This window comes from Chaetodon trifascialis, chromosome 23 (genome assembly GCF_039877785.1).
Source record: "Chaetodon trifascialis isolate fChaTrf1 chromosome 23, fChaTrf1.hap1, whole genome shotgun sequence".
Lineage (NCBI taxonomy): Eukaryota > Metazoa > Chordata > Actinopteri > Chaetodontiformes > Chaetodontidae > Chaetodon > Chaetodon trifascialis.
Window position 1 is genome coordinate 8552079 of NC_092078.1, and position 136980 is coordinate 8689058.

The following is a 136980-nucleotide window of genomic DNA, read 5'->3' on the forward strand; positions in this document are numbered from 1 at the left end:
TCGGCCACATTCGGCAAATATCGGAAGCAGGGCGGGTTTTGTTTAAATTATTATAAGAAGGTTCATTTACTCGAAGCCATTGGACATCTCTCTTCTGCTTCTCAATATTAACAAGAAACGTAACGAATCGAAAGGATTTTAATTGCATATTCATATTTCGCATGCAAAACATATGACGCACTGCCTACTCTGTTATAATAAAGCCAATCGGGATGGGCTTAGAATAAATTAATGCCCGCCTTTAGGTTTGATTCGTTAGAAAAATAAACGTCTCCTGCAATTGGCTGTACGTGTAATAAACTTAATTATTCATGTTGCTGTCTTGAATGGCCAATGAGCGTTTTACTACAGAGATCCATGTCCCACCTTCCGAAGAGTCAGCCCCTGTCTTTCTGACTGTGCGCCCCCGTAGTATGCACTCGGTCTATAAAGGCAAGCGTTGTAGCGCTTCACATTCAGAAGCGCTTAGTGCGCTCCAGAGTGTAGATCAGGAAAAGGGAAGGGAACAGTCGGTAGCCATCTTACTTAGGACCAAAACACAAATAATTCGGCAATAAAGGCAACCGACAGCAGAGGTCCCTGGGATATCGCCTTCGGAGACTTTCCGGTCACCGTTGGCGGCCTGACCAGAGTCGTGGTGACTATTTAACGGCTGTTCCTGTTCACAAAGCGGCGTGCCGAGGAAGGACGCGTCTCTTTTGAATAGACAGGATGCACGGACCGCCCTCCGGCGACAGCGCATGCCCATTGCGCACGATCAAGAGAGTTCAGTTCGGCATCATCAGCCCAGATGAGCTTGTAGGTTTTCTTTTCGGCGGAGTGGGGTATTTTATTAATTCTCAGACAGATCACACATCACTCTTAGAGTATCTTAACGTATCTTGTTGTTTAACATATGTGGCAAAGACATGGTTCTGTTTACAACGGAAAATGCTTGCTGTTAGCCTAGCCTAGCTAGCTGTGTCAGGCTGGTGGAGCTTGTGCTAACTAGCATGTAGCAGGAAGTTTGAAAAACTTAAAGCACAACATTTTCAAAAAGGATTCATTTTATCACATCAATTAAACCCCCTTTCTATTCATGTAATGTACCTTGTAGGCCCACCAGTAAGTAGAAATTTTGGTTATTTTATAGCCTTTCGTTATGGACACAGCGTGTTTGGTTTTATCACTGGTCGCATTGTACGCATTGGTCTGGTCTCATAATAAATAAATAAAAGGGTAATTCAACAAAGTAAGATGCATGTTTTCTTTAACTCAGCTGTGTGTTTTTTAGTCATGGGGATTGATGGAAATTAGATAATGTTTATGCTATGAAGCGTAACGTTTTAAATCATAGTAAGAACCATTGTTTATACTTTATTTTAACTGAATGCAGCAATTGGACAATTTTTGTTAATTGATGTTTGAATGAATGTTTTAGCATTGAACAGTGGATGATGATTTACATAAATTTGATTCAGTCACTGATGTGAATGAATGCTTGTGAAAAATGTGTACTGAACGGACACATGCAGATTTATTGACGGGACGTGATGGACTTATGCATGATGTGTCTCTTCCTAGAAACGGATGTCAGTTACAGAAGGGGGAATCAAATACCCTGAAACAACAGAAGGAGGACGTCCTAAACTTGGTGGCCTTATGGACCCAAGACAAGGGGTCATAGAGCGAACTGGAAGATGTCAGACCTGTGCAGGTACAGTTATTTTGTATATTAGTGATGTAATCATTCAATTGACTGCTGCTCCTATAAGTCATGACTTAATGTTTTGTACATGGCTTTTGTTTTCTCAGGCAACATGACAGAATGTCCTGGCCACTTTGGCCACATAGAACTGGCAAAGCCAGTTTTCCACGTTGGCTTTATCACAAAAATAATGAAGGTCCTTCGATGTGTCTGCTTCTTTTGCTCAAAGCTATTAGTGGATTCAGTGAGTATACTCTCCATATCACAGTAAATAATGATAGAAATCCACTATTTTTAGTCACGAAACTATGGTTTCAGCTTTTGCAATTTTGAGGATTAACTTCTTGCGATTGCTGTTACCTCCAGAACAACCCAAAAATCAAAGACATCCTGGTAAAATCTAAAGGGCAGCCCAGGAAGCGTTTGACACATGTGTACGAGCTGTGCAAAGGAAAAAACATCTGTGAAGGAGGGGAGGAGATGGACAACAAATTCGGAATGGAACAGCAGGAGACTGAGGAGGACATTACCAAGGAGAAGGTATTTGGTTGGAGACTTTTTGGCCTTTTTCAGCTCTCAACATTCACAGCGCTGCTCAACATATGTCTTTCTCACACTCTTCCTCTCCATCCCCACTGTTTGACCTCTGCAGGGCCACGGTGGCTGTGGACGCTACCAGCCACGTATCAGACGCTCTGGCTTGGAGCTGTATGCCGAGTGGAAGCACGTTAACGAGGATTCACAGGAGAAGAAAATCCTGCTGAGTCCAGAACGTGTGCATGAGATCTTTAAACGCATCTCGGACGAAGAGGACATCATCTTGGGCATGGACCCCAAGTTCGCCCGACCAGAATGGATGATTATAACTGTGTTGCCTGTGCCTCCGCTGGCTGTCAGGCCTGCTGTAGTCATGCAGGGCTCTGCTCGCAACCAGGTGAAGTAATAGGATCCCAGACTGAGCGTTTTGTTGTGTTAGCCTGCATATTTTGTTTCTGCATGTTTGTATGCTGTGTCAAATCTACACCTGAAAATAACAACAAATCATTAATTGTTTTCTGTTTTATAGGATGACTTGACCCACAAGCTAGCCGACATCGTCAAAATCAATAACCAGCTGAGAAGAAACGAGCAGAGCGGTGCGGCAGCTCACGTCATAGCTGAGGATGTCAAACTGCTTCAGTTTCACGTGGCCACCATGGTGGACAACGAATTGCCAGGCCTGCCAAGGGTGTGTATGCACTTCCACTGTACCTTAAATATACAGCAAGATTTCTACCCAGCAGGTCATTTAGTGGAGCGTAGTTTGAAGTACATTAATGAGCCCAGTCTCTATTACTTTCACAGTTTTCTGTTTTTACACAGTGTTTTTATGGTGCTTAAATTTCCACGTTTCCTTTCACAGGCAATGCAAAAGTCTGGCCGTCCTCTCAAATCCATAAAACAGCGTCTAAAGGGGAAGGAGGGCCGAGTCCGAGGCAACCTCATGGGAAAGCGTGTGGACTTCTCCGCCCGTACTGTCATCACCCCAGACCCCAACCTGCAGATCGACCAAGTGGGCGTGCCACGGTCCATCGCAGCCAACATGACCTTCCCAGAAATTGTCACACCTTTTAACATCGACAGGTAAGCTGATCAAATTTTACCTAATGTGTAAAAACCTGTATTTCAGAGCCATTTGTTAAAGGTGTGCAGCATCATCTGATTCATTCTGATGACCACCCTAGATTACAAGAGCTGGTACGAAGAGGCAACAGCCAGTACCCAGGAGCCAAATACATCATCCGTGACAATGGAGACAGAATTGACCTGCGATTTCACCCCAAACCAAGTGACCTTCATCTGCAGATTGGCTACAAGGCAAGATTAGAATCATTGTCTACTGTTAAGATTATCTTTTCTTATGTGATGATTTCAAATGCATGTTTATCCTGACTAAATCTGACCCTTTTCTCTGTTTAGGTGGAAAGACACATGTGTGATGGTGACATCGTCATCTTCAACCGGCAGCCTACACTGCATAAAATGTCCATGATGGGGCACAGGGTCCGGATTCTGCCGTGGTCCACATTTCGACTCAACCTCAGGTACCAAATGAGGACAAGACCTTACTGGCTTTTATGAATGTGTTTCCTTTAGAAGCTTGCGGTAACTTTCCATAGAAACAGTTTATCCATTAAACTTATTTTAGGAAATTGTGAATGCATTTCAAATCACTTATGTTACTTTATCATTAGATGGTATGAATTTGGTCTTAATTCAGATTCCTGGCAGCAGTCCTAACACCCCATCCTCTTGTCTCCTTCCAGTGTAACCACCCCATACAACGCTGACTTTGATGGGGATGAGATGAACCTCCACCTGCCTCAGTCCCTCGAGACGAGGGCAGAGATCCAGGAGCTGGCCATGGTGCCGCGTATGATCGTCACGCCTCAGTCCAACAGGCCCGTCATGGGTATTGTGCAGGACACCCTCACGGCTGTCCGCAAGTTCACCAAGAGAGACGTCTTCTTAGAGAGAGTAAGGGGATTGTTACAGGCTCACCACCAGCTGCTTTTTCTTGTCTGAAAGAGTCCTAACAGTGCGCTCCTCCACCACAGGGCGAAGTGATGAACCTCCTCATGTTCCTCTCCACTTGGGACGGGAAAGTGCCTCAGCCAGCCATCCTCAAGCCCCGTCCTCTGTGGACGGGCAAGCAGATCTTCAGCCTAATCATTCCTGGACACATTAATGTGATCCGCACACACAGCACCCACCCCGACGATGAAGACAGCGGCCCTTACAAACACATCTCACCTGGGGACACCAAGGTACAAAAGCCTGATTAATGACGCGTAGATTAAAGAATGGAAAATAACGACAGTGCAAGTGACCACGCTTTCCACTTACTCACATAGGTCATAGTGGAGAACGGTGAGTTGATCATGGGCATCCTCTGTAAGAAATCTCTGGGAACCTCCGCCGACTCTCTCGTCCACATCTCCTACCTGGAGATGGGTCATGACATCACCAGACTCTTCTACTCCAACATTCAGACTGTGGTCAACAACTGGCTGCTCATCGAGGGTAAGAAAACAGTGAAGTGCACGTAGCTTTATTGCTGTATTTTAGTGGTACTGAATGAATTTTTTTGTGTGTTTGTACAATCAAGTTTTGTGTTTGTAATATTTTGGATTTGTTAATTTTCTTCAGGTCATTCCATTGGTATTGGTGACTCCATTGCTGATGCCAAGACCTACCTTGACATCCAGAATACCATCAAGAAAGCCAAACAGGATGTGATAGAAGTAAGCACAAAGTATTTGTGGAGTCACTAAACTCACAGAATAACTCAAATTTGCTTATTTCAACATACTTCAACCCGTCTTCAGCAGAAATTGCAAATAGAAATGTTAAACTTTTCCTCTGCCCCAGGTCATTGAGAAAGCCCACAACAATGAGCTGGAGCCGACTCCTGGTAACACTCTGAGGCAGACCTTTGAGAACCAGGTGAATCGTATCCTGAACGATGCTCGAGACAAAACTGGATCCTCTGCCCAGAAGTCTCTGTCTGAGTACAACAACTTCAAGTCCATGGTGGTGGCTGGTTCCAAGGGATCAAAGATTAACATCTCACAGGTAAATAATCCACCTAACTATTATGTTACAGTAGAGTAATATTCACATTATCTTTGAGATCTTTTTACCACTAATCTTCCCTCCTTATTCAGGTTATTGCTGTGGTGGGGCAACAGAACGTGGAGGGTAAGCGAATCCCCTTTGGGTTCAAACACCGCACACTGCCTCACTTCATTAAGGATGACTACGGTCCTGAGAGCAGAGGCTTTGTGGAGAACTCCTACCTGGCTGGCCTGACACCAACCGAGTTCTTCTTCCACGCCATGGGAGGCAGAGAGGGTCTGATCGACACAGCTGTCAAGACTGCTGAGACTGGTAAGGGCGAGAGAATGGTCAATAAAGAAGACCCAAAATCCATTTGAGTGGACTGTCCAACAAAAAGAAAGTCTTTTGGTTTCTAATATGGTGAATCTGTCCTACCCCAACAGGTTACATCCAGCGTCGTCTGATCAAGTCCATGGAGTCTGTGATGGTGAAGTACGATGGCACGGTGCGTAACTCCATCAACCAGGTGGTTCAGCTGCGTTATGGTGAGGACGGCCTGGCGGGAGAGAACGTGGAGTTCCAAAACGTGGCGACGCTCAGACCCTCACACAAGGCCTTTGAGAAGAAGTAAGTCACACACATTAGCACTTTAATATTGATTAATAGTCTACAATCAGTGGCCTAACTGTGGTCTAATCTGTGTAGGTTCAAGTTTGATTACACCAATGAGCGAGCGCTGAGGCGAATGCTGCAGGAAGACGTCGTCAAAGACGTGCTGACCAATGCTCACGTGCAGAGTGCCTTGGAGAGAGAGTTTGACAAGATGAAGGAAGACAGGGAGGTCCTCCGAGCCATCTTCCCCACCGGGGACAGTAAGGTGAGCGTGAGCGCATTTGCAGGTCCTCCTCTGCTCTTTAACATTCTCTCGGTCTGCCACGTAAAATCCAAAATATCACATGCTGCAATGTTTCTCCTCGCCTGCAGGTGGTGCTGCCGTGCAACCTGGCCAGAATGATCTGGAACGCTCAGAAGATCTTCCGCATCAACACTCGAACCCCAACAGACCTCAACCCTCTGAGGGTTGTCGACGGTAAGCTCAAACACAACAAACCTCGTTAACGAAAGAGCAAAATATCACCAGTCACTGTTAATCCTTCCTGTGCTTGGATCCCCAGGCGTTCAGGACCTGAGTAAGAAGCTGGTGATTGTGAATGGCGACGACCCGCTGAGCAAACAGGCGCAGCAGAACGCCACGCTGCTCTTCAACATCCACCTGCGTTCCACGCTCTGCTCCAAACGCATGACGGAGGAGTTCCGCCTCTCCACCGAGGCTTTCGACTGGCTGCTGGGAGAGATTGAGACCAAATTCAACCAGTCCATTGTAAGTTTAGTATTAATTTAAGAGTTGTTTAAGAGCTGTTTGCTGCTAGACTGTTAAAACACTGAACTTGGAACATGAGATATTTTTTACATTAATGCCAAGTTTCCCTCTCTTCTCAGGCCCACCCAGGTGAGATGGTTGGCGCTCTGGCTGCTCAGTCGCTGGGAGAGCCGGCCACTCAGATGACCCTCAACACTTTCCACTACGCCGGTGTGTCAGCCAAGAACGTAACACTCGGTGTGCCTCGTCTGAAGGAGTTGATCAACATCTCCAAGAGGCCCAAAACGCCCTCGCTGACCGTCTTCCTGCTGGGTCAGGCAGCACGTGACGCTGAGAGGGCCAAGGACATCCTCTGTCGGCTGGAGCACACCACGCTGAGAAAGGTGAGAGACAGCCATTGGTCAGTTTCTCCTAATGTAATAATGATTTGAATCCACATCCATTCCTTCCATATCAACAACTGAAAACAAGCTTTTCTTTTCATATAGGTGACAGCCAACACCGCCATCTACTACGACCCAAACCCCCAGAACACGGTGGTGGCCGAGGACCAGGAGTGGGTGAACGTCTACTATGAGATGCCCGACTTCGACGTGACGCGCATTTCACCGTGGCTGCTGCGCATCGAGCTCGACCGCAAGCACATGACTGATCGCAAGCTGACTATGGAGCAGATTGCAGAGAAGATCAACGCAGGTGGGTTGTGTTTGCGTTAACAGAACAGCGCTTTAGCAGAGTCGAGGTGGTTTTCCCCTAATGACGCTTTTGTTCTCCGCCAGGTTTTGGAGACGACCTGAACTGTATTTTCAATGACGACAACGCCGAGAAGCTCGTCCTGCGAATCAGAATCATGAATAGCGACGAGAACAAGTTCCAAGAGGTGAGTGGTGATGTCATATTCAGTCGCGGTTTCTCACTGCAGGCACTTTCTGTATTGATCAGAGATAACTGCTTTTTCTAGGATGAGGAGGTGGTGGACAAGATGGATGATGATGTGTTCTTGAGGTGCATCGAGTCCAACATGCTGACAGACATGACCCTTCAAGGCATTGAGCAGATCAGCAAGGTAACGGAGTGAACACACACACACACACACACACACACACACACACACACACACACACACGGGATCAGTGCTGCTCTTGTACAAACTTGCCGTCAGTTGCAAAAGCGCGTAGCTGCCTGTGGCTCCGAGTCAAACGTCGCGCTCTTCTCCTCCAGGTGTACATGCACTTGCCCCAAACTGACAATAAGAAGAAGATCATCATCACAGAGGACGGCGAGTTCAAGGCCCTGCAGGAGTGGATCCTCGAGACGGACGGCGTGAGCCTCATGAGGGTGCTCAGCGAGAAGGACGTCGACCCCGTCAGAACCACCTCCAACGACATCGTGGAGATCTTCACGGTATGAAAGAATGAGAATGGGTTTCTAATCACCGCAGATTTTTAAAGATGTTAATTATTGCGTTTTGATATTATTGCTCACCCTCTTCTGCTCCGTCTCCCTCGCGTAGGTGTTGGGAATCGAGGCCGTGCGAAAGGCTCTGGAGAGGGAGTTGTACCACGTCATCTCCTTCGACGGTTCCTACGTCAACTACCGTCACTTGGCTTTGCTGTGCGACACCATGACATGCCGTGGTCACCTGATGGCCATCACACGTCACGGCATCAACCGTCAAGACACAGGACCGCTCATGAAGTGTTCCTTTGAGGAGACGGTAAGAGGACGGACAGGAAACTGAAGAATTAGAGTTGAAGTCGTCGGAAGAAACCACTTTATCCTTCATAGCCACTTGCTTTTTTCCTCACCTCACTCTGTCTTGCATTTCCTCGTCCAGGTGGACGTGTTGATGGAGGCCTCGTCCCACGGTGAGAGCGACCCCATGAAGGGTGTGTCGGAGAACATCATGCTCGGTCAGCTCGCCCCGGCCGGCACAGGGTGCTTTGACCTGCTGCTGGATGCTGAGAAGTGCAAATACGGCATGGAGATCCCCACAAACATACCCGGCATCAGCGTGGCTGGACGTAAGTGGGGAAACGTCGGTTGGATGTAAAGCAGAACTGATTGTGCAGTAGATACAGCGTGAGCTATGATATTTATGGTCTGTGTCTGTCCCGTTTGCAGCCACTGGCATGTTCTTCGGCACCGTTCCGAGTCCCATGAGTGGTATGTCACCTGCCATGACCCCGTGGAACACAGGAGCGACACCAGCCTACGGCGCCTGGTCCCCCAGTGTTGGTGAGTGTCTGCCCAGGCTGCTTTGGCTCTTCTTCCTTTCTTTTTTGGTTTCATTCTCTCTAAATTTTGCCTCATTTTTTTCCCCTCTAGGGAGCGGCATGACCCCTGGAGCAGCAGGTTTCTCTCCCAGCGCAGCATCAGATGCAAGTGGCTTCTCTCCAGGCTACTCGCCGGCCTGGTCTCCCACCCCCGGGTCTCCAGGCTCGCCAGGACCTGCCAGTCCGTACATCCCATCTCCAGGTTAGACACTGCAGAAATCTGTCTTTTAAGATACAGTTTGTTTAATATTTTAAAATGTAAAAATTTTGACTGATGTTTTATGGACCAAATGATCAGTAACTGGTAAAATAATAATAAGTGGTAGTGCTGAATTCTGGTAGAAATGTTGGACACAGTTCGGGTCAGCTTGGCTCAGGATCGTTGAGGCACTCGTTTTCCCATCCTTCAAATGTTTTGTTTTCCTCTTTAGGTGGAGCCATGTCACCCAACTACTCCCCCACCTCCCCGGCCTACGAGCCTCGCTCGCCTGGAGGCTACACCCCACAGAGCCCCGGCTACTCCCCAACATCACCCTCCTATTCTCCCACCTCTCCCTCTTACTCCCCCACCAGCCCCAACTACAGCCCGACATCTCCCTCCTACTCGCCCACCTCACCCAGTTACTCCCCAACTTCCCCCTCCTATTCTCCCACATCTCCATCTTATTCCCCAACATCTCCCTCTTACTCCCCCACCTCCCCATCCTACTCCCCCACATCGCCCTCCTACTCCCCCACCTCACCAAGCTACAGCCCGACGTCACCGAGCTACAGCCCGACGTCGCCCAGCTACTCTCCCACCTCACCTTCTTACTCACCCACCTCTCCCTCTTATTCTCCCACGTCTCCATCTTACTCCCCCACCTCTCCATCCTACTCCCCCACCTCTCCTTCTTACTCGCCGACCAGCCCGAGCTATAGCCCCACATCGCCGAACTACACTCCCACCTCGCCCAGTTACTCCCCCACCTCTCCCTCCTACTCCCCTACATCGCCCTCTTACTCTCCAACCTCCCCCAACTACACCCCGACCAGCCCAAACTACTCCCCCACCTCCCCTTCATACTCCCCCACCTCTCCGTCCTACTCGCCCTCCAGTCCACGTTACACCCCGCAGTCGCCCACCTACACCCCGAGCTCCCCCTCATACAGCCCCAGCTCCCCCTCTTACTCCCCCACCTCCCCCAAATACACCCCGACTTCACCCTCCTACAGCCCCAGCTCCCCGGAATACACTCCCACCTCTCCCAAATACTCCCCCACCTCGCCGAAGTACTCCCCAACATCGCCGAAGTACTCGCCAACTTCTCCCACATACTCCCCGACGACTCCCAAATACAGCCCCACCTCTCCTACCTACTCCCCCACCTCCCCCACTTACACCCCAACCAGCCCGAAATACTCCCCCACCTCTCCTACTTACTCCCCAACCTCCCCCAAGTACTCACCCACGTCTCCTACCTACTCGCCAACTAGCCCTAAAGGCTCCACGTACAGCCCCACCTCCCCTGGATACAGCCCCACCTCACCCACCTACAGCCCGGCCATCAGCCCTGACGACAGCGATGAAGAGAACAACTGATGAGCCGCGGATGAGAAGGGGAGGCAGCTGAAGAAACCCCGTCACCTCATGGTGGACACCCGAAGGACAGCACCTTTAACCAGCTGGAGGTGGCGGTGCTTCTAGCCACAGGGGTCCCAACTGTGATAGTTTTTCTTTGGGGAAATCTCTCCTTTGGGGACCTCTGTGATGCTCCAGTCCTGACCATCTGAAAGCCCCCTTTACCACATGAAATTGCTAAAACTATTAAGTGAAGAGACTTGAACTGCTTTGCCTGAAGGAAAAAAAAAAGGCTGCCTTTTGAGATAGTTTTTTAATTTTCACACGGGGTGTTGGAGCAAAACTGCAAATCCCAAGAGGGAATTAAACAGAGAGGAAGATGTGGTGAACACATAACGGGGAGAAAATGTCCCTTTTTAACTTTATAGTGTACTGCATCCAGTCTCTCTCTCATTCTCTAAATGTTGGGTGTATAGTTGTGGAAAGCGTACTTATTGCCAAAAGCCTTTTGAGAAGTGGATTGTATTCATCACTAAAGCATAAGCTCTAAAGGAAAGCAAGGAGATAAGGTTTAGACTTTGTTTACTGCATATTTCACCGAGGTGTATCTTGTTAGACCTTTCGCTGCTTTTGTAAAACTACAGTTGCTGCCAGTTCTGAGGCATTTTGTGGATCCGAGATGGAGCTTTAGGTGTTTGTTGTATTAAAACAGTCAGTTTGTCTCAAGGAGAAAGCGGGATGATCAGCAGAAATACGCGATAAGAGAGAGAAACTGGCTTGCAGGGTTAAGAAATTTCACCCTGAACATCGTTGACTACATAGATGTATGTACCCACGGCCCTCCCCTCTTCCTCCTTCACACCCCAAAGACGAAACCTGAAAGATGTCATGAAAACACCCACCAGCATCCTCTTGTCCTCTACCATTTTGGAGACTTGTGCACCAGAAGGAAAAACAAAACGCTTTTCCAGATAATATTCTTCCTGTGACGCTGAGAATTTAAAGATTTATATGAGAAAAAAAAAAGTCATAGAATGATGATTCTGTCTTTAATTTTGATTCTTGGAGGAAATGGGGCACACGTGGACGAGGCGTACTAGTTTGGCGTTGCTGCTTTTGTCATTGTTTGCATGAGTAGCACATGTTAATACATTTTAATCGAGCTTTAGGTTGAAATTGTTTTCAGATCCCTCCCACTTCTTGCTAATGTTCGTCCCATTTCTGATAGCTGACGTGTACACAGGATTATTTGGACTATTCAGTTTATTTAAGAAAGAAAGTGAACTACTATTCTGTGTGAATATGAATAGAGGAAAATTAAGTTGTTTTTTTTTTTCGGCTTTTCTCTTGTTTGCTTTTGGTGACTATGTAAACCTGTTTGCAGGAGGCTCATGTTCATATACTGTGGATGAAGGGGCAGAGGACGGAGGGGAGTGCTTTTATTCCCGCCCCTGTTCTCCCCAACAGTCCGAGTCTTTGCCGCGACGGCGACTGCTCTTTTGGCTAACAGTTGTTCGATGTGTCGCATGCCGTCAGCAGGTCGCGACGTTGCCTCAGTTAAAGGTAGAAGGGCAAAAAGTCGAGTGTTTTCGCTTCTCGGGACGCCAGAGGGCAACATTTGTCCTCCTGTTGGCTTTTTTCCTCACAACGTGGAACAGTTTATTTTCTCCTCAGCAGAGATTGTCCAAAGAAACAGCACTTTTGGGCCTCTCTTTAAAAAAAAACCCTTACCCACTACATTAGTGTGATCTTCTTTTTGAATATGGGTGCTCTCTCACATGACTCGACCTAGTTTGTCTGTTAGGGAACCGCCTGATGACAGTGGAAACATTTTTTCCCTTTTCCTCCCTGTTCCATTCGATCATTCGACACGGTTTCTGAATTTGTTGGACTAGCTGGGTCTCCTCCCTCGTCCCCTCTTCATCCACAAGTGATCCTCATTTCTGAAATCAGTGTTTCCTTTTTTTTTTTTTTCTACCAGTGTATGTACCTGTGATGAGGGGAATCATGGGGAGGGGAGGGGGGACGCGTTGGGTCTGACTGGGAGTCTTGAGGAGATTAAAACACAACCAGTAATCTTTTGGGTTCTGTTTTAAATGATTTGTCAGATTTTGTGAAACGTTGCTTCCAAGATGGTCTTGAATTGAAAGGACTGCATCTTCTGGCCTTTGAGATAAAGCAGGTTTGGTAATTGCACTTAGTAAATATTGTGGTGGACCTAAGCCCCAGACATTGTGATATTTTGTCCACTATGCTTGCATCTAATCCTGTTGTCTTAACTGTGTGCTGTCCAGTCAATTCAGAGCATCAGGACTCCCGGGCTGTATGAATGTGTGTATGAGTGTGTGTCGGAGGGCGAGACAGGGTTTCAAACTGAGGAACGACTTCACGTGTCTGGGCAAAGGAAGGTTTAACTTGAAATTGCCACTGTATAGAAATCAATTCATTATCTCGTTCTCTGTATCTTTGTTCTGTTTGTTTTTTGACTTGGAAAAAAAGAATAAAAGTTTTACTACATGTCTGTCTCTCTCTGCTTTTGACTCACATACCACCACAGCTGGAAAGTTGGCTGACTGAACCTGCTAATGACAGTTTTGTGTAACAAGAAAGGCCACATTTTTGTATTCAGGGAAAGGAAAAGTTTAGTTGTATGGAGACATCCCAGTCCACTAAAGCTTTATTTAGGTCAATTCATAAGTACACTTACTAAGGTTCTCACTTTTGAGGCACTTATACTTGAGTGTTACCACTTTATGCCACTCTGCCTCATTTCAGGGGGAAATGAGAGTTTTTGATCCACTTTAATTTGAAAAACTTGACTAACTTGACTTTGCCAATTTTATATGCTTGTACGTAGCTGTCATACCATAATACACTATAATAGATGTCAGTTAAAATGTCAAACTGTGTGTAAAATAAGTGAAATTAACTCCTCAATGGCCAGCTACAACATTGAAATACTATATGTGTAAAACATTTACTATAACACTAATCTTCTCCATAATGGCTTCTTCTGCTTTTGATGCTTTAAAGTACATTTTGCTGATAATACTTAGATACTTTCAGAAATGAGTTTCAGTACAAGACTTCTACCTATAATGAAGTGTTTTTGCATCGGGGCGTCCTCCAGGGGGCGCTCTCATCTGGCTGTGGACTCCGCTCGCCAGCAGACAGGAAGTTAACTGAACTTAATCAGGCCAATCAACAAACTGGCAAACAGTAACAGCAGGTTCCCGTCACTGAACCTCAGAGAAATATGGTACAAATTGACCATGGCAGGTTAGTTTGTCTGTCTGTCGAGTCGCCTGTTCTGAGAGATAATTTCACTCGCCTCACTAACTGACGTTAAACACCTTTTAAATTTAAGCTAGCACACGATAAACAACTTTTAAAAGTGTATGCAAACCTGTGACCGTGTAGCATTTAACAGGTGTTTTAAACCGTGTGTGCTGACGTACACGGCTAACGTGTTTGAACACTGTCTTATCACTAATATAATATTTGTTTGTGGCAATCCTAAAGGTTATAATAAACTAAAGGCCGTGGCTTTTAATGATTAGCATTCTAGCATGAGTAGCATACTTGGCCTGAAAGGCTATGCACAGCTGGAGCTACCGTGTATTTCAAATATAAAAAGCCTTAAAAATATTATTAGAATTAGTTTTTGAGATTGTGTGCAGGCTGTATAGATCATTCATTATTCTGTCTATGGTTTGTTCCTCCCTCTCTGCAACAGGTAGCACACCACCTCTGCGTTTCCCTCCATGGCCACCAGATGGGGAGAGGGCTCTCCCACGGGGGTCTGCCACAGACAGAAAAGTTTGGACCTCGCCTTGAGGCCACTTAGAGCTTAACAAAATAGGTAAGGCTGTTTCACAGGCTCTTCCTGTTCTTTACCTTTAATTATCTAAAGGTTGGAAACTCCTCTTATTTCACACTGTGTGACAGTGTCGTGTACATTATGCTTGTTCCAGCTCCTCATTGAAGCTATGTGCAGTTTACACTGAGGGAAGAACTAAAACCAATAATCCAAAGCTGCACCATCAGATATTGTAGATGTCCAGGGCTAATGTTCTACCTGACACATGTGCTATCTTTGGGGTCTCTACTGGAATATATAACATTGTTTTGTGCGTTTGAACAATGTTTATCTGTTCATCATGAGCTGGTAATGAGTGACTCATCAGAGGGTTAAACAAAGCTTCCATCAGAGAGTCAGTGATCACTCTTTTTTAAGTAACATGACCTGTCACAACAGCTCTCTGAAACTCTGTGAAAGTTCAACCTACTCAGTGCTTTTGTGGAGACTTTTTTCAGTTTGCTTAAAAGTTTGTTTAAGTCTTAATTAATTAACTTAAAGGTCCACTGTGTAGGAAACTCAATTAAAAGAACATTTAAGAAAAGAAACTGAAGCCTCGAGACAGTGTTCAAGTTAGTAAGAGTCAAAATATAAATGCAACTTAATGGTAACAAATGAGGTTGTTTCTTTAGAGGCAAAGCAAATAAAGTATTTGGTGTAGATCATGTAAAGTACACGTGGTGTTCGCTCACTTTTTAGTCCTCTTCTGTAAGTGGACCATTGGACCTCGCAGTCTTCACCTGTGGAAATGATGAATCACAGGTTTCGCTCTGACAGCACAGCATCATGTCATCTGATGATCTGAGGCTTCCTACACACACAGCGTGGGCGTGTTTGACCAGAGTCCATCTATGACTGCTTACTGTTTGTGTCGGCTGCTGTGGTGATATTTACCAACTGTGGAGACCTTGGCGTTGAGTCATTAATGACTGGGTAGTTATTAGAAGGGCAGTATTGAAGTAGCCAGAAAGCCAGAGGTGGAAGAAGTGTTTACGTGTTTTGCTTTAGTAAAAATAACATTAAAGTTAGTAAAAACACTCTGTCATACTCTGTGCTCTAGAAGCCCTGCATTCAAAATTGTGCTGAAGTAAAAGTGCAGAAATATTAGCTGTAAAATAAACTTTAAATATGAAAAGTAGAAGTACTGGCTCTGCATTAAAATGTCCTGTATGACGGAAACATGATTCTACATGAAATCAAAGGATCATGAGCAGTATTTTACTATTGCAGCTGCTACAGGTGAAGCCAGTTTGAACTATTTCACACAGTTAGCTAATTTTTCCAGTGGTTCCCAGCATAGGGGTCCGGTTCCTCCAAAAGGTCGCCGGATAAATCTGAGGGGTCGTGGCATGATTAATGATTAATCTTTGGTCTTTTTGAGACAATGGATAAGCCTTAAGTGCAGGTATCAGATGCATATAATGGAGTAAAAAGTGCAATATTTCTCTCTGCAGTAGAAGTTTAAAGTATTATTAAATAGAAATACTGAAGTAAAATGCAAAACAGTACTCAACAGCACTTGAGTAAATGTGTTTGGTCTGTAAAGTAGACCTAATTTGAATTCTCCCTCCGCTTCAAGTCCTGATTCAGTCAGTTTCCGCACTTTTCTGTCGTGGTTGAGTCAGGGGGCCGGGCTAAGGCTGCCGGAGACAGAGGCAGGAAATGTCTTGTGTGTGTGTGTGTGTGTGTGTGTGTGTGTGTGTGTGTGTGTGTGTGTGTGTGTGTGTGTGTGTGTGTGTGTGTGTGTGTGTGTGTGTGTGTGTGTGTGAGAAGGAGAGAGAGAAAGAATTTGTGTGTATTTAGGGACGTGTTCCTCCTTGCATGACTGGTTTCTTCTCCCCTCTCTGCTCAGACGTGTTGTGTCCCACCGCCAGCTCTCTCTCTAAGGTAAGTCTTTACTTTTTTCTCTGCACATTTTGCTGCACAGTCAGAGCGTCTGATTTGTCCTCTCTGCTTATTTTCCTCTCACGGTCTTTTATCCTGAGACATTTTTTCTTCCCGAGCTATTCCGTCCCTGTTTGCTCATCACATTCCTCCTCCTGAAATCAGCTGAGGAATCTCACAGCGGGACAGTGAATGTTTAGTCTCTGACTTTCAGTGGAGTCTCTCTGACCTCCATCTCTCCATTCAAACTCTGCTTATTCTCAGTTCCACTTTTCTTCTGTCAGCGGGGAAAAAACCACACCTTTAATTTCCTCTCTCAGTCTGTCTCACTTCTGACACACCACCCTGGTTTTATTAAGAGCTGTTTCCAAACTTCCTTAAAGTCTAAGGCGGGGTATCGAAGAGGTGACAGCCTCAGCTCTTGTGACTTAGTCTAGAAAAGTGTTCAAAACAGGTGAAAACTCATTTTCCTACAGCTGTAAAAGTGTGATTTATCATTCACACTGCACTCCGTCTCCTTTCTCTCTCCTCTTTGTCTCTGGTCCTCTCAGTTTCTCCCTGTCTGCTTCAATGTCTTGATTTCAATCTCTTAATCTCATAAATGTACAGTGCACCCAGCCATACGACCACACACACACACACACACACACAGACACACACACGCACACACACACTGCGCACACTCACGTCGCTCTCAGATCACTCCACACCTGCTGATCTGTCTGCCTGCATATTGTCTGCTCTCATATTTCTGTCTGGTTATCAATGCATGAATGACTGATTGAGTCAGTGACCCCTGCAGCCTATCTGTGACCTTGTGTCTCCATCTAAACCCCTCCGCCCACGTCTCCTCCACCCAACCATGCACCGCTGACCGCTGCAGTGCCGAGGCCAAAAGGGCAGATTTCCACCTCTCAACGTCCTCTCTCTGGGAACATTCTCAATACTCATTATAATTTATTCCTCGCTTGTTTTCTTTTGTTGTTTCCCCTGATGTAAACGCCCAAATTACATTACAGAGATTAATGAGATTAATTGTTATTTTCAATCCTTAGTGCCCCCAGCACATTCAGTAAATAATAGCTCAGCGGCACAGAATAACAACAGAGGAAAAAGAGCAGATCTCTCATTTAAGAGGCTGTGCAGCCATACTTTCCATTGATTGGCTGATCGGCAAATCATTGTAGAGTCATTGCTGACTGCCGAGAGGTCCGGGTCAGTTGTGTGGATTAGTTTGTTTACGTTTGTTTCACCATGAAATCTGATTTTTGCTGCTGTTCCACGTGCAAACAGCGCTAATAATAGATATATTTGTAAAAATGATGTATGATGTTAAAACAACGTGACATGTCAGAATTATCACCTGAATGTGCAGCTCCGCTCCCCTTTATGGAGCATCATAATGAGTCTCATCTCATTGTTTAGCTGTCCGGCTGCAGCTTTACCATCTTGGTTCACTCTCTCTGCTCTTAAAGTGTCATTTTAGGCCCCAGAAGGCAGCCGAACGCGACCCGCTCAGCACCAAACAGCAGACAGTGCATGACTAGCTGGTGAAGCCAGGCGCTGCTGCTACTCACCATTAGCTGTGCATATGACAGAATTTCTAGCTCTGTGATTGGATGACTTTTTACCGGAATGCACCCTGGGAGTTGTAGTTAACTTATCGCAGTGTTCTCTTTGACTTTTTATTGAATAACCGCATATTTTCTTCATATATAATATAATTTTGCAGTTTTACACTGATGATCCAACCAGGAGTTTTACTTCTTGAGTCAGGGTGCCTGAAATCTTCCCCCTCCCCACTTCACAACTCTGTTGAGAAATGTGTTGTGACTCATATTTGCTTGTTCTTTCAGAGTTCATGGTGAATGAGGAAGGCTGGTGATGTGGGGCTGATAGACAAAGGGGAAGGGGTGTTACTTCTCACTGCCCACCGCTGAGCATGTTAGAGCCTGTAATTCCTAGCTTCATACTTGCTTGTGAAAACACATTGGGGGGAGTTTTTCCTCGTCCACTCAGACGTGCTGTCTTTGTGGCCCTTTGGGCAGCAGGGAGGTGTTCTGTGGAGAGGGTAAGAGGAGGAGGAGGATGAGCTCGAGTCAGGAGAAGGGAAGAGTAGAAAGATGGACGAGCCAGCTGTTTGCTCTCCCAGTAATTATCCACTTGGTGTTTAGCTTTAGCCAGGAACCAGGAACCCGACTCTGCTCCCCCCCACACGGCGTCCTATCCGCACGCCGCAGGTAGGCTTTCATCACACCGGCTCCGGTTACCTCCCACATATAAGCTAACCAGGCCAGGTGAGCGCAAGCACTCCTCCTCACCAGACCTCTCGATCCCCTCTCACACACACACACTCTTACACACATACACACACACACTCACTGTAGTGGACACGCAGAATGGAGTCGGAGTCAGACAGCATGCCGGAGGTACCGGAGGAGAGCATACAGTTAAGTGGATCGGGCCTTTTTCTCTGCCTCCTTATTTACTCTTGAAGCGGCTGTAACTTTAGCCCGGGGCCCCTGCATGCGCTGCCTCAGGCCCTTTCTCTTCTTCCTCGCTCCCCTACCTCCTCAACCATTTTCTGCCATCATCTGCTGCATCAGCGCCGTCTCCGTTTGGCTCCGTTACGTGATCGCAGTTGACTAAGCGGATGCAGAGCTGATATCAGTGATCAGGAGGGACGAGTGATTAAGTCGTTAAACTGCTTTACAAACTGAAAACCCAAAAATAACAGGAAGGGGTGGAGCTGCGCTGACATACTTTTTGACTGACCACAATGTAGACGAATAGTTTTAGCGTTTTCTGCTCTCCTTTGAGCGATTTTTAGCCGATACCATAGGAGCGCTGGCGGCAGCGTCTCTGTTGGACTAGTGTCCTCAGTTGACTCTCGTTCACACTAATTGTTTGTTTTCCTGTCCTCCTTCATCAGCTTGCTCCCCGACACCTGTCTCATAGCTGAATTAGAGCATAAACTGACCTATGTAACGATAGTTTTCTCAGAAAGTGCAGTAAACGCTCCACTCGAAACACTCATGTGGATGTGAAATGCTGCTTTCGAGTGTCTCAGTGAAGCTGCAGGGCTTATCAGAACAGAGGAAAGCTCGACCTCAGCGAGGGTTTGATGAGGTTTCACATGTTTGTGCGTTATCGTCCAGGAAGAGCCTGTTGATTATCTGTAGAGGCACGAAAATGCAAATATGAAACCTCATCATGTTGCATCAGACGTCTCAGAGTGAAAACCAGGAGTCAATTAATGGACTCGTCAGTCGAGATGGAAATTGACTGTGAGGCAGCAGTCACACAAAATGAAATCTGAACTCAAGGGCCACTTACTCACTTCCTCCTTACATGTGTGTATCTGCTGACTTTATCTGTTTGATGTCGTTATAAGCTGAATATTCTTTACTTTTGTCCTGCTGGTCAGACAAGATCAAGCTGTGAAAACGCCACCTTTGCTTCTGGGAAGTTATGATGTGACTGACATTTTTCACTGTATTCTTACATTTTACTGCTGAAACATCCTTTTTAGTTTAATACAACAGCCCTGCAATTAATATGACTTCACAAACAGTGAATATATGTAAATGTTGGCTGTTTCTGCCTCGTCACAGTGTTGTGGGACAGTGAGATCAAAGCAGGAGATGTAAAGTAGCAGAGACTCATCTCTCTACTGTCCCCGTTTTGTCTCAGCCACGCAAAATATAGCACAGCAAGACAAGAGAGGACAGGAAGAGGCAGGTGTGGTTCGGTGACACGCTCAGTATATCAACGCTCAAAACCGCTGCTTTTTTTTTTTCTTTTCGCTTTGTGACGGGGTGGGAAAGGTGTACATGAGAGTGACGCAGCCTGGTCCACGCCTGGGACATGATCTGGCGTGCGTATAGCCACGCCTGGTTCTGTGCAGGTGTCAGTGCGGCCCCGCTCGGTGTCGCGTTGCATAAAAGTGATGTAATTGAGCCCGTGGTCGTTAAGCAGCCGCAGGATCCTTTGTTTTGTGTCAGGTCTAAGTGTTATGGCGCTCGTCACGTCAACCACATCCTCTGCTCCGGAGGAGGCGGTCTGTCTGTGTTGAGCTCTGGTCTTTGTGAAAATTTCAGTCTAAACATGGACGCTCTGCCTCTGATTGTGACACGTGGAGTACTTCCTTCATTTGTCAGTACCTTGCGAGCTTGACTTCTGCTCTTACTATTCCTTATTCCAACCAAAACCAAGCATCCATTCCCTCATGGAGACAGTGACACAACTCCTTGTATTTACACTTCCTGTTTCACCCAACCTCTTCCCTTATTTGTGTAACTTGGCCCCAAAGTATGACTCATATTTGTGGTGACTGTTGGAGTCCATTCCCCTCCATTCTGTCCATACCTGTCCTCTCCTTTCGTCTTACGGTCTGTTCCTCCTCTCCTCTCCTCGCAGCATGCTCCCCTTCCAGGCAGCTCCAGGTCAGTTCGGTCCAGAGGTCCGGGAGCCGGGCCTCATCGTGTGGAGGGTAGAGAAGATGAAGGCCGTCCCGCTGGATCCCTCCGAGGTGGGAGCCTTTTACAACGGGGACTCCTACCTGGTGCTGGAGAACCGTGGTCAGCTGGGAGCCGACCTCCACATGTGGATAGGTGAGAGTGGTTAAACAATGTGCATCTTGTCAGGGAGAAAAAGAATTTAGGCCAAACTGAGCCTGAATAAGACAACAGTCGTGTGAAATGTGTTGCAGCACACAGTTATGCAATCCGACTCAAGACCAAAGCGCTCTGTGCGGTCGACAGGCTGCGGCGTGTCCGAGTAGGTGGGACGTTTCAAATGATGGCGTCTCACTGCAGGACAAAATCAGATCATTAAAAAAAGCAAGTTCAACAGATTTCCCCAGAGCGAGAGGAAATAAACCGAGTAAGAGCTGAAGGGGGAAAAGAAGAGCTCCAAATTAGACCCACCATTTTTTTTTCAGTTACTCAAATAGGTCTAGTGTGGATTTTCACGAGAAGATACCCATCTCAGTCCATACTCTCCTTCTTCCTCTTCTCCTTCTTCTTCTTCTCCTTCTTTAAAACAATCCTTAAAGGAGTTAAATAATTCTTTTTTTTTTTTTTGACACTCTTTATTTAGCATTTTCAATTGAAGAGAAATCAAGTTGACAACAAGCTGCCAAGGAAACAAAACGAAAACAAAACGGTTTTATATCAGCATTTTGTTACAGCTTTTTTACAAGCCATCAGCAGTATTTTCCAGATACCAGTCTTTTTGGGAATTAAATAATTCAAATGATAATGATACTTAATAATATAATATTATGTCCCATATTTTTAATAGCGCTAATATTATAGAATTCAATGGTATGGTGCCTCAGTTAGAAGCCAATCAGAGGTCTGTGTGAGTGGCAGGACGGACACGTCACCAACAAAACCTCAGAGAAAACATCCGACATGAACCTGAACATCGCTGCGCTATTTTCTGGAAATTCACAAGTCAAGAGCTTCACCCTGAAGTGAGCAGTCCGGCCCTAAAGAGAAGGGACACTCCTCCTGTTTCTATCTTACTCCAGCACCCATTGTCCAGAGCCTACTACACAGCTCACCCTGGCCCTGCGCAGCGGCTTGAAAAGCTAATAACCCTCCCGCTAACGGCGATGACACACGAGACACGGCGCCGACCTGCTGCATCACCGCGTGAGGCTGGATGGAGAGGGATGGAGGGACGATGGGAGGGAAGAGGGAAACTGGGATGGCTTTTGAGCGGGGGCCCATTAAAAATGCAGCAGGGCTGTTACAGTACTCAAATGTGGCCGTTGTTTCCAGCATGTATCCGGTGCTTAGGTAACACTAAGCTGATTGTCACCGCTCGGAGAGGCTCTCTGTGCTCAAGCACGCGTCCCTCTGAAGCCTCGCTCCCTCCCACTCTTGTTTACAATTGATGACCCCCGTGTCGTCTTTGTGCGCCCGCTGGCCGACACACTGTTTGCCTCTCATCCCTTTGTGCCGTCGCCTCTGTCAGCGCCGCTTTTGTTCCTCATATTGTGACATCTTAACCTTTCTGGCCTCGTTTCCTAATTCTTTCTCCCGTCTCTTTTTCTTCTGCTGCCTTTCGTCTCTCTTTGCCTGCCATCGGCTCAAATGAATGGAAAGAAATCTCAACTCAGGGGCCACCTTACAGCCTTTTGGTTTGCATGGTTTTGTTGATATACAGGCTCAGTTCTGATGTGTTTTAGAGCTCTTTTAGGAGCTGTTGTACACGTTGGCTTAAAAGTTAAGTATCAAAGTTTATTCTTCACCTCAGAAAATCCCAACTCAAGCTTAAATGACTCTATATTTTTAGTGCTTTTGGTCTCCATCCTGTACAAAATGCAAACTTCAGGCTCGTCTGACTTTATTAAAAAGCTTTCATTAAGTACACAGCTTAGTCGTATTCATCACAGATCAAAGTAGAACAAAACACTTTGGTTAGACCTTTTTGTACAATCATCCAAGTGTTTCTGAAGTGGATAATTACTTTAAGACAACAGGTGTCAGTCAGAAATGACCTCCTTTAAACTCACAACCAGAAGATTTATAGAAGAGAGACAGAACAAGGTTATCAACCGAAACGGCTCCTGTGGCGTCAAATCTAAATGTCTTTTAATCCGTTGTCTGATGTAGGTGAGAAGTCGTCCGGGGACGAGCGGGTGGCGTGCGCCATGCTCGCCACGCAGCTGGACAACTTCCTGGGCGGCGACCCCGTTCAGCACAGGCAGGTTCAGGGCTACGAGTCCCCAGAGTTCATGGCTCTCTTCCCCAGAGGGGTCAGCTACAAGGTGAGGAGGGACAGACCCGAACCTGGAAGCTCAGATGGATTAAAAACTGGAATGCCAGTGAAATATGAGAGAAAGTCACATTCCAGTGATGCTTTATTTATTGGTTTGTAACTTATTTTAAAATAATTCCTTAATAGTTTCCTAAAAAGAATGATGTGATTTAGTACCAATTCATGGTAAAATAGGAATTTCCTTGAAAGAAAAGCTCCAGTGTAATTTTCAGTCATTATTTATTGACGTGTATGACGTAAAAGATCATAAAGAATGGAAAGAAACGCAATGCAGATTAACAAAGACAGATGTGAATTGTGCATTCATGTTAGTGGACGTGCAGCTGTGCATTGATGTGGAGGAATTGATTGATTGGATAAGTACCATTGACCAAAAAAAAAGTGTCATTTTAGAGACACGTTTTCGCCCAACAGCTTCTGAGCTTCAAAACTTTGAATTTACACTTAATTCACTCACAATGTCAATTAAAAAACATGCAGAAAAACTGATTGAATTGACTTTTTTCCTCAGACTTTCAGTCATAAATGAGAAAGTGAATGTAAAAATTGCCTTTTGACACATCTCTTGTTTCATATTGCTTCTTTATTGATTAATATTACTTGAATTTGCTGTTGTTGTTATTATTGTGGATAAATGGCTTTTATCATTTTACAGCACTCTGGATATTAAGGCCTCTGTGCCAAAGCCGAGCTCGTTAAAACAAACCATAATGTTCAAGCTGAAATCTCTCTGGCATTTCCAAACAGGACGACTAACATAAAACCTAAAAAGATAAACCAGCATGTCTTTAAATGAGTCCCCACGTGTCTCGCAGGAGGGCGGCGTGGAGTCGGGCTTCAGGAGGTCCCAGGGGTCCGGGCCGGTGCACAGGTTGTACCAGATCAAAGGCAAACGCAACATCCGTGCCAAGGAGGTGGAGCTTTCCTGGAGCAGCTTCAACAAGGGAGACTGCTTCATCCTGGACCTCGGAGAGGTGACGAGCCAAACTCTGAATCCAGTGTCAGAAAAACTGCAGAGCGCACGAGGTGAAAGCGATCAATGGTGACTCCCGCTGTGTCTCTGCCCCTCAGATCATCGTCTCGTGGATCGGGTCGCAGGCCAACATCTTCGAGAAGCAGAAAGTGCGCGAGATCGCCTCGCTGATTCGTGACACGGACAGGCACGGAAAAGCCCGGATTGTGGACACCAGCGAGGGGGAGGAGCCGGAGGAGATGCTCAAGGTGAACGCACACACTCTGTCCATTATCATGTTAAAGGAATAGTTCAACAATTTTGGGAATGCACTTATTCGCTTTAACTGTTAAGAGTTATATCAGAAAATTCGCTCATGTTTGTAAGCTAAATATGAAGCTAACTACATAGACAAGATGTAATGTGTTAGCTAGTTAGCTTTAGAGGTGCTGGTAGACCTCTGTGGACAGAGGCAGGCTAGCTGTTCCCCTTTGTTTCCAGCTTTTATGCTAAGCTAAGCTAACCATCGGCTGCCTGTAGCTTCACAATCAGAGAACAGACGTGGTGAATTAAGCTTCATTTCCAAACTCTCCAGGTCACCACATGCTACCAACAATGAAAATGTAATTTTCTGTAGTCTCTCTGGTGTCTGAGCTTCCTGTTGTGTTGCTGTGCAGGTCCTGGGAAAGATGCCAGAGCTGGCAGAGAGCACGCCAGAGGAGGACAGCAAAGCAGACGCCTCCAACTCCGCCTCCCTCTACAAGGTAGTTCCACCTGCAGAGCTTTAACAACAGCGCTGACGAGTCAAACTAAAGCTAAATGAAAAACTGTGCACGTTTACCCCCCGCAGGTGTCTGACGCCACGGGTTCCATGACGATGACCAAAGTGTCGGAGAAGAGCCCGTTTGGCAAAGAGCTGCTGGTCCGTGACGACTGCTTCATCCTGGACAACGGCGCCAACGGAAAAATCTTCGTCTGGAAAGGTGAGGAAATACTACATGACCCCGAACCGGCAAATCCGTGCCGCCTGAAAGGCAAACCGAGGAAAGTGATAGTTGTTACATGCCGGTGATATTCGGTATCTAATCGGATCAAATTTTAATGAGCATAATGTCAATAAGGCAAACACCATTTACAGCTTCACAATGGGGAAAAGTCTGTGTGCTGAAGGATCTGACAATCCTGCAAACTGCTGGATGCTTTACTAATTAGCATTCCACATTTAATCCTCTTTAAATGTATGTATACAATATAATTTTCTCATGAATACTCACATCCATCCATCCATCCATTTTCTATGCCCCTTATCCCTTTCGGGGTCGCGGGGGGGCCGGAGCCTATCTCGGCTGTCAACGGGCGGGAGGCGGTGTACACCCTGGACCGGTCGCCAGCCGATCGCAGGGCACATACACACAACCATTCACACTCACGCCTAGGGGTAATTTAGAGTCACCAATCAACCTAATGAGCATGTTTTTGGTCTGTGGGAGGAAGCCGGAGTACCCGGAGAGAACCCACGCATGCACGGGAAGAACATGCAAACTTCACACAAAAAGGCCCGACCCGGGAATCGAACCTGCGACCTTCTTGCGTGCAGCCCTGAATACTCACATATTTAGTTGAAATTGCTGTGGTTACTTTCTCTGTGGACACCAGAAGGAGAAGCTCTGACAGCTAACGAGGATCTACAAACAAACCTACACTGATTGGAAATTAGCAATACGCTAATACGCTGTATCTCTTTAACATGGGCAGCGCTAATGTCATCCCTTCACTGACTGTCAGGTAATGGAGCAAATGCTGAGGAGAAGCAGGTGGCGCTACAGATGGCGGATAACTTCATCGACCAAATGAAGTACAACAGGATGAAGACGCAGGTACGCAGCACTCATAAAGTAGCTGAGACACACACACACACGGTAAAACCTGCCGTAGCTGTTGAACGATCGTTTGCCTGTGAGGATCATCGGCTTCTGCAACGAGCCATAAGAGCTGACGTGCTTCTCTCTGTAGGTGGAGATCCTGCCGCAGGGGAAGGAGACCATCATCTTCAAGCAGTTCTTCAAGAACTGGAATTAAACATCACAGGGACGTTTGACAAATCCTGAGGGAGCTGCGTCACTGACAAACCGACGGCATGTGTAACAGGATACGTCTCGTTTTTTTATACGCATTTTCTCGTATGTACATATTTGTAAGGTACCGTGCCGACGGCGCGCGCTGTTGCTTGTTTTGGACTTGGTAGAATCAGAGATGTTTTATATAAGCAATTTTCTGCAAGTTTCTTCTGGAGAGATATCTAACGAGCTTTAGGTCAATGAGTTTGGACTTTTTTTTTTCTTTTTTTTTTTTTTACATTTGTTCTACTGTCACAGATTTACCTGCATTTGAAAAAATAAACCTGCTACTTGTAGAGGAAGTGGTTTGGGTTTTTTTTTTTCCTCTCTTGTCAGCAGACGTCGCCAGAGGGCTTCATGACAGCTTTGAAACGTGAGTATTAACACATCAAAACGTGGAATCTAAATTATTCTAGATTAAATTACCCAAAAGTATACAAAGTAGTTAAAATTAGCTCCACCTGGATGATCTGCAGTAGTAAAATCCTCCTTAAAAGTTTTATTTATGATGCTCTGAGTACATTTTGTTGATAGAATGAAGCTTACTTTGAATGCAGGGCTTTCTACATTATTGAGTTGCTACTTCTGCTTCAGTATTTGAGTACTTCTTACACCACTGGCAGTAATTTCAGTCACGCTGTGTGAATACTACATCTGTAACAGTTTGAGCAGTGGGAGTGACAAGGACAAATACTGTGGAGGTTTTTTTAAATCAGACTTTAAGAAATACAAACTTTGAAAACTCAACTTTGAGTAAATAGAAACATTTATTGCATAATTAGGTTGAGTGTGTGGAATAATATCATTTAGGTTGTAACAACATTCACATTGCTGAGTACACATCAGTGTTCTTCAGCATACATGCAGGTACTTTAAAATGTCAGGTATGCGCCTGATAAATATTTAACAGGTTGTCTTTGATTCTCGTCTCAATGTTTGGTCTAAAAACACCTAAAAACAATCAGACTTTTGGCTGCACGTTGTGCATAAAGGCAGAGATGTGCGTAGATGTGAGTGCTGCCTGTCAGGAGTCTCTCTTACAAACCCAGGGTCCATAATCCTCACAGCTGTTAGCGAAGAGACTCCCACCTCCCCTCAGGTCTGCACAGTCCCTGTGATCAGCGTCCCACTGCACCGCCAGCCTGCAACACACACAAACACACACCACTAATGTGCATGTTACCAAAATAAAATTGAATTCCAAAGATCCACAAAAAAGTCAAGAGCATCACCGGGCGACGAAAAATCATTCAGAAGACTGTGCAGCAGATGTTTCTCTGTCTGCTCTCAACATTTCTACATCTAATCCTCATTTGAAAACATTTGTGTGAACTGCGGGCCGGTTCGATCTGGACTTACGGCATGTAGTGCTGGACGTCCGTCCCGTCCCCCCACAGCCACAGACCCTCCTGCTCTGCGTCCGTCAGCCCCACCCACAGGAAGGGGAACTGAGGGAGCTCCCTCATCACACCTTGGATAAAGTCCTGAGGAGGAAGCAACAGCAGCTTTACTTCGTCTGCTTGACTGATGTTGTAAAATAGAAATGAAACCAGCAGTTAATTCAAGTACACCTGCGGCGACGAGTCCATGAAGTGATTGACAGAAAATGAATCATCCATCCATCCATTATCTATACCGCCTATCCCTTTCGGGGTTGCGGGGGGCTGGAGCCTATCCCAGCTACAATGGGCGAGAGGCGGGGTACACCCTGAACCGGTCGCCAGCCGATTGCAGGGCCACATTCAAGGACAAACAAACATTCACACTCACACCTACGGACAATTTAGAGTCATCAATTAACCTAATGAGCATGTTTTTGGTCTGTGGGAGGAAGCCGGAGTACCCGGAGAAAACCCACGCATGCACGGGAAGAACATGCAAACTTCACACAGAAAGGCCCCGCCTGACCCGGGGATCGAACCGGCAACCTTCTTGCTGTGAGGCACCCGCACTACCTGCTGCGGCACCATGCAGCCGAAAATGAATCAGCATCACTGAAATAACTTTTCCTTCATGGCTCCTGCTTCACAAATGTGAGGATTTGCTGCTTTTCTCTTAAATCATTCAGATTATTTGAATTCAATTGAAAGCGTTTCTGACACACTGCTTCCATTTAATCAAAGCGCCTCAAAGTCACCATCTCTGCAGAGTCTTTGATGACAGCCAGGCTGCTGTTGTGCTGCCGGCAGAACTCCACGCTCTCGTTCCACCGCCGATTCTCCTGCAGTCCCACCGAAAAGAAGTAGCAGCGACTGCTCCTCCACAGCCAGCCGTCCGCACACAGGCGGCACCTGGAGTCTGAAGCACAGGGACGCTGATGTGAGGCAAAGTTTGAGGCAGTGTGCAGACCTGGTCGAGGTGAGAAAATGGAAATGACCTTGAGTGACCTCGAGCAGCATCAGGTTCAGCTCACGACGCTCCCTTTGGCACCGCTGCAGCCGCTCCATCAGCTCCTCTGCAGAAGCTTTGGAGGTCTGATCCACTTGTGCTGCTGCTGTCGAGAGATGACACATGTTTTTTTTTTTTTTTTAAACTAACGAACAGGAAGTGGAACCACTGAGGGAATAACCTGATGTGACTTACATGCTTTTGATTGTAGTTGTAGTGCATTTACTCAAGTGTTTTTTTTACAAATTGTTTTTTGCTCAGGTTTCAGTTTGTGGAGGAAGCTGTTGAACTTTCTGCAAACATGTAAAGCTTAAATACATAAAATGTGCTACTTTATACTTAATATTTTCTATTTACACTCACCAAATAAGACCAAACCCAAAAGAAGTCCAATAACCAGGACTGTTGCTGCAAGGGCAGCAGCCACTCGAGCTGTCGGCTGACCAGTCTGAGAGCATCCTGCGTCTGAGGTGGTGAAAAAGAAAGTCAACAATCATGAAACAGTTTTTAAAAAAAGATGATTTTCAGGATCATCCTGCAACACCAGGCGACGTACAGGAGGTGAAACAAAGGAACGTCACGCTTGAAGATCACGAATGTGAACTATGTGTTTTTGTACTATTGGATTTTTGGTCACATGAAACGTTCCTGACGCTCGCTGAAGGTGGTGTTCTTTCTAACTAACCTGCAGGTGTTCGCCTCTCAGCATCACCCTCCTGGTTCCTCATGTCCACGCAGCTGTCCGATGCTCTTTGTCCTTTTGCTTCAGCTGTGTCTCATGTTCGTCCACTCGCATTTACACCCTCCGGGCGCTCGGCTGAATGAAAGGCGACCTCTCCACCCCTTCCTCATATTACAGCCGTCTTCTCAAAAATAAAGTTTAGCAGAGGAAGCTGGCAGGATGTGCAGAGTACCAGCAGCTTGTATGTGCAGTCACTATTTATAACAGCACCAACAGCACAAACCTCCTGTAACGGCTTTGTGTCTGTTTATCTGCTGAGAGCCATCGGGGCAAGGTCTAATTAATCAAATTAGAAAATAAGCAATAAAAGGGAGGGGTATGATCTACTATTATTTATTTAACCATAGTTGCAACAAGTGCATGAGTTCACCTTCTACACACTGTTATCAGCACATATTCATACACACATTTTCTGTTCAGTGAAGACTTTAAATGAGGTCGCTGTGATGAAACTGAAAACTTAATGGAGCAAAGGAACAAGATAAAACAAGAAAATGAAGTTTTATTTTTGCTGAATAAATCATCTCCCAGAATGTTAGAGACCTAAATGCTCAGAATCAGTAAAAACTTGAATTTGCTGTTCATGTAATTTTGACTCAGTGAATGAAAACTTTGATTATGTCATAATTTTGTCTCAGTTTCTCATAATTTGGATTTACTATTTTATCTTATTTATCTCTATTTAAAAGGTAAAACATTGAGGAAAAAAAAAGATAAAAGGTAAAATAAACAAAAACAAGAGGAAAGAAGCAAAAATATAAAATCTAATATGGTATTATTATATAGTGTTTGCACTCTTTGAAGAGGAAATCCTGAATATAAAAGACTGACATAAGAATCACAATTTAAAACATTATAACCTCGTTTTAAATTTGATTTCCTGAGCTGTAGTGTGATGCAAAAGATTTTAACATTCCCAAAAGACCAAGACACAAAATGCTCACCAATACCAATCAAATTTTTTTAAAGCCATGGAGCCATGACATGTTCCCTGTGCTTAATCTTCAGTTTCCTGCTCCTTGAGGGCCCAGAAAACACCGTCTCCCAGCAGCGTTTTGAAATGTTGCTCCAGCTGCGATAAAAAAACACAGGAAAATACAGAAAGCTATCACCTGACACGCAGCTTTATTTCTAAAACACAAAACTGAGCCATTCGTTGTGTCCGTGCGGTGACCGCCGTACCTGCCGAAACACACTATCCCTTGTGGTGTTATTACCACAGAGGAGGGATTCGGCCGAAGAGCACAGCATGGACAGGCTGACTTCCCTTTTCTCCGGCGCTGAGGAACAAACAGAGAGTGTGTGAAGAGGAAGCCAGACCAAGGGTCACGCTGCACGATTTGCATGTGGAAGAACAAAAAATGTGCGCTAAGGTCAGATGCCGTTAGCAGATGATAAAAAGGAGGTTTTCGGGCCACTTCCAAGCAAACATCCACCCAAAAGCTGGATTTAGCGTTCGGTGCAGGTCTGAGGGATGGAACAGGCTCCTGCAGCATCCGTCACGGCTGCACAAGAGTCACTTTTACTTTGTAAATGCAGAGCATCTTAAAAAATATTCAAGACCTTTGTAATGAAATCTAACCTTTTTTTAAAAAAAGAAATGCCCAGATTTGAAGCTGAAAGTAAAAAAACTCAATAAATGTATGTTATGCTTTGGAAAATGTAACAGCAAAGGAAATCACAGACAGGCTAAAGCATGCAAAACCACCAGTGTGGACCTTTAGGTCTGAGAGTCTCACCTGTAGAACATGACAGATCCGCTGCTGCACTCGACATCCCATCCACCTCTGTTCGCACCTCAAAGTCGTACCTGGTCCCCGACGCCAAGTTGAGGAACGTGTGGCTGGTTTCGTTCGTCGTAACAGACCAGCTGTGGCCCCAGAAGCTGGAGCTGATCCTGACGGAGTAGCTGACCGCCGCAGCGTTGGCGGGGGCCCTCCACTGGAGCGTGATACGGTCTTTATCAGAGGAGCTGACTGTGACGTCAGTAGGCCGCAATGGCACTGAAGAAAAGGGAAGAGAAGGAAGATGAGGCAGTGATTTCTGAGATTATCCTGCAGTCGGAGATTTCATCATCAGGGCATATAGAAGTTTCCTCGTTAGGGCCGAGAGACTGGTGCTGAAACTGCTACTCAAAATTTTAATTCAATCAGTTTTGAACGAGAAGCAGCTGCGCTCCCTTAGAGATAGGGTGAGGAGTCAGCTGAGGTGGCTCGGGCATCTCTATCGGATGCCCCCTGGACGCCTCCCTAGGGAGGTGTTCCAGGCATGTCCCACCGGGAGGAGGCCCCGGGGAAGACCCAGGACACGCTGGGGTGACTATGTCTCTCGGCTGGCCTGGCAACGCCTCGGGATCCCCCCGGAAGAGCTGGAGGAAGTGTCCAGGGAGAGGGAAGTCTGGGCGTCCCTGCTCAGACTGCTCCCCCCGCAACCCGGCCCCGGATAAGCGGAAGAGAAAGGATGGATGGATGGATGGCAGCTGCGATCCATCTTTAACACGGCATGATGGAAAAGGTTTGTTTGGCTGCTCTGTAAACAGATACGCCGCCTTTGTCTCTTATTTCTGACAGAGCAGCCGATAAAGGAGCGTTTGCTGGAGGTATCAGATCACGCTCGCATGTGTCCGATCATCCAGGATTATGACTTCAGACACACGAACGAGGGAAATGCAACAGAGGCCGAAGTGACTCACAGGTGAACTTGGAGCTCTGCACCGGCGGGCCGCGGAGGCATCCGTTAACCATGTAGACGATCACTGTGTAATTGGCCCCAGTCTTCAGTCCGCCAAAGTGCTTCTTAGGCTCGACCACTTTTTGTCTTTCTCCTACAGTGCTGCCGTCCAGCTGGAGCGTGGCGGTGAAAAATGAAGAATTGCCGTCAGGTTTAGGGTTACCATTGGAGCTCCAGGTGGCAGTGAGGGAGTCCTGCGTTGTGACCAAAGTCAGGTTTGAAATGGGTCCAGGAGCTGTGCGGGAGACACAAGTTCACATCAATGGCATTCAGTTTTCGCTCTGATTGTGCCAATCGTGGATTTCTCTAATAACCAACGACCAGCAGCCAGCTGTTCGCCCAGAGTTACCAGTGTAGTTGACGATGGTCACGCTCTCTCCCTCCAGAGTGCCGTTGGCCAGCGCCGTCACGCTGACGGTGATCCTGGTGCCCATCGACAGCCGCGTTACACTCACTTCTGTTTGGTTCACCACTTCATCAAATAACACTCTGCAAAGACAGTACAACTTTTTGTAGTTTGGAATTCCTGTTCAGAGTTTTACAGTCAAAACGATCAAAGAGCAAATCAGCAGTTTGGTGTTAAGCTTAGAGACATGGACACTGTGTCCTCTAAAAGACAAACAGTCCGCTCTGTCGACAGTTAGTGGAAATGGGACAAACTGTTTTGTCATGATGTATGAATTGTCTGATCTTATAGAAATCTAAAGAAAAAAGACAGTTTATAGCTGAACAAGAGTTTACATCAATGTAAATCTAAACAAATCTTTACAGGTGAATAAATTCTGGACTGTGTGTCCACAGATACACACTCATGACTGTCGTTCACAGCCGTCACCCTGAAGCCTGAGGTGTTTCCCTCGGGTGGCACCCAGCTCAGCAGCAGACTGTTGTTGGTACTCTTCGACACCCTCAGGTCGGACACTTTCCCGGGCTCTGAAAGAGAGAACGGACAGATCATTGGCTCTGATTGGCCTCCGTTGGTTTGAATTTCACATCATGTGAGCAGACTTAGCCACAACAATCCTGTCAGACATTATAACCCTTTTCTTTGTAACATGAACTCACTGGTGTATGCTGTGACGTTGGACTCTTCACTCCACGTGGTCTTATTCTTGACTCCTGATTGGACGGCGAAGGTGTAAGGGTTTCCAGGCGTCAACCCGTCGACCTCTTCGCCCTCTGTGTAACTCTCAACGTGCCTGCCCTGGACCTCAATCAGATAGAAAAACACGTCCCCATCTGGTTTGTTCCAGCTCAGGGAGACGGATGTTTCCGTCACCTCGGTGACGCTGAGGTTTTCGACTTTGTTAGGTACTGAAAAAAAAAGGAGACATAATCGAGGGATTACTGCAGCTCATATCAGTCTGTGCTTTAAATCATCAAACATGGTGCGAGCAGGAAAAGCCAATCAGATACAAGCATTTAACCTCCATCTGTGTTATACAGTATGATTTTAATGCAGTCAGACTCACTGGTGTAGAACACGACCTCCTGCGAGGCGAGGTCTCTCTCACACTTTACAGGGACCACCTGGACTGAGTAGTTGGCGCCCGCCGTCAGGTTGACGAGGTCATAGGTCAAATCGCTCAGATTGTACGTCAGTTCTTCGCCGCCTTTGACTTCTAAGCGGTAATGGCTGATGTTACCAGGGCCCGGCTGCCACGAGAGGCTGACGCTCCTAGACGTCACATTGGTCACGTGGACTTTGCTTACGAAACGATCTGGAAATTGTTCACGGTCACAAAATATGCTTTTCATCATCCACATGTGACGACCTAACATCTCAGTTCTATGGATGGATTGTTATTAAGTTCAGGAACTTTGTGGAAGAGTTGTCTGGATGTTTTTTTTTTAGCTTCTTTTTGTCTCAAACTTTTATTCTGATATTTGTTTTTGGACGTCTAAGTAAGTCAGTTTAGATCAATGTGCTGTAACCCCTTTTGATTCTCACAGGTGCTCTGCATTACAAAGAGGTTTTAAACGGGTCGTACCTTCATAGCATATAAAAGGCAGGGGGTCCGAACAGTTCTTTTCCACCCAGGCCCCCCAGCTGAGCATGACCACGCAGGAGTCTTCAATGTACCTTTCATCAGTGTCGTCCAGCGACAGCACACATGCTGGTTCTGCTGACGGCAGCATGGACGTCATGGGCACGGCCGTGGTGGGCACTGGGATGTCCGTCAGTCCACTGGAACTTGTCACGTCTTCGGTGCTCAAGTTGCTGAATCCGGTGACATCTGTCACGTCTTCGGCTGTAATTCCTCCCAGTCCGCTGAAGCTCGTCGCGTTTGGTGTTCCGAATTCTGTGAACGTGGCGGTGCTCGTCGTTGCGGGGCAGCTGCAGGAGCAGCTGCCTCTTATGGGGAAGGAGGATTTGAGCACGGGCCAGCCGGGGTACCAGTTCTGAAAGGTGAGGGGATCCCCGTTGGCCCACTGGGACCAGAACATACTGGAGTTGCTGGAGGAGTTGAGGTTCTTGCGGAGGCCGACCCAGTGCTCAGAGGTGAGATCTTTGGCGATGGTTCGGATGTTTTCAGGAGTCAGCGTGACCAGGTCTTTGAAACACACCTGACAGGACAGGAAAGACTGCAGTCAATCACGCAATCCGGCTGCACGTTTCAGCCTCTTATTTTCCATCAAACTGAGGCTCGTGTTGTACCTGGCAGTGTTTCCTGGCCTCGTCCCAGGTGAGGTTTCTCGACTGAGTGAAGTACTCCTGCTCTGCAGCGCTGGACGTCATCATCAGAGCTGAGGAGAAACACAGAGGTTGGTCGATGCATGGCCTGAGCCACAATTAAACATTTCATTTTAAGATTCAGTGATTCTTTGTCCAACCAAGTGACCAAAAACCTGAATTTACTGTGATTTTAAAATGGGAAAACAGCAAATGCTCACATTTGAGAGGCAGGATGAGACACTGTTTGGTGGTTTTGCTTGGAAATAGATTGACACAATATATGGAGGATCTAAAAAACTGCAAATTCCACTAATCAATTCAGCATTTTGGCTATAAAATTGGCAAGCTGTCACTATTTTCTTTAATACTCTCAACATCTGACCAACTACAGAACACACTGAACTCACATATTCTCACAAACAGGAACAGTGAACAATTGTTTCATCTTCAGTCATATTTCAAGTAATTTGTTGTCAATGGGCAATTTTAAAAGCAAAGTTTCATGCATGAAAGTTGCATAAATTGGCTGTAATTGACCTCAGATCCTCACTTAGGGACACCTGCTGAAGTTGACTACGGGCCCATGAACTCTCACTCTTAAGGATGAGTCAATCGACAGAACAAGTCATTTATCAAGCAAAAATATCAATTCTCAACTTCTTTAAGAGGAATTTCTCACTGTAAACTGAATATTTTTAAATAGTAATGTATTGGTATTCTGATACAATTTAAGGATTAACAACTAATGCACAAATAACTGGCAGATTAACAGTTAATCACCAGGTGCATCTTAAACTCTTTTAGTGAGTATTAACACTGCACAGATTACAGATGAAAACATACTCACCCCAAGAAATTAAAATACACACGTCACCCTTGAGCAAGAACTTTCCCATTTTGAGATTTCTGTGGATCCTCGATTGAGCTGCTTCATGAAATTTCTCCGGACGACAGCTGCTATAAAATTATATTTTACACAAGGAGCAAGCGAACAAAATATACTTTTAAATCTAACTAAACTGAGTTAAATACTGTCTGACTACTCACCCAGGCTACAGACGCATCCTGTGACCTGAACTCTCCCCACAAAAACACCCATTCAGAGCAACAGGTCATAAAATTCACATTTCACTGGCGATACAAGGCCCTATTGAGCTCAGGCCAGAATGCCTTCACATGCTACTGGTTTTGCATCCATCTCCTAAACATGCAAAGTACTAATATGAAAACAGGGCAGTGATGAAGGCAGAGACAGAAAACATCCACACGTGTCGTAAAACAGAATAAAAGAGCAATAGGAATTTATTTTTGCTTAAAGCTCCGAGTAACAAAATTCAAATTAGTACAAAAAAAAAGGCATGAAAAAACAATGACAATGAATAATGCTGAAAGATAAACCTCTTATACAAAACTAAGCTCTGAAAATAAACTATAAAGAGACAGAAACAGAACAAAAAAATGCCTTGAAGTATACTTTTGTGTGGCAGTGTAAAACAAAAAAGTGGTCGCACTGACAGCCGTCACCGGTCACATCCAAATGAAGTGCTGGGGAAATTATGAACCGTGTGGTTAGTTGGGACATCCTGACTGATAACATTTCATCAGTTTACAGTTTGAAAACTGAACAGAATGGCATACACCTCATAATCATCTCACAGGCCTGCGTTAGCTCGTGTCCCTGTGAGCGCCGCTGCTCACCAACACTTTCTGTTGAATGTAAAAAGTCCAAAATACCAAAATGAGATTAGCTTTTCGGGGTGATCCAGCCAGCCCCTCATCTACCAAATCTACTGATGATTTTCACAAAATTCATGACAATGTGTGCTCCCTGCAAGCCGAATCATGACCCCACTAACAGCATATGCATCCTTGGAGAGAGGGGGGGTACAATCTATTAACAGCTTCCCATGATGTGATAACATAATAATACATTGTATAGTAAAAAACAACGGATTACAAAAAGAAAGAAAGAAAAGCCCCACTGATGAAGTTAGATGCAGTCACGCCTGTGCGGTCATCTGGCCTATATTTTTCTATCTGCTTGCATAGCATATCTAATCAGAGCTGGAATGAAACATCTGGCTGTTGGACCTTCCTCACAGGGAAAGGAGAGTCTGACTGATGGAAATTAATTTGCATGGGCTGTGGTACAGTAATACAGCAACATTGACAGAAGCAAAAAATCCATTCAAGTTTATGAGCGTGACTTTTCAAACGAATGGCAGTGTCTCGTACTGATGGCTTCCTGTTTTTAAGCCAAATAAAAACAAAATTAATACTTGGACAAAAGATACAAAACAGGACTCCCATACATTTTAACAACGGTGCTAATAAAAGTCATAATCCCTGCCAACATTAACACTGTCTAAATACAGTCCCTCCCAACTTTAGGTCCAAACCTGATATCCTGTTTCATGGAAATACACAAAGTTAAAAAGTTAAAAATCATCAACCCATTTCATGGGACCTTTAAAAGGACCAGTGTGTAGGATTTACTGCGATCTAGCTGCGAGGACGCAGACTGAATCAAACTAACAGCCCTCGCCTCGCCCTCCCCTACAACAGCGGGCCAAAACCGTGAAAGGTGTTCTCTAGAGTCGGTGTTTGTTTCATCGGCTGTGTGCAGCTGTAGAGACAGCGATGCGACACGGTGGACACAAAGGAAGAGGACCCACTCCCTCTGCAGATAAAAAGTGTGTGTATATAAATCCTACACACTGAACCTTTAAAGACCTACAGTATGAACTGCCCTCCTCTGTAACCTTTATTCATTTGCATCAGTCAAAAAAACAACAAAGTGACTGTACAGTACTTATAATGAATGGTCTGGCAGTACAGTTATCAGCTCTGGTGGAGAGAGGCAGGAGGAGATATGGGGCTCCAATGTTGAATAAAAAAACCTGAAATAAAGCCAGTGGGCTTGGAGCGACAAAGACATGCTGTTTGCTCTCATGATCAAAGCAGTGCGCTTCCTAGTCGCTGTCACTCCTCTCTCCTCTTTGCAGGAGTCTCTTTCCGCTGGAAGGCACGGCAAACTCCTGCTTCACCTTGCTCTTGGTTTTGCTGTGGAAAGAAAGCAGAACAAACCCGCCGAGCGTCCGGAAATTAGGCCAGGTGTGATGAGCACTGCTTAACTGAAATGCCACAATACTGAAACTTAGAAAGCACTGGGGTGCAAACATCCACCAGGGCAGTGAAATCCTAGAAAAGTATTTTTACTTTGCTACTATCGTGGTGTACTTTGAAACAGTAGATGCAGTGACATGCTGCAACAGTGATCTCAGAAGCTAAATTGAACACAACTTGGTAGGTAATTAGTTTGCTTAAGTTGATGTTAAACACAGCGACCTCTAGTGGCAAGTGATCTACACAAGCCACAGCTCAAGATAAAACCCAGTCAGCGACCACAAAACATGTTGGCAGCAGTGCGGGTTTAAACTTTAAACTCCATGTTGAGACATCCTTAAAAAGACTGCTTGAAGTTTAGTCCACTGAAACGGATTCAGGCTGTTTTCAAGCAGAGTTGCTGGATGCACTTCTTACCTTTCTTTGTCCAGCAACTCCAGACCATCATTGATCTTCTTAAGCATTTCAAAACGCTCGCGACCGCGAACCTGCAGCAGAAACCAAAGGTCGATTAACCCAAAAGCATTAGAAAATACTGTAGAGACATCCAGTCTGCATCTTTACTTACATTCAGAACAAAAACATCCTTGTCTTCCTCCTCTGCACTGGAGGCCGACTTGGACTTCTTCACAGAAGTCGTGTCAGGACCCGGGGTGCTCTCTAAAGAAACAAACGAGAGGTTGGCGAGGACACAGCAAGCAGGGATGGAGGCTGAAATCGAATGTAATGCGACAAAAACCTACTTCGTTTTTTGGTTTGTTTGGTGCCGTTCTGCATTTTGTTGTTATTTTCCTCCTCGGTCTTGCGGTCCCTGCCTGGACATGCACAGACGCGCACCTCAAAGCACCTCCGACCCAGAACTGCTCCCCTGGGAAGGTGAACGCATTAAGAGTTCAAGATGTTTTCCTAGGTTGCACAAGCTAACGGGAAATACACCCCCTTGTCCTCCATATATGTCTTTATTCTATACCCTGACGATTCATCACGACTCCCACTGCCCCACCACTTCTAAGAAAAGAGAAACAAGACTTACTCTGGAGTCTCGAGGGTCAGGATAGTGAGGATGGGTCTTCGGTTCATCCCGCCCATGCATGAGCTGTTACACATGAAGCTCAGCAGGATGGTGGTCATCTCTGAGCCCAGCTGAAACAGGAAGGCGTAACTATTTTCATTCACTGCTGGTTAAAGAGTATACAATCAGGAGGAGAACACCAGGAACTCATTTCTATGAAGTCTTAATAGACTCTTGATTACTTCATGTAGATTTAATTTTCAGGCTAACATCACGGTGACAGACGCTTACTTGTGCATATACTAAGAGAGGAAATGCTTGAAAGTCACACTTGAGGAAATGTGAATGGGTAAAAGTCACTGCTGTGGAAAGGGTAGACATGTTTAGGGCAGTACCTGTGGGGGCTCGTAGGGGACAGTCACACTCTGCCTTTTTGTGTGCATGTCCTCAAAGTACTGGGCTCGCTGGCTGCCCTCCACCCTAATCAGGTGGCTGCGATGGTCTGCTGCTGCTTGGAAAAGGAGATTAGAAAAAAAAAGTGTCAACCACTTCAGAAAACTGCTCCGCTCATCACCAGACAAACATTCGTCCAATACGATTTTTCTTTGAAACACCGTCCTTACCGTCCTCATTCTGGTGATGAGGACATCTGCGAACCACCTCGGCCACGTGCTCGGTCTTCTTGTAAACGGCTGTGGCCCTGATGATGGCACCCGCAGGAGGCTCCTTGCTTACAAGCACTTCCACCGGGCTGGTCTTCGCCAACTGGCAGTACAGCTTGTTAAGAAGCTCCGAAAACTGAGAGAAAGCACACGGAGAAAGCCACGTACAGTATTACCTGTGGAGCTGCCGCGCTGCGAGAACATATGTGTGGACTCAAGTGCCAAGAACTGGTCTGAGGTCTGTCTCTGAAAAAAATAAGTGTACCATTATTAAAGCTAAAAGTCAAAGACTATTCTTACAAATAAGTTCACCTACTCTTTCTTCTTCAAAGACCAAAAACTACACTAAGTTCTCCAAACAAGGAAGGCCAGATTTATCAAATTAAAAAAACGACAGATTACCTTGCCTTTGTCCATTTTTAACCCTTTCTGCGCTGGAGGAAGAGGGTTCAGGAACATGTCCCGTCATGTCAGAGCTGTGCTCTTCAAGCAGACCTCACCTCTCCCACAGACCACAGCACGAGTCGCAGGGGGCGGGAGTATCGGGGCAGACATTCCTAACCTCAACTTAACTGGCCAACTGCAGCACGCTGCTGGGTGAGTCACCGTGGAAACATTAATACCATTGGCTCCTCAAACGTAGTGACTGACTCTAGACCATAAAATTTAGCGAATCGTCACAATGAATAAGATTCCACATGAATGCCACCGTGAGAGATAAGAAAGAATGGATTTTAACGCGATGCCAAGGTAAGGTATTTTTTTAAACATGTCTTCAAGACGTTTTCAATGTTTTACACGCTAGAAATAATTTTGTGGTTGATAAAAACTTATGAGACTCGTGGGTGAGCTTACTGTAGTGGAACTTTTGTATTTTCAAACCTCAAATTATGAAAAGGCTGTGTAGTTAACGAGCAAATTCAGACAATAATATGCAACAGGAGCAGAGTTCCTCCATTAAAAAAATGACACCATGGAAAGGAGAAACTCTTGAACAGGGAATGGCGCATCAGGACTGAGCAGCTGTGGAAATCCCTTTTGTTTTCTGGCGAGGGGCTCGAACAGAAAACTTCTGCTCCTGCTTAGTTGCAGGATAATCTGTTCAAAGTTCAGTTGAACTTTAACATTTATAGACTAGCATTTAAATTAGGTGTAATTCTATTAAATTAGACACCACGTATAAATACAAGACAAATTATCTGATACATACGTTGTTGGAAATGATGTACACATTTATCAGTCAGTTTAACATACAAAAAGCCAACAAAGAAGCAGAATTTCTTAATTTACTTACAGTGGAAGTGACAGACTTGGCCGTGCCAGACTTCTGAAAGCGAAGCTGGAAGCCGTACTCCCCCGGGTAGTCAGTTGTAACTGGGACGGTGGATGCCGGAGGAGTGACGCTATCTTGAGCGGACATCTCCGGGGGCAGCTCAAACAGATTCTCGTTGAAGCCGTCAGTCAGCGCTTGTTCGTTCATAAGCTGTAAAGGGGGAGAAACAAGAGAGTCTAATATCCACGTAAAAAGCTTTCTCATGCAGCAACTCAAAGCAGTTTTTGAACAAGGGCGTGGGTCGGCATGCTTACCAGCATATCCATAGGTCCATGGTTCATGGTATAGTCCACATCATTCACAGACAGAGGCTCGTGTGGAATGGTGGAGATGGAGGGAGTTACTCTGCAAAAAACAACCACATACAGGTTAACTTTTCCCCGCGGTGTAAATAACGTGCTGCCCACTGTTAAAGCACAACTTACACGGTCTCCCACAGCTCTCTGAAGGAGTCCTGGCTCAGCGGCAGGGACTGGCTCAATGGCAGGCTGTCGAAACCTTGCTCTTCCATCATTAATTTCCCTCCTTTCACCGCTGAGAGAAAATGAGGAAGAGCCAAGATTGCAGGAGCGCTGAGGGGATCAACAGGAAGTAAGAATTTGAGTTAGACACATGAGGTAACGCAACATCTGGATTTCTCTATCAAACTCAACATTTGACGAGTTACTCAAGTAGTGTATATTACAATTTTTGACAACAATTAATTATATTATTAATTCGTTTGTCGACATTTAAATCGTAGATTAAATGTTTAGTCTATAAAACGGCAAAATGTTGAAATATAAGATCAGAATTCCAAAGAGCCCAAAGCGATGTGTTTTGTCTGACTGTACGCCATCCAAAAACGTTTCATTTAATTAAGTTAACTACGCTGAACGTAAGTAGGCCTTTGGCTCTCTAAGTTGCTGACTAACGTTCAGGCCGCATAAGTAAAATACTCCTAAAAAACACACACAAATGGTCCTGGAGACATCAATATTTTACAGGTATAAGATTTGAAACTCAATTAAAACAACGCCAAATGACTTCACCAACAGCCCTCCAAACAAACAGCATGAAAAACCTGCTAACGTTAGCTTCGGTCGATTTTCGACACAGGGCCTACACAAATTGAATGAAGCCAGCTTCGTCAGGCAATCGCGTCGGTATTTTCCTAATAATTCGATGACTACAACTTTACTGTGCGCCAAAATGTAAATGGAAGCTAATAACTATCTACTATCTACAATGATTTGACTCGCAATTACTGCGCATAACCATTTTCGTGTTGGCTAGCGAGCTTAGAGTTAGCATAACAAGCTAATTTCGTTAGCCCTACGTTCCGGAATCCGACCGACAAGCTAAACGGCCCTAAAACTTTCTTTATCGGACAAGTAAGTGGCGCCCGGCTCTGTTGCATTAACGAATGACACACATTTGACCACAGAACTACCTTGTATGTCCCGCTGCTGTTGTTGGAAAGCGATGCGTCACTGATGCGTGTCTAGGAGAAGAGCTAGAACAGCCTAAAAAGTCAAAATATTTTGGGGTAAAGCGGAGCACGTTGTGCGGGGATTCCCAAAGAAAGGAGGGGGAGGGCCAACTTTTAATACTGAGCAGCCGCCTGCCCAATCACAAAGCGTCCTGCTCTCCTGACGCGATAAACGCAACATCGCGAAATGCAACTGCTGCGTTCCAAGACTGTCGGAAATATTATAACTCAAAAACGATCGTACTGAACAAAGCGTCAGCTGCATGCGACTTGGCTGTATATTTGTGCAATTATCCACAACACGGTTAAGAGTTGTTTATCAATTGTTGCTCAGTCTACAGATGAATTTTTTTTTGTTTTTTTGAAGAATAAATAACAGTATTTTGTGGATTACTGACATAGTTTATTATTTTTATTAATGAGCTCCCCAAATGTCAAGTTTGGGGATAGGAAGAGGTCAACAAATTACACAGAACCTAAATTTGAAACAAATAATTGCCCAACATTTATAGTGCATTATTTACCATGATATGTTGTCATTCTTGACGTATGAAGGGCAGTGGAGCTTTAATCTAGGTGTTTCGTTTGGACTTTATAAAACACCTTTTATTGTCAATTGTTTTAGACTTGGTCATTGTTGGGTTCAGACTAAACTATAAAATAATAAACTTTAAATTTACTTAAGTTGATTGCCCTTTACTTACCAGGTAAAAAAGGTTCAGAGACTGGTGCTGATGTGGGCCAGGGCAGCTGGCTGCATTACTGTGTGTTATAATGGGTTTTACAAATAATGCTGACTTGGCACACACAAAACCTTCAGTAACATATGATGCACTATAGAAAACTACAGGCTTCTGCTTAGCACCTGAAGGCAACATGATGACATGAGGAACTGTGGACTAACTTTTAGGTCACACTGATGTAACAGAGGGTGATTTCAGCATAATTGCACATACTGTGATTAATGACTGCTGCAGTCTGATGAAACAAAGATAATTCTTTTCTAATTTTTCTCGTTAAGCACTTTGAGCTGCAGTTCCTGTATGGAAGGTGCTGTACAGTTGGTGACTGGCCAGTATATTTTATCATGGTTTAGTGATGAAGTTTTATCAGTGATAGAAAATAAATATCAGTGACAACAGTGATCTGTGTTGAAGTTTACCTTTGAGGGGCGAACCCACACTTTCCCCATGCTTCGTTTTCTCTCCAGGGAGGTCAGAGGTCATCCATCAAGCAGCGTCCCTGGAGCAGGCAGGGTCTTCCTTGAGGACTGTCACGGATACTGTAGACTGTGCTTAAAAGTGGAGTTTAAACCTGTTGATTTCACACTTTCACACTGTTAAATGATTTCATAATCTGCTCTCATAGGCTGGATGACATTGCCTCTCATCACCCTTGAAATGCCCCTTTGCTGATTAGATAAACTTCTACACCACTGGGGGCCAGAGCTGCAGAGAAACTCGGAGCAGGACCTCACTCAGGTGCTTGCAGCTGCGTCGGACCACTTGTGCCACGCTGCTGTGTCCACTGAGCATTGATTCTCATCTCTCTATGGGTACATGGCGGCTGTTGTTGCCGCTGTGGGGCTGTTTGACCTTTGAGAGAATGCGCTAATGGTGCCAGCAAGACCACCATGAACTTGATCCCAGCAGCACTGCATATAGGCACAATAGTGAGGTCTGACAGAACAGGACCAGGACACAGAGCGAAAGGAGAAAGGGCGTGATTAATGCTGATGTTACAGCAGAATGTTAAACTAATCTTATGCTGTGTTTATGTTGTGGTTCTGCATGTTTTATCACTTCATCAAAGGACCAAATATTTGATTTGTTCGTTAGAGATTCGCAGCGTTACCTTTGAAGACCAGTCTGTCATTATCGGAAATACACATTTTCTCTTTCTTGCATACAATAACCCTCATCATTGACATTTGTATTTGAGGTTTTAACATATAATAATAATAATAATAATAATTTTTTTTTCACACTCGGTTTGGTGCAAATGTTGTTCCCTGTCGCACATACCAACCCTACACTGCAACACCTGCCATCCACCAGGCCACTCAGTTTACTCTGGCATGATTTTGAACCAACTGACCCCACCACACATACAGCCACACACACACACACACACACGGAGCAACAGTATTTACATGGGCTGTTTCTCTACATCACTAGGGTGAGTAACAGAGGGCAGTCACACGGTGTGTGTGTGTAAATGTGTGTGGTGGTGTGACTTTTTGTTTCAGATAACAGCAAAACGCACACTGGCTGGCATCTCCAGTTTGGGGACAACACAGGTGACATTTTACACCGTGAAATAGTGCTGAACATGTGTTTTTGGTTGAAAACATTGACAGCATGGAGCAACACTGTGTTGTTTAAGCTTATTCTTTTGCAATCCGCCGTCTGTCCTTCTAGCCTCTCAGTATTCTTGGCTCTCTCTGTATGAATTCATGTGATACTCTTTGGAAATGTAATGCTGTCATTTCTGTCCTGGTTGCGCACATGAAGACTATGTTAGTAGGGGCTCTACGCCACTTTTCTGATGGCATAAAGTTTCTCTACATTTAGTCAGGGTCACACACACACACACACACACACGACTGTGTTTGCCCCCCCTGGCTTTGGATGAGGGGTGTCAAGTTCTTCCTCTCTCTTTCTCAATGTGCATAGGAAGGCAGGAAATGGAAAAAGCACAGGCGGCGAGTTCCAAGGAGAGGGTGGCGTGAGGTGGGGGTGTGTCAACGGGGGGTGGGCTTGAATCATTTGATTGAGAGATCTAGAGCAGATATTTTTCCACTGAGCTCTTTGGCAGACCTCTGCTTTTCCCGCCCAGTGTAACCCTCCCACAACACACCCCCAAATCCCCGCCTCGGACACACCGTCACTCCATCGCCACACTTCCCCCAACCACACCGCTAACTCATTTGGCACAGCCCAAATTTAGGGTCCACCTGTTGCCTGCTGGGGGAGGATTAAGCTTTGTTGTATGCAACAGTGAGGGGAGGGTTTGTGGAACAGGCCGAGTTATGGTGTGTGACCCCTTTGGCATGTCATCTGAAATGGAAAGGGATTTATAGCTGTTGGGAAGACAGACAATGGCAGCCAGGCCGTCAAAGGCAAGCCCCTCTTTGCTGCCCATGAGAAATGCTGAGTCATAGCTGGTGGCGTGATGGACCCTGGCTCAGGTTCGTCTGAGGTCCAACACCTATGCAGCCATGTAACCTCCATTATTTCACCTTCTATAGATGATGAGTCAGATTTGTAAGTTGCACCTTGACAGCAAATAAAAGAGTAAGACACACCACATTCTTGCATGTGAGGTTTTCTTTCTTGCCGCTCCATAAGTGGGTTTATAATCCTTTAAAATGCCAGCTGACGTTATGTAACGCATCCATAAAAGTGGGCCCCAAGTTCAAATTTGGCCCCCAGCAAACCTCCAACTCATAAACTCCTCCAGAGATTGATAAATATTGCTGATTTAAAGAGGACTTTTACAGTGTCTTCACAGATCTGTCACTTTGCATTGTCTTCAGGTGCACCATGGTAAAAACTAGACCCCCCCAGTCTGTAAGAACACCCCAGTTTTCTATTGCACTGTAGGCTCATCTTACTTCACACACTACCTCCCTCTTCGCCATCAGCCAATAGCAGTTAAGGTTAAAGGAGCTTCCTTCTTGCGCCTCGACCTCTGCCGCAAGACCTCAAGATCAGCCAGAGGCCCAGTGGGCTGATCTTCAGGGCTGGAGTAGCCTCACCCCACCTCCACCCCCCTGTAGATACGAGAGAGGCGTGCACGTGGGTGTGCGGGCGTCCCTCTATCCCAGCTGGACGGACACAACACACAGTTCAAAGGAGAGAGGACACCCTGCAGGATAGGCTGATCACCTCGCGCTTCTCTTTTTTGGATTTAACGTTTCCGTGCGCGTTTCGGTGCTGAAGAGCGACGGGTTGAAGTTGGGGCTTGTTGTCCTTTTGGGGGAGTTTCCCGTGTCTGCGTTTGGCACCAGACGCATCTGTCATCTACTGCCGCAGGGTGCCTGGACCTGCCAAAATCATGCCGGCCGGGTTTCAGCAGCTCGGAGGGGAGGTAATTTTTGTTCTTAAGAGCTTTTCACACTTTATAAGTGTGGCTGGGTTTTGTTTTTTACTCACAGAAGTGATGCGATGAATTACAGGCTGCAGGAACAGCCGCGCGCACGTCACTGTCCGTGCGTATTTTTATTTGGAGAGATTTTAAGCGCGGGTTTAGTCCTCTGCCAGAGACAGTGCATGCGTTGCTGTGCTGAACTACAGTTTGCCTCGTATGATCCAACAAATAGGCACAAATTCATTGATTGGGCGGCAAAAAGTAATCTAGAATTAAAATGATATAAGATTCTTCTCATTTTTTCCTGCTCTAAAGCATGTTATCCAGACTTTGTATATTCCTTAAAAACATGTAAAGCAATGATTTATATTGTCCATTACTTAACTTTAATTTTACTCCTTAACTAAAATAATGAGAGCAATAATAAGCAACACTGGCCTTTGCAGCAACCAGTAATTACATTAAATGTGTCTGCTTCAGCGAGGAGGAAAAGTGAAACGAGCCCATGAACTGAACGAGCTTTGGCCCTTATTTAGTCCTGAGCAGTGACCTTCACCAGCTAAATATCTGAGCTCACAGGTCAGGGCTTAGTGCTGTGGGCTTGTTACAGGCCACCCGGTTTGACTGGTTCCTTTTCACCACCCTCACAAGCAAAGCCTGTGTTGTTAGAGAAACCTTTTCCAGGTCCTCCTCTGATTCCTGACAGTTTCGTATGCCCATAATCTTGAAGCAAGAGAGAGTGGACTGGTTTCTGTGATGCAATGTGAGCAACTCATGAAGCCGCTTCAGCAACACAAAGCAGGCGACAGACTGTGTGAACACTGTCTGGAACATGTGGGTTGATGTTCCAGGGATGTGGGAACTTCAGAAGAAGTTTTGGCCGAATTGTAAAAAATCCTTTAAGCATGAAAATCTCAACAAAGAAAAAAGCAAACACACTAAGAGTTCTCCCCTTCAGTGCTAAACAATCCGTGGCCTTCTATGTCTTACAGCTACTAAAAGCAGGTCCAGATTCATGCACAATAACTGCAAAGTAAATTAGCTACTGAGCATTCAACTACGTATGAGGAAAGGTTTTAATGAAAAGGAGTCAACATGATGTGTAATAGAGCATAACTGGCTGCTTTTACCTTTTCTGCTGCAAGGACATGCATGCACGCACACACACCGACACCCACACACTTTTGTTTTGGTTCATGAATACTAAACAGCACTTATCTAGAGACTCAACACAGCAAGGTCAAAACACAGTGTTACACGCTTACTGCATGCAACACAAACTCGAACAGCTGAACATACGAATGCAGACTCTGATGAGTGATCATACAGTACAAAAGAGCAGAACTTGACACAATATATAGGACAATGACGTTTGCCCAAATATAAAGGAGTCAATGTACAGAACAAATTTCTTACCCTTTCTTTAAGAAGTTTTTTACAGTCATTATTTCTTGTAAATTATGAGAAAATACACATTTTCCAGATGTGCGAACTCATTTCCCCACATTATAAAAACAATTCTGTCCAAACTGAGGATGAAACTTTACTTTAAAATGTCCATTTAAAGTCACATCATATTGTTTTTTTAAGGAAGCCACGTTCGCTGTGCTTTCGCCTGTTTCTCCAGCAGGTCGTCCAAAAGCGGCTAAAATCACGATGAAAATCACCACAAACTTCTGTCACAGAGTTTTGTCTTTAGCATCGAGCTGCTAGGTAACTAATCTGCCAATTGCAGTGTGAAAAGGGTCTTTCGGACGTAAACACGCTTTGCCTGAGGGGAGGACTTCATCTCCCCAAGGTCGTCTCGTCTGTCACCGTGGAGACAGGTGCCTGCGGTGGCCTGATGGGAAACTCCAAGTTAAAGTTCAGGCAACAAGAGGAAAGTAGCCTGTGAAGTCATGAACAGTCAGGATCGCAGATAGCACACAATTCTGGACCCTGTACATAGGCTTTCTTTATGGACCCCTCCCCAAATCCACAGTGAGTGATTCCAGGATCTTTGTGGGCGCCCCTTTCCCCCCCAGTGCTACGCCCCTGACAGTTGGTGTTAGTAGAGTGGTGCCTCAGTGTGACTCACTGTTCTGTAAATACAGTTTTAATATGTAGTTCACCCCCATGTGTGTGTGTGTGTGTGTGTGTGTGTGTGTGTGTGTGTGTGTGTGTGTGTGTTTCTTTGTGTGTAATTCTACTCCAGACAGTGACCGGGACCTTTGTTCTCTCCGTCTTCACTGCTGTCCTGGGATCTCTGCAGTTTGGGTACAACATCGGCGTCATCAATGCGCCACAGAAGGTAAAAAAAAAAAACCCGGCGCAGAGCCATTAAACTGCTGCCAATCAGCATTAAAGAAAGGAAGCTTTTTAACGGAAATGCTGATGGAAGACAGTGACATTTAAGCGGTCGAGTCAGCTCATATTTTCCCCGAGTTTACAAGGCGCTGTGTTTGACGCCACAACATCCCTTCGTGCTGCCACAAACGGTGATGATGGTGTTTAGAAAATAAACCTGAAACAATCCCAGGCACGATGCTGTGACGTCACTGGATGCAGAGGAGTCAGCTGAGCTCCTCATACGCTGTAACGGGAATACGAGGATATTTCTGTCTGGTTTATAAGGCAGCGGGGGTTTAAGATGAGCTTTCTGTCACATCCGGAAAGCCGCTCGGTGCTGCGCGCCTCGTGAGGCCTTCAAATACAAACACTGTACGTACAGTATTTTTAGATTGAGGCACATGATTTTTTTAAAACCCAGCTTGCTCCGGCCATAAAGCTGCTCGTGTTACAGCCACATCTGGTGTTCCAGCATGAGCGCACGCTTGGGTACTGCATGTGAGAAATGTATGTCGCTCTTGTACTGAGTGATTTATGACCTATACCAATATCACGTTGTGCTCTTTGATCAGAACTTGGGATACGCAAGTCCGAAGAGAAACGCATTGCAGAGCAACTCAATGCGTGCACTTAATTCCACATATTGTTGTTTGGCTTGTCGTAACACCTTCAGTCAGTCAGGCAGATGAACAGACACAGAGTGAGTCAGGTGAGTTGTTCCTGACAGGCATCTCCTCATGAACGTTGACCCTGCGAACGGGACACAGCTGACATAGTTTCACAGAGACACTGAAACCAGAATAGAAGCTGAGCTGCTGTGTTTGTTTTTATGTGTGCGGGTGACATTTTGTTTGCCATTACAATGGAGTCGTGTTAGAAAGAGGCTGCCAAGTGTTTTAATATACAGGATAAGTTGCTCCTCTGTCCAGGAAATACTCTTTCATAAAGGTTATAAAGCCTCAACTTCTACTTTCTTACCTGTATATTATCCTTTAATTTCTGCACTGTGCATCCTCCATGTGGAGTTCTTCTTGTTGTTTTTCCTTGTTGATAACCTCTTAACATTTATGCAAATGCATTTCCATCTTAGGAACCACCACACTGTTCACAAGTGTCAACAGGGCTGGATGAACATTTGAACGTGGACATTTGAAAACGACTTTTTCATTACCCCAGTTTGAGAAATATATGCAACAAGCTGACCCATAGTAAAAATTTGACCAGATATTCCACAGATTCAACTTCCCATATCAGCACTTGACAGACTTAAAAAAATCTGTGCTACTAGCACAATTTGGCTACAACCTTAATACCTAAACTTGGCTTATTCATATCTATTTTCACCTGTTCATGTTCATGCAAGATACCCACCCACTCATACTGTCTGTTTCTTAACGTGTCTCACGCGTCCTCTGCGCCCTGTGCAGATGATTGAGGGGGACTATAACGCCACATGGGTGCACCGGTATGGACAGCCCATCCCTGTGGGAACCCTCACCTCCCTCTGGTCGCTGTCTGTGGCCATCTTCTCCATCGGTGGCATGCTGTCCTCCTTCTGCGTGGGCTTCGTCTCCGAGTGGCTGGGCAGGTAGGGAAGCTCTGATTGAGGTGTTTTTACGAGAATTTTGAACACATTATATATGCTGCAGACTACATCTGATTTACTGCATGTGCACACTTGCTGCCCGTGTTAAATTGACTCATTTTTCTTCCTCACAGATCAGCATGATTTACTCAATGTATTTCAGTGGCCAACTTTATGAGTAATGATAATCAGCGTCTCCTTTCAAGGGGCAAGCTCTGGTCAGGATGTTCCTTGTCGACCCAGTTTCCCTCTGTAACCTGAGTTGGGATGCAAACTGGACTGCAGCCCACAGCTTCCACTGACTGAAAGTGGATCTTAACAGAGCTGGCAGCAGTGGGTCAGGAGGGGTGTGCGGAAGAGTGGGGGTCTGGGGCGTTCAGCTTGGGTGCAATAAGGACAAGGTCTTGCTAAAAAAACCCCTTATTGTTCACTTGGATTTTTGACCTTCGCTGTGCAGATCGATGTACTGTATGTCAGCAGAAGACTGTTTTCCCATTCAGCTGCTGAAGGAGGAAGGTTTCTCTGTTCTTAACCTTAAAATGAACACCTCTTGAACTGATTAAGACGATTTTATGTCCTCACAGCTAGTCTGGAAGCCAGCTGTGGGTCAAAATGCAAGTTAAACAAGTGTGATATGGAAATGTCAAACCTCCAGTGCACAAACACTGAGACTGGATATATTCTGTTATATGTATGTGTTGTATTCAGCAGTTAAGTTTTGTAAGGTTATATTGAGAATAACCACTAATTTCAGTCAGGGATTGAGCATTGAATGAAAGCCCTGAATGTTTTTGTGTGACACTGCCCCCTAGAGGCTAAAATATCACAGGCTTTTTATGTGTGGTGCACATCAAAGCTTCTCTGGACAAAACAGTGTTTCAGAAATCTGTGAACTGTAGAGTATTATGGTTCCAAACAGCAATGAGCAATAAATTCTGTCAAATACTCAGACTAGTCAATCGTGTTTGAGTCCATGTTAAACTTCTGCACGATGAATGAAGACTTGTGGGAGTAGGTAACATTTGAGAATGAGTTACTACAAAGATGCTTGTCTGTGTCTGTGTGTGTTTAATTCCAGGAGGAAAGCCATGCTCATAAACAACTTGTTTGCCTTCATCGGTGGAAGTCTGATGGGGTTGTCCAAGCTCTGCCGCTCCTTCGAAATGATGATCCTCGGACGCTTTGTCATCGGCGCCTACTGTGGTGAGCTCTCCACTCTTCATTTTCTTCTTGTCTTGCGGTCGGTCATCTCTGTCTCTTATCCAGCTTGTCCTCTGTGCAGGATTAGCATCAGGCCTGACACCGATGTACGTGGGTGAGATAGCTCCTACGAGTCTGCGAGGGGCGCTGGGGACGCTGCACCAGCTCGCCATAGTCACTGGTATTCTCATAGCTCAGGTACAACAGCACAGACTCTGAAACCTTTCTGTGTGAGGTAGCAAAGCCTGAATTTGATGTTTAATATTGATATTTTGTAAGAGTGCTTTCTTGTTTTCTCTCCCTGTGCAGATCCTGGGTCTGGAGGCGTTGCTGGGCAGTGAGGACTTGTGGCCTGTGCTGCTGGGTTTAACTGTTGTGCCGACCGTACTTCAGATGTCGTTTCTACCCTTCTGCCCCGAGAGCCCCCGCTTCCTTTACATCGTCCGCTGCCAGGAGCACCAGGCCAAGAGAGGTTAGATGCTTGAGATACTCCTGGGTCACCTGACGCAACATTAATGGCTGAATGCACAAACAAATGGATATATAAGATCTAAAGTTTGCCACATATACAGCCTCTGTGGCCGAAGCTCGACTGTAACACACACACTTCTCCGCTCTCACTCCTTACACGCCTCCTTTGTCCAGGCCTGAGGAGGTTGACGGGCAGGCTGGAGGTGGGTGACATGCTGGCAGAGATGAAGGAGGAGAAGAGGAAGATGGACATGGAGAGGAAGGTGTCCATCCTGGAGCTCTTTCGCTCGCCACTCTACCGCCAGCCCATCATCATTTCCATCCTGCTGCAGCTCTCCCAGCAGCTGTCTGGGATCAATGCAGTGAGTCTGGGGGGCTCTTAAAATGAAACTTATTCTTCCCAAAAAGGAGCATCTTTAACAGTGTAATATTGACAATTTAATCTGTTTATCACTCTGGCCAGATTTTCTACTACTCCACCAGTATCTTCATAAAGGCAGGAGTCCAGAGTCCTGTCTATGCCACCATAGGAGCAGGTGTGGTGAACTGTGCCTTCACTGTGGTCTCGGTCAGTAAGCAAACATGCCTTCCTCTTGTATTTCTGTTAGGCATATCCTCCCTTCTTGTAAAAGAATGTAAGTCTGTCTTTTTTAATTTAGTACCAGAAAAATTAGAGTACCAAACTGTGTTTGTACTGCTGTTTAACATTGTTATCAAAGAGCAAATAAGATAACATGACAGGCCGGTCGTGTCTTTTGCTTCTGCCCACCTCTCAAACAGGTCACATTTGGTTTGGTGGGTCAGCGTGTTTCAATGTCATTAAATGGGTCAAAAAGCATGATTTTCAGCCATGCTAGCTGTTTGGCTGTTGGGATGGCAATTGGTTGATTGCTGTGTTTTGTGGATGAGCCTCACTGACTTTGGTGATGCTGCTTTTCCTCTAGTCTTGTCATTTAGTCTCCACAACAACTGGATGGATTCCTGTTAAATTTAGTAGAAACATTCATGTCCTCCTCAAGATGAATTGCAATAACATCATCAGCTCAGAGTTGTTCAAAACTCTGGTTCATGAAATGCCCCCAAAGGTAATGACAGTCAGATCATCCCAAGTAGCAAATGTTAGCATGCTAAGATGCTAAACTAAGCTGGCGAACATGGTAAACATTATACGTGCTAACCATCAGCATGTTAGCATTGTCAGTCTTTGCACACCGAAGCATTTGGCTTAAAGCACCGCTGTGGTCAGCCTCACGGAGCTGATCTCCGTTTCCACATTTTCTTTTCATCACCAGCTCTTCCTGATAGAGAGGATGGGCCGACGGACGCTCCACATGCTAGGCCTTGGTGGGATGTGCATCTGTGCCGTCATCATGACCACGGCCCTCGCTTTATTGGTCAGTCTCTCAAAGATGCAAGCTTCCCAAATTATTTCTCTTCAAACCTCTGAACCTTTTTTTTTTTTATTTTACTTCATCTGATAGGAAAGTGTTCCATCGATGAGCTACATCAGCATGCTGGCCATCTTTGGCTTCGTAGCCTTCTTTGAGATTGGTCCGGGTCCCATTCCCTGGTTCTTTGTCGCTGAGCTGTTCTCTCAGGGTCCAAGGCCGGCTGCCATGGCTGTGGCCGGCTTTTCCAACTGGAGCGCCAACTTCATCATCGGCATGTGCTTCCAATATGTTGCAGTGAGTATTTTCTTTTAACTTCAGTTAACAGTTGATGTTGCGGATGTCCTAGAAGTACCAGGTCTGCTCCTCCTCATGTTATTTAATCTGATCCCATCCTTCCTCAGGACCTTTGCGGGCCATACGTCTTCCTGATCTTTGCTGCACTTCTCCTCTTCTTCCTCATCTTCACATTCTTCCGCGTGCCAGAGACGCGGGGCAAGACCTTTGACCAGATCGCAGCCAACTTCCACCAGCACTCAGCAGGAATGATGGATATGGACATGGACATGGACATGGACCTGGACAAGCCCAGCACAGAGCTGGACTACTTGGGGGAGGGAAGAATGAACTGAGGAGTCGCTGCCTGGAATTGGGATGAACTGCGAATGTGGACCTGACTCCAAACTTTTATTTTCTGACATGCATATTGAGGTCAAGTGTGTTCATAGATTGTGGTGCCAAAGGTGTGTTTTGGAATTGTCCTTTGCTGGTACCACTGCAATATGGAGGTTAACGGTTATGATTGGAGCCTTAACAAAGGCTCCAAACCTATGGATTAAGAGCTGACTACTGGTTTCAAGGATTAAGATGCACATAAGAACAAAGTGTTTGGACTGTTGAGGCATGGACTGGTAGGATTTTATTCCATGGTGATGCACTCTGTTGCAGTATCGACAGACGGAGGTGGAGACTTTGGTATTCCTGCACTTTATCTACAAAGACATCCAAAGTTTTCAAAGTTTGGAGGTAAAAAAGAACATGGAGTTCAGTATGCAGCCTACTTGTGCTAAAGCTGGAAACACACAGTAACTGGCAGATGTCAGTGGGAGACTAGCATTCAGTTTTACCGTTATAACTTCATGTACAGGATCATAGTGTGGAAGTTGTAAGAAATCCAACATGATGAAGTTGTAGTGGGTTTAACTGGTTTGAAGTGAGGTTTGAATTCTAAAACCCTTTCACAGCATACAGTAACTTGGGCAGGGTATTAAAGGTACACTTTTTTTTTGATACAGACTGAAATTAATGAGAAAGTAATGAAAGCTGGCAGTAACTGCTTGGTCAGACTTCTCCAGTTTGGCCAATTTTTGCTGCTTGGGTTCAGACATTTAACATTTCAGATATCTGACTTACAATTAGTCATTTGGCAGATGCTTTTATCCAAAGCACATATACATATGGCATGAGATTTTCATAGATCACATTCTTTTGTTCATTTAAGAATCTTGCAAAAACTACATTTTTATTCAAGTATCAAGAAAATTATGATTTTCACATCAGTACCAACACTTGGGTATTGAATCAGTGTAGAAAAATGTCAAGCAATGGCCAGTAAGTTGTTCATGGTGTCCCACTAATTAACCCAGACATAAAACCTCATAGTCTTCATCGCTTTCAGTCACGTTGTGTGTTCCCATCTTAAGCTCGGGCAAAGTGCTCAGCGCAAATCATTAAGTGCTTTTCTGATCTCGAGGAAACTCATTGCACAACCTGCAGAAATGCTACTTTTAAAGAAACAATCGTCGTGTACATATAGTGTGTGTGGTTGTTGATGTTAAAGGTATGAGGGTCTAAGTTTCAATTCTTTATGCACTCCAGTCGGTGTTTGGTTTTGTAAACAGAAGCCTGATGCACTAAACTAGAGCAAGACGTGCAATCAAAAGGGCTGCTTGTTAAGAGTAGATCTTATATATTTTTTTTTAAATTACACATGCAACATGTTTGTGCATTTTTCTTGGCATCTGTCATGTGTGCTGTGTGCTGTCTGTTCTTTAATGGTGTGTATTATTACTTTCTGTGGATTCATATTGAGGTTGTTCAGAGAGGACCTGTAATTTGTATCATGAACATTGATGCTGTGGTCATATTGTGACTAAAAGGATGCAAGTACTGTAAATAATGCTACTGAAAACTGCAAAGCCCCCCTTTAATTTATTGACTAGTGCTGGAAATTGTGTTTAATATTAAGCAAACCAATTTGAAAAACGAATGCAAATATAGTCAAAAGCAGCATCTTCTAATTTTGCCCCGAGTCAAACATGAAGAAGTGAGGAATCCTGAATCCTGAGATTTGCAAACATGATTTTATTAATCAGCATTTTAAGTACTGACATTGCACATAATCCCCTCCAAAGAAAAGCACACACACAAATAAGTAAAAAAAAAAAAAAAAAATAAACTAGTTTTTTTTTTTTTTTCATCAATTTATCCTCAAGTGAGGAGATGAAGGGAGCAGTATGTTTTTAAGGACTGGCTGAGGTGGTAACAGAACTAAACTGACTCCCATAATGCACCACCAACCTCACACCTGCTTGGTTTTCCCCTCTTCAACCAAATTAAAAAGAAAAGAAGAAGAAAAAGTTAAATAAAAATCAAGGCTGAACTACTTGATGTGCCCCTTCTAGGCAATTAAAGATTTTTTTAAAGGGGGTTGGAATAACTGGGATACCAAGCAGACTGTCCATTCTTTGACAAAAGATTTTTTTTCTTTTTAAAGATGTACTTTCACCTTCTAAATGTGCACCCACCACCCACCTGCATCCCCTTCGTCCCTCTCCAAACTTCAGTGTCTAGACAGGACAACACAAGACAAAATGAGAGGGAGGGGGCATGAGGGATGACAGCGAGGCTGGGTGGAGGGTTGGAGGATGGGGGAGTGCAGGGAGGGGAGAGCAGTGCATGTGTTCTGAAACAGGTCCAGTCCACCAACCCTAGGACCTACAAAAACAAAGACATGGACAATAAAAATAAAAAAATAAACACGCGAGACAGATTGACAGAAAGACAAAGACATTAAACACAAATCTAACCCTGAAAGACGAACTCGATTAATCTGCCGCATAATCGATTTAATGCCATCATTCCACCTTAAAACAGCCCGTTCATGTCTCAGCTTGCACTGTGTCAGACAGCCGATGTGGCACCTGTGGCAAAAGAAGTGCAACTCTACACCCCCTCGTCTCCCACCCCCCACAACCAGACCTGACCACTTCAGCGTGGGGTCCCACCTCTTGCCAGGGGTCGTGTGACTGTCCTCTCGCTGGCGTCACTCTGTTGGTGCTGGGTCTGTTGTGGCAGCTGCCTCCTGCGGGAAAGGACACATTTAAGATATTTGCACCAAAACCACGAACAGCAGAGATCGTGTGAAAGACTTTGCAGGAAAGGCAGTTTACCTCAAGTGATTTCGGCATTTTAGGAGACGTTTTGGGGGAGGCCTTCGGTGATTTTGATGTGGATTTAAGGTCGGCTGGTTTTGAGGTTTGAGGGGGGGTACCGGGATCTGATGCAGACTTCTCTGTATCGTTCTGCAACGTGTGCAAGCAACAAAAATTCTTAGACAGTCTTTGTGTTCAGTTATAATCGAGAAAAGGCTCGTATGTCATCCATGGATAACTTTATGACACTCACTTTTGAGGTAGAGGACTCTGAGGTCCTTTGCCGGCGGCGTCTAGACTGGCGGCGCTGTTTCTGGTTATCTGTCGTTTCTCCGTTGGTCTGGGGGCCCTCGGAGGCCTCTGTCTGCGTCACCTGGCCCTGCTCCTGGCTCTCTTTTGGAGCAGCCTGCTCGCCATCGGCAGCCTGATCGGGAGGTGGGCGGGGACGGAACGGCCTGTGCGTCCGAGGACAGAGGAAATATCAAAATCAGATTTGTGCATTTCAGAAGGCAGAAAGCATGAAAACACAAAAAAGTGGGCAATGTTGTCGGGTCACCTTCGGTATGAACGCCAGAATCTGCGCTGTGGCGGTCGCTGCATTTGGCCCCCATCTTCGACGTCATTCTTCTCCTCCCCAGCCTCACCCTGACGGAGATCAAGCAGACAAAACGAGAGCAGATCAACAAATTCAAGCTTCTTTCCACTGATTTCAAGAGCTTCTTACAACACTTAAACCTGTTCAAAGCTTCAGTCTTCCCCAGCTTTAAAATCCCAAATTAACACCATTCCCACAGTTAGCAGGAGCGTTTTGCTGCAGCTTTACCTTCATCAATCAATCCAATCCCTCTTCTCCCTCCCATTCTCTTTTACTCCATCTCAGGTAAATCAAAGTAGAGAAAGATTTCAAACATGAATGACTGCTCTCCCTGCAGCAACATCCCTCCGTTTCATCTTACGTCTTGTGCGTCCGGCCGAGGTCTTCGTGGCCTGCGCCGGCGCTGCTGAGGTCTCGTTCCACCGATCTCCCCTGATCCATCGCCCTCGACAGAGGGGTCTTGGCCATCAGCTGGTTTGCTCTGGTCACCAGGCCGAGCGCTGCGAGGGAAGAACCGCCGACGGAAGCGGCGTTTGTTGGGTGCGTAGCGGCTGCCTTTGACTGGAACACCGCCTGGACCGGTTACATTGGCCGCCTCTGAGCCCTGTGGGAAACAGGAAACGTAAAATCAGCTTGAACTGTTGTCACACTTTTGAATAGACTCCCTGATTCTTACCTTTGCTGCTTCAATCACGTCAAACTCTACGACCTCCCCGTCTCCCACACTGCGGAGGAATTTTCTAGGGTTGTTCTTCTTGATAGCAGTCTGAGGAGACAGATCGGACATCAGATAACATTTCCATCAAGCTGTGAAAGCATCAATTCAAGAAAACGCTCATTGTCTTACCTGATGAACAAACACATCTTCTTTGGTATCATTCCTGTGAGAATGAAAATCTAATTAGTAATGAAAAAACCTGAAGATGCACCAAAACTGTAGTGATAGAAGTAAAGGAACCGGTACCTGTTTATGAAGCCATATCCGTTGCGCACATTGAACCATTTGACTGTGCCCTGGACCAATGTGGCTACAACAACAGGTAGCACGTGATTAAATGTACATCCCAGTTAAACAGCCATTACAGCGCACATAATATACTGTGATCTTGTTTGTAGCAATGGCAGCCTGGCCTTCCAGCGAGAAATGGGCGCTCTGCGTGTCAATCATTGACAGTGAGACTTTGACACCGGGTCCAGCACTGGGTCAGAGGGAGGGCCGCTGAACCTGCACGTCTCTTATCTGAAGAAAGGTCTCAAAAACATGACAGAGCAAGCCTTAACCTCCCCTCAGAGAACAAGCGCTTAGCGGTTTCCAGTAAAAAAAAAAAAAAAAAAAAAAAAAAATCACCTGAGCGCGTTTCGCTTCGGCTCATTAAGCGAATCAAGCGCACCTGTGAGGGCGCGCGCGCACCCCCGTTTGGAGCGCGCGGCGGGTGATAAAGAGGGAAATTAGGTCATCTGTCCTCACTGTTAACAGACACTTTAACCATTAAATAATGGCCTTTCATTATGTTTTAGTTCACGCAAAACAATAAGAAAGCCGCGAGGAAGAAACATGCGCGGAAACGTCCCGGCCTGTATTTTGATTGATTATGAATTAAACTAATTATTCTGGCAGAAAAAAAAAAAAAGCTCTTAGGCTGACATTTAGTTTCACACTAGAGGTTTGACTTCACTGGTATAAATATTTGCTCGCCAAAAAACCCGTGTGTTAAAGTGCTGACACGTGTTGCTCCTAAAACACGAACAGTGATTGACTGGCAGTCATTAGATTTTCCTGAAGCCTCGATGGAGCTGACAAAGTTTCACACATGGATTTTTTTTTAATACTGGCGTGACACCGGTGCAAATAAAACTCAACAAACAATAAAAGGTGTATTTCGCTCAAAAGCTCCCTATTTGATCGTTTTACAGATTCCTGAAGGAGCAAACCCACACTTTTTTCTCGGATTCACCTTCTTTCTACACCCACCTATGACTTTCCTCTCAGGCTGCGGCTTGTCCTCCGCAGGTGCCGGCGGTGGAGCGCTCTGCGCCTCGGCGTCTGTCATGCTCGCTGTCGGATTACTACACTTTCTCTCCGGCGTCCCCTCCCGCCTGCTCTTCCCGAAACTTTTCTTCTTCTTCTTCTTCTTCTTCTTTGAGGTGTCGCGCCAGCTGGCATCCTTGGCGTTGCATTACTGCCTCCTTCTGGTTAGATCTTGTTAGATCATTTCTTTTTTTCAATCTCTTCTTTCGCCAGTCTGCCTGATCATTTTCCAAGGATACTTGAATGTACTGGAATTTACACAAATGAGCTATTTCCCCCCTTGACTAACTATTTTTAAGCAGTCCCAGATCTATTACACACACAGGTCTGATATAGGCCTGATATATGTCAAAATATACTTAAAGTGTCACAAATAAAAGTACTTTGTTCGTGTTTCTGCTAAACTATCATGATACATTATTAAAAATGGAGGTGGTAATTCATAAATAATATTTTGGTCTTTGATTGCAGAAGTATTCCATAATATTCCTCCTTATGACAGATCTGTAAATTATTACTTTCTGTTGGATGCTGGTGTCTCACCCTCATAAGAAGGTCATGACGGGCAACACTGCTTGTCTTTTCAGTGCTTTGCCGTGGAGATACCAACAAATGATAGTGTTGAGAGCACGTCGGCATGTTCAGAGTACATTTCCTTTAACCTGAATGGATTCATCAGACAAGTGCTGTTTTGGCCAGTAAGGGGAAGGAAACACACGATCCAACATGATGCTTTAGTGTGATGATGGCGACTTTAATTTGGGTGGGAATCAGTCGGGAGAGGGGGATCATTTTCATTTTAATATTATAAATAATGCACTAACTTATCATTTGTGTGCAAAAAATGTACAAAGCAATCTATTCATTGTAGTAATTCTGTGTTACGTAGCAGACAGGCAATACTGATCAGGATCTAATTCCCTTGTTTCGTCCCATCTGTGCTTTTCTCTCACTCTGCACTGAGGAAACGCTTTTTCGTAAAATGAATCTTCCATTTTGGATTTAATTGCTGGATGAGCTGTCTAAAAAGGCCATTTTATGGTTACTTTGACCTGTAAATGAATACCGCCTTTAACTTTTGAGGGCTGTCATTATGCTCTGAAGGCTCGCTTGCTGTGGGTTTGGTTGTCCTACGTGAAGTTCAGTAAAGTTTCATTTGACACAGGATTAAGAAGGCAATAACTGAATGTTCATTTTGGGCTTATGGTAACTATGCCTTTAACTACAGCTCTCAGCACATAGGTCATAGGACTCCAGTTTCACAGCACTAAATTTAACCCAGCAGCTCTCAGACCTGCCAAGTTCAGAAACCATTCGCTGTGCACAGAAGCCATGGGTCTGTGGACTGAGAAGAAGGCTCTAATTAGAAATGCAATTATTAGTAGCAGAGGGAATTACAGCCAGCAGAGGAGCACTCTGACAGGGTGACAGCGCTGACGCTGTGGATTAGGAAAGACAGGGTAAATTATAGAAGAGACGCTTCAAACAAACAGATGTTTTGAAAAGCTTTGTTTAGAAAATGGAAAATCCTGCACACACCCTGATCTGTGCCTTCTAATTTCAGTACACAGCATGTGGGTGAGAAATGTTTCACTTTCGTGAACAAATAAAGGAGTCTGTAACTGTGGAACATAGCAGAAAACTCAGCTTGCCACTTTTCATTTCGGGAAACAAACTAATATAAATAACATGACAATATTAAAGTGTTTAACACTTTTAACAGGTTTAAAAAAGATTATATGTCATGGCATATGATGATGACTGTGCAGTTTAAATCTTAGCCAATCGATTTAGACTATTGCACTTATTATTGTCATTATAGAAGCCTGTAAATATATTTGTAAAGTGCGTGCGTGCATCAACGTATGCATGTATCCTGGTGTATATGGTCGCCAGTCAGAGCTCCATCGGAAGTAAATAAGTCCAGAAGAGCAGAGATGTCCACGCTGGACGAGAATGAAAAACCACGCATGCGTAGAACGTGCCAATTTGCCGTGGATCGTTTCATGAGCATTCGGATGAGAGCGGCATCAAGTCGCTTGAAGTTAGCCACAAGACGACCGGAAAAATTGCAACATTACTTTCAAAATAATGGACACGAACGTTAACGCTATGTCTAATTTCTGCTCATCACAGCTCTCTTGATATCAGCTATATGTTTGTTTGTTTTGTTTTGTTTTGTTTTTTGCATTTTACAGTGTCCCCACTTGTCCACAAGAGTGTCCTGGCAAGTGTGTTTTTCAACTGTATAGTACACATTTTGGTCATGATGTGTTCGAGATGTTTGTTTATGTCAAAGTTTTTGTGTTAATGTTGAATGAATATGTAACTTCCAATAACTTCCATCTCCCTGATAACTGTACGAAATCCATTCTCTGATGAAAACCATGAAATGCAGCTGGAGGTTGTAAAAGTTAATAAGTGGACCTTGTTTTCTGTTTGTTTTGTGAAATTACAGTTTTATAATAATGAAATGATATTAATAGGTGAGGAGCTGTCATGACTAAAATAACGGTACCACCTGTCACTGCGAGGCGATTTATTCTGACAGTTCCAACAGGAAGTGGGGTGTTTACATTTTCTTTTTCTTTTATCTTCTGTCATTGGTGAGGAGCTGGATGAGGGAGAGTCAGAGAAGGTGGAGTGTAGGCTACAGACAGCACAGACATAGAGTGGTCCAGGGCTTCGATTCTTCTCGGCCCGGCGGCTGACGTTCACGGCTGTGTACCTCTGTGCGAGGTCAACCGCAAACTGGGAGAGGCGAGCGGAAACGGCCATTGGACGGGAATGAAAGAGGAATAAAAGAGATAGCTAAAGAAAAAGGGAGCGACGTCGCACACGAGCCACTGAGGAGGAGACAGACCCCGGCCAGACGACCCGTTAGCACGGACGCAGGGAACAACGAGGGGGAGGAAGTAACGGGAGAAAGGCTGATAAAAACCACAGGACAGGGGAGACGTTATCACTAGGGTAAGTTCCTTATCAAAACACCCAATAGACGGGGCGTGTTTGCGCCTGAGCAGATGAGTTATCCCATGCACATGTCTGTCTGAATTGCTGTATTGTGATATATTTCCTTTAAACGCCCCTATGAAGTCGCAACAGCGGTCTGTCAAACCGGAGGGCCACGGGCAGAACTAGCTAACTTATCCCAACCGAACGGGAGCTGTGTTCTGTCATGTGAGCTAAAATGGAGGAAAGAAAACTGCTCGCCTTTTTCACTGTTTTAACTTTGCAAACCCTTGCAGGCTTGTCTAAATGTGACATTTAGAGCGACTTCTGTGGTGCTTCGCCACGCTTGGCTCTGTCGCAGCCCCCAACTCATCACACAACACGTTTAAACTAACTGATGGAGTCTCCTCCGCCCGCCTGTGCCCGCCGTGAAGTTAGCCATCACGAGTATTAGCTTAGTCATTACTGTCCGCGAGCGAGCCAAAATTCAATCAATGTCCCTATCAGTGGGCGTGTTATCGGCCAGGACAGGGATTCAGCAGCCAGGGTTTTTCACAGGGAGGCCGACAGGGTGGTATAAGCGCCTCAAATGTTGTCTTTTTGTCGTATGAACATGAATCCCTTTATCAGAAGGGCCTCGGCCTGGGTTCCGTTAGCACCGCGCATGGATACGGGGACAGCCGTTATTACACGTTACCGACGGCGGGCCGCGGTACGTTCTGCACGCACTAGGCCGCAGTCAGCCCTCTCTGTTCAACACTGCGGACAAACTGTACCGCACACAGCCCCCGGGTGTGACTTACAGCTTCATGTCGCTACTACATCTCACGTTTTTTGTTCAGTTTACAACCCGAGAGGTAGTTAAATAAGTCACGGCCAGAGACGCCAGCTTGAAATTTGATTTATGGGCCATTAGCGCGGATTAACTGCCCTGGTTTGACGTTTTACCCGGTGAACAGCCGCCCTAATGGGGCTGTAAAGCCCATAACTGCGGGTTTTAAGTGTTTTCCCTCATTTTTGTTTTGTTTATTTCTTTGAATATTGTGCAGTAGTTGCTAAACTTTTTGTAGTTAACTCGGTTGCATTGTACTCGTGGCAGGCTGCACCACCGGACACCACGGCTACCGTTACTTTAAAAAAAAAGTTTGGCTAGCAAATGGCCCATAGTTTACCTGAAGCATTAACGACTATAGCTTCAGCTAGGTGTTCAACTCCAATTCTGACCTTTAATTCGTGAACATTTGGTAAGAACTTTCCTCAGTGTGACTGGGCTTGGTTTGTCTCGCAGGTGCCAAGTTTCTGTAGCTTAATTTAGCCCTGTCTGCTCTGCGTCTTCGCCCTGCCCTGCGCTCCTCTGCGTTGAATTAAAGCGGCCTTTCCTCCACACCCACACGTTTTAATTGGTGCCACCGGCCAGTAAATACTCCCATCAGCCCAGCAAACACCAATGGATAGTGTAAGGAAATAATAAAACCGAATACTACAAGTGTGGCTGTTATATCAATATTTAATCTAAATCAGTGGTTTGCGATAAGGTGTCAGTGAAGCAGTCATAAAAGTTGATATGATGAGATTTGTAGTCTTGTTTATACAGCCTTCTACCAGATTAACACAGGATTTCCTTTAGGAAAAAGTTCTTGCATTGCGAGAGCTGCAACTAATGATTATTTTCATTGTCAGTTAATCTGTAGATCATTTTCTAGGTTAATCGATTAGTAGTTTGGTCTCTAAAGTGTCAGAAAAGGGTGAAAAATGTCCGTCAGTGTTCATCAAATGTCTTATAGATATTCAGTTTAAGGTCCGAGAGGAGTGAAGAAACCAGGAAATAATCACATTTAAGAGCTTTTTTTCTAACTTTTTTTGTCCTAAAAATGGACTCAAACTGATTAATTGATCATCAAAATAGTTGGAATTTCATTTAATAGTTTACTTCTAATCAGTTCATTGTCGCAGCTCTAGTTTAGATGGCTTTTGAGGGATCGCCCCAAAATTAAGGTACCTTATCCACTCTGGTATCAACAAATGTCATCTGGTACATTCATTCATGACTATGAATGTCTGTGTTGGCCTCCGCAGCAGGCATGGCAGATGCAGAGCTCGACTTCCAGACAGGTGATGCCGGGGCATCCGCCACCTACCCCATGCAGTGCTCGGCCCTGCGCAAAAATGGCTTCGTTGTGCTGAAAGGTCGACCCTGCAAGATCGTCGAGATGTCCACCTCCAAGACCGGCAAGCACGGCCACGCCAAGGTCAGTCAGCCCTGAAGTGCTGCTGTCCAAATTTAAGCAGCAAAGGGAATTATTGCAGGACTCAGACAAATAGGTAAAATGCACAAAAAAAAAACAAAAAACTCCACCCATGAGGAAGAGTACAGACAGAGGGTGAGTGTCTGTGAATTATCACTGTGCTGTCTGTTCATTTATCTCTGAAATCAACGCAAGGTCACACTCATTAATATTTATGCACATTAATGGACACTTCCACTCTGTACGAGAACAATTATGTGTCCCTGTTGGGTTACACTTTGCACTTCTACAAAAATATTCAGTATTTGGAAAAGTATATGTATTATAAATGATGTGCTACACTTAGCATACTTATTAACATCCAGCTACTCATTTTAAAGAATAGTAAGTAACCCAAAGACTTGTTTACACATTGAACACTGAATATTTTACAGATACTGTTTCATTATATGTACTTAAAGTCTGTTTGTGGATCCACTGCGGTCAGAAAGCTGGTTGTTCATCCCGTCTGTCTGTGTGTTTGGTGCAGGTCCACTTGGTTGGTATCGACATCTTCTCTGGTAAGAAGTATGAAGATATCTGTCCTTCCACCCACAACATGGACGTCCCCAACATCAAGAGAATGGATTACCAGGTGAGATCTTTCAGAGGTCTTGGCTGCTGTTACACTAGCTTGTAATCTAGTATACATTTAAAACACTGTCTGTTTGATATGTAGAAATTATCAGATAATTACAACAGATGTTTTACTTGCTTTTTAAAATGTGGCGGAAAACTGGGGCTGCCTCCTCTCGGTGCGTGAGTAATTTTGAGTTGATGAGTGATTTGGGGGGATTGTGGAGAGAATGAGTGGAGTGAATAGTCGCGTCTCAGGTATCACAGTAATATTCACAAATATGCTTTGGTCTTTTATAAGAACAAGATTTTCAGAGATAATTGTACATGGCCTTCAGGGGAAAATTAGCAGTTGGATGATTATTTGAAAAAGACCCATGATTATTACTCAACTAAGAGTTTCTTTGTGAGAACAGCTTTGCACACACACAAAGACAAACTGGTGCTCATGTCAGTAAACGACTGCTGGAAGCACACATTCAACCTGGTGCACTGGAGCACATGAGGGAACGTCATATATATGGTCTTATTTGTGTTAAATTTATGAAATAGTCATGAAGTTCAAAGCTTGAATCAAATTGAGAGGGCTTGAGAGTCGTTCAAGAGCTAATGTATGTTCTTGGAAAACACGCTCGTTCACCGTCATGAGACACTGGAATAGAACTGAGCCCCTGTTAATGAGCAGAGTGATGACTGCTTTTCCAGTCACAGTGCCACTTATGAAACCATCTATTTAGCTTTGAAGCCAAAGAAATATTAAGTAGCTGATTTGTATTATAAATGTACATTTTTAGCACTAAACCACAGCTCATAAAGTGTACTGAGGTGTCAGCTGCCACTGTCTAAAATAAATTTCCCACCTCTCAGACCTGCTGTAAATCTACACTGACTGAGCAGATCATAGCAACAAAACTTCTGTTTATTTGCCTCCCTTTTCCTGTCTTAACTAAAAACCTGATTGACTGTTAAAGAGGCTTTGAATGCAAACACATCTAATCAAACCTGTTGGATTAACACGGTCCAATGCCCAAAGTATGCCAGCTTGAAAAGCAAACAGTGTACAAGCGAGACACACAGTCTCAGTGCTCCCGTACACTGTATCAGGAAGTTCATGTATGCATTCATTCATTCAGATTCAAGGAAACATCAGAAATAGGAAAAAGAAATCAACCGCGTGCATCAAAATACTGTAAGCTTACTCTTCTCTGTTGTGGCCCCTCTCCCAGCTGATTGGCATCCAAGATGGCTACCTGTCCCTGCTCCAGGACAGCGGGGAGGTGAGAGAGGACCTGAAGATTCCTGAGGGAGACCTGGGCAAAGAGATAGAGAGCAAGCACGAAGCCGGAGAGGAGATCCTGGTCAGTACTGCCACGCCACTGAACACCAATTAATGCGTCATAAATGTCAAAAATTGTGAAAGGAGAAATGTAAAAAAAAGGTTCCTGAGCTTGAGGTGACACATTTGACAATAACTTTCTGTCCACCGACTAATCAGTGAACTCATAGTTTCAGCCCTAATGGTGATTACAGAGGGACATGAAGCCGCTCAAGCTTCTCTTGTCCAAAGGATAAACTCGGACTTTTTCTCAGCTTCATTTTGAAATCAAAGCCACAGTATCGTGTTACCATCGATGTATTTTCATGCACACTTTGAAAAGGTTGATGGAAACGGTTTAATTTAAAGCATTTCCTCTATTTTTTTTTTCACCATTTGAGGTTTAGCTGGTTTGCACCCTCGTCTTCTGCAGTGATTAATGGTTTTCCGACTGGAGGATTGGCACCGCCTCCTGCTTTATCTCCATATACCAACTCCTAATAATCATGTAACAGTGGTGTATGGCAAACAAGCTTCATTCGCATTTTCTGTTGCTGATTTTCTCAAATTAAATTTGCAATACGTTTGGATGGAAACCCGGCTTAGTGATGCAGGTGGTCTTAGATCAAGACAAGGGTGTCAAACTGACATTAGCATTAGCCACTCATTTTCATTTTCAGTAAATTTCAACCGCTTTGCACGTTTAGTGGAGTAATTACTGGAGGAAAAAAACGCTTTCTCCTCACAGAAAACGCCCCTTTAAAACTCTGCTTCTCTTAAAAATGCTTCTGCTCCAGGTCAACTTTTCTTTTAGGTTAAGAAAGTGACATTTTGCTGTCAGGTGTTGTGGCAAATCAGAACGCAACCCGTCCTCCTAAAAGTGTCTCATGATAACATGTTGTACAGTTAGGGTGCAGCTTGCTGAATGTGAAATAAAGGGCCAATTAGTTTGAACGCTGAAACCGATCTTAACCCGACTCCTCTGTGCTCTTTCAGATCACCGTTCTAAATGCCATGGAGGAAGAAGCCGCAATTGGCATCAAAGCCTTGGGTAAATAAGCCACTGCAGGTAAATACAGAGCTACCGCTGTATCTACTACTGCCTGACCCAAGCCTGCCTCAAGAGGAGTGTGTGTGTGTGTGTGTGCGCGTTCGCCATCAGCATGTGCCATGCCAGTGCAAGAGCGTGTGATGTCATGTACACGTACAATTTATTGTTCACCAGTGGACCAAGGGGAAGGCAACTCTAGTCAGCGAGATCCGAGGCTGTTGCCAGGGTTCGGTGTTTAGATGTTAACTTTGGTATTATAGCAAAGGAAAAAAAAAAGCAAAAAAAAGCGGTATTTTAAAATGTTCTTCACAGTTATGCATATCCACGATACTGGAAATATTCATGTTTTTCCACATTATTGCATTGCGTAAGGATTTTTTTGTGTATATATTTGTTCAAACTGGACATTCGAGCAATCAGCTGAAACTGAAAGATTTCTAATTGACGAAATGTAATGAATTCAATGAGCGTATTCAAAATTTGAAGCCTGTATGAGGCGTGCCACTGTGGATTTGCCTGCCCCTTAATGTACTTTATGTTCCATGTTAACACTACTACGAGCATGTGTATCATTTTTACGTAGCACTCTCAGATATAAATGAAAGCTTACTGTTCATATGTATTTTTAAGCGATTTTTTTTTTCTTTTCTGTGGGTTTTACTTAATTCCACAGCCTGATCTAGCCAGTGTCTTCCTGTGTCCACTGCTTCTTTAAGAAACAACCTGTAGCATTGTTTTTATTGTGGGTTCAAGCTGTTTTATGCACTTTCTTTCTTGCACTTTCTCACCTGCAAACTGTGGCCTGAAATGTCCACAAAAAAAAAAATCTGTTTCCTCAGTGTTTCCTCTGCAGAGGCTAGTGAAAACGCCGTCTTGTTAAAATACATTTCTCATGTTTTTTTCTTTTTTTTCCTCTAGCATCTTCCTTCTCTGACTTTTCTTTCCTCTATCTTCTCATTCCTCCCCCATGTAATTCTGTTTCAGGGGCAAACGAGATGCACTGGACCTGGGGAAAAGGAGGGGATGTTGCCTCGTCAATGCTATTCTCCCTCTCTTTTCTTTCTTCTTGTCTTTGTTTTTCATACTCTCTCCCCCTCACTCTGTTTTCTGACCCTCCTTTGGGCTCAGTTAGAAAAGAACTCTTAATAATTGGAAATGTCAAACGGTAAACAAACATTCTCCATGTATGTGCACACATAATAAAGCCACATCTGAGACCAGACGTACAGGTGTAAAAAGATGAAAAGGTCATAGAGGAGGGTCCGCTAAGGACTGAGGTCTGCAAATATTCAGTAGCTACCTACCGTCAGGGGAAAGAAAGGTGGTGATAATGTCACAGCTGTTTTGTTTTTTTTATATGTTCCCCTGTTTTATGAAGGGCTTCAACTCTAGATCTGCATTGTTCTGTTGACGTTTATTTTATCACCTGGAACTTGTCTATTAAACAAAGGTTACCAACATGGCACACCGAGGTCCGGCTTCTTTTTGTCGTGAGGATTTACAAGTTTCAAAAGGAAACAAAACCCTGCTTCAAGAACACACAAATTCTTCAGCCAAACATCAATTCAACTTCACCCAGTCCTTGAAAGCCCCTTTCAGAGCGGGTCTTCACACAGAGCTGTTGGGAGAAGCGAGTGGAGCATTATTCGGTGTACTCTCCATTCAGGAGGCAGCTCAGCTGTGGCAGTTTCCTTAGTTTGTGTTCATACAGCAAGTCCAAACTGTGCAGAATGTCTCCATGGGAAAAAAAAAAAATAAAGACACAAACTGTTGGATGTGGCCTTTGCTTATCCATTTATTTAGTAACATAAAAACTTTGAAAACAGCAGAGACTTATACTTCATTTATGCTAAACTCTTCCATAATTCAGTTTAATGGGTCCAATGTGATCTACCAGGAGTCAGCAACACACTCAAAGAGTCAGTCACATCAGTGTGTTTCAGCTGTGGTAGTGTTCACCGGCGTGTGTGTTCGTCAGCAGAAACATGGTGATTTGATCCACGTATGCTAAATTCAACTACTACGTGATACTGAATATTGACCTTTCCTTTAGCAAAGTCACCACAGAGTCAGTAAACCATCCACTGATGTCATAATTCTGAATGTTAGTAGGCAAAGAAGCAGCTCTGGTTCATGCACTGTTGCTTTATACATGATATTAACATTATAGTACCCATAAGCACCTCCAGAATGGCTTTACAGTGTAGGTAAAATAATAATATATTTTACAAATGAACAGCATTTGAAGTTATGTGAACAGTCAGAGGCATGAGGACTGCTGATCACTTGTTAACAATGTCAAAACAAAGCTACGAAGCAAGATACTATACAGGAAATGAAAGCAATCATATGGCAAAATCCAGCCTGATGGCATTATTCTGAAAAAAGTCTATCACGTCCAAAAGGTTCTCCACAATCTTGAGCGAGGCTGTGAAATCTCAGCAACGGTGAAGGTGGCTGCGAATTACTTGCCGTGGTGGTAGAACCTCTGCCCGCTCTGGCTGTGGGGGAGGAAGCTGTGGCGAGGAGCACCCTGGGGAGAGCTCTGGAATGGGGACTGATGACAGAAACGTGGAACAACTCAATGAAACCACAAGTGCCAGCGTTTGTTTTAGAGCACAGCATGAAAAGAAACATCACATAAGAGACTTTGATATCAAGAGGGAGTATTTATAATCTCATAATCTGATTGGATGCACTTTGACAGGTCAGATGTAAACAGGTAATTTTAATTTTTAGAACAGTATGCAACACTTTGAAGGAAGCACTCTCGCAGTTTTCAGCATCACTGCCCTCTGGATGGGAAAACTGTGGCTCAAGCTGCCGATCATGTGTACACAACCTGACAGTGGCGTGGCAACCGCAGCAGCAGCCCTGTGAGGCCGGAGAGCTCGTTACACAGCACAACACAAAACTACTTGACGAGGGAAAAATGTGAGGGAGCAGGGCCATTCTGCCTTAAGTGAGAGGCCTCAGGGGGGCGCCACAGGAAAGGCTATGATGCGCCACTCTTCCTTACACTTGAGTGCCAACCGTCAATAAATGAGCAGGGTTGATGAAAAGACTGGTGTGTGTGTGTGTGTGGGAGGGGGAAATCACCTTTGCAGTGGGAATCTGGACTGCCATCGATGGTGTGGGCAGAAGTCCTGGAGCAGAAGGATGCATGGCTGGTGGGTGCATGGGCCTTAAAGCACCCTGTGCAACGAGACACAGGAGGAATAAAAAAAGTAATCGGATGAGGAAGTAAAGACTTACAGGGCAGCATTTTTAAACTCCATCCCCTCTATGTATCAAGAAACTGTTCATGTTTCATTTTCTGGTGATAATGACAGTTGGTACATTTCTGTGTAGGTTTATGGGTCTTCAGTGAGACTGTTCTAAAGCATCTGCGTTTCAAATGTTCTTACAGCATCAGTAAAGCCTGACTGTTGGTTGGCATGTTCCAGCTGCTTCTGGAGGGGAATTCCTGCTCCAGGAATGTATCCTGCATGAGATACGGAGAGCATCGCTTGTAATCAAACGGCAATTTACATCTGATACAGAACCTACTTGGCACTTATTTGACCGAACCAGCAGTGTGAACACAAGGAGGATGGAAACAGAAGAACTGACCAGGCTGGGAGGTGAAGTGACTGTGGACGGGATAGCCGGGCTGCTGGTGGGGGAGGTACTGCATGGCCTGAAATGCAGATGCACCTATGGGAGAATGAAGGCAACTTTAATCTTAATGCAAACACTACATCCCACTTCCCTGGTTCAGATTATTGAGCAGAGTGCGCCTAATGTGAGCCTGATTCAGATACTGTGTATGTAGGGTATTCAATCCAGACTGTACATCCTGAAGGGAAATCTGCTCACTGCTTCTTTAACAGTCCTTTACCTCTGATCTGAGAGCTGCTCGCGAAACTGACAGGTACAGATGGTCCAGGGGCGTAGGTGGAGGGATGCTGGGCCTGAGCCACCCCGTAGGGCTCGTGGACCCCCTGGCCCCCGCTGAACTGTCCGTGCTCTGCTGAGCCTGAGCTGAACCCCGGCGTCTGATAGTGACGTGCCTAAAAGAGGAGAAAAAGCAGGGGCAGAAGGTGTAAGTCTGGGAATATCAGAAAAACCAGAGACCAATATGACATATACCACTTTGAAACAGCCCTTTACTCACTGGAATCACAGCAGCTGGGAACAGCTGTTTGCTACGTTCTCCAAGCAGTGCGCCAGGCCGACTGTGGCTCACTGGACTGCCTTAGAGATGCAAAGAACAGGATCAGTCCACCGATACAATCAATATTCAACAGAGAATTACAATTCTACAGATAAACCAGATGCGATACATAACACTTGAAAGCTGCCTTACCTTGAATACTGAGGAGGTGCTGCCCTGCATGCATGGGCAGGCTGGACTGGTAGCTGGCTGATGTCAATGTTGTGATATCACTAGAAAGGACAGGAGGCCCAGAAATGCAACTAAATACCAAACATACTTCAATACAGCCCTGGGCTTTGTGACAAAATACCACAATGAAATGAATTAGAAAACATCAGCAGCAGCATCCTTACTACCTCTGCTCCTTTCTGCGTCTCTTTTCCTCTTCATGAAGCACTTTCTTGAGCTGTAGGAAGAGCTGGTGTTTCTCTTCTTGGAGACCCTGAAGTTTTTCCCCCATCTTCATGACCTGAAGTTCAGAGTTGGACATCATAAGATAAGAAAACATATCACCATAAACAGCACAGATTGCAGTAAAAATGCCAAACTACGCAATTTGGGTTTTTTTCTTTTCCAACCTGTTCTTTGGTTTCCTCCAAAGACATCCTCTCCTCTATTTCTTTTGTCCTCTTCCTTTCTTCCTCCTCCTTCATCTTCTGCTCCATCATTTTGTCCACCTCTTCTTCCTCTGAAAAATAATGATTCAGTCCACCGAGTCCAATTTTTATAAACACCATTTAAGGTGATTTTAAGAAATAAAAAGTTGTTTGCTGCTTGATTTTGGGGTTTAGTGACATGCCACATTGAATATTTTGGGGTGTGGAGTTGTCTGCAGCATTGCACATAGAAAGCTGCATAATGAGGAGAATAATGAGTAGATGCTGTGTATATTCTACAGTGGGGGAACAGATTCGGAGTCCTTATCATGGAAAAACCAGTCGGCATGTTTGACAACAAACGAAATGCCAGATGCCAACTAGCTTGTACACTTCTACCTCTTCAGGTGTGACAGTCGGCTAAACAAGTGTGAGAACAGACACACGCAGCGGCGGCGCACCTTGTCTCTTGCGCTCCCTCTCCCTCATGATGTGCTTGTGGAGGGCTCTGGCCATCGCGTTGGACAGCTTGGGTCTCTCCAGCAGGGCGGGCATGGTGACAGGCAGTGGAGGGGCCAGCTGGTGTGGATAAAATTTGTAACACTCGTGAAAGGTTACAAGAAACACCAGAAGTGCAGTGACCGGCAATATTTGTCTAACCTATATCTCACTTGCAGCATAACCAGTAGTAACACCAATGGCGAAACGGTTAAAGGCCTAGCTGCGGCTAGGCTAACAGCTAGGTTAGCATTGTTAGCTTTGACTGCTGTTAACCGACAGAGTATTTTTGCATGATACATCAACGGATGCCGTATAGCTTAAGATGAAAATGTATGTCCTTAAACATGCAATCCGGCGGCAACAGTTTTATTTTTAAACATGCAGCAGACGTTAAGTGTTGTTAGCTAGCTGCTAAGCACTAAGGTTGCGCATTTTTAGGCATCTTTTTTAGTTAACGTTACTTTACTGTGGCGGGCTGACAGAGGAGGAAAAGTCTTACTTTTGTTGCTTTGTGGGTCGTTTAATAAGAACCGAACCGTCTTACGGTTTTCAATTACAGCAGACGTGACTGTGTCTGAAGCAGTTAAGCAATACAAAATCAAAACTTTTGTCCTGAATATAAACAGACGGAGAGGTTTTCAGCCCGGGTGATAATGCTGAACTTCCGGTGCCACAGACGACGTCATTTTTTTTTTTCCTCCTCCGATATGCATTATGGGAACCGTAGTTTCTCCTGTATTTAGGAAAAGCGCTCTGATTGTCCAGTCTGAGTAAAGATAAACCTCCAAATCCCCAGTTTTTACTAAGACAGTGTATGGACATTATTTGAAAATGGACATTTTCAGACACAGCAAACAGAAGCACATCTCATTCTGAAAATGTCCCTCCATTTACATATCTTCACAGTCTCTTTCAGTCTAATCAAGGTTATCAGTTTAATGGCTAACTATACTCACATGTGGAACAGGTCAATCAAACATCCTTATTTTTTCAAAGCAGAAAAATTATGTCAAAGATTAATTAAAGAAACTGCATATCAGTATCGTTTAGTTGGCTCTTGTACATTTTGTTTCCCCTACACAGCATATGATTTTATCTTGTACCCGACTTCTTGACTTCAATTGTTGCTCCCTTTCTTCCCATTCTGTAAATTGTTTTTTGGAATACTCAAACTAAGTTGACTGGAAAGAGTAGAACTTATGTTTGGTCAAACTGGCCTCTCACAAAAGAAACAAAAAATGCAAGTGGCCTTGCACAGCCTTGAAAGACACACTTTATTTGAGTAGCAACAGCAGCTGATATGATAAGGCAACCCATGCAAATACAGGAACAAAAGCTGAACTATATCACCGATTCACAATGTTGTAGGTTGTACAGATTGTAACATCCTCCAAGACAATTGTGTGATTCTGGGTGACATAAAATGGACTGAACTTCTGCAGTGACTGGAGTATGTTGGGTCTATGTGGTCAGTTTGAAGTTCATAACACTACTTTGCACTAAGGATGCACCTTTCAAAAGGGAAAACAGAGAAAGAGAGAGAGAGAGAGAGAGAGAGAGAGAGAGAGAGAGAGAGACTATAGTGCATATATTTATTTGTAACCATATAACAAATAAGACTTCAGATATTCAATAAAGACAAGACACGCAGATAGCTTTTCATCACATTTTATCATGTATGGTCATGAGTGGAGAGAAAGAGCCAGTAATGCAGCTGTATACAGAGTTCATATCTTTTTTTTTTAAAAAAAAGGAGACAAACTTAAAAAAAAAGAGAAAATTGCACTCAGCTTTACAATACCTTCAGAAATTAAGCCATCTAAAATTAACAATAACAACAACAATAATCATAGTAGCAGTCAACATAATAGTCTTATCACCGAAAGCAGAGGATGATTGTTAAGTCTGAATTCTATTATACTCCTTGCTAAGGTCAGGTTCATTCACGGACTTCAGTACCTGGTGATTTTTAAAAATCACCTAGCCACTTTAGCATCTTCTAGGAAAAGAACTGCTGCAAAACAGTTATCCTTTACTCTGCCAGAGACAGAAAATAACCTGCCGTCGACGGGTAGATACGACGAACTTCCCTTCACCTTAACTCTTACACTCTTTATCCTCCTGAAAGCCGACAAAAGCAGAAAACTATCTTCATTGTCAAGAAGAGGTGACCTGAACTTACATACTATGCCTTTCTTCCTTTAACTCTGGGGTAACTGTAATTACGGCCTAGCTCTAACATTATTTTGTTATTCAGTGTTTTCAGTAAAGTATGTTCAATCATGACACTAGAAAAATAACTGGCCACGAGACCACTTAATCAAAATCGCTACTGAAGAGAAAAGTGGAGGCAAATACAATTCAGACTGCAGAATAATAAAGACATAAATGGATGGGAGAGGGGTAATGTATGGGGGGTGAAAGTGCATTTGACATATTTACTCTTGGAACTCTAGGCTGCTGAGCTGGATTTAATATTTAGATGAATGAATGGTGGAGGTCTCAGAAAGATGGGTAGTGGTTGGAGGGGGTTGGTAGTGGGATCAGATTTCCCTTTGGCTGCTCCCATACACACTCTCATCACTGTAGGCAATGTAGAGGAAAAAGTCCTCTTCATGATGCTCCTGAGAAAGAAAGAAAAAAGGATGTTAATATGGCATTAACATGTATAGAGCGGCTCATTTTAGTGTAACGCTGATAAAGACGGTCTGAGAGCAGGTCAGCGAAGTAGAAAATGAGTACCTGGTACAACAGTCCCATGGTAGCTGAGGTGGGTGGAATGACGTTGTTTACAAAGAAGAAGAGAGCGTCCTCAGCTCGCAAATGGATTCTTTTCCGAATGAGGAAGTAAAACTGGCCCACTGATAAAAGAGAGTATACATGAATGACACAATTTTAGATGCTGCTGTAAGATATTAGGTGTCTTTTGATACTGCCCAGGAATTTAGCAAATAATACAAAGTTTACCTGTCAGGTCGGAGGGGACAAGGTATTTCTTCTTGTCCAGATCTCCTATTCTGGCTTTGGGGGCTTTCTCCACAATTACCTGAAAAAAAAAAAGAAAACAAGAATTATCGCAGATGTTCTAATTAATTAATTAAATCTACGTTTTCCAGTGAACAAAGGCTGCATGTATCGAGAGGTGCTTAATAGAGGGTTTCACCTTTCTCAGAAAAGGGATGTGAAAATGCACTAACTTGTCAGTCAAGCAACGACTGAAATACATTTAAGACAAAGGATTTGTTTCATTTGTGTGTATTCTTATTTTGAAAAACTACCTCAGAATTTTGTAGTCAGTTCATTAAAAAAAAGAAACCAGTATATCTATATATTTACAATTCAGACCTAGGATTTAGTACAGAGGACTGGAGGGAGCACAAAAATGAAACTACTTTTTAAGTTTCTTCCTTTCAGTCTAAAAATAGAATTACAAATACAATCTGCCCACACACCCAATGTAGAGCTTAAACAATGGACAAAAAATTACCCTCTGACAATTTTGTTACTACTAATTGTATTTTATTTTTAACAAAATAATAATAATAATAAAATGTAGTGGTTCATCTTTGGGTTTGGACTACTGATCAGACAAACAACTGAAAATGTCATCTTGGGGGTCTGATTCATTAAGAAATTACTGTCAGACTTCTCTGTAATGTTAATAACTAGATAGTGGCAGCAGTACATTAAGTTTATCACAATGTATGTCTGAGAAGAGCTGTAACATGAAAGGCAGTGAAACTAGATTGCTATCCTAAAGACAAATCAAGCTCATCATGTTTAACACAAAGCCTGGATTAGATCAGTTTACTGACCATTTTGATCCAATCAGTCTTATCGGGTCTTGTTTGAGGGGCAAAAGGCCAAACGCTGTGAAAAATACAATTTATCGAAGAGCCAGAACGACGTAAACAAGTCTCCTATGTGTCGACACAACGAAACTATTTTAAGGTGCGCTGCTATTAGCGTTTCAACATACAGCCTAAAACTACACCCAGCCTCCCGTTCGCACCATAATCTGTCTGTCACTGATATGACCACCACGGTGGTTAATAACCAGAGAGGCGTTATATTATTTTCTAGTAAATGATCTGTCTTCTTGAATAAGCAATATTTTTTTAAATAAACACACACCCGGAAGGATTACACGAAGATGTCGCTAGCTGGCCTGTACAATGCGGCCGGAATCCTTTATCGTTAACCTCTAACGTTAGCTTTGTTAGCTAGCTGGTGAGCTGTTTACGAACGTGGCAGTCAGCTACGGAGAACATTCAGGATATTTAAGTGGAGCTACAACTGAACCACATAATCATAGCTAGGTTAAAGGTGCGTACACCAAGTGTCACTAACAATTGGCTAAACAGCACCAGCATTACAACTGGTTGAGCTTGGCGTCCGCAATCCATGTTAGCTAGCCGTCAAAATCGCTAGCAACACAGATCGAGCTACCAAGCTAACGTTAGATACTTACTGGTACCCTGTCCGGATACTTCTTTCTTATTTTCTCGCCCTCGGACCGCCTTTTCTCAAAAGGGTGCTCCTCTTTGTACTGAAACTTCATCGTTAAAAGAGATGACAGACAACAAGTCGGTCACTCCGGGGTTGTACGATAGCGGTTTGCTCACGGAACGGGCTCAAGTCGCTGACACACACGACAAAAACAAACGATGCTAACTAGCTTTTAGCTCGCCACAGCTGTTTTCCTAGTGCGACTGCGGCGGAGTGATACAATAACAATATGACGTAGCGGGGAGTCTTGTTCGCTGGGACAATTTACGCTGTCCCAGATCACGTTAACTTTAATCGCAAAGCGCAAATCAGTTGTTATTCAAGTAAAACACCTTAATTTAAAAGACTCATTTGATGTAGTTTGAAATCCAGGATGCAATTTTCTGTGGAACTATTTTATTTTGAACAACCGCTGCGCCTGAAGACGTAAAGCAGGGTCGTGAAGTGGCAGCTGTCCTTGTCATATGACCGAGGCCCAGCGGTTAGCAGCCAGAGTGAAGAAACTCCAAAATGTGCCTTATTAAACTGTAATTAAGACTGTTTGGGTTAGCTCTGCGCTAAATATGGGCCCAAATGCGCCCAGCAGATCCTCAGCAAAATAGGGAATATTGTAAGTTGCTGTGTATTCACTCATTCACCGAGCGCAGTGCTCAATAATGACTGATTTGGCTTGACGTTTCGCAATTTCCACTGTTGCCCCAACATTGGATAATAAGAAGTGGTCAGTGAGATCATTACTAGCCTTGCTGAAATGTCACTGAGCAAGAATCCCATGCATCATCAGCAGCACTGTTCCTCATCTGAACCTGACATCCCAAAGGGTCATACCCCACTATTAACACAGACTGCAGCACCGAAAAACCAGTTTGGGTAGGATGGAATTTCCATGGTAGAAATTCCCAGTCTTAGCAATACAATGCACGCCATTTAATGAGCTCCAGGATAAATGTCCCCCTATAACTCATACAGCTAATCAAAGGAGGTTAATTTTGCAGCAGCTCTCCAACTGTTTTTATACTGTTTAATGGTGTGTGATGATGGTGAATACTGGTTTCAGGAATCACTACCGGCTGACGAAATACATTTCTTAATTTTACCTCTAAAACACTTGTCTATTCAGAGATTAGAAAAAAAAAACATGCAGCTGAAAATAAAATGTATATTTTATCTGACGTGGAATAGGCCTATAGGACATTTACTGACTAAATCAAGTGTCAGTCAGTTTGCCGTTCATGTGTTTATTTCCTGAAACGCTCGTGGGGAAAGTTGCTAACCTGTCTGTTGCTCAAGTGATCCACAGCTCAGTGAGTCACTGTACTTGTTCATGTGACACCTAAACTCCCCTCTGTGCTTCATAGTCTCACAGTGGTTTGTTCTGTGCAAAGTGTTAATCAGGGTACGATTAAAAAGTCCTTCATTCCTGTGCACACGCCTCTTTAACCACAGAGACAGTCCTGAGAGTGAAACAACCCTTTCTCTTCAAACCTTAGAGCTGATCACTTTTAAGTTAAACTCTTCATTTTTCTTTAAACATTAATCTGGTAAATTTGTGCCCTTTTGAAAGCTTTAAGCATACGTTCATGCTCACCTCATCTCTTCCATGTAAAGGACTTTGAAGGGATTGCAGGTTTCACTTTGCTTAATCGCAGGATGAAATGTGCTGAGTCACTTGTGGACTTGGGTCTTACTATGAGGCTTATTTTGGATCTTATGACAGCACTGCACCATAAATGGCAGATGTCATTTCTTGATGATGGAGTATTATAGACACATTTCCTTTGCTCCCTCCTCAGCGCACTGAGGCCTCGGTAGGCTAACTATGTCCTCCTTGGACTGAGTCATTTTTGCCAAATTTTTCCCCCACAAATTCAAGGTACCGCCTTCTCCCTCCAATGCAACCCATGATATGATCCTCAGCAAGCAATAAGCTGAGTCGTCTTGCAGCAGAGCAAGACGACTCAGCGGCTGCAGCTCAGCCCTGCTTCATCGGAGGCTGGTCAACAGACAAAAAACTTGACTCTTCATCAGTCCCAACTGCCCTTTCTCCTGACTCCAGCTCCTTCCTCCAGTGCTGCAAACCTGGACTGATATCTTGGTGACAGGCGGGACATTGTTCCTTAAATTCACACTTTACAAGCCTCGATCAGTGTTGCAACACTTGTTTTCACGCTACTCTGAAACCGCTTCCATCGCTTCACCTGTGTCACTATGGATAAAAGCATTTGTTGAACAAAAAGTTGTGAGATTCACACCAGGCAATATGCTTAGACTAATGAGTGTGCGCTGCAAGGAAGGTGCAGGAAGAGAAAAAACAAGAGAAACAATCTTCCCTGGAAGTCCCCAGTCCCAGGAAGTGTTAACAAACACAACAGAGGTGAAACTTGAAAGTCTACAGGAGCAAAATCACTCTAAACAATGAGAGATACACGTTTGCTGTTTAAAGCTTTCGGTTTTACTTTCAAACCATCAGGAGGAGGCAGAGGTGTTGGGAAACAACTATATTGTATACTCTGTTCCCGCCACAGTACGACCGTCTACCTCTGCACAAGACTAAACTGAACACTAACATTTAAACACTGACCAACATCTGAGTTCAGAAACTTACCTGTGTGCTCTGACTGAGTGGGCTGAGAAGTCCACAACAAAAATTCAGCTTAAAAAAAAACAGTGATGGCCACTTTGCAGACTGATAAAATCAGCACTGGTGAAAGAAAAGCTAGAAGTACAAAGTTGCCTGAATAAATCAAATTGCTAAATTTGCACAGGTGTCTTTAAAAAGTGCCATTTGTCACAGCAGGTACACACACTCAGTAGCCGGGTCATTAGGCACACCTAGCTAACACTCAGACAGTTATGCAATGAATCCTCCCATTCAGATCCTTGTGATTCAGCTGTTTGGTGGCTGTATTTCGTGGTGCTCTATTGCATTATATACACATGGTGATGCTTCTATTACTTACATAAACATCAGCCTCCAAAATGATCATGCAGTTGAGTCAACACCTCTCATTATAAACTATAAATTTACTGTGAGGCTGTTGTATTAAGGGTGCATTAGCTTTAGCTTGGTGTACCAGCTGAGTGTAAATCAACACACAGACAAACGTGACAAGCTCTCAAGTGCCACATACAACACAGTCCAGCTCTCAAATGAGTGCAAATGTCATCAGCTGCCTTCATTTGTAGGCAGAGAGTATCCATGTAGATACCTTCAGTCACAAAAATCTTTAATTTCCAGTTTGATGCTGAAAAGTATTTTTGGAAAACACCTGACCCACACACACCTACATTTTGTGTCTTCTGAACAAGGCAGAATAAGAAGCAGACCAGTGCAGTTTCCTGTCTCACCACATGATGGCAGCAGATTATTAGCAAAAAAAAAAAAATAAATAAAAAAATCCATTTGAGCTTTTTATCACGCCAGCAAAAGCGATCAGTTGACAAGCTGCAAAATGTTAAGTCAAGACGACTGAATGGACTGCATTAAAAGAAAACAAGCTGGATAATAACTGGTCGATACTGACAAGTGTTTTATTAGTAACACAGACCTGGAGACAGAGCCAATAAGAAGCCGCTGTGAGCCTTGACAAGACTGACATTGTTCGGAAGGCATTTAAAGACGGAGGGTCAAATAGTTGAACCCATACAGGAAGCGGAGCGGGTAAAAACTGAAAAGGGAAAGCCGCAAATTTGAATCAAATACAAAACCAACCGCAACAAAAACAGAAGGGGAAAAAAATAAGTGCAATTCCTATTAGATGAAATCAGGATGGCATCAAATGGCAAAGGGGGAGAGTGAAATGTCATGTATGCAGAAGTCATATTATCATATATTATAATAGAGAAACAATCAGATATGGAAAGGCGGCACGGCAGTCCACGTATCGTTACAAGCCATTCTTTTTCTTTTTTTTCTCACAACTTCTCAGTCGTCTTTATCACCGAGTCCCGTGAGGAGCTTTGGGGAAAGAGTGATGGTTATGGCCGGAGAAAAAAAAAAAGAAGAAGAAATATCAGGCTGCTCGGCTATTTGTCCAGAAAAACGCCTGTGGATGGTATGTTGCAAGCAAAGGTCCATCAGTTACACCATTTAAGTGGATCCGTTGTTGTTCGGGGGGGAAAAAAAAACGTACCTCTGGAAATAATGAATCACTGTTGGGGTATGAGGTTGATCTAAAAATGGGCTTTTTTTCTATTTTCCCCATCTCAGTTGCTCCGACAGGTTAAGACAGTAAACTGATGAGTCATCTGCGTAAGTGCAATGTCTGGTGATGATGGAGAAGAAGAAGAAATAATAATGTAGAATTGTCTTTGCTGCTTTGCTGATCCTCCTCTTTCCCCCCTTCCCAACTGTCCAAAAAGTTTAAAAAGGGACTAACGAACTCAGCAAGCATACTCCGACTCACGTGTACAAGCTCATCTTCATACGCACACAGTCAGTATCAGGAGCGATAAGGCAGAGAGGCTCCGTTTGTTTTGGAAAAAAAAAAGAAAGAAAGAATCGAGGAAAAAAAAAACAAAAAAACAAAAAAAACAAAAACAAGGTGGCTCCCCCTCCCTCCTCAGTACTTTCTGGGCTCTGGTGCTCCCGTACTGTTCATCCCATGTTAGGCGCTCACCCCAACCCTCATCTCCTCAGGACGCACCTGAGAGGCTCAGAGAGGGCTGGTGGGTCGTCTGTGTAGGAGGGGAGGGCGGGATGGAAGCCGGCAGAGAGGAAGAGGCTGGTCAACAAGCCCCACCCCCTCTCGATTCAGCCAATCACCAGAGCCGGTGCTGGTGGAGGTTTCGACTGAGGACGGAGCGGACATCAGCAGTGAACCTGTGGAGAGAGAGATGAGCTACTTCACACTGTGTGCTTTGACGATCTGCCGTTAAAGGAATAGTTCAACAAGAAATGCACATATTTGCTTTCTTTGAGAAGACTGATGTCAATATTATTTCTCTGCTCTATGGCTTCCTTGACAAACAGTTCATCTGTCTGGATGCACAGGCGTGGCACCATCTCAGACTACAGTGCGGGTTGCCAGGCAGGGTCACTAAGACAGGTTACGACTCAGGCAAAATGAAACCAAACCAGGCAACCAGTCTGCTGTGCACTTTATAAACAGGACTATTATAATATTAGAAACGACTTTTGTCAACAGCTTTATTAAAATGTTGTCTTATCTATAATAATATCAGTGAGCTGTTATCAGCAGCCCATGTTAACTGAAGCCAAAACTTTGATAAGGGCTACATAAGTAAAATCATGTTATCAGTCATTAAGCTGCATCTCCTACATTACCGCACTCACATTTGAATACAGACAGTACACACAAGAGCTCAAATGTTTGCATTGTCTATTTGCTTTCATGCTGACTTTATTATGCCTTTTACCTTAGTGCATCCAGCATAGGCAGCAAGTTAAGAAGTGCTGTGTCACTAGGGTCGCTGAACCAGGACTTGATGGGTATTGCATTGTCTGGAGGGCAGAAAACAGGCCAGACATTCACATCAGAGAAACGGACATGGTTGTGATTTTTCCGCTACTCTGTTAAAGAGGCCGCTGAGTGTTGGAGGAGCGGCAGACGTAATGTACTGTTGAAGCATTTACAATACGAGCCTTGTAGCGAGAATAAGGCGCTCAGTTATTTTTTCTCTTCCTGCCTCATCACAAGGTATCATTTGATTTGGTACGTTAAAAAAAAAATGAACGGAACACAAACAAGCAGCTGAATATAAATCTTAATCTTTTACCAATCTGAGTATGTTTAAGCTCTACTCCAAATGAACAAAAGACCCCCACAATATTTTAATGGGTCTTCTCGTTGCTTATGTGCAGCATGAGCAATACTGTTTGTGAGATTAAGAAGGAAAAACTGGACTGTTTAATTTTACATTACTGGGGATTGAGAGGGTCAGTCCACATGAGTCAGTGGTTCCCAAACATTTTGCATCATGGCACCTTTTGGAAGTACAATAACATTTCTTTATCGTTCATGAGTTGATCAGAACCGAGCTTCACGCACCAAAGAAAAACCCACATTTCTGGTGGGACTTTTAAACATTATGAAAGTTCAGATTTTTGTTGTCTTTTTTTGGAATGAGGGCAAAAACCAGAATATTTTGTGCATTTAACCTCGTTGACAGCATTGCAAGAAAAACAGAGGTGGAACTAATAATAGTACTGAAGCTTTACTTTTACCAGTACGGCACTCAGCAGCTGATTAGTTACTCATGTGTTGACACTGTGACAAAGCTTGTTCTCTAAAAAACATTTCTCTCCTGGTCACATGCGACCATCCTGTCGAGGCATTGCACCACGTGACACTTGGGAACCACTGACGTTTGTGCAGTTATTTGTATACTGTAATACTGCATTTCAGATATTTCAGATGTATCTCTCCAGTATTTTCTTTGGACACGAGTGTAAAACATAAAAGGGACAGACAGAGAAAGAGCATGACTGATGCACAGGAGGTGCACCCCATGAGCGTTGAGTCTTACCTGGATGGCTACGATAAGCACCAGGCGAATTGTCCAGGATGACAATACTGGACAGGTCATCGTGTACTACAGACAGGTCTTTAATATAACTACCTAGATCCAATGTACAATGCTGGCAAAAGAAATAAAAACACAGAAGTTACTGACAGCAGCAAAAAGGAGAGAGAATGAAGAGACAGTCTTAGTTTTAAAGGGATAGTTCAGGTGCTTCTGCAACAGTAAATGGAGGTTGGCATGCACCCACTTTAGAGAAATATATACTGACACAGAAGCAAAGCAATGTACTCCTGTAGATGGATCAAAAACCCAAACTATCCCAGCAGTACCTGTCTGTAGTATCTGCGTTTCAGGATGTTCCTGTTGTTGTCCAGCTTGTCTGCGACCGCTGAGCCGTAGATCTCCATACTGGCTGTGAAAACCACTAGTTCATACCACTGGCTCACCTGTGTAAACACACACATACACACAAAGTACAGAGGTCCCAATGGAATAAGTGCACACGTTACAGTAAGTCACGAAGCATCATTATACAGAGCAAAGATGGATTTGTGACATCAGGTAGTGTGAGAGCGCAGTAGAACGAGGACAGGCAGGATAAAAGGTGACCTGAGCAATGATGTTTCAGGTTCAGTGCGCTCTACTGTTCCCTTCCGTGTTAATCTGGGATTCAAACACATAAGCGGCGGTGCTGATCACAGACTGACACTCACCACTTCTAAAAAGAAGTCAACGTGTGGCCTTTTATGGACGAAGAATCTGACTGGGTGCTTGTCAATGACGACCTGCATAGAGAGAGAAACATAAGAAGCCCGTTCATGTAAACAGACTGTGTTTAGGCTTGAATACACACATATGTGTTCAAACATGTGCATATGTGTCCGAATGCTCATACTTTGAGGATGAAGTCTGGCGGCGTGCCAGGTCTCACTGTGGGTCTGAGGACCCCGTCATGGTGAGAGTGGATCAGTGTCTCGTCCAGGTCCAGAACCAGAATCTTCCTCTTTACTGCATCTGGAGTTTATGATAAAATACAGACAGTCGTGACTCTTAATTCAGTACATTTACGTGAAACCAGGAACCAGATTAGGTGGTTACTGTAAAATTTACATAACTTCTTACCCTGATTTTAAAAACCTGGTTTCTGTTTTACATGAAGATATCAGGTTATTACAAGAAGCATACTGTAATCCAGCCACTTAAATGCATGTAAACACACACTCGTTGAAACCCATTAGATACGTCTGTGCCATCTTGGACTCACCAAAGCGCTCATATTGCTAGTAGTTAAATTGAACACATTAAACTAAAGGAGCTACCTGGTATAAAATGTGAAAGAATATTAAGTAGGCTTGCTGAAAAGATTCTTGTATTACCACACAAATAAGTTGCTGGTTCATGATCAGGAAAAAGCTTGACTAAGTGGATATTATGGTCTTAGGTAATGCTGGTACATTCCAGATAGTGACACCATAATACTCTTAACATCGAGTATAACAGGCAGCATTCAAGAGAAGGCCGCCCTTCAACGCAGCTTTTTTGGCCGCCAGGACTTGGAGTAGATGTGGATGTCACTTCCTAATAAAGATGTTTCTGCTGACCCTATTCTGTTTAGCAAGAGAGAACAATGTGAGATTTTGAAGATCACGGTTGAAACAGCTGCTTTAATTCTGTCAGCGAAAACAGCGGCTAAATGAACGTAAAGGAATCGCTCATTCACTGGAGACTCGAACCAGGACTTCCAGCTGACGTGAGTGAGAGGCGAGGTGGAGATGAAATGCAATCCTTCCTTCTCTGAGTCAAGAGTTTGCGTTTGAATGAGCTCTCTACGGGCAGAAAGGAAGCTCATTCAGAGCGCACACACCAGTCCAACGGTAGTGTTAAGTGCTGCCTGTAACAGTTAGCATTTCCTCTCCACTTCCACACCACAAACACATCTTGTCATTATTAGAGTCAGGGCAGGAAACCATGTCACCGTGTTGGGTAGATTCTGCCTGCTGTCATAATTCACTTTTTTACTCAGAATGCTTTTTTTGGGACAGTAGTCGGCTTAGAGTCTATAACCAAATGAGGCAGTCTTTTAATTTTAGCATTATGGTTATAGGTCTTGAGAAACACTGTGGTCTGGATGCTGTGACTGCCTCTTTCGTAGTAAAGGCTTGGTCTAATGTCAAAACTATTTACATTGTGCAGTATTGGAAATATTTGACACCACACATTTTACATTAGCTTACTAATGCCACATTTCCACTAGCGCGGCTTGACTCGACTCGACTCTACTCTACCCGGTTGTTTTGTGTTTCCATTAGGGATAGTACCTGGTACCCGATACTATTTTTAGTACCTGCTCTGGCGAGGTTCCAATCGAGTAGAAGCAATACTATATGTGTAACGTCAACAGCCTGTTGGCCACTGATTGGCCGGAGAGTGTCGTGTCTGCGACGTCCAACACCGGAAAAACAATCCCGCCCCCTACATTGTAACGCCGGGCAACAGCAACCGCTGACTTTATTCTCACTCGAGGGAAATGGCTGCTTGTAAAATATTACCGTGGTCCGTTGACGAGGTCGGCTCTGTTTGCGTCGTGTACAAATTGACGTCATGGCAGTTTTGCGCAGCCGTGGTATGACGACCCCGCCTACGTTGAGGAGGTACTATGAAGTACTCAATTGTAATGGAAACTCAACCAAACCAAGTAGAGTAGAGTAGAACCGAGTCGAGTAGAGCTGGAACTGTGTAATGGAAATGCGCCATAAATGTCAAGAACAACATTGCTGTGGTTTTGGAGGTGTCTGCCTTTGCTTTGCTGACAGGTAAACTACTGTCACACTGCACATGTGTGCTGATGTTTGAATGAAAGTCAGGTGTACCATCAGCAAAATTAATCGTATGCTTACTACTTGTTTGGCTTTCAATCGTAATTATGCAAGGCTGTAAGTAACCTTCAGCCAAATTCCTTACATGCAAAACCATTCTTTGCCAGTCACACAACTGAGAAAGGGAACACGGGCCAACTGTGGTTTGCATCGAGCCATCTGATCCCCGCTAAAAAACATATACAGCGATGACCCACAAATGCTGAAAGCATGATTGAGTGTCCTCATATTATTAGAGTTCTGTAAGGTTGTCTGTCCAGAAATCCTGATGATCATGTTCATTTAGTCTGAGGTGAGGAAGGCCCTGAGAAAGCGGTGAAGCTGTGTGTCTGTGCACGAGAGTGTGTGTTGTGTTGCTGATAAGTTTTCTTTTCTGCACAATCACTTCTTCCTTGACAGACTGGTTTAACCTCTACTTCAATTTCAACATTACAAGTATGCTGTGTTAGTGTCTCCACTATCTCGTATCACATCAAAACAAATGTGTCCAACAATGTCTACAATTCCTGACAGTCTTCGGTAAGGGCCCAGAAAACTGAACTGAGCAGCTGATTGGTGAAAACAATCATGTACTCACTGAGTCTGTTTCTGGAGACAGGTGACAGAGGCAAAGTGTCGTATCGCACCGTCTGATACTGGATTATCTGCAAATGAACAAGGCAAACGCAACAGTCAGACAGGCCTTAAGCTATCAGGACAAACCATACACATACTGAGCAATAATGAATTACGCATAGCTTTCAAATGTGTGAGTGATAATCTGTGAGAGAAGGGGGAACTACTTTCCTTCATCTGCATTTCCAAGGAAATGTCATTTTGTGTGATTTCACACAGAAGGCCATTATTCGTGTTTTTGGTATAGTTTAGGGCACAAAGAGTCTTCACATCATTTTATTTGCTGCAACCCAAAATACAATTTGAAAAAAAGCATCACAGTTAAAACATAACGGAGGTACGGATGATTTTTATCAGATGTAACACCAATATATCCGTGAAGATCTGAAACACTTTGAAGTCCTGAAATCCCCAAACTTAGATTTAAGCCTTCAGATCACATATTATCAGGAAATGGTCTCTCTTTTGCTGCTTTACTTCAAAGTTTCGGAAAGAGAACAGCGCAGGACGCCATACTGAAATGCATTCAGCTGTGTCCACCCAATGACTCCTCTCAAACTTCCTTGCTCTGCTCTGGTCAGAGTGACTACAGAGAGGATCCTTTCCAGTGTCGCTCTTGCCCAGGGGCTCTGCACTTTTCTTCACAGGGCTATTTTTATCCCCCCCAGCTGTCGGTGGGTGTCAGCGGCGCATGGGGCACACACAGAAAGGCAGACTTGCAGGGTGACTTTGACTGAGCCTGGGCTGCTCGGTACCTAAGCCTTGGACAGGGCCTCCCTCTGTGTCCCCTCCCACTGCTCCCTGGCAGAGTCTGCTTGGGGGAAGCCTACTTGTGCCAGCAGCTGCTGGGCACCACGGGGGACCTCACCCTCGACTCAGCTCTCTGCACCTCCAAGATAGTCCATCTGGACCCCAGGCCTGCAAGCTCAGACTGAGTCCTTTGGCTCCAGACGACGGCTACATCTAACATTTCAATTAATTTTGCTCTCTTAACCCGACAGCCAAAAAACTCTTCCATTTATAATGATAAGCAACCAGTGATCTGTGCAGCTGTAACCTGGTGGACTTGGTAGATTTCCTAAATTACTTCAAATAAACTATAAACTTGGGCTGCTATCGAATATTGTTTTAATTACTGACCAATTTGTGGATTATTTTCTTGATTTACTGATTAATGATTTGGTTCCAGAACCCTAACTGACATATTAAAAAAGCTTGTTTTGGTCGACCAACAGTACAAAACCCAAAGATATTAAGGTTACTATCACATAAGACTCAAAAAAGCAGCAAACAATTCGGGGCATTTTGCTTAAAAAATTACATTAATGACGAGCTGATTATCAAAACTGTTGCAGATTCATTTTGTGTGTCTTTCATTTTTGCTTGATTAGCTAATTGTTTCAGCACTAAGTACACGCTCGCGCAGGAGATGATGAGCAAAACCACTTGGCAACACTGTTGTCGGCAAGACTAACAAACATCCCTCTCATCATCTGTTGACACATAGTGGCGCGCACTGGATTATGACCTGGTATTAATATTCATAATCCAGTAAAGCTTTTATTGATCCAATTTTTTTAATCGGGTCACTTTAGCATTGTGGTCTTCATGAAGGGAAATACCTTGAGCCCTACCTTATTCACAGACAACACGAATTACCACAGGGATTATAGATTTATAAAAGGGCTCATCATAGTTATGACAAACTGGGGCACTCAAAATTTAGATTAATACTCGTGATTTAAAGCTACAGAGTGGGTTAGGTCTTAACATCCTCACCGGATCACCTGTCATATTTATGTGGTCGCCACCTATAGGATCTCCTACTGTAAGGTACATTTCTGGCTACACAGACGGCCGCTGGATCATGACATTGTTCCAGTGCTTCGCATAAAGTAAACAACTGAGCTTAACTGTGAGTGAAAATGAGAGAAACAGAGGGAGGGAAAGAGAACAGTGCGCTCTCTGTGCTGACATAATCCCTCTCACTTCAGCCACAACATGGACTGGACTACTCACTCTCAGGGCCTGTTGACTGCCAGCAAGTGTTACTGCCACACAATAAACTGCAGACAAACCACAAACAGCAAGACAATTACAACACACGGGCACTCCTCCAAGCTTTGTTGGCTTGATACGGAGCTAGAGTCGAAGTCCACTCGTATTACATCACATATGCACGTCTATTAACAACTTGACAACACCTGTGTGTGTGTCTAAGTTACAAGCAGGTGGCTTCTGTCACGTTAAACGCCATGTTTATTGTGGAGGCATTTGCAAGCAATTGAAGGTGACCTGCGGGCTTGTGCTGGCTGCTCCTCGAATTTAGCGTTGGGATGTGGGAGGTTTCCTCTTCGCACTGTGGCTGAATGAGCCATTCATTCACACTATCTCACCACACAAAAACGAACACCTAGATACATTATTTAAGAGCTCAAACAGTCACTCCATTAATCCATTAATCAACCATCCAAAAGTTAATCTGCAGCAATACTGTTAATCCATTTACTGTTGCAGCCATTAATCAAAGAAAAAATACCAAACATTATGTGGTTTTAGCTTCATAAATGTGAGGCTGTGCTGGTTTTGTTTTACTGATTATCATTCTTAATATCCTATGGTTTCAGGCTGTCAGTCAAACTAAACAAACTATTTTCATACCTACACCTGGGCTCTGGGAAAAAGTCTGCTTTTCTCATTTTCTCATTCATTTACCTCCTGTGTGGCACTTTGCGTACTTCTTCTGTTGCAAATGTGTTTATGCTATTTACTATAGTCTTAAAAAATGAAAATTTAGATACCCCGAGCTATCTTTATGCTGGATGATATAGCAATAAATTGACACTGCTGTTACTGAGCCTAAGTAGGAGGCTGAGGCTACTCAGCCAGAGGGATTCACTCACACATCATTTTCAGATTGTTTGGTTTAACCGTCATGATGGAAGCGCATAATAAGACAGGGCCGTGCAGCACAGGTGAGAAACACAGGTAATCTCGCCCTCTGAGAGCCAACTGAGCATCCCTACAGGTGGACGTGATCTGAAAAATAATGTTTAAGCACATGGGAACCATGGCAACACAAAGATTTTGCTCACTTATCACAGAAACACAACACCATCAAATGCCAAATATTTTCAAACTCCATCTCACCGTTCGTAGGTGCTTCCTGAGGATGTACATGATGAAGCCCCATATTCTCGACGTTACGCCGAGAAAAGTGCGGATGCCGAGTAAACACTGCCGGGTCTTCAGCATGTTGATGAGCACGCAAAGACCCCACAGCAACTCAACTTCAATTCTCAGCTGATAGCACGCTTTTGCCCGAAGTTGTTGGGACAATTACTGAAGGAACTTGCTTGCTAGTGAGAGTCAAAATCCGTCTTTAGCCACAGCCGCCAAACTAGCAATTCAAATTAACAAGAGGCCAAGCAAACGTGTGAGTACCTCGCTCTGCACACTTGTGGCACGACTAACATTTAATAGAGTGCATTTTCATTGTAACTATGAAAGAAAAACGTGGACGTGGTCAAAAGAAAAGCTGCTGAACGACGACTGCTGTGTTGTATGGACCTTAGCACGCAGCTCGTTGACAAGCTAGCTCAGGAGCTAGCTGTGTACCAACTAACGTTAGCTTGCAGCCACCAAGCTACCGCTAGCTCGACAGGGTGACCACCTTGAACCTAGGACAAAAATACCCCAAAAAAGCTGTGGGGCCGCTTGATACCAAGGACCGCTTCAACTCGACTTCACTCTGTGCAGAGTCCGAAGGGAGACAGCTTTACAAAAGTTCCCCAAAAGTCTAACCGGCTCGGTTAAAATCAGTTTGTAGTCCAGTGGAAATCCGGAATGAAACTGCGAGCCGCCATCGCCGCCTTGCCGTCACTTCCGCGAGGAATCCTGTGGTTGCGCGCAGCACGTCCACGTGGAAAGAAAATAAACAGACGTGGACGAGCAAGAGTGCGATCCTGATCAAAGACTGTTAAAATGAAGGAGTTTTCTAATCAGTCGTAGTTCGTTCTGAATATTTTCTGCTACTTTCTTTCTGGGTGGAGTGCGGCTGTATGTACAGGAAAGGCTTTGCTCTTATTTTGACAGCGGCCTGGTTGGTGTCGACAAAATTCATTATGGCACTTAGTCAAAGTTGTAAAACAATACGATATGAACATGTGACTGTTCGTGGGTGAATTCTTTTTAGAAGCACTTTATATAATATTTAGAAATGACAGCTTTTACAGCTGTCACTAGACTTGGGCTAAATGAATTACTTCAAATTACAATCAACCCCCTCTGACAATGCCATGCATACAGCACTAATGATATGAAGAAGATACTTATAATGAAATGGTTTCAAATGGAAATGGTTTCACTGGAAGTCAAGAAATCCAAATTCATCAACATACAGTAAAATGATTATGTAAAACCTAGAAATCATAAATCTAGAATCTATAAATTGGCATGTAATCATATAAATTAATATCATTGCCATTACTTCCAATTATGGTACAGAGAGGTCTGTATTTACTTCATAGTGATTACAATGTTTGGCTGTACTTTAATCATCTTGTCACCCCCTTGCATCTTTTGTCTTTAACTCAAAAGGGTCACTTGGATGATAGTGTTCAAGCAACTCAGTCCAATAGCAAGTATATATGACTGTGATGAAAGCATAAATTTATTCAATAATAATAAAAAACTGAAGAAAGAATTAAGGTGAAAAATAACATTAGACTCTAGACATTAAACTCTTAGATAAAAATCATTTAATAAAGACGATACAGACTTTTTTACGGCAATATTGTGCATTTTTTTTTATATCTTCAAAGCTCCATGAGATGGTGGTAAGGCTTAAAATTGTCACTACTGAAAAGGACTCAAATGTCTCAAATGGCAAAGAGGACATGAAACATGGATCTTCTGTGCCTTCGGTGGGTTTTATATCCTAACCCTACACGTCGAGATCATCATCAGGGTCCTCCTGGTCATAGTCGTCGTTGGCATCAGGCTCATACAGAATTCGTCCTGATCCTGGGCCTGAGTGGAGCAGAGCTGTTTTCCTATGAGCATAAAAAGGGGACAGTGTCTTAGAGTGTTTTTAGGTTTCTGTAAATAAAAAAAGAAAAGAAATAAAACATGGAATGGAAAAAAAATGCTTGACAAACATGACAATTGTCATGTGTCTCACTTCTCTTTGCTGAAGACAAAGGGAAGTGCCAGTTTCTCCTTGGCCTGGCGCTCTGTGTCAGAGAGTCGAAGGTTGAAAGTCAAGTTAGCTGTTGGGTCCGCCTATTGAAGCACAAAAATTACACTTTCAGTCCTGCAATATCTGATCCCTATCTTTATGGCTTTATGTGGTGTGAATGTATTATATGTACATGTATTATAATGCACCTCCTGTTCCTCAGGGTCAGTCTGTTTGGGTCCAAGTTGACTGGGCCTGCTCTGTACTATAACAGAAAGATCCTCTTTCAGGCTAAAAATCTCCTCCTGAGGACAAAAAAAAGTTATCAATACTTTTTCACAGTGTGTGAGCACAAAGCAGTCATGACAAAGGAAACACTGCTTACATCTTGCATAACTTTCCCTGATTTTGAGCGCTTTGATATCTTTGCCACTGCTTCGTCTCCCTTCATCCCAGGTGCTACGGTGATTACAGAAGTAGCCAAATGGCATATGCTTCCCACAGTGCCCTTCTGATGCATGTCTGCGTGGAGCAGGCTGATAATAGCTCTCACAGCTCCCCCTAATGAAAAGACAGAAAAAGACTTTTAAACAGTGGAATTACTGCATGGCTTAAAAGTTACACTCTAAAATAAGTCAGCCAAGATAATTTGTTTGACAATAAGATGGTGCAGCTTTTTTAAAATATTTTATTGTACTCGATTTCTCTCAAAAGGCTGTGAAAGATGGAAGCTTTACAATGACTCTTACAGCCTGGGTGTCACACCTTCATTCATTCAGTAACTCTACAAAAAATACAGACATTAAGAAGACAATTTATCACCTTTTCTAAGTTGCTGAAGAGTCTTGCACACAGCAGGAGGACTGAGATGTCTCAAAATCCATGACAGAGAGTCGATCACTAGGGTAGCTGGTTTGAGGTGTGATGTCTGCTTGACCAGATGTGTCAGTTCCTCCACATGGAACTGGTGAACTGTGAACGCTGGGTTATCAGTCCAGCCAAGCGGGTCTGTATAGGCACTGTGAAAGTGTAGGCTGAAGAGACAAAAACAGATGATCAGTGGTCAGTTTGAACCTTACATTTTGCTTGATAAATGAGATGTACTGTAAACCAGCATCAAAGTATGTGGTTATTAACTTAACTAACTGTTGATGGGCTAACTGTTTCCACAGTAATCTTAGTTACCTCTGAATGTTTGATCCTTTCAATCCATCTTTCAACTCTTCTTCACTGACCTCAAAACCCAGGACATGAACAGCCTCCTCCCTACATGCAGAACAAAGGCAGGTTTTAGTGTGATTGTTTTTTAGCACATACTTAGAAACATTAATTAATGATAGTACATGACCAAGCAGTCACCACAATTTCTTTAAATACCTGTTCAACGCAGCATTGATGAAACTCTTCAGGAGGTGTCGCCCAGAAAAACTAGCAGTATCTGTCAATACAAGTATAAATTCCGTGACATTACCGGGTGCTATTGCATCGCTTCACGCAGATAACTGCTCGTTTTCAATTTAGACTTAAAATCTAAAACATTTAAAGCATGTACCTTGTATTATTAGAAAGCCTCCACCATCAGTGCCTTGCAGTAATTCAGTCAACATGGTACTCAGTAAACTGTAGGAGGTCCAGGTAGCTTCAGCAGGTTAGCATGCTTCTGACTTACAACCTATTTAAACGTGAGTACCATAATAAAAACTCGGACAACTCAGTAAATCAACGACAGAAGAACGACATCCCTCGAAGTTCAGAATGGCGAGCACCTACAGTCGCTTCAACTTAACTTTCATAGAAAATAAAGCTTTCTCTGCCCAATTCATGTGCTGTATTTTCGCTAAGTAGCATGTTTGGACTGTACGCACTCAAAAACGGCATATCCCACAGTTCAACCTGACGTCAACCATAGGTGGGAAATGTAGTTCAGCAGCATTTACGAACTGTGCTTGTAGCGGGAGGAATGACTCCACAATAAACTACATTACCCAGTACACCGCGGAGGAAGCACTGCGCTGGCAGCCTCAAGAGGTTTCTGCCGCGCACGGAGAAGACCGTGCGGAATAAAGTCAAAACTCCAGTCGTTTTTTGTGCGTACAGCGAAGAAACGAAAAAAACTCAATCGGAGAAGTTCCCATTATGGACCTACAGCCAGTAGTACTCGCGTTGATCTGAGGAGTTTTTACAGTGCTGACACAATTCAATACCGAGGGTTATATAAATGCAGTGACGAAGAAAAAGAAGCTATAAGAACAGGACGTTAAGCGACAGAGGAATTAGTATTTTGTCGGGCTAATAACGTTAGTGTGGCGACAGTTCACAGGCGGATTGCTTCAAATGCGTTAACGTTAGCTGTTGTAACGGGTCCCCAGCGAGGAAATATTGCAACTTTGACCCACAGTGGAGTGTTTTTTTTTAAGGACGAGTCTCTTCGGTCTTCCGCGCCCTTGGCTTGCTGCTGCTAAAGTTGCCCGGTAAGGTGCAGCCACGCCGGGGGAAGGGACAGCGCGACGGCCGCTACTCCGGCTAGCTCGCCTGCTGCTTCTGTTTCTTGGATCGAGGCCTTGTTGGTGAGGCGACAATGCTCGACATAATGTCTGAGCACCAAGGTATGTTTCACTACCATCAGTGTTGAAAAATAACAGTAAAAAAATAACAGTTCCCATGTGATGTTAATCTGTTCACTGTTGAAATCTGTCTGATGTGCTTTGCGGACATTAAGATGGCTAACCTACCGTAAGTTCTGTGTAACGCTAATGTTACGTTTGGTTGCGTATGATGTATTAACAACAGGACTTGGTATCGATCAGCTTATGTCTGTCGTCAAAATGCCACGAAAGCTGTGTTAAAGTGAATATAATAAGTTTTGTTGCGATTGGTGTAGCTAATCTATTAGTAATGCATTTATTGGGCAGTTATGTTAGCTTGCTATTTAACGCGCCGTTCTAGCTTAACGTTAATAGCCAATAGCTGAGGTAGCCTACATTACCCTACCACCTTACTGAAACACCCTTTGTGTTGTCATTTGTAAATTAATTTAGCTCACCTGTCTGCCCCGAAAAACACAATTTTTAACATGAGCTCAAACTTCGATGCTGACAACACGGACGATTAGCGTTAAACGTCGCATCTTGCTAACACCAAGCTAGTTTGGCTAATGAGCCTCTCCCACTTCCATTTCAAGAAAGTTAGCGTGATTAGCTAGCTGCCCGAGTGTCTGGTTGTTTCAAGTTAACGTCAGTAATAATTAAGCATAGCCGTTAACAATGTCCAATTCAGTTGCAGTTTGTTAATATGTCGGCCATTAAGGAGTTCACACAAGTCGAAACCTTGTTTGCCGATATCGCTGCAAACTCCATAACGTGTTGTTAGCTTCTCCTCTAAATGTCAGCTAGCGTTAGCTGGTAGCAACCAGACAATACAATATGGCAAGTTTAAAGCTTGGCAGCAACAAACTGCGCTTTGTTAGCTGCACTTTTACGGAATCGGTTATTTAGTTAAAGTCGATTTAAAATCGAGAAACTATTATTCGTGGCTGATACCGAAACATGCAGACTTCGTGTAAAGTTCAGATAGTGACCAAGTGACACCGGTTGCGCTTGTTGGCACTCAACTCGCGTTGACGTACGATGAGCGACTTGCTTGTTTTTGGTTTAAACGGTTAAACTCTGACGGTTAATTTAATGTTCCTGAGGAAACACGGCTCTTAATTGAGCTCCGCATACTAATAAGTAATATCCCCGATGAAGCTGTTGAGCCGTGTTAGCAAGCTAATGCTAGTGTTTGTCCACATGTGTGTCATCACACCCAGGCAACAGTGGTTTAAGTGATTCTGTGTAGACGCTGTTTGCGTGAACACGATTAGCGAATGGTTGACTTTTTTACTTTGACATAATTGATCTTATTTTTTCTCCTCCGCCAGATTCACTGTTGACGTGCAAAACGGAACCTCTGGTGAGTACTCTGTAATGTTACTCTGAATACTCTTGTGTAGTTCACTGAGTAGCTGTCTTTTGTTGGAGCCTGTTAGGTTTAGCTTCATTTTCTTACACAAAGGCTGTGCTTTCTGTAGCCCCCAGAGAGGAAAAAGAGGACTGTAGAGGACTTCAACAAGTTCTGCAGCTTTGTCCTGGCATATGCTGGCTACATCCCCAGTCCAAAAGAGGTAAGCAGCCATGAATGTCACTGTGGATATTAGAAATGACTGTCATTGCCCTGTCTTGCTCACGCTGTGAAGGATCACCAACATTTTTCTTTCTTGTCATCTTGTAGGAAAGTTCATGGTCCCCAACATCATCCAGCTCTGCACACAGTTCAGGGTTGTCAGCAGATGGAGGTGGTGGAGGCAGCAGCTCTACGGGCAATGCTTGGGCAGACGGTAGCTCCGACATCCACACCATCCATACATTTGTCCGCAAAGCTCGAGCAAACAAGGGCAAAAATATTCGCCGCATGCACTCTGATAGCACTCTGCTGGACAAGATGCGCCTGAAAGACTCCTTGTACGAGAGCCAGGCCAGCACTAAGGCAGAGCGCAAGAAGGACAAAAAACTGAAAAAGTTGTCACTGGGTTCTGCCGTGATGGCGGCAGATAGTGGCAGTAGCGAAGGCGAGAAAAGAGCCCGCATCAAACGCAGCAAAAACTCAAAACAGCCGAAAGCCAAGAAGCTCAAAAGTTCAGTCACTCAAAGTGAGACAGACTCTGAGGCACGGCATACACACACAGAGGTACGAGCCATCAGAGACGACCTGACGGTGCATGGAGGCTCCACCCCGAGCATACAGGGCCTGGGGAAGATGCAGCCGGATGAATCCCTCAGGGAAGCAGAGATGAGCTCCAGTGAGGGGGAGACCTGGATCGCTGATGAAGACATTATGGTGGAGTCAGGTATAAGTTTATGCTTATAACTTCAATTTATTAAGATGATCATCTCTGCACCTAATAAGGAAATTTTTAGTACTAAACCCTGTCTCATAGTTTTTTGGTTGTGCTCTTAATATTTACCGATCGACAACTTTTTAGCCGCTGTAACATCCTATAACTCTGTTCTCTTCATCAACGCAGGCGATGATTCATGGGACTTGATCACCTGTTACTGTGGGAAGCCATTCGCAGGACGGCCGATGATCGAGTGCAACCAGTGCGGCATATGGGTGCATTTGTCGTGTGCAAAGATCAAGAAGTCCAACGTTCCCGACATTTTTTACTGCCACAAGTGCAGGGACGTGCGGCGGTCGGGACACAAAAAAGACACCTAGAGTTGAAGAGGCTGGGAGGGACGCGGGGCGCCCGCCCTGTGTTTGCTGTCCTCTGACACTTGTTTTCTTTGATGCCTACAGCCAAAACAGCCTAAATTATCAACTGGATGGCAACTGTATTGTCACTTTGTAGGATTTCTTTTGACAATCACAACCATTTATATTTATCCCTCACTTTTTTTTCTTACTTTTTTTTTTTTAACCACCCCTTTGGCTACTGTGAAGAACTGGACAGAAGGCAACAGTGACGGCGGAGCATCATTTATTTGTTTCTAATTGATTCCTTTATTAATTGGCCTTCTTTTTTGTTGTGTACTGTGCGGGTGATGTGCACGTAAATTTTGACTCTTAGTCTCGTCTTAACTGAAGTTGCATTTTGACTGGTAAGTTATTTCTTGAGGATGTCGACAAATCACTGACAGTTTCCTTTTAATGTCTCAAGAAGTTTCAGTTAATTTCCTCTCAACTTTAAATCGAAGCCAGTTTTACACGTGGACAAAAATTCTAGATTAAGCGATGAAAAATGTCACTCCTGTTATTTGTTTAGAAGCATGTGATAAGGTGGGCAGCTCATTTTATTTTTGATCGTATTTTGGCGATTGTTTTTTTTGTTTTTTTTTAAGTTTTGGTTGTCGGTGATCGTCACTGAACTTTAAAATGTAGAGATCTCACTCCTCTAGAATAAGTGATCTTTGAATTCATACAATCTGTTAACATTTACTATTTTGCATCTGAAGTTGCATCTAAATTGCTACATTTCAAATTGCACACAGACAATGCTTTCGGCAGTGCACTTTTTAAATATAAACCCAGATACTGTTTCTACTGCATTATATGTATGGTATTTGGAAAATGATTAGCTACGGCTGATTAAACCTGTACTTAGCATGTAGCTGTGTACATTCATGATCGAGCGCTTAATGTTTCTCCCTGTCTGGCTTGTTAATCGTTGATAGCCATTTACATGAACAACATTTACATTGAAAGCTATTTCATTTTGATGTTTTTGTTTCATGTGTGCTTTTTTTTTTTCATTTTTTTGTTTTGTTTTTACATGTTAAAAACTCATCTGAGGGATTGATGTTGCTGTAAGACAAATGGTTTGGCCGTGCTTTACAATATCGAAGTGGCTCTGAGGCTTGTTCATGAATGGTTGTAAAATATTTGTTTTTCTGTTCCATGTAATTGTTTATTTCTTAGCTTTCTGAGAAGCGGGATTAGAGATACGCGCCCCGCATCAGAGAATGGACATGAGATTGTCTCACATGGAGAACAAAAGTTGTAGTGTACAGAAAATAAGTTGATGCCACGTAGGTTGTGGCATTTGTTTATGTTGTTTGGTTTTACCATGAGCGTTTTCTTTTGTTGGTGGGAGTGTCTCGGTAAGTCTCCAGTAGCAGTTGCACTCTCTCTACAACTTCAATTTTGTGTACATATCCTGTTCTTTGACAACTGTACATATGTGAAAGTGAAGAGAGAAAATACCCAAGCAAAATCTATATTTTCTGCAGTCTGATATTGTTTTCTTTAATTGTAGCTTGAAAAATAAAAGTCTTTGGGAACATGAAGGTAAGGTGGTGTTTTTAATCATTTGTATAGAAACATATTAAAAAGACATTTGAAACAGTTGTTGGCACACAGCAGTGTTTGTCATGTTCGTGTCTTCTACCACTAGGGGGCGTGAGTCAACAGATCTCACTTGTTAGGAAGGCAGTGAGTTGTTAAATAACAATGAATAAATATGCAATATATAAAAAGTTGACATGTGGATCGGCACCAGGGGAAATTGTCGGGGGTTTCTCTTCATTCCCTGTATCCTTCCCAGTGGATGTCAGGCTCATCCTGGAACACAAACATACAGTTTTTCATCCCACAAAAGAAAAGCTAATGTCATGGAAATCTTGGGCAAGACGTGCAAGTCAAGACCTGGATGTTCAAGTCTGTTCAACTTAGCATTTAAACGCTTCATCGCGCTTTAAACTGTACCACACTGTGTACATATGCTAACGCTGTGTATAGAGCAGGTGGTATTCAAATCTCATTGTGGTACAGGCTGTGTAAAGAGTACAACTGAATACGCTGGATGATGTGTTTGACTTATTCCTCTCGGTTTAGCCTCTAACGTTTCTCTATCAACAGTTTTCCCCACAGCACTTCCCTCTTGCGACTCACCTTTCGGTTTCGGAAACTGGACATTTGAAAGCTGCTGATGGAGTCCAGAGGAGCAACCTTCCTCCTGTGGACACATCGGTAGAAGAAAGACAAGCTCAGTCCAACACACGTCTTTTCTGTGAGGACCAGCGACTGAAAATATGTCATTTATACTTTTCATTCATACTATCTGTTCACTGTGGACCGCAGGCGCCAAAGATGAAACTTGATGCTTATTTAAAAGAACAGAAATACACAAAAAGCAACAAGAATCTAAATGTCTTAAAGTGAAATAGACTTTTTGCCCAGCTGAATTAAATATTTGTAATTTCAGGAAACAGGATGTTCACATTGATTCAGGTGCTGGAGTTTCTTAAATTGTTAAATACATTTTCAATTACACTGATTTATTCATTAGACACAAGTCACATTTTATAATGTCTTTGTTTCCTGCATTACTTTTATTACCCTCCACAAGTCTAAAACCATTCAAACTGCATGATACGAAGCATCATGTACCTCTTTTCATTGGGTTTACGCCGGTACTGGAACTGCTGGACAGAAAGGTGCTGTGTTGGGGCGAGCAAGGTCTCTGAATGAGAGTTGCGGCCGTTCACATCCCTGCCCATCTCCCCAGCGTCACCCACGGACAGGTCTCTCTGGTCCGAGCGATCCAGCAGGCGGGGGAAGAGCTCTTGGTCCAGCCAGCTGACTTCCTGAAGAGGATAAGCAAATTATAACACAGGCTGCACAGGACTGAGTGACTGCAGCAGGACTGAGTGACCTCCTTGTCACCCAAAAGCTGACAAGGAGGTTGTGCTGAAAGGCCTACCCTTCTGAATTTGCTTGGCAACACAGCTGCAGATATCTCCTCCAGCAGCATGTAAAGAGCCAGGAAAGGTAGCACACACCTGGAGCAAAGCATCTGAACAGAGCGAGATAGTCAGAGTCAGTAGCAGTAACTCACAAGCGTTGAATTTTAAAAGGAAACGCATGCTCACCTTAAATCGTGTGTTTTGTCAATGGAGTTCTGTGCTCAAAGCTGATGATGGTCGCAGCTCTGCGTCTTCTGAGCTGCTGGCCAGTGTGGAGGGTATTTGTAGACACGCATGTAGGGTGGGTTTATATTATGGGACTGGCATCGAGGGCTGTTTAGGCTAAGTGAGTGTGTGTGTGTGTGTGTGTGTGTGTGTGTGTAAGAGCATGACCTCAGACATGCCAATTACATCTGCCGCCTGGCATTGTCATCATTCGTGTCAAACCTCTGCAGCCAGCCTTAAGAGATCTGAAATGCTGACAACATGCCTTGACAAACGCACATACATATACGCACGCACGTCGCCTCACGCCCTCTTCCATTTTCCCCACAGCTGATACGGGGAAGATGAGAGCAAGATAAGATCATTGTTGAGCAGCTTGCTGTTTACAGGCTTGCCTTGGGGTGATGCGTTACCCTCAGGCTGGTTTCAGCTGGTTTGCTCTCATCTTCATATCAACTTTTTTTTTTTTTTAACCACATGAGCCACTTGTCTTTAACATCCTCTCATATGAAATAGTTTTTTTTCCTGGGGGATATGGCTGCAATCAATATCATGATGATAAGATATTCTATTTTTCATTAAACACAATGTGGGAAATTTATGCAAAATTTAATCTAAAATACAAAATTTATTGCAATGAATGCCATTTCCCACTGTTATACATCAGATAAAGCTCTTCACATATATACACCAAGAACTTAATGACTGATTTAACTTTTACTTTTATTTGTTGTTTTGCTCATTGAATCATTCATTTGGACAGCATCATTTTATAAAACAATGGTGCATTGCTAAGATCCATCTTGTCACATATTGTTTTTTTTTCTTTTTCTGAGTCCTAAAAGTCAAATAACTGAACTCAACCTTTGGACTAAGTCATCCCTGTTAGCCTGTAACAGTAAATAAATTAATGATTAATAAATCTGTCAAGTGTCCAAAATAATGATGAATGCCATTAAAAAGTATCAAAGCCAAAAGGTGACATATTTAAACTACAATAACCATAAAAATTATTAAGGAAATGGAGCAAGTATTTGGCATTTTTACATGATAAATAATATAAATAATAAATACTTAATTGACACTCAATTTAAGTCAATTAACTAATCAATTAATTCAATATTCACAGCTGCAGTAATCGACTGTGTTTGGGTTTGAACGACCTGAAGCAAAGCTCGGAGGCAGAGATCAGAGATGGTATCAGGACCCCAGTGTGTGTGGTAATCTGGAAAACTTGATCACTCTGCTTCGCCCGACTTCACCGGCGGATGGCCACCCAATCCAGACCACACACAACAGCCTCCACCCCTCCTCCGCCCGCCTGCTGCCTCTGTCTGCAGAAAACAAAACAGAGAGGAGACAGTGCAGCAGGGATGGATGCAGAGATTGGCGGAGGATGGGGCGGAGGTGGTCGAAGGCTCGGAGCGTATGCACATTCAGACACGTTTTCACTTTTCCTCTTTTCCTGCCCTGTCCTAATTATTTCTATTTTGGGATGCTGAGGCCCACCAAACATAGAGCTGCTGCTGATAGATCAGGCGTGTATAAATAAACCGAGGCAAGGCTGGCAGCATGGCAGCAGGGGCAGAGGCCAGATAGGCTGCACTGATTACCTCCATTATCAGGGACAGGCCTCATTAGGGGCCTCTGGATGGGTGTGTGACTGTGTGTGTGTTCTTTTATTGCAATTATTGACCAAATGTCCTCCCAAAGATATAAACTTATGGAGAATCCTTCAAAATGAGCGAAGAATCCTTGTTTGCCACACTCAGCTACAGCCAGCTGACGGTTAGCTTAGCTTAGCATAAAGACTGGAAACAGGGGGAAACAGCTAGCTTGGCTCTCTCCAAAGGATAATGAATTGTGCTTAATATACTCATACTTGAAATATAACTCTAGCATACTCAAATGAGTATTTCTAATGCATGAAATGTACATAATGAAGTGTACACAAAGTACAAGGTAGAAAGTTAGCTGTTCGTACAAATAAAGAGAATTTAAATATAAGTTGATGGTGTCTGAAAATAGCTGAGTGTAAACTTAAGTCTAATAAAGTGTATGTTAATTTTACTCATTATGTATATAAAGTACAATATTTGTACTTTCAGAATAGGGCATTTAAAGTATGAGTAAGCATGAAAGTATTAGTACACTACGATAAAGTGCAAGAGTACAGTAATATTTAAGTGTGTGTCTGTGTGATAAATCTATGTCTGTGGATTAACTGATTCCTGGGTTAATGTGTCCTCAGTGTGTGTGCGTGTGTGTGTTTTGTGTGTGTGTGCTGAACGATTTCTTCATACCCCGCCCTGGTCCAGTGCCCTATAAGTACCAGGCATTGCTGCAGGTGCCAAATATAGACTCGACAGAGCCTGCTCCCTGCACAAGTGTGAACAACTCTAGAAAAGATTAACATGAAAAATGATAAATAAACAAAACACTTGTCAAACTGAAGAAAATCAGCAAAAGAAAATGGTCAAACCTGAAATGGTTAAAAAAAAAAAAAAAAATGTTGAAAACACAATGAAAATATGTCGTTAGACATTAGACCGGAAAGTACAAAATTGTGCTACAAGATGCAAAATACATCACAAACTTACAGTACAATGCCAGACAAGTCAGATAGGCAAGACCCAAAGATCATTTTAATGATATATGATTTTAAACAGGAGGAGGAGTAAAATTGAAAATGACAGACTCAACTCATAATAGAGTATTTTACATACAGGTATTATCAGTGTCAATATGCAGCATGCAGTGGTTTTTACATTTTTATTTATAGTTTTTCTTTTTTAGTCACATAGAATTAGAATTACTCAATCAATTTTGGCCACTAGGTGGCAGCAAAACTGGAGACAGACAGTGACGTTGAAGGCTAATGTCTTAGCAGTTAGTCACAGTTTCCTTTTTACTTCAAGCAGACAGCACTAGCAACATTAGCATTAATTTTGAATTGTGTGTCCTGCCACACGACGAACGTAAGTCCAATATTCACTGTCTTTTTAGCTCGGTTTTCTCTGCCAACTTTTGAGAAAAATGTCTAGGTCTTTAAGCTCGTTAGCTGCTAGATATTCGACTTCCGTCATCTTTACAAGTGGCTAATTTTGTGCTGGTAGGTTGCATATTTTATTTTATTGTACTGGTAAGGCTGCCTATCTTAGTTGTGGGTTAAATGTGGAGGATGTAAAAAACAATGAGCTAAAGATGTTAAAAAGCTTCATACACAAGCAACAAATCTGTTGTCTTGGTTTGTCAGTTACAGCTTAATTTCTCAGTAACGTTTGGCTAACGGTCACTTTTCATTGTCATTTGACTCGTTACTATAGAAATATTGATCAGTGTACCCTTAACTGAATCAGTGTAACATCATGCACTTTAATTCACAGTATAGGTTAGTTTATTCAGGTTTAAAGCGATTTAGTTTAAAAATGTAAAAATGAAACAGGATGTCAGTTAGCTCATTAAGCCTTTTGGCTAGTACTTAAATTCAGGTTAGCTTGTCCACTTTAGCTAACTTGATTGAGATACGTTTGTTTGGCTAGGTATTTTTAGTACATTTATGTAACTTCAACTACTGCTACTGTGACTACCATACTTAACTACAGTTTTCAGGTGGGACTTCCATTTTAGGCCACTACATACATACATACATACATACATCTACTTCACTGCATTTGAGAGGGAAATACTGTAGTTTGTGCCACTACTAAATCTCCAACTGTGCAGTATTACAGTGTATCCTACACTTTCACTTTCCTGCAAGAGTATTATTACTTTTGCTACTTTTTTAGTTCATTTTGCTCATGATATTTAATCAAACCGCAATTTGGCATGTAAGTAATGTGCATACATGTCGTCACTGTCGTTACTAATGTATTGGCGCCCCCTGGTGGTTGTTGCTAAAGCCATGTTTACCAGACCAGCCCCTCCCTCCTGCTGCATGTTTTGGTAGAATATATGCTACGATTTCCGTGATGCAAGTCCTCATGCACGGACAAATGTAACCCCTCCTTATACATATATAAACAAACAAACAAACAAAAAAAAACATCACACATCCAGTATAGCCTCTATTAATTGAACTGTAATCCTTATGTACATGTGGCTCTGTGTGAGCGGCAGCTGAAGCCTTAATAAAGGTCGTATGAGCCTGAAAGGGGAGGAGAATATAATTGTATGTTAGGAGGGAGGAGTGACAGCAACAGCTTAGCATCAGGAACAGGTTAGAGAGAAGGCGATAAAGGCGTCTTGGCTGCGTGGATTTGCCGTTCTTGCTTCAACCCGTGTGCTTTCGTTGGAACCGAAAGGAAAGCAGCTGAAAAAGAGGTGAGATTTTGCGCCATCTTTTTTTTTTTTTGGAAAGGATTAGAGGGTTTTATCAGGCTTTTAGCAGACACAGTGTGTGTGTGTGAGGCAGGGAGATAACAGCCAGAGAGAGGAGGGCTGTGTGCTGTTGGTGGTCTCTGCTGTGAAAAGTTCTCAGAAGTGTGTTTTGGAAAAATGAACTCTGATGACCCGAGGAGGGATTTGTATGTGCTTCAACTTTGTCTAAACCGGAAATTCAGCTTTACCCAGTGTTTTTTAATGCGCATGGAAGCAAAATAAAAGCATGAAAAACAGCAGAGGACATGACAGAGTGGGTTCCAGTGGAAAAAGAAATGACCAGCCCACGCGCCTCTTAATAAAACACATCACACCCACTTTTATTTTCATGCATTTCAGCTCTTAAACATGCTGCATACAGAGCAAAAGAGCCTCATGCTGCCATGCAGTCTCCGCTGCATCACATGCTTTTTGTCCTTAGTGGAAAATCTGAACTTTTGGACTGCGTTATGGTGGTCATAAACATATACTTGTTAATCTGCTGCAGTGTGATGACAAAGTAGAACATGATAATAGTTCATTGTGTATTATATTAGTTTTATTATCAGTAGAAGTCACTCAACATGATTGTGAGGCTGCATGAGTTTGATGTTGGACTCTTTTGTCACTCTCTGTGAACCCCCCTCCCTCCGTTCTGTTTTCTATCACACCCCCCTCCTTTTCCCTCTCCTTCTCTCAGTTTCCCATAGAGACCCTGGGAGTGGACCGGGAAGTGTGAACTCCCTTTACTCCCTGTCCAGAAAAGTTACAGCCAGCTCCTCGCCATGTCCGCTCCTGGTAAGTGCATCAACGCAACAACTAGGAAATAGGAAAAATGACAAATTTTCTTTAATATTTCCATTTTCAGTTTGACTTTCAGACAGATGGTTCAAGATTAGATTGAGGTCTGTTTGTGGAGTTTTTCCACATCATATTTAAAACTGTAAATAATGACATTTGCTCACTTCCTCTTTGACTTCTTGCATTATGTAATTCTTTACTGCCATTGTGAAATGATTAGGCTCTTGTATCTCAAAGTTTCCATTACACTTGCCCGTCCACTGAGCATAAATGTGTAGTGAATCAAGAGCCTGTACTGCCCCTAGATTCTCTCAGCCTTGAGAAATGTTATCCTTCCTGAGATTTGAAGGAATGCTTGCATGAAAACTGAAGTGAAAACATGTCTGATTACGCCTGTTGGTCCAGCGTGCTTCTCCCTCTGGAAGGAAAAGAGCAGCTCAGAGGTGAAAGGCGCTGTTGTGTGTGCGTCTCTGTCCGTGTACGCGAGGGCAGCTTTCCTGTGAACACGCTGGTTTAAGTTTTTGTTTCCTGCAAGTAGGGAAAGGAATGTGAAAAGAGGTGGAGCAACAACAAGCAACAAAGTTCATAGAACGCAGGACTCTTCCTCTTTTAGACTTCGGGGTCTTCTTAGAGAGACAGAAGTCGGTTGCCCCTGACTTTAATCCACATTTGTTTTGAGATTGAATGACATTAGTTTAACTTAAAAACTGTGTCTCAGCATGCCCACAACCTTAATTGAGGAGGAGTGTCACTATGAGACTGTCCAGCAACCTCTGCAAGTGTTTAACTGATTTGCTTGAGGCTTTTGTTGGACTGTCCTGCCACGCAAACTAAAACCAGTTTGGGCACCTATGAGACAAATTTGACTCCGCTACCGGCACACAGATCCATAACTCAACGCTGGTCACATGGTGGTTTGAGACATTGTGTTCTGTTTCTACACTGATTCCCTGACAATACAAACAGGTTTTCAGTTCACCTTTTCAAAGTGGAAACAGTTGTGACAGACATCAGGTCATCAGAAAGGGACCAAAGTAACAAAAAACATCCTCATCATTCCCAGTACAGCTAAACACTTTCACAATAAAATGTTTAAAACAGACAAGACCATATATAACGTACTACAGTATGTTATGCATTTTATTGAGTTGCCCAGAGAGGTAAAGGTGCGTTTCATTTGGTCACCCCTCAGTGGTGTCGTATCCCCTTTGGCTCCTCTAGTTGCAATAACTTCCAGGTAAACACAGGAAACACCAGATGATTAGTCAGAGAGGAAGGAAGTCAGTGAGCTAGCCAGCCACTCCGTGATGGAGCGTTCATCTGCAATGGTTGTCGCTCAACAACCAAGTCCAAGTAGCCCTCTCTGGGAGCAAACCTGTGGTGACACTACATGACAGATATCTGTCAGTGAACACATGACAGCCAGCATTCCTTTTAATTACACACAGACGAACTCATGCGCTTCCCCGTCACACCCATTTCAGCTCTTTTCTCCACGTTATTTGTGGCTCTGTTAAACAAGCTTTGAGTGTTTGTTGATTGAGTGAGGAATTCACGTATTCTCCAGCAAGTGCAAACCCATGCTCAATCCTCACAGTGGCAGGGGCTCTTCAAACAGAAAAACAAACAGAAGCAAACGTATGATAGATGATCTTAAGCAGCACCACAGTTCTCAGCTGCCTGTCGAAAAGCTCACTGATTAGTGTCGTTTGCTCTGGTCAGATAAGCTGCAAATGTTGAACTAATGCCCAAGTAAAGACTGTTATCTGGTATTTGTGCTGTTTATACAGAATATTTACCATGAAAATGTGATACAAAACAAGTGGAACCCACAAGGGATGTTACTGTATGACACAGTCTAGTATTGGCTGTTGATTTGCTCTCTCATGAGTGCTTCCAGTCTGCACTCTGGTTAATAAGTAGCTTATTGGCTCTGCTGTCCTCGCAGGCAAACGCAGGATGATCCACAGTAAACACACGCTTACGCAGAGCAGCTGCTATGAGCTGGTCGCACACAGATCATTATAAGGTGAAGGGTTGAAGCCCAGACTTGGCTGAGACGTCTGATCTCAAATGGAGAGAAGATGTTGAAAACAGGAAGCACTTTTATGTTTTCTTATATACATTTGTGTAACTTTTGTTTTTGTTTTGAACCTGTCATCTGGTTTTGTCCCGTGGAGAAACGAATTCAGTTAAGTGGAAGAATAAACTAATATCACTGTCTTTCTTCCAGGTTACCCAGGCTCTCCTAACCAGGCACCCTACCCCATGCCTCAGCATGGCGGCCAAGCCGTAGCCCCGTATCCATCGGCTCCAGGAGGGTACGGAGACCCCAGTCAAGCCCCTCCACCGGGCTTCAACATGGGCTACAATCAGGGCCAGCCTCCTGTCATGTATCAGCCTGGTCCGGTGGGCTCAGGCCCAGTCCCAGGACAGGAGTATGGTGGCCATCCGGGAGCAATCGCCCCGGCCCCAGCTGCGATGCCGGCTGCAGCTGCCATTGGGGTACCACCAGGGCTCGAGTACCTCGTCCAGGTAGGACAGAGAAATCAAAGAGAAATCTGCAACAGCTTTGTATCTTCTGATTGCTTAAGATAAGAAAGGGGTCAGCCCACGAAGTTAGGTCATTTCAAATGCAGTTCCACCTTACAACAAAGTTCCTTACATTTCCTTACAAGTGTCTTTATCTTGAAGGAAGATGGATTATTCATCTACCACTCTTTCAGCTTGCTCACTTATTGTTTCAGAGAGAATAACGATAAGAAGCTGCCTTGAAAAGACACTGTCAGTGGGTGTGTACTGGTCCATAGGTTATATTGACATGCCTGAATTGCTTTTCCACACTCTGAAGTCCCTCATTGTGCATCGATCACATGCCTTTACGTGAAATGAAACGTTGTGTGAAAACAGCCATAACATAGAAAGATTCAAGTAGTTACATTTACTTCTGTCCCTGTAATTGATGTATGATTTATTTACTTTTTAATTGATTGCGGTTCTCTAGAGCTGAAATTAAATCCATTCCAGAGTCAAAGTGTCTGCTTTGCATCAGTGGATAATCAGTAATAATGTGGCTTCCCATTCAAAACAGTGTAATATGATCTCAGCCATCACAGCCTTGAACTCGTAAAGATCACGTCCTACATTGTTTTCCTTAAATACTGTAACTCAGCTGGTCTTCTTTGTGTAAGCAGTTCAAACAGAGACTTAAACTCGCTTGCACAGAAAACAACTCTTCATGTGCTCCGACTGAAAAGCAGCTGGCGTCAAGTTTATCAGCACATTTATGAAAATTCATCGAGCAAATTGCTTTGCATTGCAAACAAGTGTGAATTCCCCTTCTGTCTCTGTTTTGTGTCTTTCTCTCATGATCTTAGATTGACCAGATCCTGATCCACCAAAAAGTTGAGCTTCTAGAAGGTAAGGCATGTTCATCCACTGCTATTTACACTTCCCACCTTGTAAGCAGCGAATAACCAGCAGCAGTTTTTGCTGCAGCCCAACATAAATCATAATGATAAATTGACGTCCGTCCTTGGAATTCTTTGCGTATCTGCTCTTTGTTATTCACCGTTTCCTCCCTTCCAACCCCGCCCCAGCATTCATCGGGTTTGAGACCAACAACCAGTACGACATAAAGAACAGTCTGGGCCAAAAGATCTACAAGGCCAAAGAGAAGAACGACTGCTGCACGAGGAACTGCTGCGGCTCGCTGCGCAGCTTCGACATGAAGATCAAGGACAACATGGACAGGGAGGTCATCCGTCTCATAAGGCCTTTCCGCTGCGCCTCCTGCTGCTGTCCCTGCTGCCTGCAAGAGGTCACTAGGTTTTAATAGCCTCATACTATATTGATGTACTACACCAAGTAGTTTCTTAACACTCTGTTGTCTTATCGTGTTTGCCTAGGGTGATGCCACCTATTAATGTTGAAATTTAACCACAGTGGTTGTCTGTGATGAAGCGATAACTGTTACTTCCTAAAGCCAGACAGGAGACAGAACACCCACCTCTTCTCCTCCATCATGACCGTCATCAGCCTTCCTTTTCCTTACTCATCTGAAAAGTCCAAAACATATAATTTGTTTAAGCTAAGTGTACAGAGATTTACAGCTTTCCCCTCCAGCCAAGCATTCAAGCTTTTGCTAATTTGGCTGCTTTCATTTAGACGAGAGAAGGTATTTGCTCCTATTAGCATAAAAATCTGCAGCCTCACGGCGCTCAGTGGCTCATTCTTACAGGCTTCTATCTTTCCTCACGTTGCCTTGTGTTACTGTTGAGTTGCTGAGTGGCACTTCAATGGCTTTGTGCTCCAGTCTGCTCAGGCAGGGGTTTGTTAGGTCTATGAATGGTCCTTTGTCTATCCAAACTATCTCCTAGACTGCCCCCTTCCCCCCCCCCCCATCCTCCACCGCTGAGACTTCTCTCTGTCTGTTTAATCACAATCTGGCCACAGCACGTTCTCACAAAAGCAAGCTCACATACTGCTGCGCTGTTTACTGGCCAGACAGGAGCCATGTGAGATGTATTACCTTTGCTATGTGGTGCCACAGTCGAGCAGTCAGACACTCGCTTATCATTCCCGCTGTCCTGTGTGACGTGTGGCATGCAAACCCCGTGACGTTTTATTTTTAGCAGTCAGTGTCAATGGATGAGGGCACAGTTTGAGCTCTCTGGGATAACTTTATAATTTTGTGTCATGTTACATTTGTATGTAACTATGTGTGTGACCTACAGATGGAGGTCCAGGCACCGCCGGGCACCACCATAGGCTACATCAAACAGGACTGGCACCCATTCCTGCCACGGTTTTCCATCCAGGGAGCCAACAAGGAGACCGTGATGAAACTGGAGGGGCCCTGCTTTGCCTGCAACTGCTGTGGGGACGTGAACTTTGAGGTGAGGCCCGAGGATTGTTGTGTTTGTGGGTGAAACTCAGCAACAAAATATCTGTGGTTCAGCCGGCCAAGAATTTCCTGTACAAATCATTCAGTTTGTCTAAACCGAAACTCGTTTTTCCAGCCATGACTGGCAGCAGTTGTACAGATCTATCACACTGGTTCTCAGCCTGGGCAGACTGGGGTCAGTGCACCCAGAAATGAGCCTAGAAACAATATGAAACACAGACAGAGAATTGTATAAAACGTTCCTAAAATATCAGAACAAATATCTGCTCAAAAATCATCCAAATCACTCATTTTCCACAACCTTCCTGCAGTTATTTTACAGTTAATCACTTGTTCTGTACTTTTATTGTTATGCATAATATGAAATACTCATAGTCAGAAATTTAGGGAAATATGCTCATTTGCTTTGTTGCTGAGAATTACATGTGAAGGTCAATATCACTTGCAGTGGGTTAGCTTAGCTTAGCCCAAAAACTGGAAACAGGTGGTAACAGCAAGCCTGGCTCTGTTCAAACGTAACAAAGCTCTAAAGCTAAACTACTGCTGGCTGTAGCTTCATGTTTATCCTACACACACGACAGTGGTTTCAATCCTCTAATTAGAGCTGCAGTACGTAAGATGAAGAAGAGAGCACACTTACCCTGAAAATTTGAACCAACACAACTTCCATGTCTCTCCCCCTCCCTCTATGCTGCACTCGTGCCCTGCCTCCAAGCTCCTCCTCCCTGTGGCATCTGCCGTGACAACCAGTAACGTTAGCCTTAGCATCGGAAACAAGCTAACTCTGCCCAGCTGCTACATCACAGTTGCTAACACGTGCTGCAGAGTGTTACTGTAACAATCACCATATTAGCTTTATGGTTATTTGTTGTCTTGGCCGTATATGCTGTTGTTGGCAGCGGCACTATGGGTAGTTTCTCCTTTGCGGTGGCTGTTGCTCCGCCTTAGCTTTCGCCAGCCTCCTGACGCCGCTCACAGAGCTGTTTGACTGAGCAGCAGCGTGTGTGAGTAGTGATTGACAGATGTCAGACACTCCCTCAGACGCTCCCCTGGCTCTGATTGGTTGTTTTGTGTCGGGCGCGGTGGATTCTTGCAAATCGCAATAGGAGCAGTAGGTGGGACTAATGGATCCAGGTTTCTTTCACAGATTACATGTTTCATGTACTGCTGTCTGGCATAGGGACAGTTTTAGCAAATATGACAAAAAATTACTTTTATACAAGTTACCCACTGCAGCTTTAACTGTCAAACTGTTTCTTCAAATTAACTCTTGCAGTCCAAGTTTGGCGTCGGGATAGCTGAATCGTTTCCACACTAGAGTCCCTCTTCCTCTTCTCTTTAACATGAAAACATCGCAGTTTAGTTCACTTGATAAAATGTCTTACAGGCATTGTTGTTCTTGTTGCTCTGCAGCTGAAGTCCAAAGACGGTAAGAAGCCCATTGGTCGCATCAGCAAGCAGTGGAGCGGCCTGTTGAAGGAAGTCTTCACAGACACGGACAACTTTGGCATCCAGTTCCCGCTGGACATGGACGTGAAGATGAAAGCCGTGCTCATGGGAGCCTGCTTCCTCATTGTAAGACCATATTTCTATTTTTTTCCCCTCAGTTCAACCTCTTTGAATAACACTGCTGTCATTTCTTGTAAACTTGCTGCCTCGATCTGTTCAGGGATTAAGTAATTCTTTTTTGCCACTTCGCAGGATTTCATGTTCTTCGAGAAGGTGGGGGAGGCCAACCAGCGCAGCACTGTGTTTTCGTAACAGAAGGAGGGCAGAACAACAGCATGAGAGCAAGGACTTTCTCCAGTTATGCATTCTCTGTCGATGTACTTTGTTTTTCCACTTTTCTAAGCCTTTGTTCATCAGATTCCGGCCAATATGGTGCCATCCTTCTATACACAGACCGATATGAGTTAGTGAACACTTCCAGATGTTTGCTGAGGATTGTTTTTCAAATCCATCCAAACCCAGCGAGTGATACTGTCCGCCATTTTGCCAATGTTCCTTACGCTTCAGTCCATAGACCTGCCAAAGAAAGTCAAACTTGCCGTCACTGTCGTCTTTTTCAGTGCCCACACACAGAAATAAGCGTGCATATCTACAGACGTCTTTGAATGCGCTTTACGCTACACTGGCATTAACGTTTCATATTTTTGCCATATGTTTATCTATTGTTATCACACTTATAAGTCATGTTTTTTTAAAAAATAGATCTAGTATAAGTGCAATACCGTTGTGGATGTAGAGGCTGTTTTCATTGCCTTGTTTTTTTTAGCTATGCTAGTGACTGGCATTAACAGGCTCCATTATCTAGCTGACGTAGGGAAGTGGTGGTTGCGTTAGCGAGAATAATGGGAGGAAGTTTAATGTGTTTTAGTTGAGGTTGTGAACGTGCGTTGACACATTCTGACACTTTCTACCAAAGTGCTCTTTCTAGACCTCTCAGCTGCCTTTCTCTTCCTCAAAACCCTCTGTGTCTTAAAGCCAAGTGTACATAACCCAACAAAACTGCAGCACAGGCTACAGTGTAAATGCACTCATGCTCTCTCTGTGGGTTAGTGGTTTCCATGGAGGCTGACACCATAGCCAAACCTCGCCCTTCAGTTTCTCTAGTTACCGCTGCAACATGTGCATTGAACATGTGCGAGTGTGATAGGAGAGAGAGAAAAAGTCTGACTGAAAGAGGAACAGAAAGAAAGCAGAGAACAAAAAGTAGAAGGTGAGGTTAGTGAACCTCAGAGCAGCTGAAAAAGCAGAGACACACCTGAATGTGAATTTCGATTGAAGTCTGGTTTTAGCTCATTTCATGGCTGTGCTTAAGAAATAATAAAAACGTGTCATGCAAATGTTGCATATTCCTGTTGGACGCAACTGGCTGTTCTGTGTTTAATAATCGTTTTCATTTTTTTTGTATGGTTTTGTGAAAACATGGGTGTGCCTCCTGTGAGGCTTGGTTGCCACTAATGCTCTCTAATCCGCACTGCAGCTTCCCTATTACACTGTCAGTATCTAAATGTGTCTTATTGCATGTGCTGCATATTTATGCTACCGTCAGCCTCTGATAAGGAAAGGGTGTATAGCGCATTTAATACGATTATTTGTTCGTAGTGTTTTATGTCAGTTTGGAGCACTTGCTCTTTTGCATTGTATCTGCAGCTTGCAGGATCTGTGGCTTCAGTTTCCTGCATTTCTATCAAATGTATTTTGTTCCAATTGTTTGTTACTCTTGTATCTTGTGATTGTGAATTCCATTTTTTACAGAATCAAAAAAAACCAACAAAAAAAACCCTATACTTCAGAAATAAAACAAATGCCATGTGAAGCCATTGTTGAAGTTGTTTTATGTTGCAGTGATTGTCCTGGAAAGTTTCGGGGAAGGCCCTCGGAAACCTAAAATCTAAATGTGGAACATGTGATTTCACTTGGAAAAAATGATCTTTGCTTCAGAGGGAAATCCAGCCTCTCATTCTCTGGCACAAATGAACCAAAGTCCAGCTCCAGAAAGCTCTGCAATGCTTTAGTTATTGGATAACTTTCTCAATAAAACACTGAGAAACTACAAATATATCTGTGCCCTACTTAAGCAACAACTTTGTCCCTGGTCACGTACTGAATATCAAACGCCTGCATCTCATCTCACTTAAATGTGGGAAATACAAGCAAAGTACTTCTTAGAAATATGTCTGGACATGTCCGTCCATTCAGCAATGCTCTTGGGAAATTATTCTGAATTTAAATGTCACCTCATAATCTGTAATCATATGCTTCTTGAGACACAGGAATCAAGGATTCAGTGTCTTAATAACTGGTTGTTCATGCAAACCTGTAATTCTGAGGGCTACTGCTGCATAAAAATCTATGTTGGAAATGACAAAACCCAGCAGAACATTGTATATTGAAGGTGTGTGCCTGCGTTGATGTCTAAAATCTGTCTCTTAGAATAGAAATGAAATTCAAAGTTTTGCTCCTACATTCAGGACAATGTAAAGTTTTTCATCTAAATAAGTTAAATATGTTCTCTACATCTTCACTCTTTCTGAAGACCAACAGGTGCTCCAACACAACAAATACAATATTTTCAGCATAGTACAATACATGAAAAGCAAAGATTATATATATCCGTATTTTTTCGCACATTCTACCCTCATATCAAAATTCCCCTCCGCCGCATTAATAAAGGAGTATTTTAACTCATATCTTATTTTAAAGGCGACCGCCTACACTACCCACAATGCAATTCAACAGCCAACACTTTGCGTTGGGTTGTGCTATACTAGTTGCAGATAATGTGGCCTGGATCCTCCAGCACCTATAATATTGTGGGACTCAATGAATTTGATGCAGGGCTCTGCAGAACCGGAGATAATTTCTTTTTTTAATGTCACATACTCGTCTGGCTTATCAAAACATTACGCCTACATTACCCACAATGCAGCTCAACCGACGAGAGTGGTCTGAGGTCCCTGTGTATTTTGCTAATAGCGGCTAATGTAGCTATCGAGCCGTTAGCCTGAGCAGAGATGAGGACCTGGCTGCACACGTCTGTTAAACTCACCTCTAGCTTCACATGAGCATTTCTTTTGTAAGCTCGGAGTCTTCAGGCCAAACAGACGCTACTTTTTCATACATGTAATGACCTGTAGACCTATAAAATCGGCGGAGTTCCCCATTAAATTTACAGGTGAACTTCTTACTGCTTCAGTGTAACATGACTTTTAAAATCCAGAGGAGAAAGCAAAACAAGAACAAACTGCTCCTAAACTGCAGGCAGTAATCACGAATAAACTGCTCATATCATCACATGGCACCTCACCATTAAGACCAAATCATCCATTTTATTTAACAATTTCTAATACAGTATGTACAAAGTCATTATGATATAAAAACTATTTGCAAAAACAAAACAACAAAAAAACAATGTGTTGGGCAGTGTCTCATTAAAAATGTGAAAACAGTTGTCAGAAACATTCTTCTGTTTCTAAATATTTTCCTTATGTACATTCAACCATCTTCATTTTTCTGCTTTCATATGTGCTGGACCTCCCATCTGCTCCCACGGTGTGCTGGGCAGCATCCAGTGTCACAGTGTGTCAACGTGGAGCGAGACGCTGCTGAAAAAGTCAACCATCCCTGCATTCAAAGCCACTTCAGACTCGTCTTTCTGTGCTAGCTTGAGGTCGCTCCCTCTCGCCGGGGGCGGGCCTGTCGTCCCGTGACCATCGGATCAGGTAGCGGCTGGCCTGCTGCAGGTTCCACTGGTGCCTGGACAGGATCCTGAGACAGTCCTCTTTGGAGCAGAGGCTCAGCGAGTACAGCTGCTCCAACTGAAAGGACACAAAACAAGGAGACAGGGATCAGAAGCAATCCACGAACACCTCAAGCATTTCTGGACGGTCAGACAAAACGAGAGACCAACCAGGAGGGTGTGGTGTTGGTGTTTACACTGTCAGCACAGGAGCTTTGGACCAAATTACAAATAATACCAATTCTTGTGATACTTTAACAAACTGAAATGTGAGCCATTACTACACACAGGCAGGCACAGTGTTGAGGCATTTCATGGTCTGACCTTGAGTTGCTGTTCAGCTCGCACTGGGTTCCAGTCATTGCGTTGAAGTGCACTATGAACCTCTTCAGTGGTCGCTCCATGGACCGCCTCCATAACCTGAGAACAGGCGAGCGATGAGCCTGTATTTTAATTCATTGGACAAGTTTTCATACAGAAAAAGAACAGAAGGAATCAGTGATAATGAACGAGCCTCTCACCTGTGAGACGAGACTGTCTCTCGTGTTCTGCACGTGAGGCGACTTCTCTCGATCACGGCTTCGCTCCCTCTCTCTGCTCTCTGTGTAATCATCCAGCTGCGGCGTTGAGCGTGCCATGTGGGTCATTTTAGCCAGGTTGGAGCCCCCGGTGCTCTGCTGGGGTTGAGGTTGAGGCGGAGGTTGAGGCTGTGTCTGCGCCGCAGGGGGCGGGCCCACCTGTGGAGGCCACGAGGTGCCTTGGGCCGCGTGGCTTGCAGGCCTCCTCTGGGATTTCACGTTAAGGCGTTTCAGGTTGGGGGGTGGCGGTCGCGGAGGTGGGATGATGCTGGCCTCGCTGAACCGGCGTAGGTCCTGCTGCATCACCACACTATGAGCTGCCATCATGGGGGGCATGAGTCTGCCCTGCTGATCCACTCTGACCACCCCTACTGTGTGAGCCCGAGGCCGGTGTCCGCTCACAACTGACTCCAGGCTCCGGGAAATACCTGAAGCCACAGGAAGAGGCCTCTTTAATGAACATGTTCTGTTAATGTTACAGTCACCTGTCAAGTGAAATGAGTGAGAGAAAAAATATTAAAGGTATGATGCAGCTTTCACCATTGCGCTGATCAGAGTTTATGTCAGCACTGCGACAGTAGCGTATTACAGCCACTAGGGGGCAGACTGGTCAACTGAATAAATGAGCAAGTTCAGGAGTGAATGAATGAATACTTTGAGTTACTTCCTGGATAAAATGAGTCAAATGTGAGGGTAGTGTATCCAAAGAATGATCAATAGCAGGTAAAGAAGATGGCAGCCATTTTTATTTTGGCAAAATCTTATTAATAGAGCTGAGGAAAAACAACATTATGATATTCAAACTCCCAGATGGCATAAGGTAAACTTTGATTTTATTTTCAGTCCCTACCTGCCATTTTCTGCAGATTGGAGACCTCCTTGTCTCTGACAGGGCCTGTCCTCCAGTTGCCGCTGCTGCACAGGTCAGAAAAGTAAACACATGAGACACATAAACACATCTGACAGCCTCCACTCACAAACTACAGCAGGTGAAAGTTCAGGGCTGCGCTGCTGTTAGCGTTCTGCCATTAAACTCAGCGAGGTGGAAGTGTATATGGTTTTCTGCATAACATAGGCAGAATTTTTTTTTTTTTTTAAAAAAGGGGAAACTTGTCATTTTTCAAATCACAATTAACATGTCCTTTTGTCTTTGCTTTGTAGCATTCTCTCAGCAAATTAGAAGGAGCAAAGGATGCCGAGGCTACGAGGTAATAAAAGACACGCCCACTGTAAAACAATATAATATAGTTAAAAACAGCCACTGGAGATGAACTTTGCATCTCCGGGCGGGTTTCTTTAGTTTCACAGTGTATTTTTAGCTGCAGTTCATTCACGTCACTGTTTATCTAAATAAAAACAAGCCACTGTGAGCCACAGCCCGACTGCTTCATCACTTGCTCAGACAGCACAGCTTAATTCATTTAACTGCCATGCAAGTTTCTGTTTATCACGCACTTATTTTCATCCCTGCAGATCAGCAACCAAACAGAAAATATTTCATATCAGGACACTTTCAGTTCAATAAAGAGCCTAAATGAGAAGGACAGGAATGCATGAGTTGAATCACTGACTTGTCCAGGCTCTCAGGTGTCCCCCAGCAGCGCTCAGGTTTGATGTCTCCGTGCCCCGCGTGCTGCAGGCTGCCCTTCACCGGGGCCGAGATGTAAGAGGAGCTGGGAGCAGGGTTGGGCCCGGAGTTGCCGGCAAGTGCAGCGGTGACCGTGGGAGGGAGTGACGGCACAGTGAGGCTCGCGGGAAACCAGCCGACCGTCAGCGTACTCTGGTTCTGTCCCCTCCACTCACACAGGTCCAGCCTGCACGGAGAGGACAAACAGTTACAAACCAAGGACACTCTGTTAACTACAGCGAGACTGGGTGTGTGTGCGTTTTGCTGGACTGCAGCATTATGGTAGCACAACTACAGCTGAATCATAACTACCTCTAAAGTTAGCTAACATTAGCCAATATTCAGTGTTTTGGAGAGTGCTCTTCACACTTTTCAGTTTGGTGTTTAAATGCATGACTTAAATCACTTTAATGGCCTGTAGATGCGAATTCACAACGAGGAAAATACCTATTTTATGTTCATTTTTATGGATTTGGGTATATTTTCTGTTACTGGATGCAACTCTTATGCTTTGTGTGCATGTGTCTACATTAAATATATGCAATAAGAAAACAAATATCATCCATACCATGGATGTATTATGGAAAGAAAGCACTGAAGTGTCATAGCTGTTGGACAATCCGATTTAAAGGTCTGTTTCATCTCAACAAAGGCTCATTGTACTGGTGAAAGTTTTTCTTTTACTTTTTCCGCCCCACCCTCCTTCCTCTCACCCACCCATGGTCTATGACGGTCACAAGGTCGTTGGCCACAAGTGCAAGTTTTCTGGGTTCAGCAAAGTCTCTTGTTGCCTGCACCTCCATTGGTTTAGCCTGCAAATGCAGACAGAAGTAAGAAAATTGGAGAGATTTATGGAAAACTTGTGCATTTCTGCAGCGTTTTAAACAACAGTTTCTTCTGATGAGGCTTGATCAATAGTTTCTCCTCTGGTTTCATCTCCAGGGACATTAAAAGCTTCAAATTACATTGCGCACCTCTAACACCATTGTGGTGAGCTGGGCGAAAGTGGGTCTTTCAACAGGACTGCAGGCCCAGCACTTCCTCATGACTGCATACAGCTCTTGGGGACAATCCGGCGGTTTCTCCAGACGCTCACCTTCCCGCTCTACACGCCACAAAATCTGGATTAAAGAGAGTGAATGTCAGGGATATTGAAAGTCTGAGTCACAGAGCATAATTGCAAAAGCAAATGGCATCAGGGCGGGGACGCATTCCAAAAAGCAAAGGCAAACATTGTATTTAACACCGCAAGCATCGCGCGTATGTTGACAGGTAGCAGGCAAGCGTGTACCTGTCTGCCTGACAGACCGAACCAGGGCTCCTCGCAGTAGGTGAACATCTCCCACAGGGTGACACCAAACATCCACACGTCTGAGGAATGGGAGAAGGAGCCGATGCGGAGACTCTCGGGAGCACACCTGGAGGAGGAACAGGTAGATGGGTCACGAGGAGCAATTAGCGACAGTTTAAAATCTCATTTCATCCTTCACCTTTGAATTTCCTCACCATGCAAACGGGATCCTTCTGTGTGCTGACATGACATAGTGGTCCATGTCTTGCCTCAGGCCTCTCATCAGGCCAAAGTCCCCGATCTTCACCATCTCCCTGGATGCCAGCAAGACGTTTCTCGCAGCCAGGTCCCTGTGGATAAATCTCTTGGTCTCGAGGTAATCCATGCCCGCAACGATCTGGGTAGCGAAGAGCCAGAGGCGGACCAGAGGGTACTCAAACTGACGCGCACGCAGGGTGTCGTATAGTGAGCCCAAGGGGGCCAGCTCTGTTACCTGGAAGAAGGGGAAAAACAGGTTGTTGTGTGTTCCAGCTCCTAAGCACGACATCCTCAGTTAACCCCTGCTGCCTGCGTTCAAACATGAAAACACAACAACACATCTTACCATCTTCAGGGGCTGTGTGAGCACCACGCCATAAAGTCGGATGATGTTGGGGTGGTCCAGCGACTGCATGGTGGTCACCTCTTGGAGGAAGTCTGTCAGTGTGTCCGTCTGCCTGGACGTGCTGTTCCTTAGTGACTTTATGGCAACAGGCAGCTGAGAGGAGTAAGAAGAGACACAGAGGCTCAATCCAATCCTGCACTGCACTTGAAACTTGCAATAACTTATTGTTTTGGTCATTTGGTGACAGCAGAAGCAAAAGATGTAAACCCAACATTGGTACATTGTTGCCTTAAAAAGTTGCCAAATAGTTGCCTATTTACATATTCAACAGGAACAAAGATACATTGATAGATAGATAGCGGCTAAAATGCCTTGTAATGCTGAGAGGACATGCAAAGTCAGGTGATTATTATCTGTGGGTTGGTTGCTAAAAGTGAACCTTCTCACATACACAGTTATTTGATCTGTTGTCGATATAAAATGAAAGGGATGGGTATGAAAGAGGCATCCTCCAAAGGCTCAGTCATTCACAAGCAAAGATGGAGCGAGGTACGTCACAGCAGTGGAAAACTGCGTGGGCAAACAGTCCAACAGTTTAAGAACAATGTTTCTCAACACATAATTGCAAGTAATTTAGGGATTTGACCGTGTGCAATCCATGATATCATCAAAAGACTCAGAGAATCCGGAAAAATCTCTGCACGTAAGCAGCTAGGCCGAAAACCAACACTGAAGGCCCGTGACCTTCAATCCCTCAGGCAGCACTGCGCTAAAAACCGACGTGGCTATAAAGGATATTTCTGCACGTGCTCAGGAACACTTCAGTTCAGTTTATCAAAGTCATATATCAACATCCAGAAACCTACAAACTGCCTCTTACCACTCTCCCAGTGGGTGTGTGCCAGTCCCCCTTCCTCACCACCCCAAAGGACCCGGAGCCCAGCTTCTCTCCCAGAATCAGCTCACTGTCCTGGATCAGACGAGGCAGAGTCCGGCTGCTGCTCTCCTGAGCCTGAGCCGGCTCCCCCGCTTCCAGACCTCGACCGCTTAACGCCTGTTAGCATCAGTAAATGAATAAAAGATGTTTCACTGAGTCCGATTAGACTGATGTAGTTCACACACAATAGATATGAGCTCTATGACAAGGTGTAGCTACATGTTTCAGACCTTGGGCATCCATGACCGTGATTTTGTCTTGTAGCGTTTCAGAGCCTCCCATAATCTTCTTTGTGCTGGAAGAAAAAAAAAGTCAAAATCTCAGTTTATCACAGCCTTTAAATCAGCACATTTCTATTTGTAGCATTTCAATAAAATTGCTGAGCTCTGGAAAACTGTGATGCCAACACTGTTTTCTGAAGTTTAACAGGTTATAAGAATAATAACAATAATATCTGGCTGATATTAGAGTTGACAAGAAAGGAATTGAAATCTCAGACAGAGGAAGTCCACGTTTTGATCCCTTTATTGAAGCGCTGGCAGAGCTGCCATTGATGATATTGCAAAAAAAAAAGCACACTCATTGACAAGCATGGTAGCTTTAAATCTGTACTGTATCTCCTGAAGTTGACATTGCTTTGAGACAAAGTGAAGTTTGACGTAAGAGTGCGATCAACGTGCGGAAGAAAATAGTGCTGTCTGTTTGTAAAGGGACCTTTAAATGAACACTTCAGTCTGTCATGATGAAGCACAAATGGACCATTAATCCAACAGTACTGTAAATCCAAAGGTTGATTGGACTCTGCTTGACAGCCACACAGACAAAGACAGGAAGTCCTCCTTGTCTGAGTGGACAAATACATCAGGCTCACCAGGTTTGCTGATTCCTATCTGCTCCAGGTCGGCCTCCTTGACGTAGGTGAAGTGCTCGATGCGGGTGATGTTGAGGCCATCTCTGACTCGTATGTAGAACTTCTCCAGCTGGACCTCGGCCAGGAGTTGGTACAGCCACTGAGTGTCCTGGTCCATCAGCATGACCCAGCGGATCCTCCTTTAGGGTCAAAGGTTATAAGATAGTGTGACGATTAGTTAAATCTCCCCAAAAATTGTGTTTTTGGTCTTGAAACTAAACTAACAAACAGAAATTGAGCACTCAACTGTGCTTTCCTCGTCTCATTAAAGAGCCTGTTAAACAGTAACTTTGCTCCCACAGGGGTCTTGGGCTCCCATGGAGACCAAATAAAAAGCCCTTGTTGTAAGATGCCAGAGGGAAGTTGTTTGTCGGCGTCCTCTCAGACAACTGACTGCCTGCTGATCACATTTGCTGTAGTAAAATCTCAAACTTTCAGCTTTTTACACATAACCAAAGGAACGTGAAGGTAGTGTCACTTGCATGTGCTCGCAGCTCCAAACAGGCCGTTAGTCACCCAAAGGAGAGTAAAATCAGACGAGGAAAACGGCGAAAGACGACAGAAGAAGCCTAGAAGTGAAGGCACACAAACAGGAAGAGGTGGATGAGGGGACAGGAAACAGAAACAGGCGTAAAAGATTTTATTCTCCTCAGAAGTGTGAATAAGCAGGTTTCAGTGCTGTGACTCATGTTGAACCTCAGAGGCAACGATCCTGCAGGGAGTCCCGAAGCAATGTGAAAAACTGAGAGGTGGAAACATTATCTTGTCAGGGGTTTAGGGGCACCAGTCAGACAGGATTCTGCTCACACAGTAGTTATCTAACAGCTGAAGTCACGCTGTGTGCTCAGCTCTTCTAAGGCCTCATCTGCTTTCCCATTTGCATTTCTGTTAATATCTCGAACGTTGCCTATTAAGCAATTACAGCGCCCTGAGCCGTGAGTGCAATAACGAGGACCATTAAGTTTGCATAGCTTCCCTATTGCTTAAAAACGAAAAGTTAAAACGCAGCAAATTCTTCTTCTGTTGCCCGGAGTCTCTGGCTGTTACCAAAGGGTTGTACAACCATAAATCACCTGTTTATCAGCACACCAGGCCCAGCAGCAGGTATGAGTCAGGGAACATTCCCCTGTCAGCGAGGCCTGGGAAAAAAACAAACATCTACCCTAAACAACCAGCACTGCTGCATTGTCTGCAGCGATCTGCCTGCTCATTCTTACACCTAACCGAGGCTGCAAACGCCAGGTAAGTGCATGAGTGCTAGCCCGGGCTTGCATTCGTTCCCAGGGACAACTCCCAATTAATTTGCAGCCAACTTGAGTGAGCAAATTCTTCGCAGGTCACATTCAAATTGAAAAGGAAAGCACTCGCAAACAGACGCAGGGAGGTAAACAAAGCGAACACTGTGATCATCCTCTCTATGTACAGAGGGATGAATCTTTAACCTGCACAGCTACTGAGAAAATCCTCTCAGCCTGATGGCATGCGTGACCGAGTGTCCAACTATTTAATTGATGGCTGAATGTGGCTGAAAAGTCACTGGTTAAACTGGCCTGACCTTAACCTTAAAAGCCATTATCTGCAGCTTCAAACACCATTGTTTATACACTTGTGCTGCAGAGCACGTGTTCACACGGGTGACGCCCGCTTCCTCCTGCTGAGCCCAAGAGCAAACCAAGATCAGTCCACAGTGGCACGCTCGACAGGGTCGCTCAGTCATGTCTGACAAAGATTCATGAGCACAGAAAAGTGCAGAATTTCACTCACAACTATAATATTAGATCTGATCTGCTGCCAAAGACGTGAAGGATGCACCTATGCTGTGCATGTTTTCAAGTGCAGCACAGTCAAGAGCAGTGTTTGAAGAAGTATTCTGACTTTTGTTGAAGTAAAAATAGCAGTACTACAGTGTAAACTACTCCCTGCAACTATTATCAGCAAAGTGTGCTGGTCCATACAGTATGCAGGCCTATAAAAACCCAAAATGCTCTTTATGTGGCAGCCCCTCTCAGTGTTATATTATTCTTTGTTATATTACTGGATTATTATCATCGTGGTTACTGTGGAAGCTGCATTTTCATGGTGAAGATCTATGAACCACTTTACAAACTGTTCAGTCTATAATAATACGCCCAATTTTACTAACTGTCCATGTCTTTGTGTATATGAAACCTGAACCTGAAAAGTAAACAAAAACCAAAGCTAGAAAATAAGCGTAGGAGGTAAAAAAGTACATTTTTTCCCTCTGAAAGTATTTGAGTAACATAGAATTTAACCGCAAGAAAAGTGCAAGTTCTTACAAATTGTAATTAAGCACAATACTTGATGAAGTACTTGTGATGTACTGGTTAGTCAAAATATCTGCATTCTCAGTTATATTGCAAAAGGACAATAAATATAACAGAGTCAAAAGTCCTATACGTGATTTTATGGCCATTTTTGTCAATAATGTAAGAAGAATAAGAAAACATTTGCTCCTTTTCTAATGAAGAACTTAACGAATCCTGATTATTTCACCAATCCTTCAGGTGTTCAGACTGCAGGGTCTCCATAAACCCGGTCACAGACAGGTATGAGGTGTGAAACTCACCGTTAATCAAAATATCTCCTTTCACTTCTGGTGGATGACAGCTCGTTTTTAATCACACACGCCCAGAGAAAAGTGATCCATGTTGGCGGTGAAAACTCCAGCGACGTCGAAAGTAGGTTTATCCACAAATCACAACTCTCCTCTGAATCCTGAACTCCCTTTTGAAAATTCACGATCTGATAGTCCAACAAAGATTATCAATAAAGACAGAGTCTGTACTTTATATTACAGACGTCGGTGATCGAGGATCCACCTGTGTTTGCGGCTCTTATCTCCGCCTCTTTCCAGTTTCTCAACTGACCACACCCCTACCTGACTTTTTTTTTTTCACCTGAGCTCTCGGCACAAACATCCAGACAATAGGAAGTCACCTGCACAGGTAATAACGTTACTAAGTCATCAGCACAAAATAACAAATGTAGGTCAGTAATGATCAATGATCAGTTGGCACTGTGGTTTAACTGGACAGTGAAATAAACACACACATTGGATGCAAACTCTTACACATACATTTTACTGAATCAGTTGGTTTTCATTTTCTTAGGTTGACCTTGCTGGAACAATTTTAGCTTGCTGGACCAACTAAAGCTTAATGCTAATTTAATGTGTGCTCCTAGTGTACCTAGCTAAAGCTAAATGCTAGTTAAATGGTGCAACTGGTGTACTTAGCTAAAGCTAAATGCTAGTTAAATGGTGCAAATAGTATACCTAGCTAAAACTAAATGCTAGTTTAATGTGTGCTCCTAGCTTACCTAGCTAAAACTAAATGCTAATTTAAAGTGTGCTCCTAGCTTACCTAGCTAAAACTAAATGCTAGTTTAATGTGTGCTCCTAGCTTACCTGGCTAAAACTAAATGCTAGTTTAATGTGTGCTCCTAGCTTACCTGGCTAAAACTAAATGCTAGTTTAATGTGTGCTGGTAGTGCACCTCTCTAAAACTAAATGCTAGTTTAATGTGTGCTCCTAGCTTACCTAGCTAAAACTAAATGCTAGTTTAATGTGTGCTCCTAGCTTACCTGGCTAAAACTAAATGCTAGTTTAATGTGTGCTGGTAGTGCACCTCTCTAAAACTAAATGCTAGTTTATTTGGTAGAACTTTAGCAAGTATGCCTTGCCAAAAACAAATGCTAGTTTTATTAAGATAATTTAGCACTTATTGTACCTAGCTAAAGCTAAATGCTAGTTTATTGTGTACACCAGGCTGTTTTAGCTAGATGCTCCTAATAACGTGATAACATAGTTTTGATTTTACCATACAATACAACAAGCCAGCAATAAATTCTCCTTCGTTACCAGTGCAGTACTGTTGTTTACACACATTAACCCTCACATTGTGTTCAGGTCAAAACCCTAACCCTGGGAACATAGACCCTGAGAGCACACATGTAGAACTGCAGAGTTGAGTCCCCTTTGTTATGTTCTTAAAGTGTCATGCTGTTGATTAAATACACATTTTACCCTCTACCAGTGACAGTGGACAAGAAGCACATAAAATGTAATAAAATTAAACAATAACACAAATGTCAGCCTCTAAAATTATCATAAAGTTGAATCAACTCCTCTGTAACTGATACCGTTTACTCCAGGCCTGTTGTATTAAATTGCATTTGTTAAGTTGGGTGTACCTAATACCTAGTACCTAGGTACCTAGTACCTAATAAACTGGCAACTGACCATTAGCAAATGGAAAAATTAAAGCAATTCAAATGTTAATCCTCGACTATTTGACCTAATTTGTTATAATGTGTTGTGACTAATATTGCAATTTGGTAAAATTTCCTATTAGTCATGGCTGAGATGCAAATTGTTACAATGAATAACAGCATTAACTCTCTCCACCGGATCGCCATGTTCAGTCCTGATGTCTCAAACGAAACTTGCCATGAGCTATGAGTCAGGAAACTCACGGTTTTCTGTCTTTGTCTTTTTCTCCTCCATACCTGCTGTTGCCAAGCACGTTTGACAGGATTTTTTTCATCCTGTCACGTGGCTGATCATTTGAATGCAAACCAGGCAGCACTGTAAAGGGCCTGCTTGTACTTTGGACTTCCTGGCACGATATCTCCCGCAGTCACTCCTCCCTGCCTGCCTGAATTAGTCGCCACACACAATAGATTTAAGGAGAAGAGCAATTCAAAGGACCCTGCGAACAGGAACGGCTGTGGAGATCTCTTCAAACTTCCTTGATACAGTTCCAGCTAAACTAGATTAAGAGGGAGTTTGTTTGATGATTGGGAGTGACCTGTCGCAGGATTGAATTTGGGTTTTTTTAATCAGTCACTTATAGGAATTCACACCAGCATTTTTGGCTCCTGACAATATATGGGGCCATACTTTTGTTCTGACAATGCTTAAGCCAAGAGCTTGACAAACAATAAAAATAATGATGAACACATCATTTGTGTTCGTCATTTGTGTTCCAGGTGATGAATTGAAGCATCAGAATAACTCACAATTTATTTAAGTCATCCTTAACCCACCTGACAGGTACTTAGTCAATGACCTAATTCCCACAATTTGATGTAGTTGACACAGTTGATTCTCCATTAATAAGGAGTGTGTGGGGCAGATGTTTACAGTCCTCATGCTGTCTTACATTTCTGACACTGAAGTTTCTGTTTACAGTATGGGAAGCTCTCTCTGTCTTGTTTTATGTGTTTGAGAGACAAACCTGGTGGCAGGTGAGGGGACGTGGCCTTTGTAAGACTGCTGGGAAAATGCAGTTGTTTGAATTGATCAGAGACAATGCTGAGAATGAACAGAGAGAAACATGATAGTGTTAACAGCTTCCTTCCTCATATATGCATGAGAGAGATACAGTCAGAAATCCAGACTGAAACTGTGGATATTGTGAAATGAATGAAAAGAAGACGTATGACAGAGGAACAATGAGTGAGCAATTCTCAGACAAGTTCATTCATTGGTTCACATTTGGCAAAAAGGTCAAGAGTCAGTGTCAGATTTTGAAAGGGGAGAATGTGACAACACCCAGTGCCCTTAATTTTAAAACGAGAGCTTACACTGAAACTGCTAGGGATTAATAAGAACGCTGTGAAATAACATAAATAAAGTAAAGGAGACCTGAATTAACATGACACTTAGTTATTGTTAATGAACATTATTAATGCTATTATTAATTTGAGAGAAAGAGAAGCAGCTGCCAAGGCATCAGTGATGGTACATCCTAAAAAAGTTAATCATATCACAATAGTAATACCCAGATTATGATGTTGGGAGTTTTAGAAACAGTAAAGAGTAGTGATAAAAAAAACGTGTCTTTTGTGATTTTGTGACGTTTTATTAGCTGTGGATTGAATGTAGACGTAGAGGAACAGCGTCCTCTGCTGTATGACTGTAAAACGTCTATTTGGCGACTGTGTATACGTCATCATACTGCGACAACATTTTACTTGGCTAATGTTGATAATAAAGCTCAGCAATCGTTTGGTATGTTAGTGTGTGATTTGGGAAATTAGTCGAACTAATTTTAGAAGCAACTTGTTTTTAAAGTAAGTCTTAAAGTCTCTCTATCTACAAAATAAAAGTCCCCGGAAGTCCGTTCTCCGTTTGTAAACACATGGCGTGTAGTCGTGCCTGATGCTCAATTATGCCAAAAGTCTTTGATTTAAAGTTTCCAGGAGAATGTAAGACTCTTCCCGAAGGCTTTTGGTCAGCCGTAGACGTGTGGATAAAGAAACCTCACGTTGTAAACAAGCGTCTGTGCGGGGTGAAGGAGACGGAGAGTGAAGATGTGGGCAGTGAGGCTCTGCGGTTCCTGCTGGACGATCCTGGACTCTCTCGTGATGTGTTGTCCTTCCTGACCAGCGGGCTGTCCCCTGCACAGACACACGAACAGGAGACACCGTGGTCCTCCAGTGTCAGAACAATTATCCCTAAAGTCAGCTGTTACGGGTCAAACCTGCATAAAGAGGTTATACTCAAAGGTAAAAGTGGACTTGAATGAAAGGCTCCACCAAACTCTGTTCTCTTGTTGTAGCTTTTTAAAAAATGTCTTTGTCTCTTCAAGACTTGGGCAGACAGCAAGTGACTTTTCTTCCATTTGAAGAGGATTCAGGAGGGCAGGTGTGTCTAAAGAGGGGCAACATTTATCAGATTCGGCTCCTCCATCAGGACTGTGAGGAATGGTGAGTAGCTGCGCAAGCATAATCTAAACAAGAAAACCCACTTATTAAGTGTCTGCAATTCTGCATAGGTCTCATTTAAAAATATCGGAAAGCAGCCTTCAAGATCAGAGGAAAACGGCTGTATTATGATAAAACAATACCCACTGCATGCAGTATAAAATGTAAAGGAGGTGCTATGTTGTGATATACAGCATGTGTTAATGTGTTTGTGATATATCTATATTGAGATATCAGTGTTGCAGTAGGTGCTTTGAAAGTGTGGTTTTTGGGAAACATGATCTACATTGTTACAGTCGCTATAATATTGTTTTACATCATGAAGATCGTAAGATAAGAAGGTGGAGGGTGATTTAAGCGGCAGTGATGTCTCTTCTGCTGCACAAACTCTTGCCTCTCTTCATTTGTTAGCCTTTGCTGTTGCTGGAAATGTTTTCAGATTTAAAACTGTGTCCTCCTTTCTAAATCTGATGGATTAAAAACGGGACAGTCGGGCAGAAGGTAGTGTAAACTGAAAAATGTAATCCTATAGCAAATCTGTCGGGTAGATAAAGTCAGCTTGATTTGATGGGAAGAGGAAAACAAAGGGATTGTTCAGCAATCATGTGGAAATCAGACCTGATTCAGCTGCTAGCAGGGGGTAATGATTGACTCCTGGGCCTCTATTAACTCCTCATACCTCCCACCTGCTGTGCAATATGTGCACTAGAACAGTACACAGTCTGTATTTGCTGTGTGGTAATTTGATTAGGCACATTCATTTAGAAATATGCAACATTAAATCACAAAACTAAACTACTCAAGATCTTAACACTTGATTTTGATGCAGCAGCTCCTTAAGACAGCTCTTAAGATTAGCTATTAAAGCACATTAAGGCCCGTGTCTTAGTCAGTAATGTGCTTTAATAGACCATGTTCTTGAACAAATTGTCCATTTAAAATGAGCTCGAACCTTATCTGCAGGGCCTTGGAGCTGCATGCGTTGGCTCCGGATGCGTGGCTCTCTGATGGCGTGGCGTACCCGAAGCTGCCCTGGCTCTCCACCGACCTGCTGCCTAAACTGGTGCGCTGGGCCGCCGAGTGCAGGAGCGGTGAGTTCAGGAGCACCTTGTCTCTGCTGCCGGTGGAGAAGTACAGCCTCATGTACCAGCAGCTGAAGGAGAAGTACAAGGCCATGGTCAAGGTAAGGTCAGCTCAGTGTCTTTGAATGGTTTAAGGCTGATATTCAGGGTGGGTATTGATCTTTATTACTGATGAGCTCTTTTTCACTTCCTCTCCAGATTTGGCCTGAGGTCACAGATCCTGAGAAGTTTGTCTACGAGGATGTCGCCATTGCTACATATCTCCTTGTGAGTTCAAACCTGGTTGTTAATGTCAATGACTGATTGAATTGGGTCTTACAGATTGATGTGTGACATGAAGAATAGCCCTCATGCCTCATACGTCTTGTTGACCACCGCCAGGTATGCACATATCCGTATAATGTATGTGTAGGTGCAGCTCATTTTTATCTGCCACGTGTCAGGTCATGCAGCCAAAGCTGGATCAATCAATTTGAGTGTGAAACATGGCTTTGATCCAGTAAATCAATTGATAGGTCATGCCAAAGGCAGGTGAAAGGGTGTCAGCAGCAGCAGATGTCACACCGCAGATGGAAGTTGGGTTTTACTAGCAAGTTTGAACACACAGCGGTGATGAGTCTCTGTCACTGAACTACAGGTGCTGTGGGCCGAGGAGCGAGCCGAGAGGAGTCTGACTGCCCGGCAGTCCTTTGTGGACCTGGGCTGTGGAAACGGCCTCCTGGTTCACATCCTGACCAATGAAGGGGTGAGTTAGGTGCTGGGTGAATGTTAGCCTCATTTCTCTAGAGATGATTCGTTTCTGAATGTGTGAGTCATTAAAACTGAATCCTCAAGCTCAATCGCTTTTTTTTTTTTTTTTTTAGGTTTTTAGAGCTCCCCTCTCTGATGACAAAAATGTGATTTTAAGAACGAAAGAAAGACATCCCTTTATTAGTCACATACACACAGAGTTACAGAGGGGGGAAACTGCACACGCCATGCAATGGTCTAATGGTTTAATGTCACTTCCCAGTTAAAAGCTGACTGAAAGCCCACCAAAGCCACTGAATCTGCAACAGAATTTACTCAGGATCTTAAAACTGAACTGACAGTCTGAAGCCTTAATGTCAGTGTGTGAGCTAAATGCTAACTTCAGCATGCTCGCAATGACGATGCTAAAATGCTAATGTTAGCAGGTATAATGTTTACCATGTGGGCCGTGTTAATTCCGCTCTTTTGCATGCTAACATTTGTGAATTGGCAGTAAACCAACTCAGGCTGATGGAAATATAATTCGTTTTAGAGAAGTTTGAACAAATTTACATTTTGACCTGATGATCCTTAAATTGTTTTATACAACCAACTGTCCTAAAATCTATATATAAAATTCCACTCACATATGATCAAAACCAGCAAATCCTCACATATAGTATCTGCAGTTTTTCATTTTTTTTGTCTGAAAAGTGAAATAATTAATCAAAATAGTTGAATTAACACTCTAATAAGATGCATTCCCCTGGAAGTTTTGACTGATTTAGGAAGGAGCTCACAGATTTATAACAAACTGCTGTTGAATTGACTATAAAATCCAGATAAGAGGTCTTTAAATTAGCCAGATCCTCACTGGCAGCTTAATCAATGACACGGGCCTGCTCGGAGCCCTGATGCAGGGATTCATGTCTGTGAATATATTAAATCTACAGCACCATGTCGCCTTAATGGCCAATCACAAACTAGGACAGGTGTAATTGAAATTACACGCAGCGGCTGATCGTCAGAGTGTGAATGTGGCTGATAACGATTAGCCGCTGACCGTCATGCCCTCTTGTGTTACAGCATGCCGGAAAGGGCATCGATGTTCGGAAGAGGAAGATCTGGGACATGTACGGCTCCCAGACTCTGCTGGAGGTGAGTGGGCTGAGCACGAAGGCGGCGCATTAATTATAACCATATTCAGGTTTTTAATTAGTGTTATTAACGTTTCATGTGGAATCCATATCACATGCTGGAGCTGCCTTTTCAGCCGTTGTCACCCACTCAGAGGCGCTTTAATGCTTCACTTTCGAACCGGCTGAACTCTTGATTCTGCAGTTTGAATGAGACGGATACACATTTCACAACACGAGAAAATCTTATCTGTTAAAACACAACACGTAAGTCAGGTTGCTGACAAAACAATGAATTGTCGTTTTGCAGCTTTTAATTGCGTCACATGATCTTTATCAGCAAGTGGAGTTCAGCCGGTTGGTGAAAGTTTCAAAATTCAGTCTTGACCTCAGAAAGAACGCAATTCAGTCCATGATAAGTGAGCAAATACTACCTGCTGATGAAGACCATGTGATGTAATGGAAAGCTCCATGTCAGGTGCTGTTTCCAAGGGCAAAATTAAACTGAAATGCATGAATGAATAAAGAAATCTAAAATTAAAATGAACGTTTATTTTCCTCAGTTGATAACCTTTTAAAAAGTAATGCATAAACACTCAAAATGCATTTAAATCTCCAGTTTTTGTGCTGAACATTGCCCAGTGAAACTGCACAAAATATGGAAAAAATCAATCACAGTGATCAAAAGCAAAACGGCAGTCAACAAAAAAATACGCCTCCCAGCCACTCACCAGTGCACAGGTGATTATATTAACTAGGCGTTACCGCCCATATCCCTGTGACCCAATTACTGTGATATCAAAAACATACAACATACAACAAAATAACTCAAATACAAATACTGTTTATATCCATCACAATAAATGCCTTCATGGCTCCTACAAGCACCATATTATTCATTATTTTACTCCTGGATGATGGCACACATTGTACTTGAGCAACGATTTTGATGATCTGTTAACTATTTAAAAGCAAAAAAATGCCCAAACCTGTTGGTTCAAGTCTCTCAGGTGTGAAGATTTCCTGCTTTCTGTGCTCTTATATGATAGTAAACATCATCATAGTGTTTGGAGCTGCTGTTCAGACAAAACAAGCCAGAAAAAAAAAGAAGACATTTTTTTCTGGGTTTTTTTTGACACTTAAAAACCAAACAATTAATTGATTAATTACCTGATTGATAATGTAGTACAAGTATTCACAGTTAGACGTACTCATGTTCTCACTTAGAGGGAAAGCTGCCTTCAAAACGTTGCACTTCCCTGTCTGGCCTCAGTCATTCATTTGACAACAAGCTGCTGACTGCTTCCATTTCAGGTCATCTATTATTGACTGATTTTTGTGGAGCGGATGTGGTAGACCAATCTTTCTGGGGCCTCCAGGGGTGCTGTGCTCAGTCCTCAGCCTCCTTTTTGAAGCTGTCTCTGAACCTCACAGGCCTCAGTGCTCTCAGCTTACATCGTGTGCGATGTTGGTGGCGCGCCCGCCTGTTGAAACGAGCCAAATGCGAAAGGATTTATGTAAATTCTGAGCTGGATTCGTCGGCATTGCGTTATTTTGATCACGTAAAGGCCGGTGTTTTGTCAAGAAAAATGTGGTGCAGCCTAAAGGCTTTAATACAAATTGACAGGTTCTCTGATATATTAAAAGTTTGAGAAGATTAAAAAGTTTTCCTTTTAGACAATCTCCATAAATTGATTCAGAATCAAATCACGCCAGCGTGCGTATTCCCTGCTCTAAGGGGCTCTTGTGCTTTTTGGGTCTTTGCTATTTCAGGAAAAGGCAATTACTCCCAGCGAGAGCTTCTTATTCCCGGGTACGGACTGGCTGATTGGGAACCACTCAGACGAGCTCACACCGTGGATCCCCGTTATAGCTGCCAGGCGAGTCATCAGCGCACACAATCTCACTCAGCGGCTCAAGTGCCAGCTGATCTCTCCCACTGGGAATAACATTATGGGCTGAGGGAGGATGTGTGAATTTGTGTGTGTGTGTGTGTTTGTTCCTGTATGTCAGTTCAGTAGTGTGTATTAACAAATGCAACCACCTGATGGCGATGTTGAGCCTCAGTCTGAGACGTCTGCTTTCCTCTAACGTGATGATGATCAGTAGAAATGGATTGTTGTTTCCTGTCTGAATCTTTCTTAAAGGAACATAAGTAGCACACAAGCACAGAACACGTTTAATCACAGTTTTCTTTGCCGTTGCTCTCACCGCAGGTCCTCTTACTCCTGCCGGTACTTCGTCCTGCCCTGCTGCTTCTTCGACTTCTATGGAAAATACCAGAGACGTCAGTGCAAGAAGTCTCAGTATAAGGAATACATCGACTTCATCGCTGAGGTCAGCCGAGTGAGCGGCTTCAACACGGAAGAGGACTGCCTGAGGATCCCATCCACCAAGCGGGTACGAGTCAGAGCTGTGAATCTTAGCTTGTGCGTGTGACTTCCTGTGTTTCACACAGAACTGGTCTCACTGGTAAACATCTGTCACATAGTGCGATTTGGATCTTTTACTTCATTAAATCTATACTTCAAAACAAGTCACAGCTACTTATTTTGTTCATAAAAATGAGGACGTACAAAGAAATCCTTTAAATTCAGCTGTACTGTTTTTCTTCAGACTTTTGTAAGCCCACTCCAGAACCACAGAGGACATCACGCAACTGTCTTCACAGCATGAGAAATACTTTACATGACGAATATATAATTACTTCCTCTGTGAAGCTGGCAGATCGCCCCTTTAACACTGCCTAAGTAATAAAACAAATGGACAGTTTGGACATAAAGATTTGGACATTAGCACATTGTTTGACCGTCAGACTGCACTGAAGGGAGAAAACACCATATTCTGAAAGCTTTAGTTGTATCCTCTACCTGGATTATTTTTAGGACACTTCCCTTTCAAAATAACAAGTCTAATTTGTGGATATATACAGCGCACGTTCACACTCTTGTAACTTCTCACGGCGCTGGCTGTGTGTAAAAAAGACTTCATAGTGGTAGAATCAGTGGGTGGTACGAAGTCAGGGCGCCACGCTGGGTTCTCGAATCGCTAATGCTCATGTACCTGAAGCCGAAGAAGTCGTAGGTGTGACTCTGACTTTCGTCGCATGTGTCTTTTTTGTCTCTGACTTTTCTAGTCTTTCTGCACTGTGGCTCTCCAACAAAGCAGAGAAGTCGTGAGCAGATTTTTTTGTTTAAAAAGGAGACAGACTTTCGCAGGAGTCAGCAGATTTCTGTGCAGCATCATGATGAAGCGTTTTCATGCTTACAGCTGTGCATTCCTGCCTTTTTCCCACCTGAGCCTCATTTAGCCATACACAGATAAATGAAGTCTTTATCAGACCTAAAGGGACGTTTCTTTCACAGCTGGTAGCTTTTAATGGCTTCAGTGCACATGGGAGCTTAAAAATGGAAATGCTTTGTCCATAGTAGCACACTTATTAAGGGTTTTCATTGTCATTTTCTTTGGAGTCTCTGGTTTTCTAGTTTTGAGCTCTGGCCTCTGGGGAGTCGTCCTGACATTCAGCTCCTCTTCCTGCAGGTGTGCCTGGTGGGAAAGTCTAGAAACTACCAGCTTCCTGACGAGGCCGAGGCCGAGCAGCGAAGAGCTCATTACGTCGAGAGCCGCCAGACTCCCTCTGCGGTCACAGTTCAGGGGTCAGGCATCAGAAATGATGCAGACTGTTGCCATGGGAGCAAAGACAGCGACGGGACCCCCGGGAACAGCTGGGGAGCTGGGTTCCAGCCCAGAGACAGGGTTGAAACGGTTCGAAACTGCGCCGCTCTCCCACGGGAGTTTGTTGACAGCGTTGTCCTGCGGGTTGCTAATGCTCTTCTGGGAATGACTGAGGACAGCGGGGGGTCCTCCAGCGATTGGAACAGAGGAGGTAAACCATCAACAGCCACGAAACACTGGAGATAGACAAACAAATCACAGAAGTCTCTGCGGACGTGAGCCGCTACTGAAGTGATGAACAGGTTCAGATTAAATCCAGAGAAGGACACATTGTCTGTGAAGCTCGCTGATCCGGCCTTATTATGCTGCACTCTGGGGGTGTCTGGATTCATTACTTTGTAATATCTGTTAGCTCCTCTGCCCAACAAAGGAAGAGATTAATATCAACAGAAGCAATGAAGTTGGGAAAAAAGGGTCAAAGTTTTTAGGCTGGAAGGCAAACTGTGTAACAGATATCCTGCTGGAATACTCTAGGCTGATTATTTTATCCATAAAAAGATCATTTCTGTACAACCAGCATAATGCTTAAAAATACAGATGCTGCATGCTGCAAGGTGAAATGCAGTATCTACTTGTTTGTTTAAGAAAACCTTATTATTTACACCCCACAGCTCAACATCTTCCCTTATCCTGACACGGCAAAACAGATGCCAAAAAGTGAGATTCAGGTCTTAAAGGAGCAGTTATTTGCTTTCTAGCTTAGCTTAGCAAAAAGACTGGAAGAAGGGAAACAGCTAGTCTGGCTCCATCAAACTGCTGTTGACATTTTGGTTGTTGTGCAGTGTGTGTACGTGCTAATCAGGGAGCTTCAAAGGTGCTGGGAAACAGACAGACGAGCCGTTTCTCTGTTTCTAGTCTTTGTGCTAAGCTAAGCTAACCAGTTGCTAGCTGTAGCCTTGAGTTTAATAGACAGATATGAGAATGATATTGATCCACTCATCTCTCTTTCTGCCAGAAAGCAAAAAGCATAATCCTAAAAAACTCGATCTTTAACTCCATTCAGAGTGAACCGGTAGCTGCATTGTTCGCTCCTGTGTGCCGCAGCTATAACCCAAATACCTCCAAAACAACACGAATGAATCGCTCCTCACATTTCTCGTTGGTACCCTTTCTAGGTGCTTTGCGGCACGTCAGCAGCTTCTGAACCCCTCGTCTGATCCCCCCTCCATCATCCCATCCAACCCTCCACCTCTCTCGTCAACACCCTGTCCCCTCTCGGCATCAGTCGACAGGGCCTTCGCGACACAGAGCGAAGCCGCTTTGAACTCTGTATCTCACCCTCCGCCCGCCGCTTCCTGCACCACGCGGCACAGAGAGCGCAACACGGCATCGCGCGCGCGCACACACACA

At 43.9% G+C, this 136980-nt stretch overlaps 14 protein-coding genes across 19 annotated transcripts in view; 7 read left to right on the forward strand and 7 right to left on the reverse strand.

Annotated features, from left to right (window-relative positions):
* Positions 1 to 457: 457 nt before the first annotated feature.
* polr2a (RNA polymerase II subunit A) lies at positions 458 to 11290 on the forward strand. The gene is made up of 29 exons (XM_070992811.1): positions 458 to 798; positions 1564 to 1696; positions 1795 to 1931; positions 2054 to 2227; positions 2340 to 2621; positions 2754 to 2915; positions 3090 to 3310; positions 3412 to 3544; positions 3647 to 3771; positions 3994 to 4204; positions 4285 to 4494; positions 4582 to 4750; positions 4877 to 4971; positions 5099 to 5302; positions 5395 to 5617; positions 5731 to 5914; positions 5993 to 6164; positions 6272 to 6377; positions 6463 to 6668; positions 6788 to 7051; positions 7157 to 7364; positions 7448 to 7548; positions 7630 to 7734; positions 7890 to 8072; positions 8182 to 8385; positions 8506 to 8692; positions 8793 to 8906; positions 8997 to 9146; positions 9376 to 11290. Exons 1-29 carry the CDS (start codon positions 712 to 714, stop codon positions 10524 to 10526), a joined length of 5901 nt encoding a protein of 1966 aa, XP_070848912.1. The 5' UTR covers positions 458 to 711; the 3' UTR covers positions 10527 to 11290.
* Positions 11291 to 13695: 2405 nt separating this feature from the next.
* Positions 13696 to 26406, forward strand: capgb (capping protein (actin filament), gelsolin-like b). 2 transcript variants are annotated; one of them, XM_070993172.1, is made up of 11 exons: positions 13696 to 13784; positions 14242 to 14367; positions 16217 to 16251; positions 20668 to 20861; positions 22875 to 23029; positions 23856 to 24014; positions 24112 to 24261; positions 24670 to 24756; positions 24843 to 24975; positions 25778 to 25869; positions 26006 to 26406. In XM_070993172.1, exons 4-11 carry the CDS (start codon positions 20669 to 20671, stop codon positions 26069 to 26071), a joined length of 1035 nt encoding a protein of 344 aa, XP_070849273.1. In that variant the 5' UTR covers positions 13696 to 13784; positions 14242 to 14367; positions 16217 to 16251; position 20668; the 3' UTR covers positions 26072 to 26406. The 2 variants fall into 2 exon arrangements, with proteins under 2 accessions (XP_070849273.1, XP_070849272.1); XM_070993171.1 differs by lacking the exons at positions 13696 to 13784; positions 14242 to 14367 and having other exon boundaries at positions 16138 to 16251; positions 26006 to 26404.
* Positions 26407 to 35920: 9514 nt separating this feature from the next.
* On the reverse strand, positions 35921 to 42333 carry LOC139351163 (cellular tumor antigen p53-like). 2 transcript variants are annotated; one of them, XM_070992905.1, is made up of 11 exons: positions 42212 to 42333; positions 41205 to 41351; positions 41034 to 41124; positions 40741 to 40929; positions 39408 to 39582; positions 39180 to 39295; positions 38806 to 38915; positions 38516 to 38640; positions 38341 to 38432; positions 38190 to 38260; positions 35921 to 37709 (listed from the first exon to the last, which is right to left on the reverse strand). In XM_070992905.1, the coding sequence occupies exons 2-11, from the start codon at positions 41291 to 41293 to the stop codon at positions 37619 to 37621; spliced, it is 1149 nt and encodes a 382-aa protein (XP_070849006.1). In that variant the 5' UTR covers positions 41294 to 41351; positions 42212 to 42333; the 3' UTR covers positions 35921 to 37618. The 2 variants fall into 2 exon arrangements, with proteins under 2 accessions (XP_070849006.1, XP_070849008.1); XM_070992907.1 differs by having other exon boundaries at positions 35927 to 37709; positions 39180 to 39292.
* Positions 42334 to 46186: 3853 nt separating this feature from the next.
* On the forward strand, positions 46187 to 54391 carry LOC139351162 (solute carrier family 2, facilitated glucose transporter member 4-like). Its single transcript, XM_070992904.1, has 11 exons — positions 46187 to 46342; positions 48537 to 48632; positions 50098 to 50258; positions 51334 to 51458; positions 51538 to 51653; positions 51765 to 51927; positions 52101 to 52288; positions 52390 to 52494; positions 53219 to 53320; positions 53408 to 53611; positions 53719 to 54391. Exons 1-11 carry the CDS (start codon positions 46310 to 46312, stop codon positions 53944 to 53946), a joined length of 1521 nt encoding a protein of 506 aa, XP_070849005.1. The 5' UTR covers positions 46187 to 46309; the 3' UTR covers positions 53947 to 54391.
* Positions 54392 to 56609: 2218 nt separating this feature from the next.
* LOC139351580 (Y-box-binding protein 2-A-like) lies at positions 56610 to 59521 on the reverse strand. The gene is given in 10 exon segments (XM_070993529.1): positions 56610 to 56678; positions 56767 to 56898; positions 57002 to 57203; positions 57305 to 57393; positions 57705 to 57947; positions 58020 to 58109; positions 58191 to 58224; positions 58308 to 58371; positions 59316 to 59412; positions 59414 to 59521. Coding segments are annotated over 10 exon segments (1098 nt in total). The 3' UTR covers positions 56610 to 56639.
* Positions 59522 to 61964: 2443 nt separating this feature from the next.
* LOC139351190 (eukaryotic translation initiation factor 5A-1) lies at positions 61965 to 69016 on the forward strand. Of its 2 annotated transcripts, none has more exons than XM_070992955.1 (6): positions 61965 to 62342; positions 64401 to 64573; positions 65100 to 65204; positions 66412 to 66543; positions 67497 to 67569; positions 68536 to 69016. In XM_070992955.1, exons 2-5 carry the CDS (start codon positions 64406 to 64408, stop codon positions 67557 to 67559), a joined length of 468 nt encoding a protein of 155 aa, XP_070849056.1. In that variant the 5' UTR covers positions 61965 to 62342; positions 64401 to 64405; the 3' UTR covers positions 67560 to 67569; positions 68536 to 69016. The 2 variants fall into 2 exon arrangements, with proteins under 2 accessions (XP_070849056.1, XP_070849057.1); XM_070992956.1 differs by having other exon boundaries at positions 62205 to 62342; positions 64404 to 64573.
* A 307-nt stretch (positions 69017 to 69323) lies between these two features.
* Positions 69324 to 73501, reverse strand: gps2 (G protein pathway suppressor 2). The gene is made up of 11 exons (XM_070992954.1): positions 73346 to 73501; positions 72807 to 72924; positions 72328 to 72437; positions 72106 to 72218; positions 71900 to 71979; positions 71708 to 71787; positions 71432 to 71603; positions 71164 to 71247; positions 70959 to 71035; positions 70651 to 70746; positions 69324 to 70108 (listed from the first exon to the last, which is right to left on the reverse strand). The coding sequence occupies exons 2-11, from the start codon at positions 72898 to 72900 to the stop codon at positions 70016 to 70018; spliced, it is 999 nt and encodes a 332-aa protein (XP_070849055.1). The 5' UTR covers positions 72901 to 72924; positions 73346 to 73501; the 3' UTR covers positions 69324 to 70015.
* Positions 73502 to 74498: 997 nt separating this feature from the next.
* On the reverse strand, positions 74499 to 77556 carry gabarapb (GABA(A) receptor-associated protein b). The gene is made up of 4 exons (XM_070993438.1): positions 77318 to 77556; positions 75814 to 75892; positions 75589 to 75707; positions 74499 to 75470 (listed from the first exon to the last, which is right to left on the reverse strand). The coding sequence occupies exons 1-4, from the start codon at positions 77405 to 77407 to the stop codon at positions 75390 to 75392; spliced, it is 369 nt and encodes a 122-aa protein (XP_070849539.1). The 5' UTR covers positions 77408 to 77556; the 3' UTR covers positions 74499 to 75389.
* Positions 77557 to 80868: 3312 nt separating this feature from the next.
* On the reverse strand, positions 80869 to 91233 carry LOC139351689 (CTD nuclear envelope phosphatase 1A). Its single transcript, XM_070993694.1, has 8 exons — positions 90483 to 91233; positions 87295 to 87361; positions 84737 to 84855; positions 84555 to 84626; positions 84171 to 84287; positions 83845 to 83956; positions 82735 to 82819; positions 80869 to 82177 (listed from the first exon to the last, which is right to left on the reverse strand). Exons 1-8 carry the CDS (start codon positions 90585 to 90587, stop codon positions 82117 to 82119), a joined length of 738 nt encoding a protein of 245 aa, XP_070849795.1. The 5' UTR covers positions 90588 to 91233; the 3' UTR covers positions 80869 to 82116.
* Positions 91234 to 91982: 749 nt separating this feature from the next.
* On the reverse strand, positions 91983 to 94586 carry elp5 (elongator acetyltransferase complex subunit 5). The gene is made up of 8 exons (XM_070993465.1): positions 94064 to 94586; positions 93889 to 93949; positions 93697 to 93777; positions 93334 to 93545; positions 92897 to 93072; positions 92721 to 92816; positions 92515 to 92615; positions 91983 to 92386 (listed from the first exon to the last, which is right to left on the reverse strand). The coding sequence occupies exons 1-8, from the start codon at positions 94116 to 94118 to the stop codon at positions 92278 to 92280; spliced, it is 891 nt and encodes a 296-aa protein (XP_070849566.1). The 5' UTR covers positions 94119 to 94586; the 3' UTR covers positions 91983 to 92277.
* Positions 94587 to 94977: 391 nt separating this feature from the next.
* Positions 94978 to 99404, forward strand: phf23b (PHD finger protein 23b). The gene is made up of 5 exons (XM_070993464.1): positions 94978 to 95117; positions 96431 to 96462; positions 96581 to 96673; positions 96781 to 97396; positions 97574 to 99404. The coding sequence occupies exons 1-5, from the start codon at positions 95090 to 95092 to the stop codon at positions 97765 to 97767; spliced, it is 963 nt and encodes a 320-aa protein (XP_070849565.1). The 5' UTR covers positions 94978 to 95089; the 3' UTR covers positions 97768 to 99404.
* Positions 99405 to 105087: 5683 nt separating this feature from the next.
* Positions 105088 to 114585, forward strand: LOC139351248 (phospholipid scramblase 2-like). The gene is made up of 8 exons (XM_070993051.1): positions 105088 to 105284; positions 106021 to 106118; positions 108355 to 108656; positions 109499 to 109541; positions 109721 to 109941; positions 110858 to 111019; positions 112441 to 112602; positions 112729 to 114585. Exons 2-8 carry the CDS (start codon positions 106106 to 106108, stop codon positions 112786 to 112788), a joined length of 963 nt encoding a protein of 320 aa, XP_070849152.1. The 5' UTR covers positions 105088 to 105284; positions 106021 to 106105; the 3' UTR covers positions 112789 to 114585.
* Positions 114586 to 115964: 1379 nt separating this feature from the next.
* Positions 115965 to 124956, reverse strand: tnk1 (tyrosine kinase, non-receptor, 1). 3 transcript variants are annotated; one of them, XM_070993142.1, is made up of 14 exons: positions 124807 to 124956; positions 122181 to 122359; positions 121540 to 121604; positions 121253 to 121426; positions 120373 to 120525; positions 119984 to 120261; positions 119769 to 119895; positions 119452 to 119598; positions 119195 to 119289; positions 118422 to 118664; positions 117701 to 117765; positions 116794 to 117278; positions 116597 to 116692; positions 115965 to 116351 (listed from the first exon to the last, which is right to left on the reverse strand). In XM_070993142.1, exons 2-14 carry the CDS (start codon positions 122341 to 122343, stop codon positions 116175 to 116177), a joined length of 2268 nt encoding a protein of 755 aa, XP_070849243.1. In that variant the 5' UTR covers positions 122344 to 122359; positions 124807 to 124956; the 3' UTR covers positions 115965 to 116174. The 3 variants fall into 3 exon arrangements, with proteins under 3 accessions (XP_070849243.1, XP_070849242.1, XP_070849244.1); XM_070993141.1 differs by having other exon boundaries at positions 116794 to 117335; XM_070993143.1 differs by having other exon boundaries at positions 116195 to 116351; positions 116597 to 116715; positions 116794 to 117335.
* A 3198-nt stretch (positions 124957 to 128154) lies between these two features.
* trmt44 (tRNA methyltransferase 44 homolog) overlaps positions 128155 to 136980 on the forward strand; it is a 13141-nt gene continuing 4315 nt past the window's right edge. Inside the window, exons 1-9 of the mRNA XM_070993661.1 lie at positions 128155 to 128750; positions 128834 to 128951; positions 129912 to 130131; positions 130229 to 130297; positions 130668 to 130775; positions 131846 to 131917; positions 133669 to 133775; positions 134112 to 134295; positions 135436 to 135781. Of these exons, the coding sequence (XP_070849762.1) occupies positions 128414 to 128750; positions 128834 to 128951; positions 129912 to 130131; positions 130229 to 130297; positions 130668 to 130775; positions 131846 to 131917; positions 133669 to 133775; positions 134112 to 134295; positions 135436 to 135781 (1561 nt within the window). The 5' untranslated portion in view covers positions 128155 to 128413. The remainder of the gene's footprint in view (positions 128751 to 128833; positions 128952 to 129911; positions 130132 to 130228; positions 130298 to 130667; positions 130776 to 131845; positions 131918 to 133668; positions 133776 to 134111; positions 134296 to 135435; positions 135782 to 136980) is intronic.

What these genes read in the sequence shown, in the direction of transcription:
- LOC139351163 (XM_070992905.1), bottom strand. Translation starts at nt 41,293, where the DNA reads ATGATGGAAGAGCAAGGTTTCGACAGCCTGCCATTGAGCCAGTCCCTG. An exon ending in ATGGACCTATGGATATGCTG is followed by an intron (nt 40,930 to 41,033) that starts GTAAGCATGCCG and finishes CCCCCTTTACAG; the next exon opens with CTTATGAACGAACAAGCGCT. An exon ending in CTGACCCTCGAGACTCCAGA is followed by an intron (nt 38,641 to 38,805) that starts GTAAGTCTTGTT and finishes TCACCTTCCCAG; the next exon opens with GGGAGCAGTTCTGGGTCGGA.
- elp5 (XM_070993465.1), bottom strand. Translation starts at nt 94,118, where the DNA reads ATGTTGACTGAATTACTGCAAGGCACTGATGGTGGAGGCTTTCTAATA. An exon ending in ATCAATGCTGCGTTGAACAG is followed by an intron (nt 93,778 to 93,888) that starts GTATTTAAAGAA and finishes TTCTGCATGTAG; the next exon opens with GGAGGAGGCTGTTCATGTCC. An exon ending in CTGACCCTGAGGAACAGGAG is followed by an intron (nt 92,616 to 92,720) that starts GTGCATTATAAT and finishes GTGCTTCAATAG; the next exon opens with GCGGACCCAACAGCTAACTT.
- LOC139351190 (XM_070992955.1), top strand. Translation starts at nt 64,406, where the DNA reads ATGGCAGATGCAGAGCTCGACTTCCAGACAGGTGATGCCGGGGCATCC. An exon ending in TCAAGAGAATGGATTACCAG is followed by an intron (nt 65,205 to 66,411) that starts GTGAGATCTTTC and finishes CCCCTCTCCCAG; the next exon opens with CTGATTGGCATCCAAGATGG. An exon ending in AAGCCGGAGAGGAGATCCTG is followed by an intron (nt 66,544 to 67,496) that starts GTCAGTACTGCC and finishes GTGCTCTTTCAG; the next exon opens with ATCACCGTTCTAAATGCCAT.
- LOC139351162 (XM_070992904.1), top strand. Translation starts at nt 46,310, where the DNA reads ATGCCGGCCGGGTTTCAGCAGCTCGGAGGGGAG. An exon ending in GTCTCCGAGTGGCTGGGCAG is followed by an intron (nt 50,259 to 51,333) that starts GTAGGGAAGCTC and finishes GTTTAATTCCAG; the next exon opens with GAGGAAAGCCATGCTCATAA. An exon ending in TGTGCTTCCAATATGTTGCA is followed by an intron (nt 53,612 to 53,718) that starts GTGAGTATTTTC and finishes ATCCTTCCTCAG; the next exon opens with GACCTTTGCGGGCCATACGT.
- LOC139351248 (XM_070993051.1), top strand. An exon ending in AAAAGTTGAGCTTCTAGAAG is followed by an intron (nt 109,542 to 109,720) that starts GTAAGGCATGTT and finishes ACCCCGCCCCAG; the next exon opens with CATTCATCGGGTTTGAGACC. An exon ending in GTGGGGACGTGAACTTTGAG is followed by an intron (nt 111,020 to 112,440) that starts GTGAGGCCCGAG and finishes GTTGCTCTGCAG; the next exon opens with CTGAAGTCCAAAGACGGTAA.
- LOC139351689 (XM_070993694.1), bottom strand. Translation starts at nt 90,587, where the DNA reads ATGCTGAAGACCCGGCAGTGTTTACTCGGCATCCGCACTTTTCTCGGC. An exon ending in TCAGGAAGCACCTACGAACG is followed by an intron (nt 87,362 to 90,482) that starts GTGAGATGGAGT and finishes GTTCATTTGCAG; the next exon opens with ATAATCCAGTATCAGACGGT. An exon ending in CCTATGCTGGATGCACTAAG is followed by an intron (nt 82,178 to 82,734) that starts GTAAAAGGCATA and finishes CTCTCTCCACAG; the next exon opens with GTTCACTGCTGATGTCCGCT.
- capgb (XM_070993172.1), top strand. Translation starts at nt 20,669, where the DNA reads ATGCTCCCCTTCCAGGCAGCTCCAGGTCAGTTCGGTCCAGAGGTCCGG. An exon ending in TCATCCTGGACCTCGGAGAG is followed by an intron (nt 24,015 to 24,111) that starts GTGACGAGCCAA and finishes TCTGCCCCTCAG; the next exon opens with ATCATCGTCTCGTGGATCGG. An exon ending in ACAACAGGATGAAGACGCAG is followed by an intron (nt 25,870 to 26,005) that starts GTACGCAGCACT and finishes TTCTCTCTGTAG; the next exon opens with GTGGAGATCCTGCCGCAGGG.
- polr2a (XM_070992811.1), top strand. Translation starts at nt 712, where the DNA reads ATGCACGGACCGCCCTCCGGCGACAGCGCATGCCCATTGCGCACGATC. An exon ending in CACAAGGCCTTTGAGAAGAA is followed by an intron (nt 5,915 to 5,992) that starts GTAAGTCACACA and finishes TAATCTGTGTAG; the next exon opens with GTTCAAGTTTGATTACACCA. An exon ending in TCCGTACATCCCATCTCCAG is followed by an intron (nt 9,147 to 9,375) that starts GTTAGACACTGC and finishes TTTCCTCTTTAG; the next exon opens with GTGGAGCCATGTCACCCAAC.
- tnk1 (XM_070993141.1), bottom strand. Translation starts at nt 122,343, where the DNA reads ATGCTGATGGACCAGGACACTCAGTGGCTGTACCAACTCCTGGCCGAG. An exon ending in AGAAGGATCCCGTTTGCATG is followed by an intron (nt 119,896 to 119,983) that starts GTGAGGAAATTC and finishes TTCCTCCTCCAG; the next exon opens with GTGTGCTCCCGAGAGTCTCC. An exon ending in GAGCTGAACAGCAACTCAAG is followed by an intron (nt 116,352 to 116,596) that starts GTCAGACCATGA and finishes GTGTCCTTTCAG; the next exon opens with TTGGAGCAGCTGTACTCGCT.
- gps2 (XM_070992954.1), bottom strand. Translation starts at nt 72,900, where the DNA reads ATGCCCGCCCTGCTGGAGAGACCCAAGCTGTCCAACGCGATGGCCAGA. An exon ending in GCACCTCCTCAGTATTCAAG is followed by an intron (nt 71,788 to 71,899) that starts GTAAGGCAGCTT and finishes TGCATCTCTAAG; the next exon opens with GCAGTCCAGTGAGCCACAGT. An exon ending in TCACTTCACCTCCCAGCCTG is followed by an intron (nt 71,036 to 71,163) that starts GTCAGTTCTTCT and finishes TATCTCATGCAG; the next exon opens with GATACATTCCTGGAGCAGGA.
- phf23b (XM_070993464.1), top strand. Translation starts at nt 95,090, where the DNA reads ATGCTCGACATAATGTCTGAGCACCAAG. An exon ending in ACATCCCCAGTCCAAAAGAG is followed by an intron (nt 96,674 to 96,780) that starts GTAAGCAGCCAT and finishes GTCATCTTGTAG; the next exon opens with GAAAGTTCATGGTCCCCAAC. An exon ending in AGACATTATGGTGGAGTCAG is followed by an intron (nt 97,397 to 97,573) that starts GTATAAGTTTAT and finishes TCATCAACGCAG; the next exon opens with GCGATGATTCATGGGACTTG.
- gabarapb (XM_070993438.1), bottom strand. Translation starts at nt 77,407, where the DNA reads ATGAAGTTTCAGTACAAAGAGGAGCACCCTTTTGAGAAAAGGCGGTCC. An exon ending in TGTCCCCTCCGACCTGACAG is followed by an intron (nt 75,708 to 75,813) that starts GTAAACTTTGTA and finishes CTCTTTTATCAG; the next exon opens with TGGGCCAGTTTTACTTCCTC. An exon ending in CCATGGGACTGTTGTACCAG is followed by an intron (nt 75,471 to 75,588) that starts GTACTCATTTTC and finishes TTTCTTTCTCAG; the next exon opens with GAGCATCATGAAGAGGACTT.